This window comes from Monodon monoceros, unplaced genomic scaffold (assembly GCF_005190385.1).
Source record: "Monodon monoceros isolate NGI ecotype Baffin Bay Population unplaced genomic scaffold, NGI_Narwhal_1 Super_Scaffold_18, whole genome shotgun sequence".
Taxonomy (NCBI): Eukaryota; Metazoa; Chordata; class Mammalia; order Artiodactyla; family Monodontidae; genus Monodon; species Monodon monoceros.
In genome coordinates this window covers 125,136,938-125,281,116 of record NW_021703774.1, presented here as the reverse complement: position 1 = coordinate 125,281,116, position 144,179 = coordinate 125,136,938, and the positions used below count along the sequence as shown (strand labels likewise).

The window sequence follows — 144,179 nt, the reverse complement described above, 5'->3', positions numbered from 1 at the left end:
AACTGTACTTCTTGACGAGAAGAAACGTGCAGTAATGTTACAAAGTAGTGTGGATGGCAAGGAGTAGGGGTGGGAGGTGGGAGGTTGAATGACTGCAGCCATTTTTATAAACAATCTTCTAGAACATACAAGAATAAACATCCTTTAAATCATTCCTAATACCACCATCAAGAGATATCCATTGTTAATATGTTAGTGTATTTCTTCCATTGTTTTGTCTATGCACATATAGAGGTAGACTTTTTCTTTTTCTTAAAGAACGTGATTCACATTTTAGAACCAGGTTTGTGTTCTGTTCATTCCCCTTACCATTATATGGTAGGTATTTTCTCAGACATTAAATATTCCTTGACAATGTGGTTTGCTCTGTGATGCAAAGGAAACCAGCATAAATTGCTATGTTCCAAGCACTGTGCTAAGCACTTTCACACAGTTGTCTTGACTATAAAACAAGTTTCTCGTTAATTTGCAGGATTGACATTCTACCACCAAAGAATTCATTTACTGCTGCAAAGAAAAAAAAATAGAGTTTGTGTGAAAAGATCCAGAGAAAATTATAATGGTTAAGATATATCAGCAATGCCTGTTTTTGTCTTGAGAGCCTAACCCGTCAGCTCTAGCTGTTTAGGAAAAGGCCGTCTCCATGTTGTAAATGATGGGAGGGTTGGGCCATTGGCAGTAGATGAGGCTGTGTGCTCTCCATTTCCCTGTTGCTTAAAGAAACAATTTTACTGGACTAGCCCCAATGTTAAAGCTGCACTGAAGGCTGTTACAGACTGTTTCAGTGAACAATTTTATTTGCAATCATTTTGATTTTGATTCTGTGAATAAAGTAATAGCTTGCTAGAGAAGGAACTGATGGAGGGAACGTATGGATTTGTGACAGTAAGAATCTCACGAACCAATAGATATAGAGAAGGGTGGATTTTGGGGGATTGTTCCCACATGAGCTCCTCTGTCCCATTGGCAGGCTCTCTGTCCTGAGTGGGTCAATCACAAACTACAGCTCTTATACATAGAGACCACCTTTCCAAACCTTTCATTTTATAGGTGAAGCCACATCACTATTAATTTATTTGATTGATCGGACTGTTTCAAAACAGATTATGTTGAACATCAGTTCTTATTGTACAGTCAACATAATGTGATAAGGAGCATAAAATTTGGAGGCCAAAGTCCAAGGTTTGAGCCTGGTCGTGCACTGTCTAGCTGTTGACTATGAACAACTTACAGTTGACCCTTCAACAACATGGGTTTTAGCTAGGCAGATCCACGTATACATGGATTTTAACAAATAAATACATAGTGTCGTACTACAGGATTTGTGGTTGGTTGAATCAGCAGATACACAGGAACTGCGCGTGCAGGGGGCTTACGGTAAAGTTTTATGTGGATTCTCAACTGCCTGGGGGGTGTTCTTGGGTCAACTGTACTTGATTTCTTTGAGTTTCAATGACAAAAGCTTTAATCTTTTTAGAGTTGTGCAGATTGAGACATTTTACATCTGCACTGTCTAATACAGTCATCACTGCTGTAAGTAGCTTTTGAGCAGCTGAAATGTGGCTAGTCCAAATTGATATGTGCTGTAAGTGTAAAATACACACTGGGTTTTGAAGACTTAGTCTGAAAATATATAGCTCATTGATTACTTTTTTCTGTTGATCACATGTTGAAATGGCAGTATTTTGTACCCATTGAATTAAATAAAATATATTATTAAATTAATTCACTTGTTTCTTTCTAGTTTTTTTAAAGTGGGGCTACTAGAAATTTTAAAATTACATATATGACTCATATTTGTGTCTTGCATTATATTTTTGTTGGACAGTGCTACACTACATGAAAGTTCTCGGCAGAACATAGCATACAGAATAAATGTTATAGCCAGAAAATGTAGAAGGTTTAATTGAATGGATAAGAATTCTAAGTGATAGCAGGAAGCTTATTATTTTTACTAAGTTTCTAAGCAAGCTTTTGTTTAGGCATCTTAATTTTTCCTCTTTACGTGTATCTGGGGAGTAGAGGTGGGTGTAAGAATCCAATTATCTGAGCAGCTAATAATAATTTCAGTGCATTGAGCTAAGATGATGCAGGGATTGTGCTAAGTACTGCATTAGGCAGGAGTCCTTTGGTTACAAATGACAGAGAACCAATTTGAATTAACTGAATTTAAAAAGGGGGATCTTGTCACCGTGGAAAGGGTAGGAATGCATCTGAGCCTCCTGAATTCCTGGGATGTAGATGCTGTTTTCTCTCACTCTCTCTTCTCTCAAATTTACTTCTCACTCCTTGGCAACATTGTTCTCTTAAACCACCCATCTCCACATGTCAGAAAGTATGTCTCCTACAACTCCTGCCTGTCATCCTTGCTCTAGCGAAGGACTCAGACTTACTCTCTCTCTGGTTTTAAATTGAAAAGTCATGTGAAAAGGCCATGAGTGACCTAGCTTGGTTTCAGGTGCCCACCCCTGGGACACAGCAGCTCAAATGTCAACCACACAGAGGAGGATTTCCCAGGAAAAGAAAGTGCTGCTCTTGGCTGATGAGAGAATAAATATACACTACACCTACCCTAACTAATTTAATAAGTACAGCCATTCTGTGTAGGGGGGAGTGTAATACCCCAGTTTAGATGAGGAAACTAAAAAGAAGTTACATATTTTGTCCGAGTACAAATGTCCAGCCGGAAGCACAGATCTATCTATAAAGCCCATGTTCTTAAACACTACACTGAGAGAGTTAAGTTGTGTTGACTTAAGTTTTACTGAATTATACAATTTGCTATTTTTCCCTTGTACCAGATCGCTTCCCCTTAAAACTTATGATGAGAATGAATGTAAGGAAACCGACCCCATGGTAACACCCAGTATATCTTTCTTGAATTGAAAACCAATACTCCTGTGCTCTCTGATCTTGCAGCCAAAGCTTTAAAGGTCATAAAAAAGCTCTACCATAATTATCTTTTGTAGTAATAAGCTTAAAACATACTTATCACCACTTGGGCATTTTGTTTCTGTTATTTGTGATCATCTACCTTCTTTTAGAAACTTCTCCATCTCATTTTTCACCAACGCATGGTTCCCACATGGGCATAGTGATTTCAGAGACAAAGATGAAAGAGTCATCTTCTGTGACACGTAATATCTGTCCCGAAGGAAATATTCTTTTTTTTTGTCTTTTGTTTGAATTTTATTTATTTTTTATACAGCAGTTTCTTATTAGTTATTTTATATATATTAGTGCATACATGTCAATCCCAATCTCCCAATTCATCCCACCACCACCACCTCCTCCCCCACTGACCCACCTTGGTGTCCATATGTTTGTTCTCTACATCTGTGTCTCTATTTCTGCCTTGCAAACTGGTTCATCTGTACCATTTTTCTAGATTCCACATATATACATTAGTGTACAATATTTGTTTTTTCTCTTTCTGACTTACTTCACTCTGTATGACAGTCTCTAGGTCCATCCACGTCTCTACAGATGACTCAATTTCGTTCCTTTTTATGGCTGAGTAATACTCCATTGTATATATGTACCACATTTTATCCATTCATCTGTCAATGGGCATTTAGGTTGCTTGCATGACTTGGCTATTGTAAATAGTGCTGCAGTGTTGGGGTGCATGTGTCTTTGTGAATTATGGTTTTCTCAGGGTATATGCCCAGTAGTGGGATTGCTGGGTCATATGGTAATTCTGTTTTTAATTTTTTAAGGAACCTCCATACTGTTCTCCATAGTGGCTGTATCAATTTACATTCCCACCAACAGTGCAAGAGGGTTCCCTTTTCTCCACACCTTCTCCAGCATTTGTTGTTTGCAGATTTTCTGTTGATGGCCATTCTAACCAGTGTGAGGTGATACCTCATTGTAGATTTGATTTGCATTTCTCTAATAATTAGTGATGTTGAGCATCTTTTCATGTGCCTATTGGCCATCTGTATGTCTTCTTTGGAGAAATGTCTCTTTAGGTCTTCTGCCCATTTTTTGATTGGGTTGTTTGTTTTTTTAATATTGAGCTGCATGAGCTGTTTATATATTTTGGAGATTAATCCTTTGTCCGTTGATTCGTTTGCAAATATTTTCTCCCATTCTGAGGGTTGTCTTTTTGTCTGTTTATAGTTTCCTTTGTTCTGCAAAAGCTTTTAAGTTTCATGAGGTCCCATTTGTTTATTTTTGTTTTTATTTCTATTACTGTAGGAGGTGGGTCAAAAAAGATCTTGCTGTGATTTATGTCATAGAGTGTTCTGCCTATGTTTTCCTCTAAGAGTTTTACAGTGTCTGGCCTTACATTTAGGTCTTTAATCCATTTTGAGTTTATTTTTGTTTATGGTGTTAAGGAGCATTCTAATTTCATTCTTTTACATGTAGCTGTCCAGTTTTCCCAACACCACTTATTGAAGAGACTGTCTTTTCTTCATTATATATCCTTACCTCCTTTGTCATAGATTAGTTGGCCATATGTGCATGGGTTTATGTCTGGGCTTTCTATTCTGTCCCATTGATCTATATTTCTGTTTTTGTGCCAGTACCATACTGTCTTGATTACTGTAGCTTTGTAGTATTGTCTGAAGTCAGGGAGTCCTATTCCTCCAGCTCTGTTTTTTTTTCCCCCTCAAGATTTCTTTGGCTATTCGGGGTCTTTTGTGTCTCCATACAAATTTTAAGATTTTTTGTTCTAGTTCTGTAAAAAATGCCATTGGCAATTTGATAGGAATTGCATTGAATCTGTAGATTGCTTTGGGTAGTACAGTCATTTTCAGTGATTCTTCCAGTCCAAGAACATGGTATATCGCTACAACTGTTTGTGTCATCTTTGATTTGTTTCATCAGTGTCTTATAGTTTTCTGAGTACAGGTCTTTTGCCTCCTTAGGTAGATTTATTCCTAGGTATTTTATTCTTTTTGTTGCAGTGGTAAATGGGAGTGTTTCCTTAATTTCTCTTTCTGATCTTTTGTTGTTAGTATATAGGAATGCAAGAGATTTCTGTGCATTAATTTTGTATCCTGCAACTTTAGCAAATTCATTGATTAGCTCTAGTAGTTTTCTGGTGGCATCCTTAGGATTCTCTATGTATAGTATCATGTCATCTGCAAACAGTGACAGTTTTACTTCTTCTTTTCCAATTTGTATTCCTTTTATTTCTTTTTCTTCTCTGATTGCCTTGGCTAGGACTTCCAAACTATGTTGAATAATAGTGGTGAGAGTGGACATCCTTGTCTTGTTCCTGATCTTAGAGGAAATGTTTTCAGTTTTTCACCATTGAGAATGATGTTTGATGTGGGTTTGTCATATATGGCCTTTATTATGTTGAGGTAGGTTCCTGGTATTCCCACTTTCTGGAGAGTTTTTATCATAAATGGGTGTTGAATTTTATCAAAAGCTTTTTCTGCATCTATTGAGATGATCATATGGTGTTTAGTCTTCAATTTGTTGATATGGTTTATCACATTGATTGTTTTACATATATTGATGAATCCTTGCATCCCTGAGATAAATCCCACTTGATCATTGTGTATGATCCTTTTAATGTGTTGTTGGATTCTGTTTGCAGTATTTTATTGAGGATTTTTGCATCTATATTCATCAGGGATATTGGTCTGTAATTTTCTTTTTTTGTAGTAACTTTGTCTGGTTTTGGTATCAGGGTGTTGGTTGCCTCATAGAATGAGTTTGGGAGTGTTCCTTCCTCCACAATTTTTTGGAAGAGTTTGAGAAGGATGGGTGTTAGCTCTTCTCTAAATGTTTGATAGAATTCACCTGTGAAGCCATCTGGTCCTGGACTTCTGTTTGTTGGAAGATTTTTAATTACAGTTTCAATTTCATTACTTGTGATTGGTCTGTTCATATTTCCTATTTCTTCCTCCTATTACCATTTTTTTAATGTGAGAATACCTTTATGACCTTGGGTTATGTGAATATTTCTTGGCAAGGAAACAAAAAGCAATAGACATAAAGGAGATTAAATTTTAAAATGAATTTCACCAAAGTGATTTTTTTTAAAGTATCCATCAAAAGATACCATTATTGAAATAAAAATGCAAGTCACAGGCTAGAGAAAATATTCATAATACATATATCTGACAGAGGATTTGCATCCAGAATACATAAGTGATTTCTACAAATCATTAATAAAATGTTAACTAGCCAATATAAACAGGTTAGATAATTGAACAGCCACTTATCAAAAGATAAGGCAGGCCAAAAGCCCACTGAACCGTTCTCCACTTGGGTTAAATAAAAACCACTTCATGCTTATTTAAAGAACTAAATTAAAGACTGATAATACTAAATGTGATGATTTGGAGGAAGTAGAACTTTCATATGTTACTGGTGGGGGTACAAAGCAGTACACCCCTTTGGAAAACTGTTTGGCTGTTTCTTACAAAGTTAAAAATACTCCATCAACCCATTGCCCAGAAATTCCACTCTTTAAGTATTTACAAGAGAAATGAAGCATATGTTCACAAACAGCAGTGTGCCAAAATGTTTATAGCAATTCATAGTAGCCCCAAACTGCTAAAACCCAAATATCCTTAAGAGAAAAAAGGATAAATTCTTATATATTCATATGATGGAATTCTACTCAGCATTTATAATAGAATATGGCACTGTATAATGAATAACACTGAAGAATTAAGCAACAACAAAAACAGCAAAACATTTGGTTGAATAAAAGAATCCAGACACCATAGAGTAAATGCCATATGATACAATTTGTAAACACTTCAAATACAAGGTAAAAGTTGTATATATTGATTGAAATCAGAACAGTAGCTGCCTATGAGTCCTGAGAATGATTGTAGGGCAGCATGAAGGAAATTTTTGGTATGATGGAAATGTTCTCTGCATTGGGTTCAGGGTTGTATATATTAGTTAAAAATCATTGAATTATACACTTAAATGTGCACATTTCATTGTATATAAATGTTGCCTTAATTTAAAACAAATGTTACCAAAGTTGGTTAATAAATAAGAAGACCATTAACAGGAAGAGGAAGCACCTGTGTCAGTAGCATTGACTTTTTTGTGACTCCCTGAATACTATGCCCTTTCATAGTTTCTTACTGTCCTCCCTTCAGTTCTGACTGGCCCTTCACAAAATTTCCCTTATCTCTTTCGTATCCACCCCCTTTATAAAGCAATCTCTGCTCTTCTTTTTTGATAGCTCTCTTCAATTCTCCTCTTTCTCCATCTTAAGACCAATTCTGATACTCCTTATTCCTATTAAAGTGTGAGTGACAAATAGCATGTTAAACTGCTCTTTATGTTTTATAAATAACTATTTTTTATAAGTGAAATGCTAGAACTCAGTGTCAAAGAAGTAGCTCAAAATAATTTGCACTATCTCCATAAATTTAGAATTTTATCTTTTATATTTTTAATCAGTTGCTCAACTAATACTGAGTTGTCAGAGAGTGTGATGAACGTGGAGATAAATTGAAGAGCTGTCAATCTAGGGAGAAGTGGGCAGATCTTAACCAAATAAGGACTTAATGAATGTACATAAACAAAATGACAAATGTTTCTGAAGGGGAGACCATTTTCTTAATTGTTTTGGGTTTGTTTTTGTAGGTCCTTTTCTTCTCTTGTGTTTCCCGTTTAGAGAAGTTCCTTTAGCATTTGTTATGGAGCTGGTTTGGTGGTGCTGAATTCTGTTAGCTTTTGCTTGTCTGTAAAGCTTTTGATTTCATTGTCGAATCTGAATGAGATCCCTGCTGGGTAGAGTAATCTTGGGGTGTAGGTTCTTCCCTTTCATCACTTTAAATATATTATGCCACTCCCTTCTGGCTTGTAGAGTTTCTGCTGCGAAATCAGCTGTTAACCTTATGGGAATTCCCTTGTATGTTATTTGTCATTTTTCCCTTGTTGCTTTTAATAATTTTCTTTGTCTTTAATTTTTTTTTTTTTTTTTTGCGGTACGTGGGTATCTCACTGTTGTGACCTCTCCCGTTGCAGAGCACAGGCTCTGGACGTGCAGGCTTAGTGGCCATGGCTCACGGGCCTAGCCGCTCCGCAGCATGTGGGATCCTCCCATACCGGGGCACGAACCTGTGTTCCCCACATCGGCAGGCGGACTATCAACCACTGCACCACCAGGGAAGCCCTGTCTTTAATTTTTGTCAAGTTGATTGCTATGTGTCTCAGCGTGTTTCTCCTTGGGTTTATCCTGCCTGGGACTCTCTGCATTTTCTGGACTTGGGCAGCTATTTCCTTTCCCATGTTAGGGAAGTTTTCGACTATAATCTCTTAAAATAATTTCTTGGTTCCTTTCTCTCTCTCTCTTCTCCTTCTGGGACCCCTATAATGTGAATGTTGGTGCGTTTAATGTTGTCCCAGAGGTCTCTTAGGCTGTCTTCATTTCTTTTCATTCTTTTTTCTTTGTTCTGCGGCAGTGATTTCCACCGTTCTGTCTTCCAGGTCACTTATCCGTTCTTCTGCCTCAGTTATTCTGCTATTGATTCCTTCTCGTGTATTTTTCATTTAAGTTATTGTATTGTTCATCTGTGTTTGTTCTTTAATTCTTCTAGGTGTTTTTTCTTTAATTCTTCTGGGTCTTTGTTAAACATTTCTTGCATCCTCTCAACCTTTGCCTCTGTTCTTTTTCTGAGGTCCTGGATCATCTTCACTATCATTATTCTGAATTCTTTTTCTGGAAGTTTGCCTAACTCCACTTCATTAAGTTGTTTTTCTGGGGTTTTATCTTGTTCCTTCATCTGGTACATAGTCCTCTGCCTTTTCATTTTGTCTATCTTTCTGTGAATGTGGTTTTTGTTCCACAGGCTGCAGGATTATAGTTCTTTTTGCTTCTGCTGTCTCCCGAAGGAAATATTCTTTTAAAATGTTGATCTATAAGTCTTTTAGAAAAAAGTGATCTAGAGTTTGTGAATCTCTTATTCAGGTCAAAAAGTAAATACTTTCAAAGAAAAATGACTTCAAAACGCTACAAGTCTAAGTGTGCTTTTCTTAACTCAGTAGAAATGGTTTCTTTACATAGAAAAAGACCAATAAGTGACAACTTTATTGGCTGAATTCTTATTAATGCAGTGTGATGGAATGCTATGATCTTTTCCCTGGACTGGTCAGAAAACCAGTCCCTTGCATGTAGCCCTGTGGCCTTAAGCAGCAATAGATGCAATGGGAAACCTTTGTTGGGTGCTAAACAGTATATAGAGCACTTTTCTCTTAAGTCTTTCATGGACTCTTCCCAGTGTCATTAGTCGTTCATTTGTCTAACAAGTATTTATAAGGGGTCTGCATTGTGTCAGGCATGGAGTTAGGTACCAAACATGGTCCTACCATCATGGACCTTACAATCTGATGTGGGAAGTCGTACGTGTACACAGGAAATTTCAATGTAATGTGTTGTAAGTGCTATGTTAGAAGACATACAGTGTTCTATGGGACCACATGGAATTTTATCTGACTTGGTTTTGAGAACTTTGATGGTTTCCTGGGGGGAAGTGCTTTCTATGTAGGGGTCTGAAGGGCAATCAGGGTTGTTCAGTCAGGGAGTCTTAAAGAAGCTCTGTGTCTGGACTTAGAAAATGGAGAAAGCAGAAGTGGTGAGGGCTGTCTCCAGAGGCAAGTAGCTAGCCTTAGAATATGGAGGTCCATTGTTTTGAATACCTTAGACTGAGGGCTGTGCGAAACCCTTGGATGGTTTTAAGCATCTGTATCACATAATTGGATCTGCATTTTAGAAAGCTCAAATGTGAATCAATTTGCTCAGTTCTTTGTCTCATTTTTCTTGTCTCTAAATTGAAATGGATAGTTTACCCTTTACAGCTCCTTCCATCTATAATATTCCACAAATTTCTGCTATTATGGAAAAACTTAATTCCATGCTGACTTCAGATCTCTTGGGTAGCAAAGCGTGTGATTACAACTAGTGCTTAAAGAGGTGGTTTTGTGGGAAAAGGAGTGGGTAAGAGTGGGGACAGGAGGCTGAATGGGTAATATATCATTTCCACTGGGAAATAAAGAAACAGAAAGGTTATGCAAATTCCTCTGACAGTCTCCTGAAAGAGAACTGGTGGGCTTTAGCCTCTCAGCAGACAGACGGAACGGCACCTTGCCCCACTTCTAGTACGGATGAAATCTGATAGTTGTTTTCCAAAAATCAAAGTGCTACATACTGAGATATTTACTGCTGAAATGATATTTGCTGATGAAGTCTGGAATTTGCTTAAATTATGGGTTTATACATATAAAACATGATTGGCCATGACTTAGTAATTGTAGATATGAATGATGGGCCCAGAAAGTCCATTATATAATTTACTTTTGTATGTGTTTGAAAATTTTCATAATAGAAAATAAAAGGTAAAATAATACTATAAAAACGCTCCAATTTATTACTCAAGTTCTTTATTTACTTTTAGCACAAACGGAGAAAGTCAGACTCTCTCATTTGGCTGTATTGAAATAAATAGACTCAGAACTGCTGTGTCATAAACAGTGACACTGTGCTTTAAATTTTGTATCAACTTTGGTGGCTTAAAATATTCCAGACTGCATTGAGATTATATGGGCAGATCAAAGAAAGAATTACACTCCAAGGAAGGGGCAACTCTTCCAGGGATTTTGTTGATGACATGGGCAAGGGCTCTGCTGCTCTGGGCTTGATCCACCCTGGAAGACAGTCTCTGGATAGCAGGGTGAGGTGGAGAGGTCACTGGTTTTGAAGTCAGGCATGATAGACTCAGCTATGTTATCAGTTGAAGGGCAATGACAAGAAATAACAAAACAGATGACGTTCATTGAACTCTCACTGTATGCCAGGCACTATGTTAAACTCTGTGTGTACTTTATATCAAGCAATTCTAACAGCTGCCTTATTAGTTCAATGCCACTATTTTATAGATTAGGAAATCGAGGCATAGAGAGGCTATATATAATTTGTCCATGATCACATAGATTTTACATAATTCCCAGTAAATGTTATGATAAATAAATAACTGAAATCCAGTGGTTAGGTTGCAGTTTGTATCCCAGTAAGGATTAATTTTGGATGCACATAACAGAAAAAAAGCAAAATAACAGTGGCTTAAAACAAAGTAGTTTCTTTCTCACCTTTAAGAAGTCTAGAGATAATAGCTCCAGGGCTGCCATGGTTCTCTGGGGATCAGAGTCCTTCTATCCTGTTGTTTCACTGTGAAAGTCTTCCATCTTCAAGGTCACCTCATGGTCCAAGATACCTGCTGGAGCTCCATATTCAACCAGAAGAAAGGGAAAAGGAATGGAAGAAGGGCATACCACCCATCTTCCCTTTTAAGGATGCATACCAGAAATTACACACATCATTTCTACCTATATTATAATGGCCTTTACTTAGCCCCATGTATGTACCTAGTAGATTATAGAAAACTTGCATGTGGCAGGTCCAAGACGTGAAGACTGAGAAATATATTCTTTATATTGGGTTGGCCAAAAAGTGCCTTCAGTTTTTAAGTAAAAATAAAAGACACATTTTTCATTTTCACCAAGAACTTTATTGAGTAACATATTCACCCATTTGTTCCACTACCTTCTGCCATTTTCCAGGCAACTTCATAATTCCATCTTCCCAAAACTTTTGATCTTTTTGAGCAAAGAACTGTTCCAGGTGACTTTTACTGTCTTCCAGGAAATTGAAATGTTTTCCATTAAGAGAATTTTGTAAAGACCTAAGTAAATGGAAATCTGAAGGTTCAATGCCTGGTAAATACGGCGGATGAATCAGAACTTCCAAGCCAAGCTGTAACAGTTTTTGCCTGGTCATCAAAGAAACACATGGTCTTGCGTGATCCTGATGAAAGATTATGCATTTTCTGTTGACTAATTCTGGACGCTTTTTGTTGAGTTCTGCTTTCAGTTGGTCTAACTGGGAGCAGAACTTGTTGGAATTAATCGTTTGGTTTTCCGGAAGGAGCTCATAATAGAGGACTCCCTTCTAATCCCACCATATACACAACATCACCTTCTTTGGATGAAGACCGGCCTTTAGTGTGGCTGCTGGTGGTTCATTTTGCTTGCCGCACAATCTCTTCCATTCCGCATCATTGTACAGTATCCACTTTTCATCGCCCGGCACAACTTGTTTTAAACATGGAACGTTTTCATTACGTTTCAGTAGAGAATCGCATGTGGAAATAACGGTCATGAAGGTTTTTTTTGCTTAACTTATGTGGAACCTAGACATCAAAGTGATTAACATAATGAAGCTGGTACAAATGATTTTCAACGCCTGATTTGGGTGTTCTGAGTATGTCGGCTCTCTCCTGCCTGGTATAACGTTGATTGTTCTCAATTAATGTCTTGATTTGACCACTATCAACTTCAACTGGTCTCCCCGACCGTGGAGCATTGTCCAGCAAGAAATCTCCAGCACTAAACTTTGCAAACCACTTTTGACACGTTTGATCAGTCACAGCACCTTCTCCATACACTGCACAAATCTTTTTTTGCATTTCGGTTGCGTTTTTACCTTTCTTGAAATAATAAAGCATAATATGCTGAAAATGTTGCTTTTTTCCTTTCATCTTCAATATTAAAGTGGCTTCACAAAAATTCACCAATTTTGATGTCTTTTTTTTAAATGCACGCTGATATGACAGCTGTCACATACAATCTAACAAAATTGTTTCAAATGAAGTTAAAGACAGCTAAGTGCTACTAGAGCCATCTTATGGAAAAAACTGAATGAACCTTTTGACCAACCCAATAAAACTGTGCTACCCTGTGCCCAGCTAAAGATCAGGGGTTCTGTTAGCATAGAAGATGATAATGAATATTGGAGATCACTAGCTATCACTGCTTAGCTCACACTCAGCTGCATTTCAGAGCTCTGGTCTCCTTGGGTATGAAATGGATATGGTAATTCTTCTCAAAAAGACCTTTCATATTTAAATGCGTAAATATACGAAAAACCCAGGCACTTAATTTAGAGCTTAGGAAATGCTAGTTCTTTTTCTCCAGGTAGATGTGGTCAAGTGGGCAGCAGTGGTTGGGTGCCCGGGAGACTCTGCCTGGAGACTCAGCACCCCAAGAACTGGCTTTCCCCGCATCTGAGGAGGTCACTACTTTCCTCTTCACCACCATAGAGGATTTGCCACATGCTCGAGAGCCCAGAACTTTTAGGCACAATGGGGTTACAGAGAATAAGCATCTGTATTTTAATGATCTTGAACATAAAATCATATATAATGAGCTCAGAGCCAAACATGGGAATTTCTAGGATTTAGGGAAACTTTCACTTCAGTGTAGATTTTCACCTGACCTTGGGGACCTATTTACCACACAGAACTTTTCAGTCTGTTTTACCCAAGAATGAGAATAATTGAGCACAGGGCCAGCTCATGGTAGTCTGTCAGCATCTGTCCAGGAAGCTGAAGTTTCCTGGCTTGTAAGATGACAAATAAAAGGGACAGGTGCTTCCACGAGTTACTCTTGAAATGTATGTGTAACAGTGTCATACCATGAGCGTGTCCTTGAAAAGTCAAGGGTGAGTTGAATGTTAGCAGGTGGAACTGTGTTTTCGGTGAGCTCACTAAGGAACCCCGTGGTGAATTTTCCTATAAGCTAAAGATGGCCTCCCAGACAATTTTTTGCATTTTCATTCATTCAATTAGCAGATACTTATTGAGCACCTACTGCTTGGCAGGCACTGTGCTAGACCTGGCAATACATGGTGAATATTACCTTTACCTGCCAGAGTTGCTTAAAATACCTGAATTATAAATTGACAAATAAAATTATTGGGCTAACATATAGTCAAATAATAATATTTGTTTCATCAATTCTAAAACAGCTTAAAAATATATTAACATTTATGAAATCTTGAAGCATCTTAAATTGATAGTATGTCATGTGTCATATGTGACCAGTAATATATTTTTTTAATGCCGCAACTTAAACTGGATGATTCATAGATTTGATGAGTAGGGCTTTTGTGTTTATTATGTGCTTTCATGTACCTTATTTCATTTGATTCCTCCTGTGAGGGAGGATGAGGGAATATGGCTGTGAGTGGTAAGGCGACTGTAGAAAACTTGATGTGGCAGGTCTAGGACTCAAACATAGTTGTATTTTTTCCTCCAAAGCTAGTGGTTTTCCACCATACCTTGATGTCTCTTTAATCTCCTTACACACCTACAAGTGTGAACACAATGAAGGTCAAACTTCTTTTAAAGCAAGGAGCTTGCTTTTAATGAAAACAATGCTTTTTTTTTCCTTTACGTGGTTTAAAACTAGGCCAAACTATAGCCACATATCAATTTTCAGGAGCACAATATAAAAAGTCTTCTAACTCAGATGGTTACAAAACAAACTGCTTATTGGGAAGCCACATTAATTAAAACCATTCAGGTTTCACTGAGCAGAACCTGTTGTGGGGTTAGTAAACCAAGAGTAGCTCCCATAAGGCACCCAGACCATTCACGGACCACACTTAGTAAGGCAGGTCAGAGCCAAGGAATGACCCAGATGTCCTCCAGCTTTTCACTTTGACCACTGGAATTACCTCTTATGACTGGTGCAGGGGCCAAAGCACGATCTTTCTAGACGGCAGTTTGAATCCCAGCCTATAGCTAGCTGTGTGAGCTTTGGCAAGTTATTTACCCTCTGCAAGCTTGCCTCAAAATAAGGATAGCACCTTTGCAGGGTTGTTGGGAAGGTGAGAGTTAAGGTGGGTTAGGTAATTGGCAAATGGTAAGTAATCAGTGGCAGTTATTTTTATTACTACTAGACTAGTGCTTCAGGGAGGCACAGGCTTCAGGGTATTGAGTTATCTTTAAGAATATGCCCTGCCTGGAAAATTTGTCCTGTTTTCTGGGAGACCCAGTACTCCACCAAGCACCAAGAACAGACCACTTCATTCCTGAGGAATATTTTAGGAATAATTGAGACTTCTATTCATATTAGCTCACTTCGTTTTTTCCAGCATACTTCCTCTTCTTTTTTTGTGTATTGCTCTATGTGTAACTCTTGAGAGCTGCCACTATTTATGCATGCGTTCTATGGTAAACCTTGATTAAATGGGACTTAGCAACTGGAACACCTCAATGGCCATGGTTTTTCCCTCTGGGCTTCATTTGGAGGAGAAAGAAGGAAATGACAACTCAAGTGCTGAGAAAAATAGGAAAATTTAAGAACTAGAGAGAATCCTGTAATTCAGCGCTTTCAGTTTTACTGCTAAGAGGAAGAGAAGCAATCAAGGCCTCTCTTCTGATTCATAATAGAGTTAGGTAATAATAGAGTCAGAAGAGAATTCCCAGTCTGTTGCTCTTTCTTCTGGACTGTGGCTTGAAGATGTGGCTTTGGCATCTCTCTTGATGTTGTTATTCCTCCAGGTTTGCCACTACATTACAGGTCTCAAATACATATGCCCACAGGGTTGACAGAGTGGGGAAGGCTGGGAATCATACACTGGGAAGTGGTAGTGAAGTGTGGCACTCAAACTGGAGCCTGTGTACCTTTTGTAAAGGCATCTAAGCTGAAAAATTTTTTTAAAGTACAGTACAAACAAAACATGTCTGGGGCCAGATGTGGTCTCCTGGTCCCCAGTTTGAATGCCTTGCACCATCTATACCCATAGGCCATATTCAGTAAGGAGATAATTGAATCATGTAACTCAGGCATGTTGCCAAAGAAAGTTTTAGTACTATTCATTGATTTATATCAGTTGAAGTGAAAATTGAAGAAGTTAATGTTAAAAAACAGATCATAATACATTTTACAACAGAGGATAGAGGCTCTGCCCTCAGTTACAGTTTGGTTAGCCAGAATTCTTTGTTGTCTAATTATCCAGGTGAATTCAGATGTCACAGTGCGTAGGACATTCACACTGGGAATTCACCAGTCTAAGTACTGGAGGGTTTTTTTTTTTGCGATACACGGCCCTCTCACCGCTGCGGCCTCTCCTGTTGCGGAGCACAGGCTCCGGACGCGCAGGCTCAGTGGCCATGGCTCACGGGCCCAGCCGCTCCGGGGCACGCGGGACCCTCCCGGACCGGGGCACGAACCCGCGCCCCCTGCATCGGCAGGCGGACTCTCAACCACTGCGCCACCAGGGAAGCCCAGTACTGGAGATTTTGCCCTACAAGCCCAAAACAATATTTCAAGAAATAACATCTTACCATGTACTAAAAACTGATGTTTTCCAACCTACTTCATTTTTATGAAAATAATAGTCATGAATTGCTGTTTATTTTATAGTCCACTAGTAGACCACAACATGTGGTTTAAAAAAATCACTAGACTGGGTGATACTAATACATTTAAAAAATTTATTTATTCATTAATTTTAAAATTCGGCAGGTACTTTTATCAATATCTCATGAGTATGAGATTCTCTTTTTGGTGTCATGGGGGTACAGACATGAACAAAACATGGATTTTTGTATTTAAGGAGTCCAAAACCTAACAGGATAGACATGCATTAAAATATCTAAAAACTCAAGGCAGAATAATCTCTTCACATTATACATAATGCTTTTATATTATCATAAATCATAATGACAATAAATCTCTTAAGTACACAAGACAGATTTTAGCCTAATTTTAAGTAGGAAATTATGTTTTTGAAAAAGTGCCATAAAAATAGAACAGTGATAGTGATAATAGCTTTTGTTAAGCACTTACTATGTGTTAGGTACTAATTCTCACTACAACCTGATTATGATGACACTATTATTCTCATTTTATAGAGGAGAAAAGTGAGGCAGAGAGGGTGACTTGCCTAAGGTTATAGAGCTAATAGTCCATGGAACTAGGACGCAGTCCTGGGAAACAAGGTGCTAGAATCTCAGTCGTAAGCAATGTTTTATAGTTCCTAGAGACAAAAAAGCACAGATCATAATCCCAGGTAGGTTGTGGTACATATTCATCTTCTAGCACCACCACGAAAGTTGTGCGACATCTGCTGTGACAGGAGAGCACTTTGGGGGTGGAGGGGATGGGGAGAAATAGAGTCTCAAATAGAGCCTCTCTAACATTTCTCAGTGTGGATAATGTTCACCAAGTTAATAAAAGTGACTGAGTCAGCAATGGAAAAGGCAAAGGGAAGGAACACTCTCCCAAAGAGGGCATCTAGTCCTTTGGCTGTGCCCCATATGTGATGTGATATTCTTGAGATAAAATAAATTATGGAACAATCTTGATCTTGGAAAAACAGAGTTTGACTCTAAATGTTCACCTTGGATTTTACCAGTACCACCTCTCTTCTTTAAGCCTAAGCTCTCATTCAAAATCACATAGACAAGTTTCCATTAGTATAGTCCTGGAGAAAATAATACTTAGCCTTTATTGAGCTCCTCCCATGGGAGGAAGTCGGACTGTCAGCGCTGAGGATAGAGCTGTGCCCAAGCCAGACCACCAATAGTAATAATAGAGAGCACTTGCTAAGTACTTACTCTATACGTGTTACGTACTAGTTTAGTTCTTACTTCAACTATATAACGATGGTACTTTATTATACTTTATTTTATAGAAGACAAAAGTGAGATCTTTGTGGATCCGCGAACTCTTTGTGAATTTGATCTTTAGGATAGTAAAGAAAATTTTAGTGTTGAAATTGGTGTATTTAATTTAAGCCCTAAAGTAATTTTTAAACTGTTGTAAATTAATCTAGTTACTGTATTTTCCTGCCTTATTATGTTCTTTATATCCCTAATTTTGTAGGGTTATTAATAGTTATTCTGATTGGTTGTATTTATGTTAAATTAAGTGTAAATATAAAAAATAAAATGGTCCCTGTATCCCACTCATGTTTTTCTTTAAATTGGTAAACTGGGGAAATAGATATCTCAAAATACAAAGGCCTATGTTTAATCTATAATTTCTTCCAGCAATATGTCTGCAACTCTGAAAAGTTGAGCAAAAATAACTGAGTGCTTTTTTTGAAAACAATAATTTTCACTTTTCAAAAATGGTCTTTTCTAAATTCTCTTAATCCAGGGTATAAATCCAGTATTTGTCAAGGCACACGATAGATACTAGGTATTTCCTCTCCCTGTGGGTCAGTAATAAAGGAGAAGGAAAGGTGCAGAAAAAGATTATTTAAAATGTTATTGGAAAAGATTTATTTACTAGACCTTACAGAGTATTAGTCAAGTATCTAAAATAGCTCAAACTGACAGATTGGGAAAATTGAAAGTATAAAGTTTGTGTTTAAATTTTATTACAGTTTTAACTGCCACCACTGAAGTTGTTTGATCTTGTAAATGAGCATTAACTGTGATTTGTGATTTGGGTCAGACCACATGTTCATCAGATAATGCAGTTAGGAAAGCAACTGGTCAGATAATTTACCTTTTCAGAGGGACTGGAGGGATCTAGAAGACAGCAAGCACTCTTGGCTTTTACTGATTTATCCCCTTCCTATAAGAATTTGCATTTGAGTGATCCTTCAACAGGAAAATGACTCTCAATCCAATTAATTTATTTTATGTAGACCTGTGTAGAGCTAGAACTCCCAGGAAACTCATTGGGTCCCAAATGATTTAGACTGAGGTTTCTTAGATGCTATAGTTTGATTTGTGTTCTTAAAGATATCATAATAATAACAACAAGAGAAAGTCATGAAAGGTGAAATGTCAAATCTAGGTTTGTGTATGGGTTTAAGGAAATTTTACATGCATGTACTTTTTTCTTGTTTTGGTGATGAAACTCTGTCAGATGACTTGAAAAGCACCTCAGTCATTCCAAATCTTAATAGGGAAAATGACAATTTTAAGCCTATATTTTCACCTGAAATGATGAGAATGAAGGATACTTTTGCAATCTTATTATTTCAGGTGAAAATGGGCACTTGGTAATTGCATTTTGAAACTTAACAGAATTAAATCCACCTTTCATAAGGCTTGAAACATACAATGTTGAGGTCCTCTTTAAGAATACAAAATCACAGATATAAAATTAGGTGCACAGCCTTGAAAGGGACTTCTCCAGAAAAAGGGCACTGACTCTTAAGGTTCATTAACTTCTCAATAAATTCTCCTCTGATTAACTAGTGTCGGCTCTCTGTGCCCAGAATTATGAAAAAGGGGGGAGGGCCCTAGAAAGAAAATCCTTGTCTAGCTTTCTTCCCACGCATCCTCCCCAAGCTAGCTGAGTGGTATAGACCTTTCCCCAGGTCCCAAGGTAAATGATGTCAGAACTGAAATTGCACCTGATTCGCCCCCCCTGGCCCCCCGCCCCGCCCCCCGCCAATTTTGTCCTTCAACAAATAGTTACTAGTCACATCTACTCACTAGGTGGAATGGGCTCTAACTGCCTGCTAGCGTTAGGATAACCAGGTCTTTGATGTCTCACTTAGGGATTTTACCTATTCTGGGAGATGTGGGCAGTGCTGCTGTTTCTTTCTGTCCTGGCACACATATAGCCTGGGGTAACATGCGGTCTTGTTCTGTTCAGTTGAGTTACAAGTCAGTCCTCCAGGACGGCAACGGTAGGGGTGGCTTTGACTCGCCGAATCTTCCAGCATGTATAGGCTAAGTTATACAAAATGGGCGTGTCTGGAGCTTACCAAGAGACCCTCCCCCCTCGTCCCCAAAGCTTACCAGGCAGAGACACCCAGCCCCTTTCTTCTTTACCTCACGTGCGCAAACACCCTCTACCCTAGCGGTAGTAGTCCCCCCCCCCCCCCCCCCTCCCCCCCCGCCCCATTTTCCGCCTTCAGCCCCCCCTCCCCGAGAATCTCCCCTCCCTTACTCCCTCTTTCCTTCCCTCCCCGCGGGCCAGCCGCGCTTGGAGCTGCCCTGCCGCGCGGCGGGGCGACGCGGTGACACCTATAGGATTGCTTCCGGGCACTCCCCAGCCATAGGGGGGCTGGCCCGGGTCCGGAGCTCTGCTGGGCCGGCGGCTCCACGGCGGCTTTACTGGGGACGCGCGCACCCGCCCGCCTGCGTTCTCCCTCTCTCCCTCCCGCCCTCGCGCCCGGCGCCCAGAGCCGCGCTCTGCCCAGGGCGGTGGCTTCGCCGCGCCCCGCAAAGCTCCTCTCCGGGGGCCGCTCCCTCTTTCCCTCCTCTTTGCGTCATGTGGGGCACTTGATGGTTTTTGTTTTTGTTTTTCCTTAAAAAAAAATCCTCCTTTAGCCCTTTCCACCTTCCACCTCCCCCTTCGTCTCCCCAGGTTGATATTTTTTTCCTCTTCTGTGAGCTTGCCCATGAGCCTGCTCGGAAGCTACCGGAAAAAGACCAGCAACGATGGTTATGAATCCCTGCAGCTGGTGGACAGTAACGGGGACCTAAATGCAGGGAGCGGCGGGGGAGGCGGCAAGCTGAGAGTGAACGCCGGGGCGGCAGCGGCGCGGAGTCCCGCCCGGCAGCCTCAGGACCGCGCCAGCACCATGGACAGCTCAGGTAGCGCAGCGGGCGGGCAGCGCCCCGCTGAACTCTGCAGGGCCCTCCAGTTGTGGCCCAGTCCACTGAGTCCCAACCCAGTCCGGCTTCGCAGAGGACAGGATGAAGGCGAAGGCACCTAATACCACCAGGGTGTCGCGTCTCTAATTTCTGTAGTCCAGGGAGCTAGGAAACGTTAGATCGGTCCGGAGGCCCAGTGACCGTAGCGATCGCCTCTTAATCTCTCTAGGCTGCTAAATACACCAGCTGGGGGCGGGGAGAGGAGGGGAAAGGGGAGGGGAGGAGTGGACAGGATAGGGGAGGGGGTGGCTCGAGGAGCGGTTGGGAAGGGGGCGGAGAGAGGCAGCTGCTTTCGCTACCCAGCTGGATGAGGGGAAGAGGTGAAGGACGAAGCGTGCTGATTGTTTTTGCAGCCTGCTGATGGTATTTATTCCAATTATTATTCTCGTAATGCTGATGTTATTTGCAATTCTGTAAAGCTCTGCCTCTTCTCTACTCTGCTGTCTGCTAGGTTTAGTGCTGTTACCTTTCTTGAGCAAATTTTACCTGGGATCTAGAGCCCTTTTACACAGCTTTTATGATTTGCACAATGAAATTTTATTTCATCTGTTGTTGGCTTTGATCTTGTTTATCTTTATACTTTTGCACTGAGTGTATTAATATTTCATCAACCTCTATATGTAAGGAAAATGGAAATGCCTCTAAACTTTACATCTGGGCTTGCGGCCGTCTTTTAGAAAGCGTTTTAGCAAGTTGGATTTTCTCTTGGAAATGTTCTTCTGGCGATTTCCATAGCATAGCAGTTATTTAATATATCCATGTTGGACCAGGAATGTCATTATAGCTGTTTGCTTACCTTTTCAAGGAACCAAGATAGGAAGATTGTTTATGTAAAGATAACTTATAATTGAGGTGCTCAGTGGTTTGTTCTATATTGGTAACTTTAATACTGGACAACTGAGAACTCCAGAGGAAAGATTTGTGTTGAGTTGTTTGGGCAGTCATGAAACCAAACTGAATTTAATTCCTGCACTTTGCAAACAAATGCTTGTTTCTTTAAATCGTGTAATGGCTCTTCTTGGGCTACCATTTTCTATTTTCCTCATCCTATAAGTGGGATGAAATATTGTCCACAGATGTTCAAGTGTCCAGGCTGAAAACTAATTTTATCCATGTAAGCTCCTATTGAAGTTAAATAAGGTATTGGTGGTGTGTTTTCTCAGTGCTATTTTAAATTAAAGCTAAAATTATTCCCTAAGGGACTGGTGATTTCAAGGGCTTTGGTACTGGGGTTGTACATGGTTATTTGATTTACGTTTTTCCAAATCTGTGATATATCAAACCATCTTTTGACTGGATGTGATCTCCTTTAAATCTTACAAAAAAGATTCATATACTCTAAATGATGCTACTGTAATCCTTTGGGAACATAGTGTGCATATAAACAAATAACTGAAATGAAAATGAACATTTCCAGATGAGTATAGAGGAGCCTCACTTCAGGGAAATGAAATATGAAATCCTGAACATTTCAATTTTTCATAGAGATTTTCATTTTAAAAATTGGAATTTTTAAATAAGTATGTTAACATTGTAGAATAAATTCTACATATATTTCCTGAGCCTGGTTATATGCCAGGCACTGTGCTAAGCACTATAGGGAAGACAGTCATAAATGAGACAATTCTGACCTCTACGGGGCCATCGTACGATAAGGGTGGTAACTTGAACGCAGAGCAGCTTATGCTAAGTTCTGGAGTTTTGGGGTTTTTTCCCTATCTTCACGAAATCAGACTTTTCCAATAGGTTTAGAGAAAAAGAATGAATTGCCTTGATAAATTGTTGTAATGAAAAAGCATTTTTATTAATAATACTGTTATCTCTAAAGTGCTTTTGCTAGGAGTTGATTCTTCAGCTTGATCAAACTAGCACTATATGAAGAGGTTGCAGGGATCGCCATCCACCCCCTTTAGGCTAAGAGAATATTGTGGCTTTGTTTCAACACGCATTTCGGGAGAATGCTGTTTGGGTGAGGGATTGGTTCTTGAGAGTGGGCTTTCTTGTAGCGGGTAGCAAGTTTCATTTACTAGAGCAACTATATCTGTCCTGTCTAATTATAGTTCCTTCTTCTAAGATTTTCAAAGAGTGGCCTTGTGCAGTGTAAATATATCCATTTGTTTAAGATATTTAATTAAACTCATGGATCACTTCTAAACCAGCAGTAATCTGCCCGTTTATTCAACTGATTGTACTGTGACATGCTGGATAGGACAGGTGGTTCATGGGGCTTTTGCTCTAACGAAAATGTTTAAGAATGAAAAAAATATGTCAAGATCCCTTAGAGAATTTAAAGCTTAGTCTTAACAATACCTTACATCTGTATAGCTACTTATAATAGATAGGACACTTATCTTATTTCATTTCCCCAGAATTCTATTACATAGGGTAAGCAGCATGTGTCTGTGCCTAGAGACTTGGGATCAAACCTCTGCACTATTGTTACTAGCTGGAAAACCTAGAAATGTTTAAGCCAGTTCCCTTTTTATAAAACTAAGAACATCATAGTTGTTCTCACCATAGAGCTTACATTTGAGGCTTGAAACAACATGAGAATACCTTTGCAGTTTTTCTTCTTTTTGCTGTCTGTGCCCTTCCAATTTATGAGATGAGGAAAGTTACTCTTACAGATGGCAGGAGACTTGTTCAAGGTAAAATAGCAAGTTAATGACAGCCAGATTCGAGTCTTCTGACTCTAAGGTCTAAGTTTTTCCCCATTGAACTAAGCTATCTTTCTGTGTAGGCATAATATCATTGTTGAAATGGAAACAATATTATCTACTTTGATTTTTCCTGAGATGTTCAGAGAATTTAATGACTTTATAAGTCAACAGATTCCAGATAGATTCCAGAACAGCCCCTTTGCTGGATTTGTCTTGCAGAGCTGTCTGCCTGTCCTGGCTCACTTTCTCCTCATTTTTAAAATTAATTAATTAATTAATTAATTTTTGGCTGCGTTGGGTCTTCATTGCTGTGTGCGGGCTTTCTCTAGTTGCGGCGAGCAGGGGCTACTCTTTGTTGCGGTGCGCGGGCTTCTCATCGCGGAGCGCGGGCTCTAGGTGCGCAGGCTTCAGTGGTTGTGGCGCGCGAGCTCCGTAGTTGTGGCTCACGGACTCTAGAGCACAGGCTCAGTAGTTGTGGAGCACGGGCTTAGTTGCTCTGGGGCATGTGGGATCCTCCCGGACCAGGGCTCGAATCCATGTCCCCTGCATTGGCAGGTGGATTCTTAACCAGTGTGCTACCAGCGACGCCTCACTTTCTCTTCATTTAAATTATTCTCTAGAAGAGTGTCATTCAAAGGTCATCCTCTCATATCCCACATGGCATTGCAGCTATACCAGTTCACTAGCTCAGAAACTTCATACTTCTCCTGTGTGCATTTTGCCTTCCACGGAAAGTAGAATCCACAGAAGTAGAATGCCCAATCTTGAGTCACTAAAGTGTTCCAACATAAGGCTTTACTTACAAAGTTCATAATGACAAGTCATAAGACAGTAGACCAACTAAAATCCAGATTTTAATGGGATTTAAAAGTGTAAGGATGATGAAGAATGCTAAAATGTTTTCTTGCCTTGTATGAATCTGACTGAAAACAAAAATTATCTTTAACAAATACTATTCCAGGTAGTGTTTAAACACAGCACCCACATTTTGAATCTGGCTTTAACTTTATGAAACATTTACTTGGATAACTTCATAATTCATTGAAATATCATCAGCATATATGTACTAATATTACTTACTTAGGAATACCTGCCCATTTAAGGGTCTTGAAGGTTGAAGGCAAAGTTGATTCACCCAACTTATTTAGTTGTGGCTAAAGTTTGAATGACTCTGGATAACCATTTAAGGATGCACCTGTGTCAAATTTCAAATGCTTGGAGACTGCCATGTTTCATAGACTTAGGAGAATCCATGTAGCCTATGATATACACTTTCTGTGAGGAAGCTTTCACTGCCTTCTGAGGCAGTACCTTTGGACTGCTCTCACTGGTACAGAGTACTTTCTTTTATCTAGGCAAAAATCAGCCTTTCTGCCCTCTATGTTTCAAAATAAATCTAACCCCCTTCCAAAGGTTTTTCATCAATTTTTATTATAAAAGTTTTCCATGCTCTTGGCTAAAAAAGAATAAAAGATTTCATAAAGGAATAAAACGAAAAATGTAGAAATGTACCTTCTCCCTCCCTGATTTTTTAGGTCCTTGCCCCAGAGATAACCCCTATTGAAAGTTTGTGTAAACAAATATAGGGCTTCCCTGGTGGCGCAGTGGTTAAGGATCCGCCTGCCAATGCAGGGGACACGGGTTTGAGCCCTGGTCCGGGAAGATCCCACATGCTGCGGAGCGGCTAGGCCCGTGCGCCACAACTACTGAGCCTGTGCTCTAGAGCCCACGAGCCACAACTACTGAGCCCACGCACCACAACTGCTGAAGCCCACGCACTTAGCCCGTGCTCCCACAACAAGAGAAGCCACCACAATGAGAAGCCCGCACACTGCAACGAAAAGTAGTCCCCACTTGCCGCAACTAGAGAAAGCCCATGTGTAGCAATGAAGACCCAGTGCAGCCAAAAATAAATAAATACATTTATATAAGAAACCCCCACCAAAAATATATTGTGTATATATATGTGTGCTTATATAAGATTAAAACTGTAATAAAATACAGATTCAAAGTTGTAACCATGTACCTTTATATACAATTGTTCAATAATGTTTAATGATAAAAATAGCTACAATTTAACGACTACAATCCAGACATTGTACTAAGCATTGTACATATGGTATCTTATTTAACCCTCATAAGAATTCTTTAAGGTGGGTGATAGTTACTTTCCTCTTATAGTTGAATAAACTGAGGCACAGAGAGGTTCAGCAAGTTGCCTGAGGTTACACAGGCTCTACTCATTCTATATTGAGTAAAATTCCATAGAGAAATGCCTATAAGATTGCAAATGAAGAACTTAGTAGTAAATGTTTCTATCTGCTTCTTCCCCTGAGGTAAGAAGAAATAAGAGTGTCTGAGGGAGCTGAAATAAATGTAGTTGTTTTTCACGTTGAATCTCGTGAAACAAGTATCTCCTTTTGTATTAAATATAACATAAAGAATTTTAAAATGCTGGAAACTAAGGAAATAGAGCAAAAACAGTATTGGATAAGGCTTATTAAATCCTCATATAATGCTGAGAAAAGAGTATAATTGGTGCAGCTTCATAAATTTAAGGAACAATATCTTGCCAGTGAAAATGAGTCCCTGCTGCTCTGGGAATTAGGTCCAGAGTATTCTTAACTGGACGTCAGAAGTCCCCTGTAGTACCTCTGAAAGCCAGCCCAATAGAACTTCATGTCCTTTCTTTACTGGTAGGTCCCTTGCCTCCCACCTGCATCTCTATGCTTCTGCATACACTGTTCCCTCAGCTTAGGCCAGCTTATCCCATAGCCATCTAGATGTCCACTTTTCCAGGTTATCTCCTACTCATTCTCCAGGACGTGGTTTCCATAATCTTAAACCCTATAAGCTGCATGAGATGGAGCATTCTCCATGCTCCTTCAGTGGCTTGCACGTCCCTGTCATAGCTGTCATCACATTGAGTTGTGATATGTTGCCTAGCATGTCTCTCCATCTAGACAGTAAGTAAAGTTCAGAGCAAGCCTGTCTTATTTACCTTTGTATTCTTGTCACTGCTTGGCATTCATTAGGAGCCTGATAAATACTCTCCGAATGAATGAAAGCATGAACGGAGTTGAATTTTTAAAAAGGGCATTTATAATGAAATATGCCCATCCAAACCTAAAAATAAGCATACAGCTAGATTTTCACGGAAATGAGGCCAGACTTGAAAGAAATGAAACTGTTGGCAAAAAGCTAGACCAGTTCAATAATGAGCATTTTTCATATGCAGGGATACCAGAGGGGAGAGAAGGATGATTAATACATAGTCCCAGACTCCCAAGAATTTTCTAATATGTAAATAATTAGCTTAACGAAAGACTGCTTTGATCAAAAAAAATGCAGTCTATTGTATGATTCATCAAGGCGACTTTTTCAGCAGAAAAACAGAAACACTAAGTGTATACAACTAAAAAAATAGACTAACAATAGATGACTTTTCTCTGTAGATCTGTGTGTTTCATCCGTATCACAAGGTTTGAATCTTAGCCACTTTCAGGTTTAGTGTTAAACATGTTTTTGGTATCACCTTTGGCCACGTGTAGTTATATACAAGCTTTATGGTGACTTACTGCTTTTTATCACCTGTACTCATCTTGAACTCCTTTTGGAAAGAATCTATAATTTTGAGGTGGGTTGAAGAATCCTGCAGTTTAGATTGTACGTTTCCTTGTTGCCAAAACTTGTAACTCAGGAAAAAAAATAAATTACAGTTAGTGTATATTAAACAGTTTCTCTTGAAATCTACTTGGAAGCTTTCGACAGAGCAGCTCAGTGTATGAGAATTAGTGCTTCACGGTCAAAGGAATTAGGAAATTTCATGACGTGTTAAGAGATCTGGCAGTTTCTGTTACCTTTAATTGCTTTACCTGACATGTCACAGGCTATAGTCTAGATCCAAAATACCTTTTTTTTTTTTTTTTTTTTTTTGCGGTACGCGGGCCTCTCACTGCTGTGGCTCTGAACGCGCAGGCTCAGCGGCCATGGCTCACAGGCCCAGCCGCTCCGCGGCTTGTGGGATCTTCCCGGACTGGGGCATGAACCCGTGTCCCCTGCATCGGCAGGCGGACTCTCAACCACTGCGCCACCAGGGAAGCCCCAAAATACCTTCTTATTTCAATAATGCATCAAAGCATAATTTTAACTGGGGATAGAAATTAAAATTCAGCTGTGTGTGGTGTTACCAATGACATAGCCCCACCACAGAAGCAATCAGATGACCCAGTAGCTTCTGTGCAGTGTTGGGTTTGCATGTGCAAAAAATTCCTGTTGGCATGTTGCAACTAGTACTCTACCTGGTGGCTGGCAAATTTGTTTGGCATACGTTGTAAGCCATTTCCTGATTTTAGAAATATTATGCTGTGAAAGATGTGCACGCTGGAATTGGGCGTATAAGTGGTATAATAAGAGACAGAGAAAGTGTGAAGGGGGTGCAGAAGAAGAAGCCATAATTTGAACCAGGAGGACTAGGGAAGGCCACAGTGGAAAGTGATGTTTGAGCCAGATGTCAGTAGGTGGAGAAGGAAAGGAAAATTGTTTGGGGCTGAGGGCTAAGACACAGTGGCCTCATCATGCACAGTGTGTTGAGAGACCTGCATTTAGACCTGGAAGCTGAAGCCCTGGTGGGTGGGAAGTGCTCTAGTGGATGGCACTGGAAGATAGGTCCGGGTGAGCTTGCTGAGGAGCTTGGACTTTATTCTGTAGGCTGGGGGAGGTCGCCAAAGGTTTGGGAGTGGGGCTGAGGCAAGCCCGACTTATCCAACAGGCATAGTGCCTAGGGACCACAATAATTTTAAGGCCCACAAAAATGTTTTAATTTCAATTTCTTTTAAAAACTGGAATAAATAAGTAACAGTAAGGAATTCATCTTTATATCAATGCAGTAAAAAAATATGTAAACTTTTTTTTAAAATGGGGGAATGGGCACAGGAAGGCAGAAGTGCCCCAGGGCCCACAGAGTCTCTTGCAGCTCCAGAGAGAAGAATGTAGTGTGTGAATCCTGAGGATAATTTGCATCTGTGTAAGGGATGGAGTCCATCTGTCTTTCCTGCCTGTGTCCTGGCTGCATCATATTTTCTTGAAGTGCTGGTTGAAAACACTGATTCCTAGGCTCCGGGAATTTCTGATTTGCTAAGGAGGGAGGAGGTGTACTGAAAGAGAGAGCGTATACGCCTGGAGGACAGGGAGAACAGTTACGTGGCAGTTTAGTTGCTGCCCTGAGAAATAACTAAGGCCCAAGCCAGGGCAGTGCTAGTGAGACTGAAAGGAAGAGGCCGCTCCTGAAAGCATTATGCAGAAGAGTGGACAGGCTGACAGCTGACCGGATGTGGGGCGGGAGGCCTAGAGAAAGCTAGAGATGATTAGCCTGGATGGCAGCAGGAGAGGAGGTAGTATTTCCAGTCTTTGCTAGAAGTGGAAAATGTGACCAACTGGTTTTCTCTGCTGCAGATGCACCACGGGCATGCGTGTGGCAGGGCTGAATATGCTGTCAGCTTGGCACAAGATTTCACCAGGCTTTCAGCTCTTTGGTAACCTGCCCATCAGGCTGTGCAGATCTCCAGGGCAGTGCTGTGGAGGGGCAGGAGGCAGGAGCAGAGCCTGTGTTTGCCTGGAGGGAGGAGTAAGGTAATCGGTGGAAATGCTAGAACCGAAGCTCTGTGGCACTGGGCTGAGTCCAGGACCGAGGCTGGAGGCCAGGACCGTGTAGGGTAGCCAGCCTGCCCTTACTCCCATTCTCACTGGCTGAGCCCTCGGCTCTGGTTCCTTGCCTGGTGATGGAGGCACAGGAAGAAAGCTCAAACACCAAAGAAACTTGGAAGATGATTACTGCAGCAGGAATTCTCCGTCTCTATGGAAACAGACAAGTGCCTGAAAAAAACCCCTGACCCTAGGAATTCTCCAGGTCTGCTTGTACCAGCGTTGGGCCACTTGAGCATTGCAGCACAAGTCCTAGCAGGACAGAAGCCCTCATTTCTCCTTTCTCTCTCCTCCTCTGCAGCCCTTCTTCCCTCTCTTTGCTTCTTTCTTTCTCCTTCTCCTTCACTCCCGTCTCCAGCTTCCTCGTCTCCCTCTTTCCTCCTTTGCCTCTGCTACCCTTCTGCTCTGTTGTTCTCTCTCTTTTCCCCTTTCCTGTCTGGATCTCCTCCCTTCTCCCCAGTGAGTCAGCATGTTTTGGGAGACTTGGAGCCCCATACCATAAGAAGTGTGTGGATGACTGTAGTTTTGGGGTGTGTGTGTGTGTGTGTGTGTGTGTGTGTGTGTGTGTGTGAAACTTAGATCCCAGCCTGCTGCATGTGGTCCAATAGGTGTGAACAGTGGTGTCACTTTCCGGTTTGGGTAATTGCATCTGACCTACCTAAAATTTCACTTGCTGTTGCAAAGTATTCCAGGCTGTGACTTGGTGATGAGAGGTTTCATAAGCCTCCATCCCAGAGGTAACTGCATTTCATTCAGATGAAGGAAAGAATTTTTCTTCCTAATTTGCAACTAGGGAGTGCAAGATCATAGCTCTCCATTTCCCCCCTCCCTGTCTCTCCTACCTCACCCCTGCAGGAACGCAGATCTTTCTCTTCCCCTCTGCTACTGCTGAAGCCTAGATAAATTGCTGTGTTTTCAGTCTTTACAGTTCAGTTTGCTGGTGCTCTTGCGTAGTGGGGGTATTAGGGAATCATGAGTCAGAAATCCCAGATATAAGCTCTGGCTCTGTCATTTGCAGGCTGTAACCTTGGGCAGGTAATTCAAGTGAGAACAATCATACTGACCCTGCCTGTTTCACAGGCAAGGTGAAATGAAGCTGATAGCACCATGCAGTGAATAACCCTTCATTTATTCACTTCACAGTGTCTGTGGTCTGCCTACTATGTGCTGGTATTGTTCTAGGCACAGAGGTACAATGCAGGATGAGACACAATCCAGTAAGCAAAGATAAAGGATTATATGGAGTGTTAAATGCCATGGAGGGGGCCAGAGTGAGAAAGGATAACTCAGGGTGGTGGAGGCCAAGCCAGCAGCAGGGCCCGGGCCTTCTGACATATCGGAGTGTGACAGAGATTGCAAAGGAGGAGGCCTGAGATCTTGGGCACCCAGTGACCAAGATGTATCAGCTACTTTAGGAGAAGACAAGCTGGAGGGATAGAACAGGAAAAATTAGGTTTTAGCTGTTAGGGAAATTGGCTTATTAGGTGCCTCAAAAAAGTATAGCAGGATTTCGCTTTAATTATTTGTTTTAACACCCAGCCATTAAACCCCCTCCCAGGGTAGGAGGCTGGCTTTGTTTCTCGATGTGCCAGGAGAGAAGTGTCTCCGTTATGCCTCTCACTGGTACACACAGCCTGGCAGGCTTTCACGCTGTCTTGTTTTGTGAGCATTTGCAGTCCTAACAGAATACAGTTCTATTTCATATGTTGCTTTGTTTTCAAGCCTTTGCGTGAGAGCTGGGCTTCTTGTCTCAAAAACCAAAACCAAACCAAAACAAAAGCCCCTGTTTTTGTTTATAGCAGTGGTACCTGTTTATGAAAAGAAAATTTAAAACGATTCGGAGAGTGGTATAAAAATGAAAATAAAAGTCCACATTTTTTCTCTCAGCTTTTAGTTTTACTCTCCAGATATAATTAATATTAATGATTTCTTGTATATACTTAGAGAATATGCAAGCATATGGAAGCTTATATACAACCGCATAGACACATGCAGATTCCTGCACACCCATATACACATACACGCATTCATATGTAATGTATACTTGTATATTCTGGAATCTTATACATGCTGTTATATAACTTGATCTTTACTTAACACTATATCTTGGATAACTTTCTACATTAGTACCTAGAGATGTAACTCATTTTCTCTAATGACTGCTTTGAATTCCACTGTCCAAGTTCCTCTATTGATAGGCAGTAAATATCTTTGAACATAAATTTTTGTATATTGCATATGTGGTATACCTCTGGGATAAATTCTTAGAAATGGCATTGCTAGGAAAAAGAGCCTATTCATTTCACATTATGATAGATCTTGCTGCATTGCTTTCTAAGAACCTTGTACCAACTTAGATTTCTACTAACAGTGTATGGGATTACCTTTTTCCCCACATCCTTGTCAAGGCTGAGTATTATCAAACTTCTTAATTTTTGCCAGTCTCATGAATGAGAAATAGTGATAATGCTTTGTTTAAAACTGGCATTACATGTTGATACTTCCATGAGTTATTTTTGTTTTTGGAAATGGGGTTTGATTACTTTTTATTACATAGGTAATATATATCCAGGGAAAAACAATTTAGAAAATGCAGAAAAGCGCACACACACACACACACGCACGCACACACAATAACTGATAAACTTGTTTTTCATGGATGACCATTATTAACATTTTGGAATTGATCCTTTTGTCTCTTTATCTATGTGTAAAAATATGAATGAAAAGATTTTCTGTTACCTTATTGGCTCTCCATTAATTGTGGCTACTAGTCTTCTTGTAGAATGCTGCAGTACATCAGTGGAGAGAGCACTGGAGTTGGAGCTAGTGATTGTTCTAGATTCAAGTTTTGAAATCACTGATTAGCTTTGTGACCTTCAGTGCCTTTCTCATCAGATTGTTAGGAAAATCAAATGGGATAAGGTATAGAAAAGTGCCTAGTGCATTCCCTGCCCTAGTGTAGATGCTTGATAAGTGTTGGCTGTATCAAGTGGTTGAAGCTAAGTGAGCCCATGTTGGGAATATTTTATTATCCTGAGTTTTCTTCAAAGTGGATTATTTTACTTTTTCATTTTACAAGGTTCTGAACATTTTCTTTGTTATATTCATTCTTGGATTGTTCATAAGCTTTAAGACAATGTGTGGTTACCATGTAGTCCTCATAAATGTGTAGGGTTGTTATCAGCAGAGCTCTTGGACGAGGCGGTCAACAGGCTTGATACATTATAAGGTCCTCAGGACAGCCCAGTTGAAGGAGAATTTTCCGGGTGGAGGATGAAACCCAGGAACTTTCCAAGGATGAAAGGAATCTACTGTTTATGTTCTAAGCATGATTAGTCATTGCTTATATTTATTTTTTTTTTCCCAGTATTGCTACAGAAGCTAGTTCATGTAAAGCAGTGGTTCTCAAAAATGTCTGGAGACATTTTTGGTTGTCACAATGTGGGGGAAGAGTTGTTCCTGGCATCTAGTGGATAGAGGCCAGGGTACTGCTAAACATCCTACAGTGCACCAGACAGCTCCACTCTGTAAAGAATTATCAGACCCAAAATGTCAGTAGTTTTAAGGTTAAGAAACTCTGATGTTAATGGAATGAATATATTGATTATGAGTTAAAGATACTGAACGTGGTGAAGTATGCATTCATGGACCCATCAAACTAATGGTACTGGTCAGTGCTAGGCAACAAATTAAACCATACCTAAAAGGAATTTCTTCCTGGCTGCAAGAAGGTCCTTTGCTTTTCAGAAAGATGGTGTGGGAAAGGCCTAAGTTATAAAATGGTTCTGTTTGGCTAGGATTATTACCTGGAGGCAGCCGAAGTCCTAGAAAGTTCAAGTTTGTATCTCAGTCTCTTTGGAATCCAAGATGACTTCCTTTGTTCATTCAAGCATTTATTCATTCAGCAAACACTATTAAATGACTACCAGCCAAATAACTGTGCTGTGAAATCAAAAAGAGAAAGAAACAAAAATCACAGTATCTGCCCTAGAAGAGCATAGAAGACAGTATTGTGGTTAAGGACTCAGATCTGGATCTGGATTATATCCTGGGCTCAAATTCTGCCTCTGCCACTTGTAATTTATGTGATTCAGGTTGTGATTTTAGGATGAGGTTAAGAACATCTACCTCACATGATTGTTGTAATGATCAAAATGTTGACAAACATAGGATGTTTACAACAGTGTCTATCTCAATACAATGTTCTTGTTATTTTTAGTTCACTACTGTTACTGGAATCTTGGAGCCCTACGGATTATCTAGTTTAGGGTTTTCATTTTGATTAGCACTAGATTCCTTTTTCAATAAAGCCTTACCCAGACTCTTACTGTATGCAATACATGAAAACAGAGCAACTCTGGTTAAAATAAGGATGGGAGGCTGGGATACTGCGTTCTTGGGACCACTTGCCTCTTCTGCCCCAGCAGTGGTTTCTTGTGTGTAATTGCAGAACCTGGGGCTGAGTAGCATCCAGCTTGACAACGACTGAACTCACCTAGTCTACTCATTTTGAGAGTGAGGGAACTGAGGCCTGGAGAGGGGAAGTGACTTAAAGGGGGGATAAGGCAAGTACACGAATCAGTCTGCTGTGCATGTGCCAAGCACAGCAACATGCACTGGGAGGGAGTTGAGAGAAGACAGAGACAGACTTCTCCGTGCTTAGGTTTATTTAGGGCTGGTCTTGAAGGATGAGTAGAATTTGAACATTTCAGATAAAGTAGGAAAGAATATTTTCAGAGGAAGAAAAAGGTGATAAAGGGATGGAGGAAAAATCATTTAGAGTCTTTAGTGAAGGCTCCATGTCTTAGTGAATTATCTTTGGTTGCAAGTAATAAAAGCCATTTCAAAACATGTTAATGGAAAACCAAGGGAAGGGAGTTGTTGTGAAGTCACAGGCTACCTTCTGAGTCCCAGGGTCAGAGAGTGGAGCCCTGCCTCATTTGTGCCTGGAGCTCCAGAGCTGAGAGCCTCCTGGCAGCCCTTCTCTCTAGTGCTTCACGGTTCTTGTTTTGCTTCTTCCTATGCATTTGCTTTATCCTTCATCCTCTCTCTGTAGACCAGCTTTCTGGTCTTCTCTTTGTAGGTAGCTTCCCCAAAGCTCCCAGTTTACATGTCACTAATTCAAGCATTCAGTCTTCACTGATCATCCGTCTCTGAATCCCAAACTCTAAATTTCAGGAGAGAATCCAATTGGCTTAATAGGTGTTACATGTGTACCTCTCATCCAGTAGCTGCAGCCAGGGTGGCAGATGTGAGGAGCCTGTCTTGTCGTGTTAACATTGCTGGCAAAGCCCTACTCAAACTTGAAAATGAAACAGCGTGACCTGCAAGTTGCTCCTTTACCATCAGTGGAGACAGGCGTCTGTGTATCTATAACAAAGTATGAGGTAAAGAATCTGGGCAAGAAGTAAGTTAGTGGGTTGATGAAGCCTTCTCTGAGGATGGACAGTAGTGCTGGCTCTGAAGTGTCGACAAGAAGGAGCTGAGAGAGACGTTACACGTAGGAGCTGACTGGAAAGGTGGAAGAACATGGAATGTTTGGGTTATAGTGAGCGTTGAGTACCTATGAGTACCTATATGTGTCAGAAAGTTCAGTCATTCACTCAGACAACAAATATTTATTGAAGACTTCCTAGAAGGAGGTATGTTAATGGATGAAGAAACAAAATTAAAATAGTTAAATTGCTTCTCCAGTGTCATAGAGAATGAGAATATGAACCATATCTAGAACATTTTAGTCTTAAAATTTTTTTCTCTATAGTTTCTTCATTTATTCTTTTTCTTTTTTTTAACATCTTTATTGGAGTATAATTGCTTTACAATGTTGTGTTAGTTTCTGCTGTGTAGCAGAGTGAGTCAGCTATATGTATACATATATCCCCATATCCCCTCCCTCTTGCATCTGCCTCCCACCCTCCCTAAACCACCCCTCTAGGTGGTCACTAAGCACCGAGCTGATCTCCCTGTGCTATACAGCTGCTTCCCACTAGCTATCTATTTTACATGTGGTAGTGTATATATTGTCACTGCTACTCTCTTACTTTGTCCCAACTTCTGCCTCCCACCCCCACCGCCCATGTCCTCAAGTCCATTCTCTACGTCTGCGTCTTTATTCCTGTCCTGCCCCTAGGTTCATCAGGACCATTTTTTTAGATTCCATATATGTGTGTTAGCATACGGTACTTGTTTTTCTCTTTCTGACTTACTTCACTCTGTATGACAGACTCTAGGTCCATCCACCTCACTACAAATAACTCAGTTTCATTTCTTCTTATGGCTGAGTAATATTCCATTGTATATATGTGCCACATCTTCTTTATCCGTTCATCTGTCAGTGGACACCACAATGAGTTATCACCTCACACCAGTCAGAATGGCCATCATCAAAAAATCTACAAACAATAAATGCTGGAGAGGGTGTGGAGAAAAGGGAACCCTCTTGCACTGTTGGTGGGAGTGTAAATTGATACAGCCACTATGGAGAAGAGTATGGAGCTTCCTTAAAAAACTAAAAATAGAACTACCATATGACCCAGCAATCCCACTACTAGGCATATACACTGAGAAGACCATAATTAAGAAAGAGACACATACCACAATGTTCATTGCAGCACTATTTACAATAGCCAGGACATGGAAGCAACCTAAGTGTCCATCGACATTTCTGCTTTTTCTACTTGATTCTACAAGGTCAAAAATGACGTAGAGCAAGGGTGGTGGCTCATGCTTTTTATTTTTTTTAAATAGCCGTTGAAATTGTGCATTTTCCTAACTTCCGAAAGCAGGAATACACACATAATTTCCATAACTATGAAATGATTTTTGTGTGAATGTATGTTTGTTTTAGGGGGATTGTTTGGGCAGGTGATTTCTAAGATCTCTTCTAACATTTCAGTATTCAGGGACTTGGCTCTCTTTTATCCCAGTAATGTTGGCAACCGGTTAGGTTTAATTTATTGTAGAATTGCTTATAATAGAAAAAAATGTAAAGCTACCTAAAATGTTCCAAAATAGGAGATTGGTTCAGATAATTATGATATGCCTATATGGTATTACTAAACAGACATTAAAAAGTAATTGTTCAGATGGATCAACAACAGGTCCTACGGTATAGCACAGGGAACTATATTCAATATCCTGTGATAAACCATAATGGAAAAGAAGGGGTGTGTGTGTGTGTGTGTGTGTGTGTGTGTGTGTGTGTGTGTGTGTACACATATATATATCTGAATCACTTTGCTGTACAGCAGAAATTAATACATTGTGAATTAACTATACTTCAATAAAATTTTAAAAATTGTTCAAGGAATTTTTAATATGATGGGAAGAGCCTTAAAATATAAAATTCAAGAAATAAGATAAACTACATGCTAAATTAACCTATGTAAAGACACACACATATATCTGTATATACACCCAAGAAAATCATTTTAAGGATGTGTAATAGTCTAAAAATGAAGGAACTAGATCAAAATATTATAAACGGGTATTTGGATAGTAGGGTACCAGTAATTTTAACATGCTATTTTTATGTGTTTTGCTACAGTTTCAACAATGAATTTACATTTCATAACTATAATTTTATATAACTGTATTCTTTTTCTGTATGTACTTTTGTAGCTAAACTTTTTGTTTAAATAGTTAAAGATTCACATGCAATTGTAAGAAACAATAGAGAGAGATCCTTGTAAAATTTGCCTACTTTTCTCAGTGGTAATATTTTGCAAAACTATAGTGTAATATCACAGCTAAGATATTGACATATTTCCCTGGTTTTATTTGTATTAGTGTGTGTGTGTGTGTGTGTGTGTAAGTTCCATACTATTTGTCACTTGTGTGGGCTCTGAATCAACCACCACCGTCAAGATACAGAACAGTCACAGCATACCACCAGGAGCCCTCATATTGCCCTTTTATAACCATATCCACACCGACCACTATTCTTTTAAAAATGCAGTCAACTCTAATGTGTAGTGCATTTAATTAACTTTGCTTTTTCATCCAAAGCGTAATTGTAGAACCTTGGAGTTGGAACAGACTTAGCCGTCTGATTGGTCACTCAGAATATGGGAATTTTAGAAGGGTAGTGAAGAAGTTTATGATTCTCTGGTCTCCTTCAAACACATTATCAACTTGAGCTCTCTCCCTACCCTTCATTTTAAACTCCTTTGCCTCAGTAATGCAGGTCTTAAGTTAACTCTCATTTTCTCTGGAAACCCTCATCTGACCTTCTAACTCTGGGTCAGATGCTTCTCCTCTGTGCCCTGATTGTACTCTGTATTTTCCTCATTGTGGTATTTTCTCATCTTATTGCTCATAGATAATCAATAAGTGTTGGATGGGTGGATAATGTCTGGATAAGAGTTCTTCCTCAGTTTCTGATGAGACTCCAACTTCCAGCTGTTCTTCTTCCCCTACTCTTTGAGAGGCTTTTGGTGCTGCCTGCACTTCACAGCATTTATATGGCAAGTCCTAAGTTTATTTTGGCTGAGCAACTACTTGCCCAGTCCACAAATTTCAGTCTTCTACCTGCCGATGCTGCCACCCGGATGAACAACTCATCTTCTGAGCTCCTCACATTTTTCTCTTTTCCTTCTCCGTTTCTAAAGTTAATATTGATGACCTCTATAAGCAGCTGTGAGCCTAGCACTGTGCTACCTGCTTGATATGTATTATCCCCTTTTAACACAATGGACTTCAAATTATGTTTTACTTCCCCCATTTTTTTTTTTTTTTTTTTGCGGTACGCGGGCCTCTCACTGTTGTGGTCTCTCCCGTTGCGGAGCACAGGCTCCGGATGCACAGGCTCAGCGGCCATGGCTCACGGGCCCAGCCGCTCCGCGGCACGTGGGATCTTCCCAGACCGGGGCACGAACCCATGTCCCCTGCATCGGCAGGTGGACTCTCAACCACTGCGCCAACCAGGGAAGCCCTACTTCCCCCATTTTTAAAATGAGGAAACTGAGATTGAAAAAAAGGTGAATTACTTGTTCAGGATCATGTAGCCAAGTAAGTGGCAGAACTGGATTGAAATCCAGGACTGTCTACTATAAAGCCCACTTTTCTGAACAGTCTATAGGAAGAAGCTGTTTTAATTCCATCATCCTCCAAATCTCAGCACTTCCTCTAGGAGCCTGTCTAGCCCCTGACTGAACTCTTCCCATCAGATAACTCCACACTGTGGAAGGCAGCTATTCTACTGCTGGACAGGAATCATCACCTGGAATTTGTCTTTCTCAGTGGAAGTCTGTCCATCACTGTATCAGTGCTATATCTAGGCAGGTTGTGGTTCTGTCCTTTTGTGCAACATAAATTCCTCTGAATCTGTAGATTCCTCATGGTATAGCTAGAAGGATTTTAATAATTTTCTGGTCTTATCTATTACAGATGAGGTCACTAGAGTACAAAGAGGAGCCCTGTTCAACTTACTACCCTTGAGTTACTTGAAGCCTAATCCTGATGCTTTGGTTTACCTCTCTCCTTCTAGCTCTTATAGTCTTTCCTCACGAGATGGGGTTTTTCAAGCTTCCATTGCCCTAGTCATTCTGCTATGAAAACTCCAGCTGGCCACTCTCCCTCTTGTTTTTGGTGCTGACCTCAATATTCCAAATTTGGTTTGATTGCCTGGAGTTCTAGAGAGGATGTTTAATTCTGCAAGTAAATATGAGAACCTACTATGTGCCAGGGACATGTTATAACCCTCCATCACATTCTGCCTTTCTTCTGCTTTTCTCCACATCCTCTACAATATATGTGTGATTATAGCCTTGGCTGCAGGTAACAAAGGCCATGATATCTATGGCTTAAACACATGGAAGCTTACTTCTTGCTCATACAAAAAGCCTGATCTGCAATGGCACCTTTACTCTATGGAATAACTAGGGTCCCAGGCTCCTTCTGTCTGGTTGCTTTATGCTCCTTAGGGTGTTACCCTCTTCCTCGTTGTCAGAGATGGCCAAGTAACACTTTTGTTTTCCAGCATACCTCGTCTCTCTCGGAAACACTCTGGAAGTTGCACTCTGCCACTCACATCTCACTGGTCAGAACTTAATCACATGGTCACATATCACTGAAGGGAAGCCTGGGAAATGTAGTCTTTTATTCTGGGAGGCCATGTTACCAGATAAAAAATATTCCCAGAGAAAAAGAAGGGGATAACGGATATTAGTGTGACAAATAGCAGTCTCTGCCACATCCCTCCTTGTGTTTCAGCTCCGTGAAGATAGGCCCGAGGTTGGTACTCTATAGCCACTGGCCTTCCAGGCTTATGAAATTCCATTTGTAGGAAAGATGGCAAAGCAGGACCCCCTAGAGTAGTCAAGAGAAATTCCAGAATTTCATGAAGGACTGAAATTCAGAATCTTTGATGAGGAAGTCACACTGGTAAAAAAAATAGCTGTCATTTGTTTAGGGCTTTTACTGTTTATCTGCCGTGCATGTGTTAAATATTTAACATTAATCATCTTATTTAATTCTGAGAAGATTCCTAGGAGGCAAGTACTATTATTAATCCCCAAATTACAGATCAAATTTTCCAGAGAGATGAAGCAACTTCCCCAAGGTCACATAGCAAACACATGCCGCCTGTTTATCTTAGTGCGCTGGCGGCCTGTGGTCATCGTCCTCTTCACGCTGATGCCAGACGCATTAAGGATGCTCATTAACACTCCATAAAGCAGTCTCATGATCCTCATAATAGTCAGACACTCCTAATTATAACCTGAGCAGGAAGTGTTGTCTTAAGTAGGTTATGAGCCCCGAGTTAAAAGGACGGGTTTTACATCTTGTTGGCCGAGTGTGAGCTCAGGTCAGAAAGAAATATTTGGTCACCACATGGGCAAAAGCCATTGTCCTTGTGTTCCATCTTGCCATCAGCAGTGTTCCTTGGGGTTTTTTTGTTTGCCTGAGGAAACAGGTGCACAGAGATATCGTAGGGCTTGTGACATGTGGTAGAGTTGGGATGTGGCTCCGTGTGGATCTGATGCCAAGCTGGGAATCTTAACTCGCCCGCTGCCTCATGCTCATTACTTTGATGGGCCCGAACCCTGCTTCCTCATGTTCTGGAGTCTCTCAGTGTACCCTAGCACCTGTGCCAAGCCTTAGGTTGCTAGCTTTGCTGTGCTTGGTTAGAGATTATAGGCCCTGATTTACCACAGACATTTCTAGGCCCTCATTTGTGGATAGCCTTGCTTTTTATCATTTGCTTGGTTTTTCTTCTCTTATGGGTATGGCAAATGAGTTATACATACAAATATTAACAATGGGGCACTCTATGAGGAAACCATGTCTCTATGGTCAAGTCTCTTTTCCTACCCCAAATCAGCATATATAGACGACAAGAGGGTCACTTGAAACCTGGATATTTCGGAATAACAAATATTTGGTGAATTACGGGGTAGTGATGGGGGCTACTTTAGAGCTGGTGAGAGAGGACACCTTTCTGAATGGGTGAATATAAGAAAGGAGTGATGTTTTTGATATTAGCAATGATTTATAAAAATATTTAGATCACCCTTTTCTCTTAAAATCCACTCAAGCACTTAAACAGTTAGAAATCAGATGATTGCCTTAGAATCTCAAACCTGGAATTTATAGAAAATTGGAGGGTACTCAGAGGGTGTTCTGTTGGCAGAGGGGCTGAGCTGCTCTGAAAACAGTGGCAGACTCTTTTTTTTACAGTGACTAGAGCCTCACAGATGTGCATCCACTAGCAGCAGCCCATCCATCACTAGCAGATTTGCACATGGTTCCAGTTTGGGCACTTGGGTTCTTCATCTAATGCTAATTCAGGTATTCATATTAAGCTTTGTAACATACTAAGAGGTTATTTAAAAAAGAAAAAAGAACACAAGCCTAGTAAGTAATTGTGGGAACTTAATAGTACATTCTGGACTTGTTTGGTATCTGCCCGGGATCAGCAGAGATCCTTCTGATATACTTCCAATAACAATAAAAATAACAGCTTGGAGAAATAAGCAGACTCAGGTGGGGAACTGAGGTTCTGGGAAGAGCTTTATCTTTCATCACATTGCTCTTTGGCATTGCCCATAAGTACACAACATCAGTGCCTTGTTTTTCGTTTACAAAGCACTTCCACAGACATCATTTTACTCCAATTTACAACTGCCTTTGAGCTGAGTATAATTATCTTCATTTTATGGCTGAGGAGCCTGAGGCTCAAAAGGGGTAAGTGACTTGCCCAAGGTCACAACGTAGTTGGCAGGTGACAGAATCAGGACAGCAACGCAGATGTTGCACTTATAGTCATAATTTCTGAAAAACATTGTGGCTTTAAAATCTTGAAAAGCATCAGTGCCATCATTAGGATAATGACTTAGGGATTTTTTTCCTCCGTGAATATTATTTTAAACATTTTAAGGAAATAACTGCAAATTCTGTTCTATATTAACCCTAATAATGTGTTCTGTAACATCCCTGAGTCCAGAATTCCTCAGGACTATTTGATTTTTTCCCCAGCTTCAGTCTTTAATATCACCTTGTGTTTAATTATATCATGTTGAAAGCAGAGCCTGGAGAATCATTATTAAGGATTTGTAGGTTGTTTAAATGACCATTTTTTTAAAAAAAAGCATAGATATGAATAGAAATAAAATTATTTTGCAAAGTAACCAACGCTTTAGTCATGTTCATATCTGACTCTCTCATTATAAGAAATTCTTTTGAAGATATATTTTGAGTCCCTTGGACTAGATAGAAGAGAGAGAGAAAGGTAGCAATTTTGTTAGGTTAATTTAACTATCCCTGCTTTGGGAGAGGGCAATAGCAAAACTTAATAGCAAAAGAAAAAGAGGACTCCCAGATGAGATTATACTTGCAAAATTTTCTAGGCTGACAGGAAAGCTGCAAGTATAAGATGTAATCATGTTTGACACAAGAATTAGGAGGACATAGATTACAAAACCCTTAAGCCTGACAGCCTCGGGCAAGGTGGTAAATAATATGAGGTTTTTTAGAGTAGCTTTTCTCGGGATAGAGCACAAAATGTAATACATATAACACATGCAGGATTGTTCCTGGAGAGGAGACAGCAAAAATACTCTCGAGACAGCAAAGGATACCTAGGAAAGCATGTACAAAGTTCCAGAAAGTGAGAGCATGGGCTGTTGGAAGAGCTGCAGGTGGTTCCCTGGGACTGGAACAAGGAGCTGGAGGATCCGGGAGGAATTCGGGAGGTGAGACTATAGAGGCATGCAGCTCCCCATCATTCCAGGCTTGTAAACCCTGTTACTTGGAGCACCTAAATGTTTTGTAGAAGAGAGTGATAAGGTCAAATTTGCATTTTAACAACATGCCTTTGGAGAGGATCGAAGAGGTCCAAGGCTGGTGGTAGGAAGATCGGCTAGCTGGACACTCAGGAGAGATTGTCCTGATTGAGGTGAAAGTGGCCTGAACTAAGGTACTAGCTAGTAGTGGGTTCCTAGAAAGGAGGGATAGATTTGGTGCTTGCCTATGGGAACCGGAATGGGGGGAGAGGAGGAGACAAGTTGATTCTCAGATTTCTTTGTATCCACCCATTCTTACCCCATAACTTTCTATGCCATAAAATCATTGTGGGCATCAGTGCTTTTGCAGCCAATAAATAAGAGAGATTTGTTGATTCTTGAACTAATAACCACTCTCACCCCAAGTTGCTAATGTCCTTGGGGCTTTTTTATTCAAAGAATCTTACAGGCAAATGATTACCTTTTTTTGTATATGCCCGTATCTCTTTACTCAGGGACCTTTAATTCGAATTCAGGAGGTAACAGTTGTTTTAAGTGGCTAACCAGAAGTATGGTGATTCAGCTTCTTTAGTTAGAAGCTGATAAACCTTGTAGTGTATATACCATATAAACACCAAAACACATGTGTTTCCTTTAATATAATAATGATGGTGGCAAGAATGAATGTAACTAAAATTTGAAGGCCTGTTGTATATAGTTTGGGACTCCCCATCACCTACAAGATAAAATTCAGTGTCTTTAAGGGGCACACAGCCTTCCATACTGCAGTTCCTACCTACTCCACCACCCCTTGCTCAGCACTCCCTGTGCAGTATTGCTGGCTAGTTTATAGCTCAGAATTTAAGGTCAAAATCAACAGTATGTATTGAGCCAGACACTTTGGGAAATAACAGTGCCCAACACAAAAAATATGTATTCTTTTATAGGGCTTCTTTTCTAGTAGGAAGAAAATCAAGATAAAAAGTACCATGAAGAAAAATAAACTAAAATAAGAAGATTGGGGTTGCTACTTTATATAGGGTGATCTGGAAAACTCTGAAAAAGAAGCATTTAAGCAGAGACCTGTAGGAAGTGAAGAAGCAAGCCATGTGGATATCGGGGGAACAGTGGGATAGTAAATGCCAAGGCGGTGAGGCAGGTGTATGTTAAATAGAGGAATAGTTTGGCTACAGCAAAGAGACAGGGAAAGAGAGGTACGAAATAAGGCTGGAGAGGTATGCAGAGGTCAACTCCTATAGAGCCTTTAGGCCATAGTGAGGACTTTGCTTTTTACTGTAAGTGGGATGGGAATCCATTGGAAGATTTTAAGCAGAAGGGTAACATGACTTGCCTTATTTCTTGAAAGAACTCTTTTGTTGCTCTTTATTTACCAGAGTGCAGGGAGGCAAGGGTGGAAGCAAAGACACCAGTTAAGAGGCTGTAAGCAATAATTCAGGTGAGAAATGATGATGACTTAGATCTGTGGTTGGTAGCACTATAGGTAATGAGAAAAGGTGGATTATATCTATATATGTGTATATAAAAATATATACATTATGTATTATGGCATATAATGTGTATAATATATAAATATATGTACAATTTTCTAATTTCTTTTAAAAATTATTTATTTTTATTATTTATTTTAGTTTTGGCTGTGTTGGGTCTTCATTGCTGTGTGCGGGCTTTCTCTAGTTAGCCGAGCGGGGGCTACTCTTCGTTGCGGTGCGCGGGCTTATTGCAGAGCACGGGCTCTAGGCACACAGGCTTCAGTAGTTGTGGCACGCAGGCTTCAGTAGTTGTGGCACGCAGGCTCAGTAGTTGTGGCTCGTGGTCTCTAGAGCGCAGGCTCAGTAGTTGTGGCACATGGGCTTAGTTGCTCCACTGCATGTGGGATCTTCCCGGTCCAGGGCTCAAACCCGTGTCCCCTGCATTGGCAGGCAGATTCTTAACCACTGTGCCACCAGGGAAGCCCCTTCTAATTTCAAATATATATAAAAGTAGGAACGGGAAACAACATAAGTAGTAAGTGGAAACCCATATCCCTGTTACCTAGCTTCAACAATTATCTACCCCTGACCAATCTCATTTCTTCTATATCTGTACCTGCCCCTCTGGATTATTGTGACGTAAATCTCAGCCATAATAATCAATTCATCCAATGTGCCTCTAAATAGAAGAGCTTCTTTTAAAAACATTATCACAACACCTCATTTTATCTAGAATATTAATAGTAATTCCTTAATATCATCAAATATCCAGTCTGTTCAAAATTTCCCAGTTTTTAAAGTGAGAGTCTTATTTTTTCCTTTCTACAATTTGTTTGAACAAGGATCCAAGTAATGTTCATGCATTGAGGTCGGTTGACATGTCTCATAATTCTCTTTATTTTCCAAAATTTTCTTTCCTTTTTTTTTTGTCCCCCTGCATATCTTTGTTGACATAAATCAGGTAATTTGCTTTGTAGGTTTTCCCCAAAGTCTGGATTTTTCTGACCGCATCCCTGTAGTGGCACTTAATCTATTCCTCTGTCCCCTGTGTTCCCTGGTAGTTAGCTCTAGAGGCTTGATAAGGTTTAGATTCAGATTAGATTTTTCCAAAACTGTCTCATTGATTGTGTTTTGTATTTCCATTGGGAGTACATAATGCATGGTTGTTTCTGTTTTTGTGATCACTGCCTAGTTCCATTATTTTATCAGGAGTTGCAAATGCTGAATTTTATCATTCTCTCTTTGTTAGCTGGAAATTCTTCCATGAAGAAAAAAGCTCCCTTATCAAATATTTAGTTACCCTGAAGTACAGTTCATATAACAAAGGCAGGAAAAGGCTTGATTCTTTCCTTTCATCTATTAGTTTTCAAAAATAAAAGATTGGTTCCTCAGCCTTCTCTCCAAAGGTGTCTAATGAAGTTTCTCTCTCTCTTTTCCTCATTATCTTATTATTATGAACTCATGTTTGTAAATATATATTTATGTTTCAATCCATTGCAGTTATTATTCTTACTGATGTTCAAATGGACCCATCTTTGGCTAGTGGGAGCCTTTTAATTTGGCATCTGAGTCCCTTTCACACACTGCAATAGTCATTTCCTTTTTCCTTGGTTTCTGGTATCACAAGCCAGGCTCATCTTGTACATTTTCTGCCCCAATCTTAGAATCGGCCATTTTTCAAAGGGCCCTAGTTGTTTTTAGAGGGCATTGTTGTTTCAAGACCATAATCTTGGTGTGACGGGTGCTTTCTGCTACTGGGTTGGTCTCTGTGTCCAGCCCTTTTCAGTGGGCAGAGCTAGAAACAATTTTTTAAAAATAAAATATATCATGGATTCATAATGATAATTTCAACTCAGATTCAGGAGCATGGGGTTTTCACTTAATTTCATTGATTTTTTTATATCAGTGCCTCTTACATCTGTATCTCCTTTTCTCCCATGCCCAAAACCCTGGTTCTCAACTACACCAATATAATTTCTTATTTGCTTTATGCCATAATAAGTAAGCACAGAATAATAATACCAACACTACCACCAAAACAGTATAAGGTTGTAAAATTGTTGGGTTTTTAAAACTTTGGGGAGTGGGGAAGGGTTTGGATAGATTTCACTTTAAGACAATTAATTTGTGTTTTAAGGTCACTTGAGATAATTTCTCACTATATGTTTATATCATCAGTTTGGTGCTTAGTTGGGTTAATTTGCTTCATTTTGCTTTCACTTTTTATGGGTTACTTTTATGTTTCTAATTATGTAGAATATTTACGTAGTTCCAAATTCAAATCTGTAAAACAAGTTGTATTCAAAGAATTTCAGCTTCTATCCCTGTCCCCTATACCCTGTTTCCTGCCTCATAGGTAGTTTTGGGTTTATCTTTTCACTTTGTAAATATAAGTGTGTGAGTGGTGTGTATATAAAAATATATCCCCACCCCCCATGTCTCCTCCATTTTCTCTTAAAAAAAAGAGAAGTGGAAGCTCTACACACATTTTGGATTCTGGACAAAATTTGAAGGCAGCACAGACAGTGCTTTTCTGAGAGATTGAATGTGAGATATGAGAACAGGGTCATGGTCAGTACCCTGGGGTATGGCCTCACCAGCTGGGAATGGAATCATCTGTCCAAGTGGGCCTGGCTAGCCTCACTCATCCTCGCAGACTCTGTTCAGCTATCCTTGCCCTCAGGTGCTCTCCGCTGGGTTCAGGTGATACCCAGTGCAGAACATTGTCCTTTCCTCATGGTATATAGTTTTTTGTGTATGTTTGCCTGAGCAGCTTGAGGGCAGGGACAAGGTTTCTTCTGTTTTCCCACCACCTGCCACAGAGCCTTTTACACAGTAGGAGCTTAGTAAATACATGAATAAAAGACTAGGCCGGGACCACACTAGGTTCTTTTACAGGCATTTATCTCTGATCTTCAGAATAACCCCATAAGGTAGATACTGTTATCCCATTTTACAGATGAAGAAACTGAGCTTCAGAAAGGTTTAGTTGGCTTTATCTAAAGAAACAGCTAGTAAATTGCTGAGCTAGAGTTTGGACCCAGGTCTCTCCAATGCCAAAGGAACACAGTCCCAACTGTTGTCTAGGTAATTTCATTCAACAAATAGTTGTGGGAGACTGTCCACATTTTGCCTTTATTAACTGTGTGAACCCAGCAAGTAAGATAGCCTCTCTATATCTGTTCCCACACCTACAAAATATAAGATAGCAGTAATACGTACCTCATAGAGTTGTAAAGCATTTAGAACAAAGCCTGGTACAGAGTAGGCTCTCAAGTATGAGCCTATTTTAGTTACTGTTTGTCATTTTTAGTAGCGGAATACTAGAGTACTCTTCCTACCACTGTGCCCACAGCTCTGTGCTCTGCACTGTGTATGCAGTCTTGTCTAACCCACCCAGCTTGCCTTCTAGGAGCTTACAGTTATGAAGGCAAGACGCAGATGTTTAAAGGTTACAGAAAAGGGCAGCCAGGGAGAGATCAGTCCCTTTGAGATTAATGCCAAGTACAGAGAAAGAGGACAGAAGGAGCTTGCAGCTGGCCAGCCTATTACATAACAGCCCTCAAGCTCACCAGGTCTTCCTGGACAGAAATAGAAAACAGAAGCCATGATGGAGATCGGGATGCTTTTTATTTGACCAATGCCACCCTTTAGTGGCAGTTAAAACTTCAGCTCCGTGTCCAATTTGGTGGGGCTCCTACCAGTGCCTTGCCCTGTAGCACAAATCACAATTTAATAATCATGTTTTAGAGAGTCTGTGAATCATGGAGGCTCCAGTGTTATGGGACCTTAGGGAGCAGCTAATTCTATCTCCTCATTTTACAGAGGAAGAGGCTTTGCCCAGAGGGGGAAAGCCGTCTGCTTCAGGGTACACTGGTATTTGGAACTGAACTCCTTTGGTTACTCTCATGAGTCGGATAATACAGATTCCCAAATGCCTGGACTCATGCCTGGGAGGGAGTGGACTCAAGTGTGTAGGTGTGTGGGGAGAAGAGACGTTGGCTCTACTCATGTGCTGCCCTCCACCATCCTGGGCGAGTCCAGGCTTCTACACTTGTGAGAAGCACAGTGACAGTGGCTGCTGAGGGAAGAATTGGGTGTCTTGGACGTAGGCATTTCTTATGTCTCATTTATATTGGGCAGGGTCATCTTGGGGCTCTTTCAGAGGTACAGCCACCCATGCACTTTGGCAACTGCACTGAGACCTCTGCTCTTCTCTCTAATGGGGAAATGAAGAATAGGATGGTGGGAGGGCATGGGATTTAGGGCCAGGCAAACCTGCTTTGTGTCTCACCCTGCTGTTCGTTAGATACGGGACCTCTGCTGCCGCCGCTAGGATGCTTGTACACGTGACCGGTGAACAGGAGGATCAAAATCTGAGCAGCTGCTGACCCTAAAGAGTGCCTGTGCCTGTCGGGTGGGTGGGACTGGGCAGCAAGAAGAGACAAGTTTAGGAAAGAGCATCTTTTATTTTTTTTTTACTGAAATATATTTGACATATAACATTATATAAATGTAAGGTGTACAACATGTTGATTAGATACGTTTATATGTTGTAATATGATTACCGTTATAGCATTACTTAGCACCTCTATCACGTCACATAATTATCATTTCTTTTTTGTGGTTGAAATAACGAAGATCAAGTCTCTTAGCGGGTTTGATGGTTATAATACAATAATGTTGTCTGTGTTCACTATACTGTGCATTAGATTACTAGGACTTATTTACCGCTCATTGCAAGTTCGTACCTTTAAACCTCAGTCCTCTCCCCCCACCCTCCAGACCCTGGTAGTCACCATTTCACTCTCTGTTTTTACAAGTTTGGCTTTTTCAGATTCCACATATAAAGAGCCTCTGAAGGCGCTGCCCCCATCCCGGTGCATGACCACATAGTCTGCACAAGGGACCATGAGTGGAGCTGGGCCTCGGCTTTCCTCTCCTGTCTGCTAAAGACTCAGCATGTAGTTTTCATTCATTTGTGCCTTCCCAGCAAGTGATGTTTAGAGGTTTCCCCTTCTTAGGACCTGGTCTTAAAAATATCCTTACATCATATACAGAGCAGACATCACAGGACCTGGCTTCTCTACTCCGGCAGTGCTTGCTGGTTTGATTGTTTCCCTTTATGTTTTAAGCTTTTAACTAATATGTAAAATGTCATGAGAAGATCACAGGCTTTGGAGGGAGACAGGTCTGGGGAAGAGCCCTGGCTGTGTGACTGTATCTGTGTCTTGGGTCCCCAGTTTGCTCATCTGTAAATGGGGGATGATAGAGCTTACTTGGCAACATGATTGTGAGGATCGAATGAGACAGTGGATTTAAAGCCTGGAGGCCCAGTTCCTAGCAATCAGAAGGTGAGTAATGAATGATAACCACTGCCATTATTACCAGGCAGCACTTCAAAGCAATTGCAGTTGGTTTAAGAGTGAAGTGGTGCTCTTGGTTTCTTGACAGATTTAATTCCATTTGATTCAGCGTCCTATTTTGGACTGTTTATACCTTGGTAGGCAACCTGCTGGGTGCTTGGTACAGACGTAAATTAAGCACTGTCTCTGTTCTCACTAAGCTTTTCTTGCACATTAATTTGTCTATTTGAAGCTTCCAACAAAAGCATTCCCACACCCCTCCCAATAATTCTAAATAACTCTGTTCTATTGAAGGTTAGTTTGGCCCTCAAGCCTTTTGGGATTTGAGGACGACTCACCTTCCTAATTTTGTCTCCCACCCTCTCTAACACACTGTCTACATCCTCCCAATTCCTTGAGGAAACAGCATGATATCCTGGTTCCAGTGTGTTCTATAATCAATGCCTTAGACACGTTGCACACCGTCCTTCCTTCTCTATAGTGAAGAGTGTGATACCCATCTCAGCATTGGGTGAGGATTCATGCCTGTAAATCTTGGTTCTGAGAGCGGGTAGCCTCACACGGACTAGACTGAAGGAAAGAAGAGACATACTGGAATCTGCATCTGTCAAATGGCAAGGAGAGGCAGAAGCTGCCTTGAACGCAGGGAGGCCCTGGGTGTACAGTGATTTGTCTGTGCCGTTTGTGGTGCCATTTCTGCAGCTTGCAGAAGAAAAGCCACACAGCTCTTTCCTGTTCCCCTCCTCCCCCCAAGCTTCTTATAATAGTAGATGATGGCAAGTATGGGATGATGATAATGGCTACTTCTTATTGAGCACTTGTGTATGTGTGTGTGTAAATACATATATATATTTTAAGTTAACAGTAATCTCAAAACTGAGCCTCTAAGAGGTTACATGGCACCCTTGAGCGTGTAGAGGACAGGAAGGTGGCTGAAATGGTGGTGGTGGCCCCTCCAAAGCATGACTGATGGTTGGGGAGCTAGTATGCCAGGGAAACAATCACTTATCTGTCTCCTCAGCAACACCCAATGTTTGGCTTTGTTGTCATTGGTGCGTTCCAGTTATCTTCCTGTGGGTGAAGAAACAGGTCTCAGAAAATTTAATCCAGCTGGCTGTTCTATGCCCAGAATTCGGTTAAGTCCATGATTTCCAATTAATGGGCCTTCATGCCAAGATTGAGGTCATATCATGAATCTTGCTTTTATTTTAGGATTTCCACTGTCATGATTTACAGTGCAGCCCAGCCAGTCTTGTCAGGATTATTGGAGCATAATTAAGCCAGAAAGACAGCCAGACTGGCAAGTTAACATGGAGCCAGGGAGGGACCCCCTTCCTTTGCTTGGTAAGCCTGCCTCAGGCAGCATGGGGCTGCATGTGAGGATTTTCATCTGAGGACCATTTCCTGCATGTCTGATCTCTGTGCAGTTCAAATCCCCATACGATAAAAAAAACTCCAGACAGGGAAAGGATTTCAGAGTCCCAGTTGGTGATCCATTGTGAACAATGCTCTGGTTAATTCAGTGCCACCACATACACCTCCACCTCAAGTTACCATTTACTAAGTGGTAAATGTAACAGTGTGCATTTTACAGACGGTGGATTTAATCTTTGTGATGGTTCTGTGAGGAAGGTATCATAGGCTTTCTCTTTGCATGAGGTTATACAGATAGTAAGTGACCTTTCCACTGAATGGATGGAAGAATTTGGCAGTTCCTAGATGCAGACCATTCCCAAGTGCCTGTTTCCTTCCCTTTCTTGTGGTTGTTCTGCTCAGGATGATCTCCTCCACTTTCACATAGGAGAATAAGAATATAGGCATGTATAGGAAAACACGCTTTATGATTGCCTTCCAGGTGACAGATGTTTATCTGTCATTATCTTGTTTAAACCCTACCACATACATGGAAGGAAGATACTATCTGCCCCCATTTTACAGTTGAGGAAACTGAGGCTTAGATTAATTAGCCTGCCCATTGATATGCAGGTAGTAAGGAAGGAAGGTCAGTGTCATTAATCCAGATCTGCTTATTTGCAAAGCATAGGTCCTTTCAATTACATCATGCTGGTACCAAATGCTTCTTCTCTTTTCTCTGGTTTTCCAGCAGTGCTTATTGTTGAGTTGAGACTCTTTGAGACAAGTAACACGTGGAGGGGCATTTTTTGAGCGGAGGGGGTCTGAAGAGAGGCTAGAAACCAATCTACTACCCAGCAAGTGAAGGTGTGCCCTTGAGCTTTAGCTCACATCTGCTGTGTGCCTAGGCCAGACCCAGGTGTCTCCATCATTGCCTTTGATTAAATTTGCTCAGTGTTTGGTTTTTCCATGTGAGAGGGTACTGGTGAGGCCTTTATGAGAATGTCTCCCAGACAAGTCCATGCCGGAAGCTTCGTCCTGAGACCAGTGAAATGAGGAGTTGAAGGTTCTTTTTGCACTTTGGTAGCAGGTTTTCCTCCGATTGCTTGCTGTGGGGTTTTGTTGTTGTTTTTTGTCTCAGGATTCACTTTCAGAGTATTTCCATATTCCCTGTTAGCATTTAGATGTATCCTCACTCTGAGTTCACTGATCCTCACTGAGCAATTTTTTTTTTTTTTTTTTTTTTTTTGGTTTGGGGGCCTCTCACTGTTTTTGCCTCTCCCGTTGCGGAGCACAGGCTCCGGACGCGCAGGCTCAGTGGCCATGGCTCACGGGCCCAGCCGCTCCGCGGCATGTGGGATCTTCCCGGACCAGGACACGAACCCGTGTCCCCTGCATCGGCAGGCGGACTCTCAACCACTGCGCCACCAGGGAAGCCCCTCACTGAGCATTTTTATGCTCGGCAAGACTTACTCCAGAGACGGCGCATCAGAGATTCCTACTAATACATTTATCTGATGATTAGATGCTGAAGGTACTGCCTTGAAATTTCCTTCAGGTGTCCTCGGATGGAATTCTGGCTTTTGAAATGTGCCCTGAAGTGTGTGTGTGCCATCCCTGGGGAATTCCACTTGTCTGAGGCAGCATTAATCTGCTCTGTGAAGGGCTTCTTAGAAATCTCATGATCACCGTTTTTTGTCATTTGTTATGTCAGTGTGAGGACCAAATCCCACAAGCAGTTATACAGAGAGCAGGCAAGAGTTCTTACTCTTTTGCTTGACCTTCAGACCTTCTGGGATCCGAGGACTACTCAACTTCCCAGGCTCACTTCCCCCCTTTCTCTAACACACCCTCTACATCCTCCCAGTTCCCTGAAGAAACAGCATGATATCCTGGTTGCAGTGTGCACTACAGTTGGTCTCTTAGACAGATTATTTACCATCTCCTCTCCTCCCTCTACATTTAGAGGGAGGAGACTGTAAAACCCATCTCTCAGTTTTCTTAGCTTGGTCCCCAGAACAGTTATAACTGGTGCTCAGCTATGGTTCTTTTCCTTCTTATGTATGTCCTTGACTTGTTGGTCTCTTGGTCTGTGCTTTCTCTCCTCCCTCAGCCTGATACGTCCTTCAGCCTATTTCTACCCAAACTGTAATTCAAATACCACCTCTTGCATAAAGCCTTCCTCTTTCCTACTTCCAGCAACCGGCATCCCTCTCCTCAAGCTGGAAATACGCTCCTCTGCACTCCTGTTCACTTTATATGCACGTATATATATAATAATGCTTGGCAAGTCTGAGCAAGAGAAAAGCAGTTAACAGTTATGGTGCAGCTCTATGAGAGATTTGGAGAAAAAATATTCATGACTTGGAAGACTGCTTTTCACTGTTCAGTGGGAAAAATGGCAGGTCCAAGCTATATATAGTGTGATCTTACTTTTGTGTACCTGTGCATGGAACACATAATCTATATGCGTGCATGTCCACAAAAACACAGAACTAAAAATGCGAGGATGTACATTTCTCCAGAATGTTAACAGTGGTCACCCTTGTTTGTTTCTTGTTTTACTTTCTTCTCTGTTTTAATTCCATTTTCTTTGGTTTTAGTGGGCCTCAGGTGCAGAAGTGACTTAATCATACTGCTGTGCAGTCTTTACGTTGCACAGGCCCCTCTCTGGTCTTATCCTAGATTTTCTTTTTTCCCCCTTTCATCCCCCATCCTTTCCTCTTTTCTATTTGCTTTCTTCCTAATGTTCGTGATGGGTGTCCTTAGATGTGCCCAGATTTTCCATATTAAATATGAATGACCTCTGCAGTATATATATTATTCTATAATAAAATACATATTATATAATGTTACATAATAAAATATGATATAAAAAATATATAACATATACATTATATATATACTGTATTTTAATCTGAACGAAAAACCTTTTTTTTTTTTTTTTTTTTTGCGGTACGCGGGCCTCTCACTGTTGGGGCCTCTCCCGCTGCGGAGCACAGGCTCTGGACGCACAGGCGTAGCGGCCATGGCTCACGGGCCCAGCCGCTCCACGGCACGTGGGATCCCCCCGGACTGGGGTACGAACCCGTGTCCCCCGCATCAGCAGGAGGACTCTCAACCAACTGCGCCACCAGGGAAGCCCCGAAAACCTTTTTTACAGTAGAAACTGGAATGCATATTTGTTTAGTACTTCCTTTCCCCCTTTCCTTCCCTCTCTCAACTTCACAGTCACACACACACAGACACACACACACAGACACACACACACACACACACAGACAAATGAAGATATCTTGATCAGTTGTACCCTCAGATCTAAAATTCTAGAATTCTTTATTATATCTGTTGGTTGATGCCTGTCTTGAGCTCTGTGATACATGGCTATATATAGCGTTTTCTCTGAATTGTCTCAAGTAATTGAGCCAGGTTCCTAGTTCTTAGCACAACACAGAACTGTAGGAGAGAATGGCTGTGGCAATGGGGACAGCCTTATGGGAGCATGGATGGTAATTCGTGGTGAATCTTGCATTTGTCTTATCTTCTGCCGCTCTGGACTCTGTTGGCAGAGTATGGCAAGAGGGACTCAGGCTTTGGAGTTAATGCTTTGTGTGTGTGTGTGTGTGTATGTGTACACCCATACATATATATGTGAATACTTATTGAAGGTTTACATTTTAAGTATGTGTAGTTTATTATATGTCAATTTTATATATGTCAATAGAGCTGTTTTGTAGAAAAGTTAATCATATTAATGCTTTGTGGAGAATAATTTGGTCTTCGTAGTGTATCCGTGTGAGGCATGGGAATATGTATATCCCGTTGAGTTTTGAAGTGTTATGAGTCTGGGCTGCTTCCTCTCAAGGTTCAAGCAGAACTTCCACCTCTGTGGTTGAAGGTACCCGACTGTGACTGACAAAATGAAAAAAGCACGGGTCTTGGCATCTTATAGGCATTTGTATATCCTAGCTAAGAAGCCTTGTGTGAATGAATCAGCCTCTTTGAGGCCCACTTGCCTTATCTGAAAAATGAGAGCAAAAATATCTGTCAGTTTTGCTGTGTGGGGTATTGTATGTTCCTAGCATGATGCTTAGCATGTAGTAAGGCTCCTCTGGCGTACGTGCAGCATATGTGTGTGTGTATATAGTATACATACATCTACTCTGAGCTTGTAAACAACAAACAGTATCCGTCCATGACAGTTGCTGCTTCTTTGGAGAGCAACGGTGGGATCTTTCTCTCAGAAGTCTGCTTACAGTGGCAGCTCTAGAATTTCCATCTAGGCGTTGCTAAGAGAGGACAATCTTGTTGGAAGGAGGGAGGGTGAGAGACTCCTCTTAGAACTTCATCTGCATAACAAACAGTGCTTTCCTAAGATTCTCATGTATCTGGGAGTTGTTTGGGAGGACCATTAGAGTTCTCAGTCACCCTTTGAAGCCTCTGTTGCCTCCCCTCTCCCCATTAAATAGAACCAAAATGGTGAAAAGAAGATTTTTGCTTGATTTTTTCTTGGTAGTATTCTCTCAGCAGGCCTTCAGTTCTTTGCTATCTCTGTCCTCTGATGGACAGGGTCAGATAACACTGAGGGCGTTTTCTCTGTTCCAGGCAACAAGACTAGTCATTAGAGGGAAATGTCATGGTCCATTTATGCAATTTAAGCCCTGACCTTTTGGTTAAAGAAAAGAGGAAAAAAATGTGATGGTCCCTTACTTCCTGGAGTTGAGAGGCCATGTGGTAGGCAGAAACTTTTCTGTTTCTTCAGAATTCCACTGAGTTCTGATCTCGTTAGATTTGATCATTATTATTTCATAAGGGGGAACCTCTTTATTTGGCCCAACTGTTGGAGAGTAAAGATCTCCTAGACAGATCTGTTTCCCTGGCACATCATGAGTACTTAAGATATTTGTTGAATCAAAGTAAGCAATATCCATGTATTGTTTTATATGAGAATTTACTGTGTAGAATTTGGATGGACAACTGTAGCCTGACTTCAGTGATCCATGAAGGAACAAAATGTGTTCCATCCATGTAGCTGGAGTTGCCCTAGCACTACCGGCCTGTTCGCGACCACTGCGCCTTGCCTTCATTCTACCAAAGTCCATTTTGGTCTCAGTTTGCTCTTCACTTTGACTCTATTTCTCATTCTTTCTACTCTTATCATTCTTTTTAAATACCTTGGATCCTTTCGGAAAAGAGGAGCTAGAGATGGTTACTTAATTAGCTCCTCTTATCTGTCTGAGTATAAAAACTGTAGGCAGCAAATATAACCAGCTCTTGTTGAGTTTCATGAAATCTCCATCTCTTAGGCAAGCATGCTCAGTGGGTGCTGAATGATACAGTGCTACAATCAGAAATTCAGAGAAATATGAGGAGACAGTGAAAGCATCTGGTTATATTTGCTGCCTACAGTTAGGCCCAGACCAAGTCTCTCCCAAGGTTGATCTGTTTGGTCTTCCTTGCTGCCTCTGCCATCTTCTCTCTGATTCTTATATTCTGCAGCAGCCCAGTTTCATGTACATTTATTGAGCATTTACTGTGTGCCAGGTATTGTGCTAAGGTATGGCACAATACCTTTTAGGAAGGTATGAGGTAGCATGAAACATTGTTCCTGTTATTGAAGATTCAAGAGTTGCTGGGATTAAGGTGGGCGGGTCAGACCCATTCACAGATAATTCTGTGTCAGTCAGACAGCTCCACCACATCCTAGGATGGAAGTGCAAAGTGAGGTGAGAGAATGAGGACAGGAGAGACAAAGTTCTTGTGAAAGACTTCAGGATGGGGAGGTAAGAGCAGAGGCATTGGATCTAGCCAAACGTAGATTCACTCTCATTCTGCCATGACTGTCACTAGACTTTACCAAAGCCTCCGTTTTCTCAGTGGGACACCCAAGGGCCACTGTGCCTATTAGTGTGAGGGTCTAATTTAGTAGCGTGTGGAGACTACTTAGCAGAGTGCCTAGTCTAGAGCATGTGCTTAACAGATGACCTTTTTACAATGATGATACAGTCTCAAAGAATTTTAGAACTGGAAGGGACTTAGGGAATCATCTAAGTTCATTCCCCTGTTTCTATCTTCTTTGAGACCCTGAGTCTGTGATTCTGTTATGGCCACATTGCCCAGGAAGGAGCTGGGGTTGCTCCTCCCATCAAAGTCCTAAAAGTGGGTAAAGAAATACTGTACATCCTGATTTGATGGTATCAAGAGTGATAATAAAATATTTAAAAACTGTCCTGATAATACAATTTAATGTATAAATATATATAAAATATAAAGTGTAGTCCCTTTTATTCTCTAAACAAGCAAATACACACATGCACATATAATTGTTTACTATGTGGTAATATTTATAGCACACGTCATCATGCTAATGTCCCTCTTTTTTTGTTGAGTTGGGACATTCTCTAGAGTATCCTTGTCGCTAGCTAAATGATCCCCATTTCCAAGTGATGGTTTGATGTAGGGAATGGCATCAGATCCTTCCAGCAACATCCCTGTTAAGTTGACTCTCTCAGAGGCCCCGGCACCTTATTCCAGCTCAAGAAGGACTGAGTGTGTTACTGACCTGTCAGGGCTGTGATACACTTTGAGGGTCCTTCGTGGTTTGGACCCTCAAAGCCAGAACCATTGGCACCACCTGCTTTGTGGCCTGTACCTGCCAGTGGTGCTCAGTTCCTTTGGAGCTGCTGCTGGACGCAGCACACACCCAGGCCTCTGCCCCCAGGGTCTGTTGAGCGGCTGCCAGACTGGTCCATGTCTTGGGCCGCTGCTATGCAATGTCATCAGGTGACTTGTAGTTTTTGTAGCTCATATTATGTGCCAAATAGTACAGAACTATTTCAGAAACCAGTATCTGTGAATCTGTGTGAACCTGAATATTAGTTGTGCAAAGAGCACGTAATCGTTCCCCATATTAGGTACCAGATCACTTCAAGATGGGAAGAGGAAACCCCAAAGCTATAAAGAGGTTCACCTCTGTTAAACACTCGTGATTCTGAACTATCAGAAGTGAAGAATTTACATGTGCTGTAACGGAATCTCCAGAAAGAGACTCTGTTCTTGTCGCACACGTCCCTGTTGTCTGTCTTCATCAACTCTGAAACTGAACAGCATGGCCTTTTTTTTTTTTTGCTGAGGCTGCCTAACTCTGCTGGAGACAGCATTTTCATGGCTTTATTCTTTTCATTCCCCAGAGCCACCTTGTAGCTATCATTTATTAAGTGTGCACAACACACCAGGCACTGTGCTAAGAGTGTAGAATTTTGACTGATATAATCCTCACTGCAATCCTGTGTGAGATTCTGTTGAAGCTTCCAATTTACAGAAGGATATCAAGACCTTGATCAGTTACTTAACGTTGCTACGCTATATATCCAGCTGGTAGCAGAAGTTGAATCTGTACCTCATATTTTGACTTAAACCCCGTAATTTGACTGTGGAGGCTTTGTCCCACGCCTAACCTCGTTTGGCATAGGGAGTGTCAATTTTTTCACTTAAATTTTTTTTCTGTGAAATTGTTATCTTTGATATAATACAACAACTCATTTACATGAGAGCTGAATTTCTAAGAATTAAAATAAAAATTCCTGACTGTTTTAGAAAATCTTACTACTTAAAAGTCACGTTGACATACATGATCTCGTTTGATCCTTTTAACACCTTTTGACATGTAGAAAAGTTTGTTTTTCTTGTTCCAATTTATAAAGGGAGACGCAGCCTTGTAGGAGTTAAATATCGTGCTTAGGTTCACACAGATTTTAAGTGAAAAAACTAAATCTCCAGTCTAAGACCTGTCTCCCCAAAGTCCATCCTGTTTTCTCTAAGCTGCCCTGAACTGGGATGAATTGGGAATGAGGTGTAAGCAGTCTTTGATTTTAGAAGCCAAGGTAGTGGGCTTTTCCATGATATATCTAGTTGTTATCCCCATGTTATGCATTTCTTGAATTGTGGGAAGCCAAGAGCTGGAAAATCTGCTAGAAACAAGGATGATGAAGCCTTCAGTGGCGATGACACTGGTTCTTTGTCCCCTGCCAAGTGTTGTGGAGAAGAAATAGTATTTTCCTAGTATAGGGGCTAATGGTACATCTCTGCAAGGTCCCTTTAGTTTTGGGAATTTCTATCCTGCAGTTGCCAACTTGGTAGAATCCAGGAATGGACGTTTGTAGTTTTATGACACTTAAAACAACTGCAGAGGAAAATGCCTTGCTGGCGAAAAAGAATAAGAATATGAAGAGATCATGATGCCAAAATTCAGATTATCAGTTATCTCTGATACAGGCTGATCCTGAACACTATGGAATAATAACTCATAATTACTAGAACTGAATGACAGAGACTTCCCAGGAATGGGAAAGCTGATGCTCTGTGGACATGTTTTTGTGGAGACCCAGAGGACCCACTGAGGTGGGCTGATGTCCCAAGAACTTTAATTGTTGCCAAGAGTCCTTTGCCCCCTTTTCCCTGTTCTTAATGTACTGGATTATTTTACCAGAGCTGAGGCAGTTACTACCATGATGAAGCAGGGTCTCAGGTCTTAAAAAAAGTCAAGTACTGAAAAGATGTTCCTGGCAAGTTCCCAGCCTGCTTGGAGTTGAAGATCCACATAGAGCTACTCAAGGTCTTATGGGCAACATTTGCCTACATCTCATAGGCTGGGCTGAGAAACCGTTGTGACTGTGAACTAGGATGACTTATGTACAGAGAAGGGAGGTCTCTACATCTATTGAGGAAGGACAACTTGAATTTTAATGGCGTATCACTTGGCTGTTGTCTTTATTTTACATAACATATTTTAAATTATAAACCTCATGAATGTAAATTACAGAAAGTTTAGAAATTACAATCCAACAACAAAAAATCACTTATCATTCTCCCACTTAGATATTATTGCTGTAATTATTTTGAAAATGTACCAGCTAACAGCCTGGACTCTGGAGCAGCCAGCCTGCCTGGGTACAGATCCTGGCTTAGTAACTGTGGGACCTGGGGCAAGTCACTGATGTGTCTTTGCTTCAGTTTCCGCATGTGGGAAATGGAGAGAGCAATGGTATCTCCTTCACAGGGTGGCTGTGAAGATTAAATACTACCTATAAAGAATTTAGATTGGTACCTGATACATGGTAGGCATTCAGTAAGTTTGAATTGCTGTTATTTTTATTTTATGTTTATTAAATCATCTGAATTCTTTCTCTAAACTCAAATATTTTTCTTTTGCAAAAATTAGATTGTACTGTGCATGTTATTAGTATGCTCTTTATCTTTCATTTAGCCTTTTGTTGTGAGCCTCTGTATTCTTCTACAGTGATTTTAATAGCTAATTTAATAGCTAATAGCTAATTACATTGTTAGAGGTAGTCAATTATACATCCTTTATTGTCTCTTGCCATTGTAAGCAGTACCTCAATGAACATCGTTTTGGATAAATATTTACATACCTTCTTTTTCTTTTGATGACAGTACTTTATGGGGGAGCATCCTTTCTTAGAGGCTACCAAGTGAAATTATATGCAGCCTAGGGTGCCATGAGCATATATATTGTATAAGCAGTGGGAACATATGTGGGGAATGACCACGGTGCATTATGGACTTTCCAAGGCAAGGCTTTTGTCAGCATCTTCCTTCTTCTTTCACAATGCTTCTCACGGTGTTTTGTCCACAGCTAACAAATCAATAAGATGTTTATGAAAAGTAGCCACGTGAACTTTTCTTATATTTCTAGTTACATTAAGGCAGTTAAGACCATCCTTAACATTTTACTGGTCTTCTTTAAAATATATTTTTTTTATTCCAAACAACAGTCGAATCATTTCAGATATTTTTTGGACTGAAACTTAATGTAAGTAAATGAGCAAACAGCTAACTAGCAGTCCAGTGGGAAACAGATTCTCTCCCAGGAGATACAAATTTTATGTGACTCTGTGAGTGAGGTCAGGTCCTATCCATGGTGAGCTCCCATGACTTGGGAGAGATAGGATGCTGTTTCTAGTTTCCTAAACATTAGGAATTCCAAGAAAAACTTGTTTATTACATCCTTAGAAATGACACAGGGGGCAGAGTGCAGTTCTCTGGTGCTTATCTTTGGTGGGCTTAGATTTTAAAATGACAAGACATCACAGAACAAGCTTCTACCTGGAGCCTTAGCGTCACAGACCTGGATGCTTTCTCCTTGGGTGGCATTCTCAGGCTGTCTCAACTCTGACCTCCCCACTCCCACCTTCTTAGACCTTCAAATCCCCAAAGACCCTTTATAAGTACAGGGTATGTTCTTAGCACTAGGTGCCATTTTAGCCAAAGCATTTAGAAAAATGTCAGAGGTGGCAAGATTTGGATTCCTAAGAATGCGAAATCTTGCAACCATCTAGTGCAAGGATTAGAAAACTTCTGTAAAGGACCAGATAGTAAGTACTTTAGACTTTGTGGACCACAACTCTGTCTCTGTCACAACTATTCAACTCGGCCATTGTAACGTGAAAGAAGCCATAGACCATATGTAAATGAATGAGTGTAGCTGTATTCTAGTAAAACTTTACTTATAGACGTTGAAATTTGACCTTCATATAGTTTTCACTTTGTTAAACATTATTCTTCTTTTGACTTTTTTCAATCATTTAAAAACGTGAAAGCCATTCTTATTTCACAGACTATATAAAAATAGGCAGCAGGCTGGATTTGGCCCATGGGCTGTAGTTTGTCGACCCCTGATCTACTAGTCATTATTTTTCTTCTGCATATCACCCTCTGACTGCACCGTTTCCCTCTTTGTTGTGTCATTTTTTGAAGTCTTTCTGCCCTTTCTCTCAGCAAGCTGAGGCTCCAGTATCCTTTTGAGAATCTGTGCTTCTGACATTCATGTAGCTCATTAAGGAGAGTCAGAACACCCACCTAAAAGAACCGTTAGGGCAAAATCAGATAGCGTCCCTCTTCTCTTTTTTGTGTCCTGGCTAGTTTGACGTATAAGTTGGGTATATGGAGGTTGCAGACTTTGTAACCCTGGCAAATGGCTCTGGTTTCTGCAGGGTTCTAAGGCTCTAATGAATAGAGCATGCAGCCTGAGTGATGGTGAGAGTCTGATTTTTAGATAATCGAGGATATTTATATCTTTAAATAGGTTGGTGCCTTGGAGTGCTGTTCCAGCATGAAATTGAGAGTCAGAGAGAGGTCTGGATAATCAGTTTGGTGTCATCTCTTAGAACAGTAATGTATCAGAAGGGCGTTCAGGCTCGGGATGGAAATGAGGAGTTATAAGCATATGTTGCTCTATCCTTGCTGTATTTAAAATGAAAACACGATACAGATTTTTATATGTGGATGTGTTTAAAGGGAAATCACATGCCCTATGTCATAGGGAAACAGAACACAAGAGAACCTTCTCAGATCTGTGGCTGTAGCCCTGGTGTGTGGAGCTGCTCTTCAGACGAGCTCCCGGCAATTATTTAGGGCTGCGAAGCAGTGTGGGCGACAGAGGCTTGGCTGCCTGCGTAATGAGATCGGTTTGGTTGGTCTGACAGATGCAGTGATTTATGGGAGTGCTTGTTGGGAGGACACCTGCTGCTGAGAGCAGCCAGATGAACGGCATACATGTGGGAGGTGGAGGAGAGCAAGGGATAGGAGAGGGGTGGTTGTGTGTAAGGCAGGCAAGGATTGTCCTGATTACAGCTGTGAGAATTGTGGGCTAATATGGAGCTGTGGAATAGCGTGAAATGGAGACGCAGTGTAGGCTTGGGAATTGTACAGACCTGAGTTTGAATCCCTGGCTCTACCGCTTGTTAGCTGAGATCTTAGGTGAGTTGCTTCCCTTCTTTGAGCCTCCATTTCTTCACCTGTAAAATGGGGATAATAAACACCCTCCTTATTTCCCAGAACGTGAAATTGTACTGACATAGAAGTCCAAGTGGGGTTCCTGGTGCATGGGAGAGCTCAGTAAGTGGTAGACATTATCAGTGTTTGTCCGTGTGTCTATTCATTTGTTTATTCACCTGCCTTGATTGTTCTTTGTAATTTCTAATAGAGCCTTGTTTTCAAATAGATGCCTAATGGTGACTTAGGCATCAAAAGCTCTTGTGATCAGGGTGTAAGTACATAACAGTCAACATGTGTTTATAGGTATATGTATGAACATCTAAACGGCTCATAGAAGTTTAGTAGATACGTGAAGTATGATTTAAAGAACAGCTGCCTGGCCAGTAAGCACAATAAAACATACTTCACCTTACTAATAATTGGGGGAAACTACAAATAAGACCAAGAGGAGATATTGTCTCATTCACCAGATTGGTAAAAATGTTAAAGTCTGACAATACCAAGTGTTAAGGAGAATGTAGAGTGACAGAGCTCATATGTACTGCTAGTGGGAGTTGAAGCTGATACAGCTACTTTGGAAAATGATGTGTTAATATCCAGAAATTTGAAGATGTGTGTATCCCATCTCCAAGCAGATTTCCATTCCTAGGCGTAACCTAGAGAGATCTCTCACATGTACTCAAGCCAATGTGTTAATCACCATATTGTTTGTTATAGGAAATAATCTTAGCGTCCATCTATGGGGTAATGGATGCATACTTTAAGTGAGCTAAAGGTATATGTGGTATCAGCATAGAAGAATTTTAAATAATGATGCGTGAAAAAAATAAAGTTGCGGACAGAAAGCCATTTATATATAGTTTGAAAGTGTGAAAAACAATATTAATGTATTGCCTATGGATACCTACATATGAAATAAAAGTTTAAAGAAATTATTTGGAACGATAAATATTAAATTCAAGATAGTATTAGGAGAAGAAAGAGATATGGTTGTAAAGGTTGCGTAGGGCCCAGATCCCAACTCTGCCCTTGACTTACCAGCTGTATACCCTTAGACAAATTGCTTAACCTCTGTGCCTCAGTTTTTTGATGTATAAAATGGAAAAATAATATTATCTACTTCATAGGTATGCTGTGAGGGTGAAATGAGTGAGCATAGGTAAAATGTTTAGAATAATACCTAGCAAAAAGTAAGTGCTATATAAGCGTTAGCAATTCAGGTTCTAATTACATGAGTATTTTTTTATTATTCTCTGTTTATTTTTTTAAATGTTAAACATTGCAGTTTTTTAAAATGTATAATAAATATTTCAGTATTCTAAAAGATAGACTATATGTAACATAACTACAGTATAATTAGTACACCTAAAATTAACAATAAATCCTTAACATCAAATGCCCAGTTAATTGTTCAAATTCCAATTGCCCATAAATGTCATTAACATTTTATAGTTTCTTTGGCTTAAGTTCCATGCATTATACTTAATTGATTTATCTTTTAAGACATTTTAATCTACAAATTCCTCCTCCAGCTTTCCTTTTTCTGCAATTAATTTTTTAGCTTTATTGAGGTATAACTGGTATATAAAAATCACACACATTTAATGTATACATCTTGATGAGTTGAGACATACGCATATACTCATCATACTATCACCACAACGTCCAAAGAGTTTCTTGTGTTCCTTTGTGTGGCTTGTTTTTTTGTTTTTTTTCCTGGTTTTGTTTTGTAAGAACACTTAATGTGAGATCCATCTTCATTAGTTTGTTTGTTTTTAAATTTTCTCTCCAGACTTTCCACAAGCACATTTAACCATTGTCCACGTGCATGCATCTACCTGTCACTTAAAATAACTGATCTGGTTGAAACACAGATATGCACCCCCCTTGTCCTGAGGAAAGCACGGAAGGAAGCTTATTCAGCAACAGAGTCAAAGTCACAGAGGTTTGCTCTTGTAAGCTAAATAAGTTCCTGTGTTCTACTGTACCTGAGATCCAGGGATCTATCCTCCTAACGTATTTTGAAGTATAGAACAAATACTGCAATTTTCTAAAAAGAAGAGATGTCATTCTTGCCCTTTGTCATCAAAGAGTTGATAAGTGAACAAAGATTAAAAAATATCATCAACATAGGAATTTCAGGTGTGGCATAATAATAGTACAGCTGCAGTCTGTTAACCCCTAAATGTAGTAGGTACTGTGCTTAAGATACACTCATTTTATGTTTCCCTATGAAGTAGGCACTATTTTTAATCCCTGTTTTACAGTCAGGAATCTTTCTTCCTGCCAGAACCCAGGTAAGAGTGACTCACGCTCTTGACTGCTAGTCTGTACAGCCTACCTGGCTGTTGTTTACATTAGCTTCCTCTACACAGATTCCTACTTCCTTCCTGTATCAATCTTTATAAACTAAGTTATGTTATGGTAATGAACAGTCCTAAAATGGGAATGGGGTAGCTTCTAATAATAAAGGGTTATTCCTCATTCATGGTACATATTCATCAAGGGTCAGCTGAGAGCTCTGCCACAAGCTCTTTACTCTGGGAGCCAGGAGTCCTGGACAGAGTAGCCACAGTCTCAGACCTTGTGGGTTGCTATGGAGAGAGAGAGAGAATATATGGGATGAGAACTGTGGATAATCTCACCCTAACAGTTAAATGCTCCAGACTGAGAGAGACACACAACATTTCCACTCACATTATAAACGAGAGTGCTGGTTTTCAGACAGGGCTAATTTTGCCAACGTCTAGGGACGTTTTGGCTGTCATAGCTGGAGAAGGGGGGAGGGATGCTACCTAGTCACCAGAGGTCAGGGATGCTGCTACACGCCCTACAATGCACAGCACAATCCACCTCCTCCCCCCGCCAGCCACCACAACACACATATAGCAAAGCAGTATTCGGCCCCAAGGTCAATAGTGCCAAGGTTGAGAGGCTCTGGACTAGAGCCAGTCACAGAGAGCCAGAAAGTACAATTTTATGAAACTGTCAGGGAGGAGAACCTGTCATACTTGACAAATAACACCAGTGACCACTATGCGTACTCAAGCTTAAAAGCTGTTATAAGGGCCCTTCAGAAAATACTTTCCCAGGATGGAAGTGAGCTATTACTTTGCGAGATAGCCATAGAAGGAGTCTTCTAACACAGTTAACTCCATCGAAGGCCAGAGGAGGCCCCTGGACTCACTTCTCAGCTGACCGCTGCTCTTCCTCAGCACTGCCTGAAAGGAGTATAATGCAGGCCACATATACAATTTAAAATTTTCTAGTCTCCACGTTAAAAAAGAACAGGTGAAATTAATTTAATAGTATAATCTATTTAATTCCATATATCCAAAATATTATCATTTTAAATGTAATCATTGTAAAAAAAAAGTGTATGAGATATTTTACATTTTTTGCACTTTGACACTTCGATACTCACAGCACCGTCTCAATTCAGACTAACCACATTTCCAGCGCTCAGTTGGCACATGTGGTTACAGTATTGGATATGCAGCTCTGGAGGTTTCTGTTCTGGAACTTAGTGAGGGGCTTTCCTTTGTCTCCTCTGAGGACCAGCAGACTGCTGTCAGTAACCCAGAGTCAGTAAGTTCTGGAAGCATGACATAACTTGCAGGAATATCTGTCCCAGACTCCCGAAGACGGTCTGCGTATGTTTCAGGAACAAAGAGGGATTGGTTTCCTGTGTAGTCTGTGCTATTACTTCTTTTTCTGATTTTCACTGGCAGGTGCCTCGTCTCCAGACATGGAGCCCAGCTATGGGGGAGGTCTCTTTGACATGGTGAAAGGAGGTGCAGGGAGGCTCTTTAGTAACCTAAAGGACAACTTGAAAGACACCCTCAAAGACACGTCTTCCAGAGTTATACAATCTGTTACCAGGTATGTGCGTCCTTCCCCATTAACTTAATGGACTCCGTGCCCCCAAAGGATCTGCTTACCTGCCAACTGCTTGTCTGGCTCAAAGACTATCAATTTTGTGATGCAACTGCATGGGATCTGATTGACTAGGAATGCCATTGAAGCCACAAAATTAAATCCTTCAGAAGCTACAGGCATAGGCTGGGAGGACTCGGCCCCTTGGTACGTTAGAGGATAGTGGTTGCCATCCCTGGCTTTCGAATCCAGCATCCTGAACTCTAATGCAGTATCTCCCCTTATTAACGTAAGGCAAATTAATTAACCTCTCTGAGCTTTGCTTTGATACCCTGGTAAGATTTGTGTCTTTAGGTGGTTTGAGAATTAAATGAGACAGTAATGCACATGCAATCCAAATAAGCAATACTTATGGATTGTAATCAAAACAGAAATTTGTTTTCGTATCTTAATAGCCCTTTACAACTTATTTACTGGGAGAAGTTTCTACCCTTCTACTGTGTGAAACTTTTACAAGCAGGCCATATGAATTCTTTTTTTATTCTTAGGAATTAGAAAGTTCTAGGGTCACTTTAAGTTAAAATATGTGGTTTTAAATCAGAAATTCAAATGTGAAGTCCAACATATTAATCAACATTTTAATTTTTTTCAACAGTAATTGTATCCTTTACCTTCAATCCCCAACTAGCGCCTGGTAGGCAAAAAAAGAGGGTCCTTTGTTCTTTCTCCATCACTTCCTCCCCTACCCCCTAGCTGCATGCCCTGTTTGGAGTGGTAGGTGTGTGCTCCTGAGGGTGTGGGCTGTCTTCTATCAACAGTGCTTACTTGTTAGGGGGAAGGCCTGAAGGGAAGTCAGAATATAGCTACTGGATGGAAATGTCCCAGGTCATGATGTGCAGGTGATTGAGAGAGAGAAATCGTGGGACATTTGGATCATTTTAATGAGTGCCCTTTCCTGTCTTGCTTTTAGCTACACGAAGGGAGATTTAGACTTCACTTATGTTACCTCCAGAATTATTGGTAAGTTTCTCATGTTTATTAACTGCCCAATAGCTCAGCTTTCAATGGCTGCCCATCACGACAGCAGACCTGTTTAACCAATTTTTTTTCTGTGTGACCCTTCCTCCAGTGATGTCCTTTCCTCTGGACAGTGTTGACATAGGATTCAGAAATCAGGTTGATGACATTCGAAGCTTTTTGGATTCCAGACATCTTGACCACTACACGGTGTACAATCTGTCGCCCAAGTCTTATCGAACTGCCAAGTTTCATAGCAGGGTAAGGAATTTTAGCCCTGATCACAAGGTTGAAGACATAAGAGGGTATTTTCCCCCTTAAGAGCTATCCTCAAACCCTTTGCCTTTAGGCACATGGAGCTGAAAAACTATATACTCTGGACACTTCTCTATCCACAAAATTTTTATTAGGCTGTTATGAGATATTCTGAGGCTTTTCCTCGGGTGAGGATATTTGTAGGAAAGTTTCTCTGTCAATAAGATACCATCTAATTGAGGGCCTCAAATCAGCTGTGGCTGGTTGTTGCTCAGTTGTTAGGGCACATTGCTGTGTGGCTCAGTGGAGATTGACTGCTACATAGGGCAGTTGGAGACCCTTATGCTGGAGCACTAATGATGCCTTTCACCCTTCCTTATTGCTGCTTTGGCATCACGATGAGACAGTGTGGCTAAACCAGTAGAGACACACCAGTATTAATGGAAATAGCTTTCTGACATTTGGTAAAGGTATGTGTTTCATAAGTGAGGTGTAGCACATAAACAGCCCACACTGTAGGTTTGGTGATACTATTGCTAATATTTAGAGCAGTGAGAGCAGCAGCAACATTTTTAGAGCATTTACAGTATTCCAGGAACTTTACATGCAATATCTCATTCATTCTCTCAACGGTCCTCTGAAGTAGATGGAGAAACTGAGGCACAGAGAGGTAAGGTAACTTGCCCAAGACTACAGGCATGTGTCTTAGCCATTACTCAGGGCTGACAGTATTACCTGGAAACCTGGATTATCCTCTCAAGGAGCTTTTAGAACTAGGCAGAGAAATAGTTCTAGTTTCAGTCTAGTTAAGGAGCTGTGAGAGCTGGCTTTGGTTTGAATCTGATGTTAAGCCTGATATGTCTGGCCACTGAATTCTTGATTTACTCACTCAAATCAGGCTTTTTCTCTCTCAGGAACATTTTCAAAAATCTTGACTTAGCCTTTAGATATGATTGGTTCTTCAGCTACATCTGGATTTATTAATAAATAGAAAGGAGTTTTACACATTGGACCCTTTAAAGTGAAACTTGATTTCAGCTATGCCAAATGATAGCTGGTTGTGTGCACTGTGTATTGAGGATCTCAGCTTTGATGCCAGAACACATTTTGCTCCAAATTTTAGTTGCCATTAATAATCTCTGGGCATCAGTTTCCTGATCAGTAAAAACTAGAAGAGAGTCTGTATGCTGTCTTAGGCCACTTCCTGCCCTAATGTTCAGTAAGATAAGGGAGAATTTTGTGAAGGATTCTCTTTTCCCAGAGTGTTTTCAAAATAGGCAAGAGGTAACCCAGTGGTTCTCAAGCTTTAGTGTACATCAGAATGTCCTAGAGGGCTTGTTAAACACCTGGGCCTGGCACTTCTGGTTCAGCAGAGGGGTGTGGTGAGAATCTGCATTGCTAACAACTTCCTGGGTGCTACTTCTGTTGCCCTGTGAGCCACTCTCTGAGAAGCACTGATAAAACCATTCTAAAGTGGTTTCGTCCAAATTCCCATTCCATAACGGAGATTTCAAATGCAGCTCTCTAATATTCCCTGTAGTTAACTGCCCTTCCACCTCTTATTCCATCTATTACCTAATTCAGAGCAAGGGAATTAGCATCCAACAAAAATGTGGGTAGCTATTTTATTTATAATTCAGATGCAAATATTTTGAATTGATTTTTCTTGTTTGGAGACTCAGTGCCATCATTTTCTTTCTTTCTTTCTTTTTTCCGATTTGTTTTTTATTGAAGCTTAGTTGATTTACAGTGCTGTGCCAATCTCTGCTCTACAGCAAAGCGACTCAGTGATACACATAGTGCCATCATTTTCGTAACTGAAGGACCATGGAACATCCTGTATAATATTTTATAGAAATTTTATTTAATCTTGAAATATTTGTGATAATCTGAAAAATTTTCCCTCTGGAAGTAAATAAAGATGTAATATTATAGAAGCATTCATGCATATAAAGGTATCTCTTATATGTATATATGATTTATAAAAGCAAGCTCTTTTATAAAGATATTTAAAGAAAGGCATCAATTAGTGTAACTACGTATTTTGTGACCAGACTTAACAGTCTTACCAAAGAAACCAGGAATTGCATATGGAACATCTGCCCCAGACTGCTCTCACTTGCCCTAGAAGAGCAGGGAACACGTTAATTTTATTTGCTACCTGGAACGGTGCCCGGCATGGCTAAGAAATGTCTCTCAAAAGATTGAATGTGCCTGCCAAGAATTGTTGAACACATAGATATCAAATAAAAATTTGATTCTTGGGACTTCTTTGGTGGCGCAGTGCTTAAGAATCCACCTGCCAGTGCAGGGGACACGGGTTTGATCCCTGGTCTGGGAAGATCCCACATGCCCTGGAACAACTAAGCCCGTGCATCGCAACCACTGAGGCTGCACTCTATAGCCCTCAAGCCACAACTACTGAGCCCGTGCACCACAGCTACGGAAGCCCGCGCCCCCTAGAGCCCACGTGCCGCAACTACTGAGCCCACACGCCGCCACTGCTGAAGCCCGTGTGCTGCATCTACTGAAGCCCGCATGCCTAGAGCCTATGCTCTGCAACAAGAGAAGCCACCACAATGAGAAACCTGCGCACCGCAACAAAGAGTAGCCCCTGCTCGCCACAACTAGAGAAAGCCCATGCACAGCAACAAAGACCCAATGCAGCCAAAAATAAAATAATTAATTAACTAAAAAAAGTTTGATTCTTATTCTCAAGGCACTTAAGCCTAGTTGGAGAGAGAAGTCAGGACGTTCTAAAGACAATAATATTTACAGTACCTACTGAGGGAGTTTAGTAAAGGGAGACAGCAGTGAGAGCTGGACCTTGACGCATGAGTCTTGTCTAGGTGAAAGCGGTGGGGTTATTTCTTCTCCATGTGAACTGTAGTCTGTGTCTTACCAGGCTCCGCATGATCTGGCCTCTGTGCCTCTGTAGCTCATCTTTCACTGTTCTCCACTGCCTGAGAACCATGCTCCTACCGGGGAGACGCACCGTCTCTTCGCATGAGCTGCTCCCACTCCCTGAAAGGCCACACATGCCACACCCCCACCCCTTCTTTGTTTGCCAAATTTCGCTAAGGGGAGGATTTCCACATACCACAAGGCTTTGCCAATTCTTTCCCCTAAAATGCAGGATTGCACTGCACTTTTAGCCCTTTATAGATAGTCTCAGAACTCTGGGGACTGGAAGAGGACCCTCTGACCTAGCTCCCTCAACCCTCAGTTGCATCTTAGGACAGCCCCACAGCCTTAGTATTTTCATCTTAGCTCTGTTTTTTTTGTTTCTTTGGTGTGCGGTACACGGGCCTCTCACTGTTGTGGTCTCTCCCGTTGCGGAGCACAGGCTCCGGATGCGCAGGCTCAGTGGCCATGGCTCACGGGCCCAGCCGCTCCGCGGCATGTGGGATCTTCCCGGACCAGGGCACGAACCCGTGTCCCCTGCATCGGCAGGTGGACTCTCAACCACTGCGCCACCAGGGAAGCCCCTTAGCTCTGTTTTTGATGTGGCTACATCTCTTTTCAAGTTCCTAGTCCTTTCTCTTCCCAGCACTAACACCGCAAATTGATTTGCATCCCACTGTTGCATGACTTACAAAAGTGTTCTTGGTTCACATCTTCCAGTCCTTGAGGCCTGAAATTATTTTCTCCTCCTTCCAGACCAGTGGAGTGCTAGGTCTGCAGCTAAATCTTATTTTAATAAATGTAGATGGCCAAGGCTTCTATAAATACCACTGTTGGAAAAGACCAAACACAAGACTGGTTTTATTTATAGACTCACAGGAGTCCAGCTGTGTCTATATCTCTATGCCTTGAACCCTGAACTCAGTCATTTTACCTTTTTATTATGTGACGTGTGTTTGGAGATAAAGACGGTGGTGACAGAGACAGACTGTTTCTAGGAAGATTTTACTTTGCTGAGGGGCATCATTCTGTATTTTGATTCACTTTTAGGCTTAGAAACCACATGGGTTGACAGGAATCATATGAAATAATTAAATAGCAATTCCTTAGTATTTGCATATTGTAACAGAATGTTAAAATAGGACTCTGTGTTTAGTTTCAATTTTAGCAGAGGATTTGACTCAAAGCAAAACATGGCAGATAGCCCTTCGTTCGGAGTGCTAGAATACCTATTCAGGATTGCAGAGGAGATATTGAATGTCAGTGTTTTGACTCTTCTTAGCCAGTATCTACCTTGATGAAATAAACATCCTGATGTTGACAGTGAAGTCCTGTAGGCCAATGAGATGCATCATCTAAGCCAGATGTTCTGAATCTGAGTTTAAAAGACATGGTTCCACTGTATATTTCGATCCATGCATGGGCTTCAGAGAGTTTAACCATCTGTTTTCACTCCTATTTTTTCTTTATTGTGGTAAAATACACATAACATAAACCTACCATTTTAAGCATTTGTAAGTGTACAATTCAGCAGCATTAAATTCACTCACAATATTCTGTAACCATCACTAGTATCTATACCCAAACCTTGTTCATCATCCCCCAAGTAAACACTATAGCCATTTACTCTGTGTATGTGTGTGTGCACTGGTTCCATTTCTGCACAGAAGGTTTTATAGCTCTGCCCTAGAATGTCAGGAACTACTGCTTTACACATTTCTTGGTGTTGCTGTTGGCAATAAATGGAAAAGCAGATGAATGGCCACCAAGTCTAGCCTGCCCTAAAGTTCTTACATTCTGATAATGCTATTCCAGTGCCACTTTGAGCCTCCTTCCTCTGTCTAACCAGGAAGGGGTATGCTGAAGGAGCCCAGTTAGTAGCATTGAAAAGATAAACCCAGCTGGTTCTTTTAGAATCTTCTTTTATTTCGACTATTTCTAAAGTGCATAATCTTGTAGAATTTCTTCCTCTTTGCAAAGAACTTAATTTTAGGAAAATATATGATCAACTTGGGTTTCTTAAAGGATTGTTTGAAGGTCACATTTTTTTTTTTTCCTTTTTCCTTCCAGAATTCATCAAAGAGGTCACCATAGCTCCCAGTTGTTTCTGCTCTGGTTTGCTGGTTGGTGAAGGGAGTTGGCCATAGCGGAGAGACTTTATAGATTATATTCATCTGTCCTCTGCCACTGTGCATCAGTGTAAGGACAGGAAATAATGGGGCAGAAAAATATCCCTGGCCTGGGAGCCAGAGGACCAGGAAGTCCCACATTCTAGTTCTGCAGCCTTCAGTGAATTGAATGTCTTATTAACTTTGGTAAAAAAATAGCCATCCCTTGATCCCATAACTATCTCACAAATGTAAGATGGAATTCTAGTTAATAATCATCAGACAGTATACAAACTTTTATTATTTTTTTTATTGAGGTGAAATTCATATAATATGCACAAATTTTGAATTTTAAAAATTATCCTAGATTCGCATCTCAGCTGTTCCTCTTCCTGGGTAAGTTACTTCACCTCATCTAAAGCTCAGTTTTCTCCCGTATAAAATGGAGATAACAAGGATTCCTATCTCACAAATAGAAAATTTTTCTTTAGGTTTGCTGTAAGGAAGACATTTGATAGCAATGTCTGGCTTAGAGTAAACATTCAGTAAGTGGAAGCTATAATTACCATTAATAATAATAAAATGCCAAATAAATTATTGCCTGAAGTACTCCTGTCCTCCAAAAATGGTGTCAGATTCTTAAGGCACTGGATATGGCTCTTCAGTCTGATTCTCCATAGCCCCTTTTGCTCCTATGCTCAGCATATGGGATGCTTCTGTCTTCTCCTCTTGTGCCTGGGGAGACAGAAAGATGAAAATCAAATGGCATCCAGCCCTGGTGCTGTTCTGGCCTCCTTTCCCACTGGGTGGTGTCATGGCAGCCTGTAATCCATATGGCGTTTTCTGATGCTCTACAGCTCCAGGAGGGGTTCAGAGAGACTGGAGGCAGCATCGTGAAGTGTCACCTGCCCAAGGATTGTGCTTATTGCCTGAAGCTGTGAACCTCACAGAGCTACAAAAATCACTTGCAGGGATTGAATTCATTTAAAAAATTTTTTTGATTTTGTTTATACCTTAAATGTTTTTCCCCTTTAGACAGAGCACATGCTTTTAAAAAATTCTAATTGTATGTTTGCTTAATGGAGTATAATTATATATCAAGTAAATATGTAATTATGCAGTACTTTAAATTAATATTATTTACTTGATTGGTTTAATGATTCTGAACAATTAGCCTATTGTGCTGAGAACAGTTTAGCCAGCTTTTAGCTGAGACTCATAGATATTGACGTTTAGTGTTTGTAGGAGTGACATACAGTTTCTAAAAGGTTTAAAAATACTGCCTGAGAAAACAAATTTCCTACACTTTTACATGGTCGCAATGTAAAAAAACAACAAAATCGGTTCCTTCCTCAAGATACTTTACATGTAGACAAAGACAAATCTTATAAGAAGAGATTGCCGGGCTTCCCTGGTGGCACAGTGGTTGGGGGTCCGCCTGTGGATGCGGGGCACGTGGGTTCGTGCCCCGGTCCGGGAGGATCCCACGTGCCGCGGAGCGCCTGGGCCCGTGAGCAATGGCCGCTGAGCCTGCGCGTCCGGAGCCTGTGCTCCGCAACGGGAGAGGCCACAACAGTGAGAGGCCCGCGTACCACAAAAAAAAAAATAGAGATTGCCAAATAGGGTTCATTCTTCGTTCTTTCACTCATTCATTCACTCAGCAAATACCTCCTGAGTGCCTGCCATTGGACTAGCACGTGGACTCTGGACTTGGGTTACAAAAATGAAAAATGGTCTCTCTTCTCATGGAGCTTAGTGTCCAGAGGGGGAGACAGACATAAACAGTTAATTTGAATACAATAAGCTGGCACTTACTGTGTTTACATTGTGCTCCTTAATTCTTACCCCCATTTTTATTTTACACACAAGAGAATTGAGGCTTGGAGAGGTTAGCAACTTGTCTAAGGTGAATCAGGTAGTAAGTGGTAAAGCTAAGGTGAAAACCCAACTGTGGCTTCACCATTTTGCTCTACTGGTGAAAGCTATAACAGGTGAAAATGGACAAAGATGACTGAGATGACTAAGCACCTCTGCCTGTGGGTGTTAGAGAAACTGGGAGACAAGCGAACACTTGAACTTCGGCTTTGGAGTATGAATAGAAATTTACCAAGGGAAAGAAAAACATCACAGGCAGGAAGCAGCTTGTATAAAAGTATATTTTGCAATTCCTCTGATGGCAAAATTTTTCTTCCCAATTATTCTGGTTTTAATCAATACATTATTTCCATTCCTTGAGAACTTGTCAATGGGGAATCCATCTGAGGATAAAGAATGGGCCAGAAATAGACCCAAATCATGTTGGGTGAAAGGGGCAAGCTGTTATGGAGTTTAAATCGACAGAGGCCCAATACTGGGTCACCCTGGATTGTTTGGTAGCTTTGTTAGGCATTTCCTCTACTTTGTTTAATAAACTATACCTGTCATTCTCAAAGGTCTAGGAAAATTAATAACCTGGAAGGTCCCCTGACACTACCCACAATCATTTTGTAGGAAAAAAGTTACAAATTAACCAAAAAGAATGGGTTTTTTGGCAGCCACAGAGAGAGAGAGAAACTCCGTGTGTTTGCTTTCAGGTGTCAGCTCTAGAGACCACAGATAATTTCCCACTTATATTTTGACTACTTATTATCTAGTTACTAGAAAAGCATGAACCAAACAGATTATTCCTGCCTCTCTCTCCCCACTCTTAAATGTAAAGAATTTGGGACGTTTGGGTTTTCTTAGACCAGTGGTGTTAGTGTTGCAGACACTTTCTGGTGACACCATCTGTATAAAACCTGTTGTTTTCTCCAGAATTCCCTGTATCAGCCAGTGGCACCTGCCATCCTTTTATCCAGCCATTCAGGCTGGAAACCTAGCAGTCATCCTCGATTCCTCCCCCTCCACATACCCCTCCACACTCATGCACTGCCACCCTGTGATCAGTCCCTGAGTCTTGTACAGGCATTCCACTTCCTCTCTATTTTTTGAATCCCTCAAGTCTTTGTGTGTCCCACTGCCACTCATCCAGCCTAAGCCACCATCATTTCTTACTTAGATTCCTAATATAGCCACCTGACTGTACTCTCTGACTTTTGTCTTGTGTCATCTATATCTGTTCTCCATACTGGGCCTTGAGAGGTCTTTGGAAAATGCGAGTCACTCTCCTTCTTAAATACTTCTCTCAGTTCTTAACAAGGCCTGGTATGATCTGACCCTTCAGTCTATGATTTTGCCATATAGGGTTTCATTCATTTTTTCCAAACATAGCTAGCTCTATCTGACCTTAGGGCTTTGCACTGACAGTTACCTGATAAAATAATAATAATGATAGCCAGTATTAATTGATCACTTTGTGTATGTCAGATACTGAGCTAAGCCCTTGAAATACATTCTCATGTAGTAGCCACAACCCTATGAGGCAGGTAGGTAGGTATCATTCATGACATTTTATGGAGAAAGGCTTAGAGAGGTCATGAAGTTTGCCTGAGTTTTTCCTTGCTGTTAAATTAATAAATACCTAATCGATTGAGGCTCATGCCTAGAATTTTGAGGCAAATGATAATCTCAACCAGTATACTGTTGTAGCAAAGTGACTTATACTCAGAAGACCTGGGTTGCAATGCTGGTACTGACCAGCAGTGTGACGTTAGACAAGACAACCTCTGAGAGTCAGTTTTCTTATCTGAAAAATAGAGATCATATTAGTACCTGTCTTATATGACTGTTGTACAGATCAGAGCCAAGCGGAATTCTAGGAACATAGCTGATATCCTATAATGTGTTAAAATGAACATGTGTGTTAGATGAATGAAAATGCTAGAGGTTGCCCCCATGGAGTTGTAGGTTCCCTCATTAAAAGAGGAAGAAATAAGACCCTTGAAAAAGCCTATCTTTAGCTTATTCAGCAGCACTTTTTCATGTTTTCACTTTTATCATCTTGGATAAAATTAGGGATAGTGCAGGATTTACAATGTAATCCTATAATTAAGCATCTAGTAGGCAGGTCAAAACATTTTATACTAAATAGAAATTAAATGCAGCGGAACATTGAACCTTTGAAATCCAAATATTGAAACCTTTAAAAATCCAAATATGTATGTTAAATCATCTAGTTTAATTTAAAATGTTTTGGATTGGCCAAAAAGTTCGTTCGGGTTTTTCTGTAAGCGCTTACAAAAACTCGAAGGAACTTTCTGGCCAACCCAATATTTCAAAATATGTTTACCGAAACAGAATTTTTATATTAAAAAAATTGCAGGATTAAACTCTTCTTTCTGTGTTTGGACCCTGTTCCCAACTCTTTCTGCTGTATTAAAAGAGAATGTAGTGTCACTTCCAGAAGTTGTTTGGTGTGCTACCTGCCCATGGAGAGGAAGTCGCTTGGCGAACTCATTTCCTTCCGCTGTGTTCCTTTAGGTCTCAGAATGCAGTTGGCCCATCAGGCAGGCCCCCAGTCTGCACAACCTCTTTGCTGTGTGTCGGAATATGTATAACTGGCTACTTCAGAATCCCAAAAACGTCTGTGTTGTCCATTGCTTGGTGAGTAACCTTTTCTTGTTGCTGTTCTGGCTATCATTCGTGCTGGTTTGGTTTGGTCAAATACAAATGGCCTTACACAGACTGGTGAACCAGGTAATGCTTAAGTTGAATAAGCATTTCTTAGGAACCCACTTAGGAATTAGGTGATGTGAGGGATATAAAATGAGGGGAAAACTTATTATTCTTGCCCTAAAGCTCGAATACCAGTGGGAGAGGCAGATATGTATACAACCCACATAATACAGGGCCTCTGGAATGTGCTAACTATTATAAAAGAGATAGAAACAAGAGCTGTGTGTGCATAGGCAAAAATGCCATTGAGTTTTGGGTGAATAGAATTGGCATAAGCACACTGGAATATTCTTTTCTTACCTTTATGTTTGAATAAAAATGAAATAAAAAGACATCTATGCCCTTATAAGTAGTCACATAGATTGACTGTATTTTATAGCAATTCCCAGTGGGACTGATGATTTTTCTGACCACTGACTTCCTAGAGTCCCTTTCCCCAACGCTTCCTCTGGAGGGCTCTTGCCTATTGTTTAAAACTCAACTTTAGGTAAAATCTTTTTTGACAATATGGACATTCGAACTATATATCTAAATGTCTTTGGATTTAAGCATTTAATATACTGCATCATCATAGTCTGGTGGCCTGCCTGTTTCCCCACTAGACTGTTAGCATCCTGTGGGCAAGAACTGTGCCTTTTTTACTTTGGAATCCCAGGTATGAAAGATTTTTTTTTTAACACTGTATTTTATTTTTACAAGAGATAAATAAACTGACACCAAGCATTGTAAATGGATGACCACAACAAAAGCAACAATGATTGCAATTACCAAACACAAAACACACTCACACTATGTCATAATATTGACATTCAGTCCAGGAATCCTCCACTCTAACAGCTCCTTTACTTTGCAGTGAAAATTGATTTGTATATTTTTTGCCTGAGTCCTTGTGGGATTTTTGTTTTTTCTATTCAAACAGAAAGTCACAAGGTATGAAAGATTTGAATAAGCGATTGGATATATAAAGAAATGAACACACAAATGAAATCTGAACATAAATACTAGAACTATTCATTGCTTCTATAAACTTCAAGGTGTATTTTTTGCTATAATCTTAGTTGATGATTTTCTCCCTCTTTCTTGAGAGCTAGTTGGCTAAAAGAGGGATGAAAGCTGAGATTTTTTCTTCTTTCCATCTCACATCCCCAAATTCTTGGTAATAAAAGAAGAACACTTGGTGTTTCATAGGCGTTTAATGTGAAAGGCCAAAGGGTTTTCCTTTCAGAGACAGAACAGATTGTATAAAGGACAGATTATTTTTAGAGACTAAGCAGCCTTTAGGTACTTTGGTGATTTTTTTCTTCACTCGAGAACTTTCTAAAAGTTCAGCGAGCCTAGGTCTGGCAGCTTTGTAAGAGAAGATGGCTCGAGAGAGACCAGAGGCTCCCAGTTCTAATGATACAATCATAACAAATAATAACCCAATGAAGAAGAAAAAAGAAGAGACATACAAAGCGTGAAGACCCTATAGCCTGCTCTCTAGGCTTACTGAAAAAGGACATGCATGAGTTGGAAGTCTGCACCAAGTCTTTGGAAGTGGAATTGCAGCTGGAGGTGGGAGCATTTATGTTTATCCTATATATACTGCTGTTTTATTAAAAATAAGCATATATTCATCTTTTAATTAAAAAAACTAAGAAAACTTTTTAAAAGACCTGCATGGCTGATAAAAGTAGAGAACACATATCTAAGAGCCATGAACCTGTTAAAAGAGTGTCAGGAAGACTAAATTCTAAAAAGAATTAAGATTGAGAAAAATGTCTTTCTAAAAAAAACTATCCTTGGAATAAGGACAGCAACAAATGCTGGAGGCACACGGTATAACCTTAAATCCTTTATTCCGTTCCTTCATCGGGGGAACAGATGTCGAGCTAGAAAGGGAGTAACACTGATAATTAAGACAAAGTTGAGAGGTAGGGAGATAGTAAAAGAGCGTCACAGTACTTAAAAATAATCCACTCTCTAGACTTAAATTATGCGACAGAATGCTAAAAGCACTTGGAAAAGCAATTATGGGTTCCTTATGCAGTATGAGGAAACAGGAAGAAGAGTGCCAGTGAAGAAAGGAGAGGAGATTTTTTTTCCAAAAGTTGGAGGAGGTTGATCCTGGAAAGTTACAGGCTGGTGAGCCTGATGGCAATTCAAGGAGAAATTCGAACACAATTTGTGCACAGATGATTTGAAACTCTTAGAAAAAAGGAGTCCACATCGATTCATTATGAACACACATATCAAACCAACTGGACTTTCGGAACAAGATGAATAGGTTAGTAGGGATAGTTTATTGGAGTCCTGCGAGATATTTCCCCATTTCTTATATTCAAGATGGAGAAATTGGGGCTGAATTTTTAGACATTTAGACAACTATTGGCTGAATATTGCTTCCAAAGATAGGTGACTAATGGATCAGCATCCTCCCAGGAAAAGGTTGCATTTGGTTGCCCTTTTATTACAGCTTTGAAAATGTGGAGGCAACCTTCTCAGTTTTCTCAGATGGGTCATTTCCTAGAAACTACCAGTGTGAAATTAAACACAGGGTAAATGTAAAGTCCTGAATTCTGGTTCTAAAAGATTAAGTGTGTTTGTCCGTTAACACATCATTTGAAAAAGAACTAACAGTTTTAGTGAATAGAAAGATCAATAAGAGCTCATGGTGTGATTTAGCATTTAAACTAGTTTAGCCTGGGGTTATGTTAATAAAAGCAGAGGGTTCTTACCACACTAAGGAAGATGATATTTCCTCTCTAGTTTGGTCAGAGCACATCTTATATCTTGCATTTCACATCTGGGCAGCACATTTAAGGCTGTTGTTTTAAAACTGGAGTCTGTTAAGAGGAAGTCCACTGAATGATGATGTCTCTTAAAATGGAACATCAAATGAGGAAGAATTGAAGGGATTGTGTAGTAGTCAGGGTTCTCCAGAGAAACAGAACTGACAGGATATGTGTAGAGATACATATGTAAGAGGAGATTTATTATAGGAATTGGCTCAAGTGATTCTGGAGGCCTAGAAGTCCCACAATCTGCCTCCTGCAAGGTGGAGAACCAGGAAAGCCAGTGGTAACATTTAGTCCATGTTTGAAGCCCTGAGAGCCAAGGGGGCCGCTGGTGTAGGTCTGAAAGCCAAGAGCTCCGATGTCCAAGAACAGGGAGAAGATGGGGGTCCCAGCTCAAGAAGACAAAGAGAATTCTCCCTTCCTTTGCCTTTTTGTTCTATTTGGACCCTCAACAGGTTGGATGATGCCAGCCCACTTTGGTGAGGGTGAATCTCCACTCAGTCTACTGATTCAAATGCTGATCTCTTCCAGAAACGCCCTCACAGACACACCCAGAAATAATGTTTTACCAGCTCTTTGGGCATCTTTTAGTCCAATCAAGTTGTGACATAAAATTATCACAGATTGGGTATGTTTTCAACCTGGAAAATAGAAAAGTTGATGGAGAGGGAGAGTATTTCAGATATGTGAAGGGTTGTCCCAGGGAGAAAGGAGCAGGTTTACACTTTGTCCAGAGAGAAGGAAGAATGAGGATCGTTGAGTGGAATAGACTGCAACTCAGCATGTTCAAGTATAAGGAAGAACTTTGTGAAGTCCGTCCAGAAGCAGGATGCTCCTTGTCATTTAAAGTATTCTAGAAGAAGCTGCTCACCATCTGTCAGGAATGTCATCGCTTGCATTCCTTTACTGAGTGCGGTTGAATCAGGTGAAGCTTCTTTATTTTATATCCATCTAGGAACATAACTTTGGGTAAAATACACGCATCACATATTCCAAAAAGCAGTATTTGCCTAACCTGAGAACTCTTTACCTTCACCCTAAACTGAGAGACCTCAACTATTCTGATCCTACAAGTCCAAAGTTACTTTGAAAACTAGATTATTTTTCAGTAAATATGTACAAATCTAATTTATATTGCTGGGTTTCTTAGGTTAGCAGAGAGTCAGTTGTATCCTAAGAATCCGTCTTCCCTTGCTGCTTTGTGATTTAAATAGCTGGGATAGATTTGGGTTTTCAGGGGAACAGTTTTGAACTGACAGGCACCTGTAGTTAAGATTTCTGTCCTCCACACCCCATGCCCAGACTCCCCACCCTTCACCTCTTTCTTTTAATTGCAAGTTCAGCCACTCTCAGTGTTGAGTGCCTGACCGCTCCATGTTTATGACAAGTTTATACGTTTTCTTTGATAGGATGGACGGGCAGCATCATCAATTCTGGTTGGTGCTATGTTCATTTTCTGTAATCTCTACTCTACTCCTGGCCCAGCTGTTCGATTACTCTACGCAAAGCGACCAGGAATCGGACTTTCGCCATCCCACAGGAGGTAAGGTCAGCTAGATGCAGGGTTGGTGCAGACATGGTCTAATTTGTATCATGTCCCCAAAAAAGGGGAAGAACCTTTTTAGATAATCGATGTATTGTCTTCTCTCTTCGGGCACAGTTTCTTCCTTCTCTTATTTAAACTGCATCTCCTTACTTCCTCTTGGGTTAAAACGCGTCTGATGATAAATTCTGATATTTTCTCTAAAGCTAGCCCTTAACTGATAAATTTAATCTGCTAGATCAAATATTGAGCTAGTGTAAAATGCCCGTAAGCTTTTTCATTTAATAAACACCCCTTTGTCAGCTCTTCGGGGGGAAGTACAGCAGTGTCACTAGATAAAAGCTTTCCTAAATTATGGCAGCATTCTCTTTTGCCAGTTAATGTTTAAAGAATTAACACAGTAAATTTTTATTGTAGGTTAATAATTTATGAGAACAAACTTTCTAGCAAACTGACTGCTTATTGCTTCTGCTGTGGTCGCACCAACAGAATGTCTGTCTTGTGTTTTAGGTACCTGGGCTACATGTGTGACCTCCTAGCAGACAAACCCTACCGCCCTCACTTCAAGCCTCTCACTATTAAGTCGATCACTGTCAGTCCAGTTCCTTTTTTCAACAAACAGAGAAATGGATGTCGCCCTTACTGTGATGTACTGATTGGAGAAACCAAAATATATACAACTTGTGCAGATTTTGAACGAATGAAGTAAGTCATGATACTTTTCTTCATTTCTTCTTGTGAACTGTTCCATTCCTGTGTAAGTTGGATCCTATTCTTCCTTTGAGACTACATTATGAAATGCCTGATATTTTAAAAAATGTTCAATATATAGAAAAGCACAATTAAATCAAGGGATGCCATAGCCCCCCTTCAAATGGTGATACAAACTAAGGGACTAACATGAGCTATAATGAGGGTTCAGACAGTGGTGTAGGGCAGAAGACCTGGACGTTTAAGAAGGAGATGACCTTGATAAGAATTGGTGACGATAATGGAAGAATCAGGAATGAATGAGGTTTCTAGGTGAGCAACTAGGTAGATGGTCATATAATTAAAAAATTATAGAATCTGTAATAAAGAGCAAGTGCCAGTGGGGGGTGGTGGGAGATATGGAAGAAGGGACTAGATGATAACAGAAAATGAAATTAATTTGAAACAGATTGAATTTCAAAATTGGTATAGGAGATACTCACAGAGCATCTCACTGCTGTTTCTATATTGATCTCAGTTAGACTTCTTTGTTCTCTCTCTGTTTTTATCATAAATTTACAGTTAGGGCAAGGTAAATACATCAGGGCTACATGTATTTGGAGAAAACGTTTTCTGCTAATGGGCAATTGATTTATCTAGAAATCAGGATGGGTTGGAGAGAGAGGACCTGGCATAAGACCAGTGGCAGAACCAGTTTGCAGAACCAGTTTGCATCCAGTTGGCACTGGCTGTGCTCCTGACTTTGCTTAAGATAAGAAATGGTTCCTGGGTGCAGGCCTGGGCCAGCAGGTGCCTTGGCCAGAGCCACAGAAGACTGTGCCTGTATACCTGTGTTATTGTGCCAGATTAGACTCTCTTTCAGTGTATGCTTTTGTCTCTGTTTAAAGAGAGTACCGTGTCCAAGATGGAAAAATCTTCATTCCCTTGAGCATCACTGTGCAAGGAGATGTGGTTGTTTCCATGTATCACTTGAGGTCAACCATTGGAAGCCGGCTACAGGCTAAGGTATGGTTTCAGAAAGAATTATGATATAAGCTCAGCTGATCCTTTAATAGGAGTGTACATCACTTTGGGCTTGAGTGACTTCTGGTTTTAGAATCAGAAAAAAACATTTAAAGATTACCTTTGGAAACAACCTAAATGTCCATCGACAGATGAATGGATAAAGAAAATGTGGTAGAGGGACTTCCCTGGTGGCACAGTGGTTAAGACTCCCCCTGTCAATGCAGGGGACACGGGCTCGATCCCTGGTGTGGGAAGATCCCACATGCTGCGGAGCAACTAAGCCTGTGCACCACAACTACTGAGCCTGCACTTTAGGGCCCACGTGCCGCAACTACTGAGCCCGCGTGCCATAGCTACTGAAGCCTGCGCACCTAGAGCCCGTGCTCCGCAACAAGAGAAGCCACCGCAAATGAGAAGCCCACGCACCACAACAAAGAGTAGCCCCCACTCTTGCCACAACTAGAGAAAGCCCATGCACAGCAACGAAGACCCAATTCAGAGAGAAAAAAGAAAAAAATAAAATGTGGTGTATATATGTATATATAAATATATATATAAAAATTCGATTATATATATATATAATGGAATACTACTCAGCCATAAAAAAGAATGAAATAATGCCATTTGCAGCAACATGGATGAACTTAGAGATGATCATACTAAATGAAGTAAGCCAGGAAGAGAAAGACAAATACCATATGATATTACTTATATATGGAATCTAAAGTATGACACAAATGAACTTATCTAAGAGACAGAAATAGACTCACAGACATAGCAAACAGACTTGTGGTTGCCAAGGGGGAGGGAGGTGGGGGAGGGATGGATTGGGAGTTTGGGATTAGCAGAAGCAAACTATTCTATATAGAATGGATAAACAACAAAGTCCTACTGTATAGCATAGGGAACTATGTTCAGTATCCTGTGATAAACCATAATGAAAAAGAATATAAAAAAGAATGTATAAATATGTATAACTGAATCACTTTGCTGTGCAGCAGAAACTGACACAACATTGTAAAGCAACTAGACTTCAATAAAAAAAAGAAAACTGCAGGGCTTCCCTGGTGGCGCAGTGGTTGAGAGTCCGCCTGCCGATGCAGGGGACACGGGTTCGTGCCTGGGTCTGGGAAGATCCCACATGCCGTGGAGCGGCTGGGCCCGTGAGCCATGGCCGCTGAGCCTACGCGTCCGGAGCCTGTGCTCTGCAGCGGGAGAGGCCACAGCAGTGAGAGGCCCGCGTACCGAAAAAAAAAAAAAAAAAAAGAAAACTGCAAAAAAAAGGAAAAGATTACTTACGCCCGTTGCCTTCATTTTACAGGGGAAGAAACTAAGCCTCAGAGGTTTTGACTTGCCCAGATGGTTTTGCCAGAAGATGGAAGCCCAAGAACTAAAGAGCAAACCTTGCTCTTTAGAAACTTGTGCCTTTTCTATAGTGCCCTATTTGGATCGGGGTGAGAGGAGATATTTCTATTGAGGATGAGGGATTAAGTAATCACACTTTTTCAATTTTTAAATTGAGATAGAATTTCCATGACATAAAATTCACCCTGTTGAAGTGTGCGGTACAGTTATTTTTAGTATTTTCAAAGGGTTGTGCAGCACCGCTAATTCCCAAACATTTTCAACACCCGCAAAAGAAACTCTACACCTCTTAGCAGCCACTGTCCATTCCTTTCCTCTTCCTCCATTCCCTAGGCAACCAGGAATCTACTTTCTGTTTCTATGGATTTGCCTATTTTGGACATTTCATATAAATGGAATCATACAATGTACGGTCTTTTGTGACTGGCTTCTTTCACTTAGCCTAATGTTTTCAAGGTTCATCCATGTTGTAGCATATATCAGTACTTCTTTATATACCCAGATAATATTCCATTGTACGGTTATATAGCTTTTATTAATCTCTTCATCATTTGATGAACATTTACATTATTGCCACTGTTTGGATATCACAAATAACGCTACAGGTAATTGTATTTAAAAAAAATTTTATTTATTGAAGTACAGTTGACTTAAAATGTTACTTTTTATAGATTACACACCATACAGAGTTATTATAAAATATTGACTATATTCCCTGTACTATACATTACATCCATGTGACTTATTTATTTATTTTTTATTGGAGTATAATTGCTTTACAGTGTTGTGTTAGTTTCTGCTGTACAATGAAGTGAATCAGCTATATGTATACATATATCCCCTCCCTCTTGGACCTCCCTCCCACCCCCCACCACCCCACCCATCTAGGTCGTCACAGAGCACCGAGCTGATCTCCCTGTGCTATACAGCAGGTTCCCACTAGCTGTCTATTTTACACATGTAGTGTATTTGTTAAACCCAGTCTTCCAATTCATCTCACCCTCCTCTTCCCTCCCCCATGTCAACATGTCCGTTCTCTACATCTACGTCTCTATTCCTGCCCTATAAATAGGTTCAAAAAAAGAAATATAGATCAGTGGTACAGGATAGAAAGCCCAGGGATAAACCCACGGACATATAGTCACCTAATTTATGACAAAGGAGGCCAGAATAGACAATGGAGAAAAGACAGCCTCTTCAATAAGTGGTGCTGGGAAAACTGGACAGCTATATGTAAAAGAATGAAATTAGAACACTCCCTAGCACCATACACAAAAATAAACTCAAAATGGAGTAAAGACCTAAATGTAAGACTGGACACTATAAAACTCTTAGAGGAAAATGTAGGAAAAACGCTCTTTGTCGTAAACCACAGCAAGATCTTTTTTGACCCACATCCTAGGGTAATGAAAATAAAACCAAAAATAAACAAATGGGACCTAATGAAATTTAAAAGCTTTTGCACAGCAAAGGAAACCATAAACAAGATGAGAAGACAACCCTCAGAGTGGGGGAAAATATTTGCAAATGAAGCAGTGGACAAAGGATAAAAATCCAAAATATACAAACAGCGCATGGAGCTTAATATCAAAAACACAGACAACCCAATTAAAAATTGGGCGGATGACTTATTTTATAGCTGGCAATTTGTGCCTCTTAATCCCCTTCACCTGTTTCACCCTTCTCCCCGTGACAACCACTAGTTCGTGCCATGTGTCTGTGAGTCTGTTTCTGTTTTGTTATGTTCATTTGTTTTCAGAGTCCACATATAAGTAAAGCATACAGTATTTACCTCTGTCTGACTTAACTTCACTAGGTATAACACCCTCCAGGTCTATGCATTGTGTTGCAAGTGGCAAGATTTCGTTCTTTTTTATGGCTGAGTAATAACCATATATTACATCTTCTTTATCCATTCATCTGTCAGTGGGCCCTTAGGTTGCTTCCATATCTTGGCTGTTGTGAATAATGCTGCTATGAACTCAATGTTTAAAAAAAAAAAACCACACAATTTAAAAATGGGCAGAAGACCTAAATAGGCCTTTTTTCCCAAAGAAGACATACAGATGGCCAACAGACACATGCAAAGATGCTCAACATCACTAATCATCAGGGAAATGCAAATCAAAACCACAGTGAGTTATCACCTCACACCCATCAGAATGGCTATTGTCAAAAAGACAAGAAATAACAAGTGTTATTATGGCAAAGGTGTGGAGAAAAGGGCACCCTAGTACACTGTTGGGGGGGGGATGTAAATTGCTAAACCAATATGGAAAACAGTATGGAGTCCCCCCGCCCCCTCGCCCAAATTAAAAGTAGAACTACCACATGATCCTGCAATATCACTCCTGGTTATCTATCTGAAGAAAATGAAAACACTAATTCGAAAAGGTATATGCACCCTAATGTTCATAGCAAGTAATTGTATTTTAATTCATTAAATATTTGCTAAGTACATACTCTGTGCCGGTCATTGCCTAGGGGTTTAGGATTGACAAGAGTAAAACTGTATCTCTGCCTTTAAGGAGCTCAGGGGAAACTCACACATGTACACATATCCACTACCATTGTAGAGGTAGGATGAGATGTCATAATGGGAGCAGTTTGTTTTATCCAGTGGTGGTTCAGAAAGGCTACAGAGGATGTGACCTTTCAAGGTGGTCCTTGAAGGATGAGTTCATCAGGTTGGAGCAGGGGCATCCTGGACAGAAGGAATGGGATGAGTCAAAGTATTGCAAGGTGTAAGAACATAGGGCATTAGCAGATAAAGGAATGGCTTGCCAAGGCAGAGTTCGTGGAGAGGAGAGGCTAGAAATGAACCTGGGTCAGCTCCAAATGAGGAAGTTATTTAATATTCATAGAAAACAAAGACGCAGATATAGAAACAGTTGATGGTTTATGACTCCCCCAGACATAATCTTTTGATCTGATTCCCTTTTCAGTGGTTGATTGTAATGTGCTTCTCTTGTACTTTTAGGTGACCAACACTCAGATATTCCAGCTTCAGTTTCATACTGGATTCATTCCACTGGACACAACAGTCTTAAAGTTCACCAAGTGAGTGCTACTTGGGCCAAAATCCCTTATCAATCCAAGCAGCTGTGAAATGCTAGGAGTCAAGTGCTAAAGGCTCATTAGTGCCATGCTGCAGCTTCCCCCCAAATCCTGTGCTTCAGAGCTGTAGCGTGTGGCTTAGCAACATACAGAGGCTGGTTGCATTTTATAACTTTCAGTTGGGTGTGATTTGTCCTAAACACAAGTGGATCAGACTTCAAATTGAAAGGTCTGAAATACCATTTGAGGGAACGAGAGTGAACAAAGAGGGAACAAAGTTTCAGTACTGTGATCCTTTGCATCTGTGTATCCCTTTGTGTTTTGCAACATGGAAGGCAGTGGAATCAGCAGTATGATATGAGCAATGACCAGTCAGAATGGATGCCAGGCCACAGCACTGAAGCAGGGTCCTGGGGGACCCCCTGCACCAAAGATTATAGCACCCTTAGTTGCTATTATTAAAGTGTGGCCTAGAGAACTCAAGGGAGTGGCTGAAGGTGGGGTGATAGGTGGGAGTTGCTGGGGTCAGCTTAGGAGTAGACATTCAAGAGCTCAAGGTGGTAGCTCTGGGCTTATTTCACTATTTTAACAACTGATTTGGTCCTGCCAGTGCTTACTGTCTGGATATATCTGCCCTGCTATCTAGAATGCTTTCACATGCAGTAGTATTTAAATTCTATGGGCAGGCATTATTTTCCTCTTTTCTCTAGATAAGGAAACTGAGACTCAGAAAAGTAAAGTCTCTTATCTGGTTAATTGTTGATTTTTCCCTAGAAATGCGTCTCAGAGTGAAACTAAGAATCAATCTACAATGGTTTCTGTGCCGAACATCATACTGGTTCCATTGTTTTTCACTAATCTTATTCTTTTAAATCTCTATTTAGGCCCGAGTTGGATGCATGTGATGTACCAGAAAAATATCCTCAGCTATTTCAGGTGACTCTGGATGTAGAACTACAGCCCCATGACAAAGTGATAGACTTAACCCCCCCATGGGAACATTACTGCACAAAAGATGTCAACCCCAACATCCTCTTCTCTTCTCACCAGGAGCATCAAGATACTCTGGTCTTAGGAGGTATGAGTCACCTGGTGGTTTTGTTTTCAGGACGAAGCCTCTGTGTGATTTCTCACATTGACTTATTTCCTGTGTTTCCTTGATGTCTTTTGTCTTATAGGACAGGCTCCAATAGACATCCCTCCAGACAACCCCAGACATTTTGGGCAAGGTGGCTTCTTTTCCACTCTCTGTTGGCAAGGTACTTCTAAGCATTTCTTCCAAGTTACATGGTTAGGTGGTTAAGTTATGTGGTTCTTGTATATATAAAGAGGATTCGTCCTCGAAGCAGCCTGAAGTAAAGCAGCATTATTTAGAAGTCATCCATCTAGGGTCTTCTTTGTTTCACATTCTTCCTGCTCATTCCTTTTCCAAATCAGGAGCTTCCCTACTTTGAACTCCATGGATGCTCTTAGATTGATGCAAAAGGCCATTTTAAGTTGAACTTTATCTTTTCTATCTATGCAGTGCTTTGGATCACATCTTTCCTGGATTTATGGATAATCATGATATTTTCTAGGTTCTCCCTTTACACTGCTGACACACAAAGAAATTAACAAAGGACTCTATCTCCTGCCCTTAAAAATATAAAATCTGGCATACTACTCCACCCACCCCGCCCAGGGCTCTAACCACTAGCAGGGCAGAGGTGAGCTTCCCCTGGGACAGGGAAGGCAAACACTTTGCCTACATATCTCTGCTACTTGCTTTAACAACCTTGGCAGAAATTGGGCTCGATCACAATATCCTTTTTTGCCAAACCTGGAGATGTGTTTAGAATCCTTCCCGATGTGACACTTCAGACTGCTACCGTTAGTAGACTAGCATTGGCATTCTGATCGATACCCATTCGCCATCCTTTTTAGAGTTTGCTGAGGTTAACTGCAAAGTTCAATGTAGAATTCCATGGTAAGGACTTTCTTAAGAAAAGGGTAGGAAACTGGCTTTGGTGATAGTGTACTTAAAATCCTCTTGATTGACCTTCCTTTGCCACGTAAACATAAGACAGTATTCCCATTGCCTACACAGAGTTTTCCATGTTTGATAAAAAAATTGTTCATAGCATTCCTTTGAATCGAAGTCTTGCTTTCAGAATTTTCTACTGAGAAATGGGACCAATAACATTTAAAAAATTGGAAAACCCAGTGAAATCTAGATAGCAGGTAGATTTCCCAACCCCCTCTTAGTTTCACCTATATCTTTCTTCCTCACATAAGGGCTTTTAAGAAAACTTTACTTTTACTCTCCACTGCTATTTTAGTAAGTAATTTAGAAATCATTCTTATCAGGCTATAAAATAGGTTAAGCACATGTGCACAATCTTTTATCTGAACCCAGCAGAGCCAGATGGGTTTAGGAATGCAGAATTCTTTGCAAGTTAGAAAGATGATACGGTACATAAACTGCATATTACTTAGAACCCCCAGTGGCATCTCAGACAATGTGTTATCAAACATGTTAAAATGTCTGTAGTGAAACATAACTCATAACCCTGAGTGAAATCAATGAAGACTATAAATAACTTTCATGTCAGTCCCAGTCAGATTTTTCCACCAGTTTAGGGAAACCTTTCCTTTTTCATAGCTTTTTGCATTTCAGAACTGGGGATGAGGGATGTGGATCTGTACTTGATTTGGAACGTGGATCCATCTGACAGTAGATAACAAAGTTCGAAAGAGGGATCTGTTTCAAGGAGGGCCTGGAAAGTCACTTACCAGCCTCTGCATTCCTTCCCCAGAAGAGGCCCCATTTTATGCAGAAAGTATCTCCTCCTGGGTTGGTGTAAGGACCAACCTAAGGACCATCCTAAGCAGAGCCGTTCCCTCTATTCACTTATTAGGTGTGGGCTTCACTTCTGCTCCAGACTGTGGGAAAAGACCTTGCTTTTGGCTGCAGGCCACATGGAGAAGAAGAAGTGAGAGGAGGCAGCAGGGGACTAGGATATAATGTTTTTTTTGAAGCACCGAGCACAGTGCTGGGAAAAAGAAGAAGATGATGATCATAGTAGTAATTATAATAAAAACCACTTAAGTACTACTTCCTATTGATCTGAGCACGTTCCATATATCATCTCATGTAATTTTCACAATAGTCAATGTGAGCTAGGTTCTATTTATTACTCCCATTTTGCTGAGGAGAAAACCAAGGCACAGAGAAGTAAAGTCACTTTCTCAGTGTCAGAGAGCCAGTAAGTAGCAGAGATGAGATTCAAACTCAGGCTGATTCTAGAGTTCTTGCTCTTCACTCCTATGCTATACTGCCTCTCAGATGCTCAACAAGTAGTCATTGAATGTAATGTGAAATACATCCAGGTTTTCCATTGGTAAGGGTCATTGAATGTAATGTGAAATACATCCAGGTTTTCCATTGGTAAGGGTCTGAAAGCATTGTGTGTTTTTCAGGCTTCTCTTTCTGAAGTTATGTACATAGACGCTAACAGAAAACAATAATGCTGTGGCTGGTAGCTAACTGTTTCCTGGCATAATGGCCTTCCTTAGATCAGAAATCGGAGAAATCATTCTGTGAGGAGGACCACGCTGCCCTAGTGAATCAGGAAAGTGAGCAGTCGGATGATGAACTTCTGACCCTTTCCAGCCCACATGGCAATGCCAATGGCGACAAACCTCATGGAGCCAGGAAGCCCAGCAAAAAGCAGCAGGAGCCGGCTGCCCCTCCACCCACTGAGGACGTGGACCTTCTGGGTCTAGAAGGGTCTGCAGTGAGTAAGAACTTCTCTTCACCGGCGGCTCCTCCCACCAATTCCGAACTTCTGAGTGACCTGTTTGGGGGTGGAGGTGCAGCCGGCCCTGCCCGCGCCGGACAGTCAGGGGTGGACGACGTGTTTCATCCGAGTGGACCTACATCTACCCAGTCAACACCGCACCGGTCCACCGCCTCCACCTCTGCGTCTCCAACACTGAGAGTAGGAGAAGGTAATTTTTTTTCATGTTGCGCTGTACATCTCAGTGTTGAATTATAACTTTGGGGCCAAGCAGGTGGAATCGAACTTTCCTAATAATCTAGACTTCTCTGATCTCCCTAGTAGTCCCCAAAAGGTCTGTATCTTCATCTCAGTGGGGACCACAAGAGGAAATAGAAATATTGTCCATTTTGGTAGGACAGTCTAAGAATGAATATTTGAACTTGTCACCCTTACTTTAACTTTTTTTTCAGGGCTTTAGTCCCTGAGCTGCTTTAGTTATTTCTGCTCGGAGATGTAGATTGATGAATTGTTAAAGTAACAGGTACTATTTGTGGGCTACTTACTATTTGCCAAACATGGAGTTGGACCCTAACCATAAATTCAGTCTTTATAAAAACACAGTAAATAGGTGCTATTATCTCCATGTTATAGTTGAGGAAATAGAGGCTTAGGGTCAAATTAGTAGCATACTTTTATACAGCTAGTCCTAGGGTCCAAAACCAGGCCATTTGACTCCAGAGCTTTCCCTCAGTTTTCCTGTAATGCCTTCCTGGAATTGTAGTTTTCTGAATACACTTTGGCTGTGCAGAGAAGTACTTGCTTACTTGAAGATACACTTAAGGGACTGCTGCCAGCGGCACAGCTGGCAGAGCAGAGCAGTTGGTGCCAGATACAGAGTCTGAGCCCCATGAGGCTCAGTCAGCTTCACTCTGCTCATTGCCACAGACTCAACCCTTTCTGTGACTGGTCACCCACAATTCTTTAACATTGGCGAGACAGTGGAGTTGGGTAAGCAGAGGTCCATTATACCTTCTAAAGAACTAGCTGCCCTTGTTATCATCCCCCATTAACCAAGATGACATCACATTAGGAAGAGTAAAGAGGAGTGTCTCCACTCTCCAGGCATGTGGTAACCTTTAGGAACTTGCTTTCCCAGGATCATCCTTCACTTCTCAGAAGGCTTTGGGCTGGTCTTGATTTATGGTGGTTCAACTGGAGCCATTCTTTACATGAGTGAGTTTCAGAATCATGGACTGTAGATGCTGAGGCTCACGTTCCTACATTAGTTATTGATGGAGCCACAGTGTGAAGCCAGGTGCCCTGAATCCCAGGCTATTTCCTCTACCCTTCAGCAGTTCTTACTCACCACAGTGAACAAAAGCTCTGTCAGGAAAAGAAGTCCCCAGGATCCAAGGTAGCATAGTACTCAATGGTCATGTTTTTAAGACCACGTACCTTATGTGACTTCCACTGATTTAATTCATCATAGTCCCAGGCAGGTAGTTATGTTCCAGAGTCAGATCTAGAGGGGACCTTTCAGACATTAGTTAAATCTGTGCCTCAGGTTATAGACAATGAAATTGAGGCCAGCTGTATTAATTGACTTGTCAAAGGATACACAGCTGGTTAGTGCCAATCCAGATCTGGAATTCAGGTATTCTGTCCTCCAAGAGGAAGTAGAAAGAACACTGAGTCCAGAGTTAAAGGCTTGGATTTGAATGTCAGGACTGACACTTACCTATTTGTGTAGGCTTATTAAAAAACCTTAATCTTCTTAGCTGTAAAATGGGGAAATACTTACCTATCAGCATTGTGGTAAAGACTAAATTTTAGCTCTTGTCTTGTGTTGGGAAGTTCACTTTTAGTTATTAGAGAATGTTGCTAATTTAACATAAGTTGATATTAAAAGTATACCAACTAATAGTGAAAAGATTTTAGCTTCCTCTACTAGTTGACTTCAAACTTAGGTGTAGAAGAATTAACCCAATGTCCTCTTCCAGTTACGCTATAAATCTCAGTATTCTCATTTTATAGAAGGGATAAAGTTTTGTAAGTATTAAATGAGGTAAGGGATATACATCGTGTAACAGAGTGCCTGACATATCATTGATTCATTGCTGCTACACAAGGCTCGTCTGCTACCCAGCAGATCTTAGGAGAGCATTATGCCAATGACGTCATGGCTGAACACATATTAACTCATATATCCTACCTGGGTTTTGAGAGTGGAATTTATTCATTAACTTGTTTGATTCTAGTTGTGTATTCCTAGAATAGGTCACTCTCACTCCAGGAAGAGCCCATTAGCTTGATACTTACAAATTAGGAAGTGACATCTTACTACAGGGAGCTAAAGGGAATTTTGTCCCTTGACCAATAATGAGAAATTAAAGCCCAATTATATACATGCCACTCTGCGTGGTTTTCATCACATTCACTTCACACCTGTGAGGAATGTGAGATGCCTTTGGGAAATTCCTGGAATTTGGAATCAGAAAACTTGAACATGAGTCCAGCCTTATCATTTGCTTGACATTGGGCAAGAAACTTGGCTCTCTGAACCTCAGTTTTGTTGTCTGTGGAATGAAGATAATATCGCTTCTATCTGACAGGGAGATATTAAGGATCAGCTGAGGTATTCTTTATGAAAGACAATGGTAAACCCTGAAGAAATGATACAGTATCAATATTATTGCATTTTTGCTAGAAACCTCAGCTGCCACTTTGTTCTAGTATCCTTGGTTCATTCACAGACTTTTTCTCATTTCACTACATCTGCATCTAGTTTCTGGCAAGTTGTTGACAGGCAATGCTTCAGAAATATTTTAGCTTCACAGGACAAGGTATGATAAGAGTTCAGTTTTTGTCATGCTCAGTTTCTTCCCTTTTTAACTTTCAGTGAGCCAGAGACCACTAAGAACACAAACAAAACTAAACAAAACCTGGTCAACGAGGTTTTCTATTGTTCACCTTAATATCAGGGCCCCTCGCCTGGTTTTGGTCCACGAATTCACTGAATATGAGCACAGTGCATTCATTGGGCGTCTCCTATGGTCCGGGCATTGTTTCACCACTCATCTATTAGTCTGTAAGCTTGGCTGACCTATTTATGTTATTAAGACGCCCGAAGGCCCAAGGGGGCCCTTGCTTATAGTGTTTATGGTTCATCCAACAGGTAAATCCAGAGTTCTCCTTTGTCCACAAAGAAGGGATTATTCATGTGTGGTCAGAAATCCTTGGGATCCATTGTTAACCCTGGAGGAAGTTATAAGGATAGGATGGGTCTGTAGAACAGCCTGTGAGGCAGGCATCATCCTGATTTTTCAAGTATTTGGCCTACAGCCTTGTAAGAGTGACAGCTCTTCAGTAGTTGTTGAATGGGTGAACTCATAGGACAAAGAAATACCTTTCTCCTCTTGTTTTCTAGGTGCCACCTTTGACCCATTTGGAGCACCTGCTAAACCATCAGGTCAGGATTTGCTGGGTTCTTTTCTGAATACAGCCAGTGCTTCCAGTGACCCCTTTCTTCAGCCTACAAGAAGCCCTTCACCTACAGTGCATGGTAAGGAAGTATTTTATATTGTGTTCAGTGGAGCATGGTTTTCCACAGATAGCAGGAGGTGCTCAGATATAAAAGCACCCTGTAGGTGGTTTTTTTCTGGTTTTTGTTTTTTTGGAAAGCTACATAATGCATCTCTCTTTTGAAAATTAACAGTTCACATTAACATATTAAAAGCTCTGAGATATTTTACAGTAAAGAAGTCTACTTAACTTTGTTTTACTCAGCTTTCCTAAAATTTAATTTGGAATTTTTTTTTTTTTACATTAGAGCTACATGCACAGAATTATAGGACATCATTAATTGTAGCACATATCTTTGTTTTATGTACTATTAAGAAAGAAAAAAAACACTACCACTTTTAGTTGATTGGAAGGTGCATACTAGTTGAAGTCTTTGAAATGTGAAAAAATGAGTCCTAGGTTAATAAAAGGTGATATGATGAGCATTTCACAAAATTAGTATTCCACAAAACAGTTTAGAATACAATATCCTGGTATATTAGACTAGCTCTAATATGAAACCACTAACCACACTTGGCTTTTGAGCACTGGAGATGTGGCCAGTCTGATTTAAGTGTAAAGTGCATACCAGATTTCAAAACTCAGTACAAAAAAAAGTAGAATATCTTATTAATATTTTTATATTTGTCACTTGATATAATTTTTTGAATATATTGGGTTAAATAAAATATTTTGTTAAAATTAATTTTACTAGTGTCTTTTTACCTTTCTTAATGTCACTACTAGAAAAGTTTTAAATTATACATGGCCCACATTATATTTCTGTGTTAGAGGCTTAGGTTGTGTAGAAAGAATCGTAATCACATCCATTTGTAAGAGCGAAAAGGTATCACTTAGGTAACACTGATTAAAACCAAAGCTCTTCAGTGAAGGACAGATGACTTTGAGCTGGAAAACTGAAGCTCATTCCTGATGTTGAAGGATATTGAACATCATTGGCCTCAACCTAGAGGACGATGTATTTGTTGTTGAAGGCACCCTGAGTCCCCTTGGAGAATGCGGTCCAGTCATCAGCTTGACTTCATGGAAGCCATGCAAATGCAAAAGGAAGATGAGTTGTGCAACACTGGTCAAACTGTAACGACCGAAAAGGAGAAAGCAGTCCAAGAACAACCTTTATGGGTGATTTCCTGTTGATCTTAAATCTCAAACTATTTGAAGTGGGTCCACAGGACAACATACAAGAAATTCACCTCTGACCTTTGAGTAGTGCCCACTTAAAAGAATCTCCTGATTGGAAGTTGGCTACCCTGAGAGGCAAGATGCAGGCAGATAGATTAAAGCTGTTGTTTTTGTTCACTTATTTGAAGTGTAGGTTACGTCATTGCTCAAAATTTCCGTGCCTCAATCAGCATGGAAGCCAAAGTCCTTGAAATGGCCTATGTAGGCCCTTTGTGCTCTAGCACCCAGGGCTGTGACCTCCTTTCCCATTCTCTCCCTCTTGCTCACTCCATTCCAGCCACACTGGCCTCTCTGTTGTTGCACTGGGTGTCCCCTCTTCCCAAGACATTGGCATAGCTAATTCCTTCACCTCTTTGGTCTTTACTCAGCTGTCAGCTTCTCGAAGGGGTTTACTCTGACTGCCCCATTTCACATTAAAACCCATCCTCCTGCTTCTCTGCATTTTCCTTTCCATTGTACTTGCCAACTTTAATATACTCAATAATTTACTTATGTGTTGTTTATTTTTGTTGTCTTTCTCTCCCCACTAGAACATGAGCTCACAAAGGCAGGGATTTTTGTTCGTTTTGTTTATGAATGTTTCTGTAGTGCCTAGAAGAGTTGGCACACGGTAGGTTTTATCTATCTGTCTTTCCATATAATATATAAATATAAAATGAATTGTAACTTTTTCCTATCTAAGTCTCTTCGATGCATAATGATAATGTTAGTAAGGTTATATATTTTCCTGACTTTAATACTTTGAATTTACTGTTTTCATATGAGTACTACCTTTTATGTCCCATGGGTATGGGTGTTCATACTTTGGCATGGCAGTAGTGGACTCAATTCTGTCTTGTGAGCATGTTAGAAGATGTTTATAACTCAGTTTCAGACAGTTAGCACTCCTTCGTTTTGTGGCTACACTGCTTATTTTGATCTGTGCCATGCTAGTGAGTGAAAGAATTTTCCACTATCCTTGATGAGAAGGGAATTACTCCACTGTTAGTGGGTCAGTTGCATCCTCTTCATATACAGGTGAGACTCAGGTGTCATTTTGGGAGGTCAGATTGCCCACCTTGGATTTCTACAAGGCACCGTCAATCTCTTCTGAGAATCAAGAAATATTGCCTTTGAGTTTTACAAATATTTATTGAATATCTACTCTGAAGAGATTAATCATTTGGGGCACAATTTGAGAAGAAAAACTAAACAAGTAACCATACTAAAAGGCAAAAGAGAAGTTTAAAATATTGGGTAATTACTGGTTCATTTGTTTATTCCTTTCTCTCCAGCAGATTTTAAGTTTCTTAAGGAGAGGTACTGTGTCCTTAAGCTCTCTGTTCTCTAGTGTGGTGCCTTATGTGTGGTAGGTGGTAAGGATTTGAGGGTTTGATTAGTAATAAGGTTGAAGTACTAATTCCTAGTTCTGCATCCTAGTTAAGATGTAAGACTAAGGTTAGAGTTTACAGGAAATCAAAGAGCAAATGTTAGTAAAATTGTCTAATTTCTACCTCAGTTTTCATGGATTACTATGGAAAAAGGGAAGGGGAGAACTAAAAGGGAAGAACTGTTATTTTTGATAATGGCATGTTCTATTTAACTCAATGATGGGAAGGTACACAATGTCTTGGTTCGTACTAAGCAAACAAAATAGGTAAATGTAAGGCTTGGTAACGCTAATCTTGGTCCTTTGATGATCCTTTTGGTGGCGGTGGGGGAGTGTGTGTTGTATCTTAAATCCTACTTGCAAAGTTATTTTAGTATTTGTGTTGTACTCACTGATTTAATGAACAGAACCTAGAAGAGTCTTAGAAAGAAATTCTGTCTTATGGCATCCTATTTCTTATTTGAATTTTATAGATGTAGAAAAAAACTTACTCTACCAGTGTGTACTCCTCTAATATATCCCATTCTCTTTAGCTGAACATTTCTTTTAAATTCTACATTTGGAACTTCGAGAAGGGTCAGAATGATCTATTTTGAAGCTGCAGTGAGTTTTTTTTTGAGTGACAGTATATACATACCTGACACCAGCATGGTGGGTGGTATCTAGTCAGTCCCCAGTACATGTTCTGATTGACTCATCATTCTCCATTCATGTCACAGCGGAGGAGAAAACAAAATTTCAGTTCTAAGTTGCCCGTGCCTCTCGTACACTTGTTAATGCCAATTCAAGGCAAATTGAGCTTAAGTTTCATTTCACTATTTTTAATTGCCAGCCGACTTTGTGTTAAGTGTAGAGATGGGACACACAAAGATGAATAAGATAATTTTCACAGTTCACAGAAACTCACAGTTTATTGGAGACAGACATATGCACCGTTATAATTCAAAGTGTAATTATGAGGTAAAATAAAAGTGAGCCAAAGAAGGAACAGAGACAGTTTATGGCTTCTACCGGTGCTCATGTAAGTAACCATAGATGAAGGCACAAAATAACAGTGTTGCAGAATGTGGGGAGAGCTCAGAGGGGGAGTTGAATCACCTGGGACCTGGACAGGTCATGAGGCCTCATGAGAGGGAGAGCATTTTCCTGTGTGAATTCAGAAAAGTAGATTCTTTTTTTTTTTTTTACATTTTTATTGGAGTATAATTGCTTTACAATGGTGTGTTAGTTTCTGCTCTATAACAAAGCGAATCAGCCATACATATACACATGTCCCCATATCTCTTCCCTCTTGCATCTCCCTCCCTCCCACCCTGCCTATCCCACCCCTCTAGGTGGTCACAAAGCACCGAGCTGATCTCCCTGTGCTATGCGGCTGCTTCCCACTAGCTATCTACCTTACGTTTGGTAGTGTATAACAGAAAAGTGGATTCTGAGCTATGTTGTCCTGATTCTTTTTCTTCTCCTCATTTGCAGCTTCTAGTACACCTGCTGTGAACATTCAGCCAGATGTTTCAGGAGGTTGGGACTGGCATACTAAACCAGGTAATGGTCAGCAGTTTAATTTTGTGCACATTTAACCGGTTGCCGAAGCATAATCCTTTACCCAAGATGAAGTGAGTACGTACAGAGTGTTAAGCCCACCTAAGAAAGTTCCTAAAGGCTCACAGTCTGGCGGAGCTTTTCACATTGCCCTTGATGGCATGGTTGTGCTGCATGTTATATGGTATTTAACTTGTCTAAGTCTCATTTGCTAAATGCCTTGACAATAAATTGAGTTAGACAAATCTGGGTTTATATCTAACTCAACCATTTAGAAGCTCTTGGATTTTTTACAAGTCTTAACTTCAGTTTTCTTATCTGTAAAATGGGGTTCCTAATTCTTGTTCCACACAGTTAAGTGAAATAACTTATGTGAGATTTTCTGGCATAGAGTAGGTGTTGCATAATCTGAATGGTTTTCTTTCTTCACAGAGGACTTGTTTTCAGGCTGGATTTGTCTATAATAAATACATTCTCTTTCTGATGGCTAGTATTGTATTTCTTGAGAGCCATCTTGTGTGATTGTGTTCCTGATGCTGTGCAAGTTACACACACACACACACACGCTATATGTTTATCACAGAACTGTCTAAAGCAGTTGCTGTTTCTTTATCTAACCAATGAGAAAATATTGAAGTTAAGCAACATGCCAAAGGTCACTCAGCTAGGAAGTGGCAGAACCGGAATTCAGGCCTGACTCCAAATCCCATAGGAAAGAATGAAGTCAGGTGACATGTGAGATAAATGCTAGACGTAGTAGTTTGCAGGGATGGCCAGGAAACGATGTATGCTTTCTCTGTTCCCTGTTTCTGCTCCAGGCCGCTACTCACTTACTAGTCAGGGAAATAAGTCTAGCAACTCCTAACACATTTGCAAACCCTGTCCTAATTTGCCTTTAGAGACAAGGTGAGCAGTAGCTCTGGATTTCTGAATTTCAGAATTCAGCCTTGGACAACTAACTCATTTTCAATGACCTTATTATTTTTTTCAGGAGGTTTTGGAATGGGAAGCAAGTCAGCTGCCACCAGCCCAACAGGCTCGTTGCATGGTACTCCCACCCATCAAAACAAACCCCGGACTCTGGATCCTTTTGCCGACCTTGGGACATTAGGTATAAATGTAGCAGGTTAAGATACAAATAACATTTACTTATGGCTACCAAGCCTCAAATCTAAATCTTTGGTGTTAAAATAAGCTGGTATTGTTACCTAGGATCTAAAATCATGCGTATTTTTAAGCTATACTCTAAAACCCGAGATTGACTTTTAAAAAAAGGAAACAGGCTTCAAATACTGGGTTGGAACTAACCCCTATTAATCCGTTTCTCTAATGACTCATTTTGAAGTAGTAGCATAAATAAAGTTAGAACTTCCAGGAGCACCTGACAATAGAGTTTGGCTGCAGCAAAAGTAATGAATGTGTAGAAAAACACTGAGACATGAGGCTGGTCAGATAGATTTGTGCCAAGTAGGGCCAGCTGTGCATAGGCCTTACTGTGAAGTTGCTAGTGAGATCCCCGTACTGTACCCCTCTTCTCTCCATTGGCGACAGTGCTCTCGGGTCAGTTTCTAAATTCCATACAGAAAATAGACTCTCTTTATAGTATATCCAAACTGTTTTTCATCATATGTTAATTATTGTTATAAAATAAGTGTTTCATGAGGAAGTAATTTTGGAAACACTGGGTTCGGTGGATTTGGGTTACTGCAAAAACTTCTGAGAATCAGTGCTCATGGTGATGCTTCCCAATAGGGGAATACAGTATGCAGGGTTCTCAAACTATTTCACCAAGGAACCTTTCTTCAAGGAGTAGTTCATTGGACTAGTGTGTTCTGAAACCTTTTCTTCCTCCTTCCTTCTCCGGGCAGTACAGAGTTGTTAAATAAAGGTGGGGCAGCCCTCACACGAAGGATTAAATGAGGCACGTTGATAGTTTAGTTTCTCTGAAAGCCCTCCTGAGGCATTTAGAACCAAATTGTCTGCAGAGAATGAGAACGTGACTACCTTTTTATTTTTTGCCAGTAGTTATGTCAGAATCTTGACCTTTTCTTTTATACCCTTTAGACCTTTTTTCCTTTTAAGAACTCTCAAAATTATTTCTCTTTTTTATATCTTAAAATAAACTTCACATTTTAGAATAATAACATCATATATAACAGGCAAAGTTCTACTTCAAATAAAATCTTATCCACTGTTTATTTTTTACCCATTTATTCATCCCACAACTATTTACTAAGTGCCTTCTACGTGCTAACACTCCTTTAGTAAAAACCAACCAACCAAACTAACACAACCAAAACAAAATTCCTGCCTTCGTAAGGCTTGTATTCTAGAAGGGGAAACAAATACTAAATGAATAAATATATAATGTCAAGTAATAAAAACAATTAATGTTTATTTGGAGGTTTTACTAAGTGCCAGGCTCTATTTTAAGTGCTTTACACGTATCATTTCATTTAATCTTGCCAGTAATCTTTTGAAGTAGGAACTGTTATAGTCCTCATTTTTAAATGAAGAAACATGGACACAAAAGTTTAAGTAACTTGCCCAAATCACAAGGTTTCAACACCATGAAGGCTAGGTCTGGAGTTTGCACTATAAGCCCCGTGCAGAGTGCTGTGAAAAAAATAAGGCAGAAAGTGATGGCAAGTAGGGCATGGGCTGGGGTGTTATTTTAGATGTCAAGTGGTTAGGGAAGGCCTCTCTGAAGAGGTGACCTTTATAGGGAGTCCTTTTAAAAACTCCAGCATCGTGTCTTGCATCTGGTTGTCATGTCCTTTTAGACACCTTTAACCTGGAATCATTCCTCAGCCTTTCGTGACATCGATACTTGAAGGGTACAGGCCAGTTGAAAACGTCTCGATTTGTTAACTTTGATCACTTGGTTAAGGTGATGTCTGCCAGGTTTCTTCACCATAAAGTTACCATTTTTCCCTATAGTAATTAATGAGTAATCTGGGGAGATAACTTGAGACTGTTCTATTTGAGAATATCCTGTTCTCCATCTGACTTTTACCCAGGAGGTTTTGGAATGGGAAGCATTCATTTTAGCATTTTAGCATTCATTAGTGATTCTTGCCTAAAGCAGGCATTACCATGATATCTGCAGAATTGTGATTGTCTGATTCTGTCCTTCTTTCTATGTATATTAATTAGCATTTCACTCTAAGGCAGAATCTCCTCTCTCTCCATCCCCTCCCCCCTTCCTTTCTGACTCCCTCCCTCTCTCACATCATAACAGACTAGTGGATTCTTTTTGGACTCAGTTGGTTATCATCTATTATTGTCATTATTTAATGTTTACATTGTCCCGCATTTAGTTTGTGAAAGCTCCTTTGTTCTGGCTTCTATATCTTTTTCACTTGATTCCATCATTTTTGAGAACTTTCTTTCTTTATGGCACAAGATGTTCTAGGCTTATCTTGAACTTTATACACCCCAGTCCTGGAATCAGGCATTTCCAAGAATCCTCATTCCTTTTTGTAGGGAGTGGTATTTAGAAACCAGAATCTGTTCTAAGTATGTTCTTTGGTATGGGGGTGGGTGTCATTGCTCTGCCTTTCAGGAGATGGAGATAGGTGATGAGTGGATATAAATACATATATCAATATATAATTCCATCCACTACCACAGGGTTCTTCCTTACTTTCCCCTATTCCATATATGTATCTTCCGTTTCCTTGGATCTCAACATTAATAGACAACAAAAATAGTTTCAGAATAGCTGCGGCCATATCACTGCAACAGCATACCTACCAGGAGGAGTTCAAGAGTTCTTTGTTGTTTTTAAAATGCAGTAATTCTTAAAAACTGCTGGGGAAACTAGTTTCCTAAATTTCCCCATTTTTCAACTCACATAGTTTAGGAAAGGTAAGTGACTTTCCTGAAGCTATACAGTGAACAGGTATGTGAACAAGCACTACACATTAGAATTTTTGACTCCTAGGTAATTGCTTTAGAGTAAAAATTAAACTTCCAAATTATATAGCTGCAATTTTTTAAAAAAAGGTAGTATCCTTCTCCTTTAGGTATTTTCACATTGAACAGTTCTGATACAAACACTATAGTTCTTCCCATAGATATTCTGATTTAATTGGTTTGGCTGTGGCTTGGTTATAAACAGTTTTTAAAGCTCCCCAAGTGAGTCTAATGCACAGCCAAGTTTGACGACCACTGCTTTTGCTTTTAATGAGGATTGCAGTGGCCTCTGGGTTTAGCTACTGCTTTGTATTTCTGTCAGCTCTCCGCTTCAGTGGCGTTGAAAATTAGAATTGCTAACCATGGGTAGAAAATATTCTGGAAGGGTAGACATCAGAAAGTCCTACAATGTTGATGAACAGCTTGAGATCAGAGTCAGGATCTGCCTGTTCACCACTGTGTCTGCAGCCTGGCGTGGAGAAGATGCTCGATAGTGTTTTATAAATGAACAAATAAATGACAGTGTGGTGGGAATATGGAAATATTTTTTAAGTTCTTCAGGTCTTTCTGTGTTATTGAATTTTTAAATAATAAACGTATATATATTCAGAAAGAAGATAGTAAGCATCCTTAAAATATAAAATGAACTCCCAGTGCAGAATGCAAACCCAGCCTAAGGTATATGTTGATGCACTGTTGGCAGAAAGGCCCAGGGGCTCACAAAGAGGGGCTTCATGTTCTGAGTTAGACACTGACAGCAATGCCTACCTGCAGAATATAACCCTGTCATTACTTTTTCCTATTACCAAATATTTAGTGAGCCCTTATGGTATCCTCGTGCATGCTGGGCATATGAAATTGCATTATTTTAAAATAACGTCTCTTATTCGCTTAACTCAGGGATTGTGAAGAACTTTCACGTAGCCATTGTGCCTTCATGATATACCTGTGACTTAGGCATAGTTCTGATTTCACAGGTGACAAAATTGAGGTCAAGGAGATGAGTTTTTCACTGAACTGCAGAAGAGCAAGGATTCTCTGTAGATGTTTTTCAGCTATATTCCCAGTGCACAGTATCTGGTACTTAGTAATGCTCAACAGATACTGATGAATGACTCTATGAATGAATGAATGAATAAGTGCATGCAAGAATGAATGCATGAGTGAGCAACAGAGCAGAGACTCAAACTCAGAGTGACTCTCGGTCCGATGGTCATAACACAACATTCCTAGTAGGAAAGGAAAGAGGAGCCCAGATCAGAGCAGAGGAACAGTATCTATATAAAGAAGACACTGTAAGTAAGGGATGAGTTGTAGTGAAAGACTCAGAGATTAGGGAGGGATTAGGGATTATGGCTGCAGGAAATGAGCATAACATGTGGAGATAGGAAGCCCATAGTCAAGTCCCAGCTCCATTAACTAGCTGTGTGATCATGAGCATATCAGTGTACCTCCCTGAGCCTTGCTTTCCTCATCTTTAAAGTGGGGCCAGACTGTGGAAAACAGTATGGACATTTCTCAAAAAACTGAAAATGGAACTACTATATGACCCAGCAATTCCACTCCTGGGTATATATCTGAAAAAAACAAAAACACTAATTTGAAAAGATACATGCACCCCAATGTTCATAGCAGCATTATTTACAATTGCCAAGATATGGAAGCAACCAAGGGTCCATCAATAGATGAATGGATAGAGAAGATTTGACATATATATATATCATGGAATACTACTCACCCATAAAAAAGAACAAAATTTTGCCATTTGTAGCAACATGGATGGACTCGGAGGGCATTATGCTAAGCGAAATAAGTCAGACAGAAAGACAAATACTGTATGATATCACTTATACGTGGAACCTAAAAAATACAACGAACTAGTGAATATGACAGAAAAGAAACAGATTCACAGATATAGAGAATAAACTAGGCATTGCCAGTGTTGGGGAGTAGGGGAAGGGCAATATAGGGGTGGGGAAGTGGGAGGTACAAACTACTGGGTGTAAGACAGGCTCAAGGATGTATTGTACAACACAGGGAATAGAGCCAATATTTTGTAATAACTAAATGGAAAGTAACCTTTAAAAATTGTATAAAAATTTTAAAAATTGGGCTTCCCTGGTGGCACAGTGGTTGAGAGTCCACCTGCTGATGCAGGGGACGCGGGTTCGTGTCCCGGTCCGGGAAGATCCCACATGCCGCAGAGCGGCTGGGCCCGTGAACCATGGCCGCTGAGCCTGTGCATCCGGAGCCTGTGCTCCGCAACGGGAGAGGCCACAACAGTGAGAGGCCCGCGTACCACAAAAAAAAAAAATAAATAAATAAATAAATAATTTTTAAATGGTAATTTTGACAAAGAAAGAAAAATAAATAAATAAAGTGGGGCTAGTAATACTACCTACTTCTGAAGGGTGTTGTGTAGATTGAAGGCAGTAATATTTAGAAACATGTTTTATAATTTCTGAAGAGCTATACAAATGTTACTTTATTATCACTGTTGTTTTGGAATTGGTGCCTGAAAGGGTCCCTGTAGATCACCATATTTCAGCTTCTCATTTTACCTCTTTAAACATGAGCTACAACTGGTCTTCATATTTTAGAAAAAGCCCAGCATATATGCAGTGAGTACTTAAAAGTTAGGAGTTACAGAATCAGGATGCTACTTAAATTCCCAGCACAAAGTAATATTTCTTAAAGCTCGAATAAGATTCTTTGCCCTATTCAAGGCTGTAAGAGTGTTAGCTGTGTTTACTCTCCTGCACTGAAATGCAAGTAGTGTGAAATTGAAACGTATTTATGAAATTTCAAAATCTCTTGGTTTACTCATGGGCACTAACCATGCTTGTATTTATAACAGACAATGAATAATCCTGCTTATTGAAGTTTAAGTAGCACCTTCATGAGTGAATGTATTTTGTTTTATTCCCTGTTCTTGTCGTTTGATAGTTTTTACTCCAGTGAAGTAGAGTCTGCTGAGAGGGTGGGAAGGAGGGCTGGGATGGCGTAGTGGAAGAGCCAGGGCTCTTCTGGCTTGGAGTTAAAGACTTGGACTGAAGTCCCAGTTCTGCCACCTTCTGGCTGTGTGACTTTGAGAAAGTCACTTAACTACTCTGAGCTATAGTTTGTTCATCCAAAGAAAAAATGGGGCTATTAATACATACCTAAAAATGTCATTGTGGGGATTAAAGGAAATATATGACTGCAATTTATTTAACTATTAGGAAGGCTAATTGTGCCACCAGTCAAGGGAAGTTCCACTGAAGTCACTGTAAACAGTAACTTGAGACACAGGAGTTAGAGGCTACTCAAAATAGCATTACCTTCTTTCTCACTCTCTCTCCTTTTTTTGTTGTTTTTTTAATTTGTTCTGTAGGTGGTTCTTCATTTGCCAGCAAACCCTCCACACCAACTGGATTGGGTGGAGGATTTCCACCTCTCAGCTCACCACAGAAAGCATCTCCCCAGCCTATGGGTGGAGGGTGGCAGCAGGGAAGTGGCTACAGCTGGCAGCAGACACAGTCTAAGCCACAGTCCAACATGCCCCACTCCTCTCCGCAGAACCGACCCAACTACAACGTGAGCTTCTCATCTGTGCCTGGGGGCCAGAACGAACGTGGGAAAGGAGCAGCTAACTTGGGTAAGGATGACGGTATGGAGACTGGCTATAGGGTACCTAAATGTATATATGTCTGAAGAAGGAGATAGAAAGCAATTCAGGTAGTTTCTGAGGCAGTCTTTGAATTGTAGAGACAGAGCACGATCCCTGCACCAGGGTGGTGCCTGGAGCTCCAGGTTTTACAGGCTCCTGACAGTATGGAGCTGGCAAGTGGGTTTCAATTCCAACACCAGCTTTGGTTGAAGGGCGTGGACTGCGTGTACTCCTGTGTTTTGGTTCTGTTTTGTTTTAACAGCAAACATTTAAATAGCCAGGCACTGTTCTAAGCACACATAATGATATGATATTATGTTTCAGAGTAAAAATCATAATAATTTTTAAAATATTATGTTGCAGAAGGGAAACAAAAAGCAGCTGACTTTGAAGACCTACTCTCTGGTCAAGGTTTTAATGCTCACAAAGACAAAAAGGGCCCTCGAACAATAGCTGAGATGAGAAAGGAGGAAATGGCTAAGGAGATGGATCCTGAGAAATTAAAGGTAAATGAGCCTCTGACCCAGGGTGATTATTATGTGTGTGGAGATGTCAGTGTGGGACTAACCTATAGAAGGTGCCGTGTTAGGTTTTTAGCATCCACTTTATTTCATTTGGTTCCTATAGCTGTGATTTGAGTACAGCTGTGTCCTTTAATAGCAAAGTACTTTCGGGGAGTACTGTGTATGCTGTTTCGTTTCTTTAATAAAATGTACTTTATTCCATGGTATGGTAGTATAGATTTTCTTTGTTTACATTTTCAAATAAGCAATAGCACTCTTTAGGAGGTGATCTTATTGTTCAGATGGCATTCCGATCTGTAGGTAAGTCATTATGATTTGGAGGTAAGAAGAATGCATTATTTATGTTCTCTATTTCTGCTCTGAGAGCTTTATATTAGACCAGATCAACTGAAGCCCTCAGGATCTCTTCTTTGCTGACAGAGAGGGAAATACTGATGTACCTGGAATTACTCACTCCTGTAACGTTACATCTGGAGGTTTGGGAAGGTGGCAGGGAGGAAGGCTGAGGGAGGTGAGGTCCTTGGCTTCCCCACTGCTTCCCTCTACTTTTAACCAGAGCATTTCTGCTTTTATCTGTTTTTGATTCTTGGAAGTCTAGGTAAGATTCTATTTGGGGAAGGAGAATGTTTCCCTATTATTTTCTTTTCTTTTAAAGTTTGCAAACCAGTGACGCCCTTATTTCATAGATGAGAAAACAGAGACATTACTTTATAGCTGAGGATGTTATCGTGGATGATGGTTAATTTGGGAACAAAAGGGTGGTTATATTGATGAATGGTGTGAGATAGTGAAAGAGTTTGTGAAGATCAAGACAAGTGGACTGCTCTTCACAAACAGAGAGGCTGAATTTCCACATGACGAAATATACTGACCCTATAGCAGCCTGGAAGATGAGGGTCTAATCTGTTACTCCAAAATCAGGAGTGGTACAGCTAGTCAATGTCACACATTTTGAAAAAATATACTACTGTTCTTTGCCATAATTTCCCTACAGATATGAACGTTTGTTGAAGATGTACAGATACTATTTGGAGTACAATATAGGATCCTTTGTTTGTATTTGCTTTGCACTTCATACAGCGTCCAAAAGGTTTTATATTCCTTCCAAAAACCTTGTGCTCCATCTCAAGAACCTTTGTTCATTAGGTAAACTCTGACAGTTTTCTATAAAAGGAAGTCATTTATGTCTTTTAAACCATGCTTGGTTATTTAGTTGGTATGGGGTATTAAATCGTTTGGGAGAGTAGCCATCATTTACCTTGACTGAGCTTCTGTTATGTGCTAAATGCTGATGCATTGTTACAAACCCTTCAATTTAATCATCTCATTTGTTCGAACTATGAAGATTCAAACTATGAATGCTCATAGTTGGAATGAATGACTAAATGTATTCATTTAACAAACCTTTTTGAGCTCTATTCCATGCCAGGCATACTATTTGATTTCTGAGTTACAGTGATATGTAAAAAACACTACCTTTCCTCAAACAGGTCTGCCGAGTGGCAGGGAAAGACAAACACATGATTACAATAAAGTGTCACACATATTATGATAGAAGCATGTTTAAAAGTTAGCCCGGAGAAATTTGTTCTTTTTTCCAAGGGATTTTTTTTTTTAGTGTCTCTGTGTCACTCTACTAGATGGAGCAGATAGCAGGGACCCAGACAGACATGGTGTGGGCACTCATGGAGTTTATACTTTAGGAGTGAGTAATTAACTCACGGGGGGCCAGAGAAGAAGGAAGGTATTCAAACTCTCAAAGGCAGAGCAGTATGAAATTCCTGAGCAGGCTCTTGAAGGATGATGAAGAGTTAACCAGAAAGACGAGGTCGGGGGTGGAGGAAGAAAAGCAGGTAGAGGGCAGGTTGGAGTATGCAGGTACTCGACGTTGCTGGAGCAGGAGGGGTTTCCAGAGTCACAGTGGAGACCCTCTGGACTCGAGAGCATTTGGATCTCTTAATTGCCCCTGTGTTTACAGATTCTGGAATGGATTGAAGGCAAAGAGAGAAATATCAGAGCCCTTCTGTCCACGATGCATACCATGCTGTGGGCTGGGGAGACTAAGTGGAAACCAGTTGGCATGGCAGACCTGGTCACACCAGAGCAGGTGAAGAAGGTGTACAGGAAGGCTGTGCTGGTGGTACATCCAGATAAAGTGAGTACAACTTGCTCACCCCCACCGCGTGTCTGGGCCTCCTGTCGTTCGTTTACAAGTATGCGTCAAAGCAGCATACTTTCAGCTTGTTGCTTAGACCATTTATATAAAATAAATCCCATGGGCTCAAAAAAGGTATTTAAACAAATAGTTATGCTTTATGAGACAGAAGAAAAGGAATCAAATAATATATTACAAATAATGGAATGGGGGCCTTCCTTAGGTGTAAGGTTCACCACTGACTAATTTTCAGGGAACAGGTACAAACTGTGTCTTGACTTAGGGGTGGGCTAAGACCTGGACAGGAAAATGTTCTCCTTTAGAGATACAGAAGGATATTTAGCCAGGATTATAAAGTGAAAAAGCTTTCGAACGTAGTTGGCAAACTTGGTGAGAATTAACAAAATACTCAAAATGGAACTAAACGTTTCACTATATTGATTATGCCAGTTTATGTTTTCATTGAAGTACGTACACATGTACGTGCTGCACATTGTCAGAAACTTCAGCTCCTGGATGGCACAGTTGAGATCACCATAATACACAGAAACCTCCCTGACAGAATTGGGTCCCTTGCTGTCTTGTGGACTGAGGATACCAGTCCTATGATGTGAGGCTGTGACTGAAGTCCTGCTTGGGAACACGTACTTGAATTTGATATATTTGATTTTCAGCTCTCCACACTTTTTGTGACTAATCTGGATAGTATTAAAGAAATAATGTGTTTCAGTGAATCAAAGAGAAAGGGAAACAGCCCAGAAAAATTCACAAACTATATGCCTATGTTATGGGTCTCCAAGAACTTTTTTTAGAAATGGGAAAATGGGGACTTCCCTCGTGGCACAGTGGTTAAGAATCCGCCTGCCAATGCAGGGGACACGGGTTTGATCCCTGGTCCGGGAAGATCCCACATGCTGTGGAGCAACTAAGCCCCTGAGCCACAGCTACTGAGCCTGTGCTCTAGAGCCCGTGAGCCATAACTACTGAGCCCCTGTGTCACAACTACTGAAGCCCGTGCACCTAGAACCCATGCTCCACAACCATAACAAGAGAAGCTACCACAATGAGAAGCCTGAGCACTGCAAGGAAGAGTAGCCTCTGTTCACCGCAACTAGAGAAAGCCCACGCACAGCAACAAAGACCCAACACAGCTAAAAATAAATAAATAAATAAATAAATTTATTTTAAAAAAAAAGAAATGGGGAAATGTGTTTTTCAAAATATAGCTAATCATTTGGAGATAGGCAGTCATGAACCTTTGTCATTTGATAGATAATTCTGGAAATGGAGATACATTTTGTGCTGCCCAGTAACTTCTCTGTTACCTACTCAGTGACTGATCACTACTACCAAATGTGAATCCCTAGCGGGAGGGCTTTCTGGGGAGGTCATAGTAATTAAGGGCATGTAGATGGGGCTGTAAAAAGAGAAATGGCCTAATAGAAAAACATTTCAATTCCTTAGAGCCCACATATTAGCAGTGAAAAATTTAATAGAAATAAAACTTCGGTCTGTGGTATCTAATGTGTGTTTTTTTTTTTCTATAGGCTACTGGGCAACCTTATGAACAATATGCAAAGATGATTTTCATGGAGCTCAATGATGCCTGGTCTGAATTTGAAAATCAAGGCCAAAAGCCCTTGTATTAATGTATGAGCTTTTCCCTGCAGACCTGTGCTAATGCTAATGCTTAGTGTGTGTCACAGTTCTGAGGTTTTCACAGGTGAACCAAAAAACTCCAGCAACGTGTATCCAGTACTTAACTGTTAAGTTACTCGTAAATTAATTCCTCATTGATAAGGAATGTGGATGTTTGTTTTCTCAGATCCCCCCCATAAAAGGTCCAAAGCAGGAGAGGAACTTTTAGTCCCATGAGCTTGCAGAGTTTTACAGCATTCCAGCCTGCCCTTTGGGGAGCCTACTCAGCGTTTTGTGGGGGAATGGAAAATAGAGGCCACCAAAGGCATAGCATCCATCTCAATGTCTGAGGATAGGACGATGAGCAAAAGTTCTAATAATAAGATTACATGGTGGACTTAAATGGTTTTCATATTTTCTTGGAAAGATATAGTTTGAGCAATGGCTTTACATAGACTCCAGGAACACAAGCACCAAGTATCTTTTTCAGTGGAAATTTACTATGGTCTCTAGCATAATACTGTATACTTCTTTTGGTCAAGAGGACTGACAGATGTAAAAGAACCTGAATTATGTGAGAAGTGATTATATTATAATCCAGTGATTACTACCAGCGCTTCCTGGATAAGCTAAAATTTCGTGAAAATGCTGGCTAAAGAAAAATAGGGACTCTGAGAGTGTAGAAATCTGTATTCCTGGTCAGAAAGTTGGTCTGCTACCTTCTTTTCCCTTTAGAAAACTGGATGCTTGAACAAAAAGTCTTAATACCATAACAACAACCTGATTGGAAAGAAACTTCTAATTTTGCCATTAGGCTTAATGCTTTTCCTTTTGCTTAGCAGAGAAAATGCTCTTTGCTGGGAGCAGGTTGTGAAGCAGTTTGGCGCATTCACAGTCGATCAGGAAGGATGAGTAGTATGGACCCCCTTGTCCTCCGGGTTTGTGAGTAGCTGTGGGAAGAGAATAGACGACAACACTAACCACTAGTAACCAGACAGGGGCAGTTGCAGAGAGAGAGCCAAACTCCCTTCAGACTGAGTCCGATGGCTTGTCAGGACTGGCTTTTTGAGGAACCAGGTTCCTTTTCCCACCTGATGAAATTGGACCCCTTGGATTATTACAGTGGGGTTTATTGTTTGAAAAGTTGCTGGCGGTCCACAGGAACAACAGTCACACAGGGACATCTGTGAAAGTAAAGCAAGGCTGAAACCTTTGCAGACTTCAGACTGGTTGGATTTCAGTTCAGTGTTTTGGCTGTTTCTCATTTTAAGGGGCAAGCGGTTGTTGTTATCCTGTGACTTTAGTAGATCTCTTTGGGTGTGCACACACACAGTGTGCAGAGGATATATATGCAAAGCAGATGGCAAAAAAGATCTCCATTCTAGTCTTAAAAGGTTCGTGCTCAGTATGGTAGAAAGCTTTCAAAACTTGTTTTTAAAAGACAATCATTTTTTGGTTTCTATTTTCATTTTCTTGTGGCAGACTGTACCAGAAAAGCAGCATGTCAAAAATACTTTATGTTCTATATACAACTCTCTCGTTCTTTCTCTTCTCTCTTTCTCCTTTTCTTCCTTCCTTCCTCCCTCCTTCCCTTCCTTCCTTTCCTTTCTTTTTTTTTTTTTTGTTATAAAGATTCATTATTTATTTTACCTTTTGCTGACAATGTGAAACTCGCCTAAAATGTTCTCTTTTTAAATATACAGCTGTAAACTGTTCAAAGTAACCATAAAAAAACTAGGTGTTATTTATTAACATAAAATAATGTTTGATGCAGTATGTGCTTGTCTTATTTAAAACTGGAATGTGAGACATGTTGCTGTGACTCTTTTTTCTCATTCACATTTGTAGATATTGTGTGAACTACAGTATATAATGATAATAATTAAAAGGATATTATGTGAATGTCACATACATTTTGAAATGATAGAACTATATTAGCTTTGTATTATGTTTGGATAATTCATCAATGTTCACAGTTTAAAACATCATTAAACATTATGTAATTAGCAATGAGAAAGAATCTTACCTAACTTAAATTTGGGATGTTCCCTATCTCTTTTCTGGATACATTATAATTCTGGACCCCTATTAATCTCAAAACTCTTAACATATGCAGACCAACAGGTTTTCGCATTCCTTTTAAATACCTGGTTGTGACAGAGCTCGTTGTTGATCAGATTCACTGTTTCGTTCATATTTATTGTAATATATTTTTTGTTTTGTAAATATGTTACACCAACAAAATGTGATTGGTCTAAAATATTTGTAATGTATATTAAAAGGCTCAAAAATATTTGTAGAAATGTAAGTTATATTTGCACTCATGGGAATATGATGACAAGCTTGAATCATACCTTCTGATTCACTTTTAAGAAAAGTTATGGAGAAAGAATATGAAAAGCATATAATACATTTGCACCAAAACATGATCTGGCAGGGCTTCTTGGTTTATACTTTAACCACCCCCCATTGCCACCCTTGCCCCCATTACACAGACACACTTTTTTTTTTTTTTTTTTTACAGACACACTTGATCATGCTGCATGAATGCTGTGTTTCAAAAAGAATCAGCATAGAAATCCTGGTGTTCTAGCTAGGATATTAATTCATTTGTGTGCTGAGGCAAAGGGATTGATCCTGGGAGTCTGAGACTTTGTCATAGAAAACAGATCGTTTAGGTGTTTAAGAAGAGAAGCAGCATGTTCATTTGGAAGCAGATGTTGCAAGTCAAAAGCATTTGAACTATCAGCGTTGTGTCTCTGTCTGGAAGAACGTTCAAGTTAGACCCTAATGATGCTGATGAAACACTTATTGTATAAGAAATGAACATGCAAGTTGAATTCCAGAACCAGCCATCGCAGCAACAGGACAGTTTCCCTGCTGGAAACATCTATTGGGGAATTTAGGTCAAGTAGACAGGTTTTGGTTGTTCTATACATAAACCATGGTGTTTCAGCATAATGGTACAATGTTGGTTTGAGACCAAAAGACTGGGTTTGAATCCTGGTTTTTCCACTTAAGGACTGCTATATTGGGCAAATCGCTTAAACTCGCTAAATCTTAATTTTATTGCTTGTAAAACAGAGACAATTCTAGCAACCCTGCAATGGAGGAATTAGGGATTGTGTATATAAACTGTCCCTAATCAAGTGGGTAGGTACTCACTAAATAGTAGCTACTGTTATTGTTACTGAGAGTCGATAAAACAAAGTATCACTGCAGGTCGGTACTGGGGCTGGAATTACACTGAAACCTCAGGTGGTAGGGAGTGGATAACATGCGTGGGAAAAGGCAGCCAGAAGTAAAATGTCCCTTAGCCCTTTTTTCTATCTCCCTGGGCTGACAGAGATCTGTCTGCATACAATGGCGGACTTACATTGTAGGTTCTGTAAAGGGAGTGGCTATGTGTAAAAAAGTGGTGGTGAAGATTGAGGAAGGAAAATTAACACTGATTACAATAGGGCTGCATCGAACTTGCGTTTAACTTAAGCACTGACTTGAGAGCCACCCCAGTGCAGATAGGATGCCACTGCCTCTATCTTGAATGCACTACCCTAGGTGCTGTTATATATATTCATTTTCTCATTTAATTTGCAAAAAGTTCTGAGAGGCATGTTTTGTAAATCCTAGCTCAGGAAATGGAAGCAGAGAGAGGTTTACCCAGAGCTGAGGTTGAGGTTAGCTCTTTTCTGTAGGATAGGGAAAGATGATACTATATACGGTGAACTTTATTAATATTTGTGAATTCAACCAATATTTTGTGTATACTGTATGGGAAGATCAAACTAATAAATGAATTTGATTGCCCTGTTAAACATTAAGGGATGTTATTTCTAATTACTATGGCGGTTCCTGCCTTCTTAGTGCATAAGATCTACTATGGAGAACAGTTCAAGTGCTGACTGTCTGACTTCATATTTAAACTGTTTAGGGCTTGATCTGAGCTTTAGTTTTTCCCATCTGTAAAGCGGAGATAATAAAACCTAGTTCATAGTGTGAGAGAATTGAATGCAAGGAGAGAATATAAAAATTTATCCAAGAAGTCCTGTGTAGTCCTGGACAGTGTGACAGAGGACATGGATATACTTCTAAGTAACACAACTGATGGCAAGTTGGGGATAGGGTTCAGCTTCTAAAGTCTTACTCTCTGGGTTTTTTTTTGTGTGTGTGTGTGTATGTGAAAGTTGCTTCCTTTATTTTATTTATTTATTTTTTGAATTTTATTTATTTTTATACAGCAGGTTCTTTTTAGTTTTCTATTTTATACATATTAATGTATATATGTCAATCCCAATCTCCCAATTCATCCCACCCCCCACCCCACTTTCTCCCTTTGTGTCCATACATTTGTTCTCTATATCTGTGTCTCCATTTCTGCCTTGCAAACCAGTTCATCTGTACCATTTTTCTAGATTCCACATATATGTGTTAATATATGATACTTGTTTTCCTCTTTCTGACTTCACTCTGTATGACAGTCTCTGGGTCCATCCACTTCTCTACAAATGACCCAATTTTGTTCCTTTTTATGGCTAAGTAATATTCCATTGTATATATGTACCATATCTTCTTTATCCATCAATCTGTCAATGGGCATTTAGGTTGCTTCCATGACCTGGCTATTGTAAATAGTGCTGTAATGAACACTGGGGTGCATGTGTCTTTTTGAATTATGGTTTTTTTAGGGTATATGTCCAGTAGTGGGATTGCTGGGTCATATTAGTTTTTTAAGGAACTTCCATACTGTTCTCCATAGTGGCTGTATCAATTTACATTCCCACCAACAGTGCAAGAGGGTTCCCTTTTCTCCACACCTTCTCCAGCATTTGTTGTTTGTAGATTTTCTGATGAAGCCCATTCTAACTGGTGTGAGGTGATACCTCATTGTAGTTTTGATTTGCATTTCTCTAATAATTAGTGATGTTGAGCAGCTTTTCATGTGCTTCATCGCCATATGTATTTCTTCTTTGGAGAAATGTCTATTTAGGTCTTCTGCCCATTTTTGGATTGGGTTGTTTGTTTTTTTAATATTGAGCTGCATGATCTGTTTATATATTTTGGAGATTAATCCTTTGTCTGTTGATTCATTTGCAAATATTTTCTCCCATCCTGAGGGTTGTCTTTTCATCTTGTTTATGGTTTCCTTTGCTGTGCAAAAGCTTTTAAGTTTCATTAGGTCCCATTTGCTTTATTTATGTTTTTATTTCCATTACTCTAGGAGGTGGCTCAAAAAAGATCTTGCTGTGATTATGTCAAAGAGTGTTCTTCTTATGTTTTCCTCTAAGAGTTTTATAGTGTCCGGTCTTACATTTAGGTCTTTAATCCATTTTGATTTTATTTTTGTGTATGGTGTTAGGGAGTGTTCTAATTTCATTCTTTTACATGTAGCTGTCCAGTTTTCCCAGCACCACTTATTGAAGAGACTGTCTTTTCTCCATTGTATATCCTAGCCTCCTTTGTCATAGATTAGTTGACCATATGTGTGTGGGTTTATGTCTGGGCTCTCTGTCCTGTTCCATTGATCTGTATTTCTGTTTTTGTGCCAGTACCGTATTGTCTTGATTACTTTAGCTTTGTAGTATAGTCTGAAGTCAGGGAGCCTGATTCCCCCAGCTCCGTTTTTTTCCCTCAAGATTGCTTTGGCTATTCAGCATCTTATGTGTCTCCATACAGATTTTAAGATTTTTTGTTCTAGTTCTGTAAAAAATGCCATAGGTAATTTGATAGGGGTTGCATTGAATCTGTAGACTGCTTTGGGTAGTTTAGTCATTTTCACAGTATTGATTCTTCCAATCCAAGAACGCTGTATATCTTTCCATCTGTTTGTGTCATCTTTGATTTCTTTCATCAGTGTCTTAGTTTGCTGAGTAGAGGTCGTTTACCTCCTTAGGTAGGTTTATTCCTAGGTATTTTATTCTTTTAGTTGCAATGGTGAATGGATTGTTTCCTTAATTTCTCTTGTTGATCTTTTGTTGTTAGTGTATAGGAATGCAAGAGATTTTGTATCCTGCACCTTTAGCAAATTCACTGATTAGCTCTAGTAATTTTCTGGTGGCATCTTTAGGATTCTCTATGTATAGTATCATGTCATCTGCAAACAGAGTTTTACTTCTTTTCCAATTTGTATTCCTTTTATTTCTTTTTCTTCTCTGATTGCCATGGCTAGGACTTCCCAAACTATATTGAATAACAGTGGCGAAAGTGGACATCCTTGTCTTGTTCCTGATCTTAGAGGAAATGCTTTCAGTTCTTCCCCATTGAGAATGATGTTTGCTGTGGATTTTTCATATGTGGCCTTTATTATGTTGAGGTAGGTTCCCTCTATGCCCACATTCTGGAGAGTTTTTATCACAAATGCGTGTTGAATTTTGTCAAAAGCTTTGTCTGCATCAATTGAGATGATCATATGGTTTTTATTCTTCAATTTGTTATTGTGGTGTATCATGTTGGTTGATTTGCATATATTGAAGAATCCTTGCATCCCTGGGATAAATCCCACTATATCATGGTGTATGATCCTTTTAATGTGTTGTTGGATTCTGTTTGCTAGTATTTTGTTGAGGATTTTTGCATCTATATTCATCAGTGATATTGGTCTGTAATTTTCTTTTTTTGTAGTATCTTTGTCTGGTTTTGGTACCAGGGTGATGGTGGCCTTGTAGACTGAGTTTGGGAGTGTTCCTTCCTCTGCAGTTTTTTGGAAGAGTTTGAGAAGGATCAGTGTTAGCTCTTCTCTAAATGTTTGATAGAATTCACCTGTAGAGTCATCTAGTCCTGCATATTTGTTTGTTGGAAAATTTTTAATCACAGTTTCAATTTCATTACTTGGGATTGGTCTGTTCATATTTTCTGTTTCTTCCTGGTTCAGTCTTGGAAGGTTATACCTTTCTAAGAATTTGTCCATTTCTTCCAGGTTGTCCATTTTATTGGCATAGAGTTGCTTGTACTAGTCTCTTAGGATGCTTTGTATTTCTGTGGTGTCTGTTGTAACTTCTCCTTTTTCATTTCTAATTTTATTGATTTGAGTGTTCTCCCTCTTTCTTCGTGAGTCTGGCTAATGGTTTATCAATTTTGTTTTATCTTCTCAAAGAACCAGCTTTAGTTTTATTGATCTTTGCTATTTTCTTTGTTTCTATTTTATTTATTTCTGCTCTGATCTTTATGATTTCTTTCCTTCTTCTAACTTTGGGTTTTGTTTGTTCTTCTTTCTCTAGTTCCTTTAGGTGTAAGGTTAGATTGTTTATTTGAAATTTTTCTTGTTTCTTGAGTTAGGAATTTATTGCTATAAACTTCCCTCTTAGAGCTGCTTTTGCTGCATCCCATAGGTTTTGGATTGTTGTCTTTTGTCTCTAGGTATTTTTTGATTTCCTCTTTGACTTCTTCACTGATCTCTTGGTTATTTAATAACATATTGTTTAGCCTCCATGTGTTTGTGTTTTTTATGTTTTTTTCCCTGTAATTGATTTCTAATCTGTATAATGTTGTGGTTGGAAAACATGCTTGATATGATTTCAATTTTCTTATATTTACCAAGGCTTGATTAGTGACCCAGGATGTGATCTGTCCTGGAGAATGTTCTGTGTGCACTTGAGAAGAAAGTGTAATCTGCTGTTTTCGGATGGAATGTCCTATAAATATCAATTAAATCTGGTCTGTGGTGTCATTTAAAGCTTGTGTTTCCTTATTAATCTTCTTTCTGGATGATCTTGCCATTGGTGTAAGTGAGGTGTTAAAGTCCCCCACTATTACTGTGTTACTGTCGATTTTCTCTTTTATAGCTGCTAGCAGTAGCCTTATGTATTGAGGTGCTCCTGTGTTGGGTGTATATATATTTATAATTGTTATATCTTCTTCTTGGATTGATCCCTTGATTATTATGTAGTGTCCTTTCTTGTCTCTTGTAACATTCCTTATTTTAAAGTCTATTTTATCTGAGTATTGCTACTCCAGCTTTCTTTTGATGTCCATATGTATGGAATATCTTTTTCCATCCCCTCACTTTCAGTCTGTGTGTGTCCCTAGGCCTTAAGTGGGTCTCTTGTAGACAGCATATATATGGGTCTTGTTTTTGTAACCATTCAGCGAGCCTGTCTTTTGCTTGGAGCATTTAATCCATTCACATTAAGATAATTATCAATATGTATGTTCTTATTACCGTTTTCTTAATTGTTTTGGGTTTGTTTTTGTAGGTCCTTTTCTTCTCTTGTGTTCCCACTGAGAAGTTCCTTTAGCATTTGTTGTAGAGCTGGTTTGGTGGTGCTGAATTCTCTTAGCTTTTGCTTGTCTGTAAAACTTTGGATTTCTCTGTCGAATCTGAATGAGATCCTTGCCGGGTAATCTTTGTTGTAGGTTCTTCCCTTTCATCACTTTAAATGTATCATGCCACTCCCTTCTGGCTTGTAGATTTGCTGCTGAGAAATCAGCTGTTAAGCTTATGGGAGTTCCCTTTTATATTATTTGTCATTTTTCCCTTGTTGCTTTTTTTTTAATTAATTAATTTATTTTTGGCTGCATTGGGTCTTTGTTGCGCATGCGGGATTTCTCTAGTTGCGGCGAGCGGGGGCCACTCCTCGCTGCGGTGTGTGGGTTTCTCACTGTGGTGGCTTCTCTTGTTGCAGAGCACTGGCTCTGGATGCGTGGGCTTCAGTATTGTGGCACATGGGCTCAGTAGTTGTGGCTCGCGGGCTGTAGAGTGCAGGCTCAGTAGTTGTGGTGCACTGGCTTAGTTGCTCCGCGGCATGTGGGATCTTCCCGTACCAGGGATCGAACCCATGCCCCCTGCATTGGCAGGCAGATCTTAACCACTGCGCCACCAAGGAAGCCCTCCCTTGTTGCTTTTAATAATTTTTCTTTGTCTTTAATTTTTGTCAGTTTGATTACTATGTGTCTTGGCGTGTTTCTACTTGGGTTTATCCTGCCTGGCACTCTTTGCGCTTCCTGGACTTGGGTAGCTATTTCCTTTCCCGTGTTAGGGAAGTTTTTGACTATAATCTTTTCAAATATTTTCTTGGGTCCTTTCTCTTCTCCTTTTGGGACCACTATAATGTGAATGTTGGTGCATTTAATATTGTCCCAGAGGTCTTTCAGGCTGTCTTCATTTCTTTTCTTTATTCTGTTCTGCAGCAGTGATTTCCACCATTCTGTCTTCCAGGTCACTTATCCGTTCTTCTGCCTCAGTTATTCTGCTATTGATTCCTTCTAGTGTATTTTTCATTTCAGTTATTGTATTGTTCATCTGTTTGTTCTTTAATTCGTCTAGGTCGTTGTTAAACGTTTCTTGCGTCTTCTCAATCTTTGCCTCCATTCTTTTTCTGACATCCTGGATAATCTTCACTATCGTTATTCTGAATTCTTTTTCCTGGAACGTTGCCTAACTCCACTTCATTTAGCTGTTTTTCTGGGGTTTTATCTTGTTCCGTCATCTGGTACATAGTCCTCTACCTTTTCATTTTGTCTGTCTTTCTGTGAATGTGGTTTTTGTTCCATAGGCTGCAGGATTGTAGTTGTTGCTTCTGCTGTCTGAGGCTATATAAGAGGCTAGTGCAAGCTTCCTGATGGGAAGGACTGGTGGTGGGTAGAGCTGGGTGTTGGTCTGGTGGGCAGAGCTCAGTAAAACTTTAATCCGCTTGTCTGCTGATGGGTGGGGCTGAGTTCTCTCCCTTTGTTTGGCTTGAAGCAAGCCAGCACTGGAGACTACGGCTCTTTGATGGGGTTTATGGCAGACTCCGGGAGGGCTCACACCAAGGAGTATGTCCCAGAACTTCTGCTGCCAGTGTCTTTGTCCCCGCAGTGAGCTGCAGCTGCCCCCCACCTCTTCAGGAGACCCTCCAACACTAGCAGGTGGGTCTGGTTCAGTCTCCTATGGGATCACTGCTCCTTCCCTGAGTCCTGATGCGCACACTACTTTGTGTGTGCCCTCCAAGAGTGGAGTCTCTTTTTCTCTCAGTTCTGTTGAAGTCCTGCAATCAAAACCCGCTGCCTTCAAAGTCTGATTCTCTTGGAATTTCTCCTCCCGTTGCCAGACCCCCAGGTTAAGAAACCTGACGTGGGGCTCAGAACCTTCACTCCAGAGGGTGGACTTGTGTGGTATAATTGTTCTCCAGTTTGTGGGTCACCCACCCAGCGGTTATGGGACTTGACTTTATTGTGATTGTGCCCCTCCTACCGTCTCATTGTGGCTTCTCTTTGTATTTGGATGTGGGGTATCTTTTTTGGTGAGTTCCAGTGTCTTCCTGTCAATAATTGTTCAGCAGTTAGTTGTGATTCTGGTGCTCTCGCAAGAGGGAGAGAGCACACATCCTTCTACTCCGCCATCTTGAACCAATCCCCCTCAATAAAGGCCCTTCTTTTATTGTTGAGGAAACGTAGAATGGGTAAGTAGAAGAACAGTTTTTCAGTGAACACTTGGCAAGAGGAAAGCAGATTTTCTCAGGATGGTTAAAGCCTCTGGCAAGATGGCTTTCTCTTTTAAGTGCTTTGTAAACTGGAAAGGACAGCTGGTATGGGCAGAAAAGTTGTTGGAGACAATGTCTCTGCATTTTTCTGATTCCAGACATTACCCTGGGACAAACTCCTTATCTTTTTGCTTCTCACTATCTTCCAGTTTCTAACTACTAAGCCCAAGGCAGTACTCAAACCAAGCTGTGCCTCTGAAGTAATGTCACTTTTCTCCAAAATCATTTCCCTTCCACGGGACTGACCTCAGGCTGACATGGAAGGCTTCGGCAAACCCTTACATATGGCTTTCTAGACACCTGCTGGGTGATTGGGAATGGAAGGGGAAATGGGAGATTTGACCCCTTGGAAAATCATCAATTAAGGAGAGTCTTTCTCATGAGTGCAGTTTTGTACTTCAGTACGGGAGCAAAAACCCAGGCTTCCAGGGTTTGGGTGGTAGGCACTTTCCCCTGAGTGCTTTAACTCAACATAGGGAAAGAGAAGTTCTCAATGACCCTGAATAGATTGCCAGCTACAAAGTAAAGAATGCAGTGTAATTCTGGATCTGCAAGCTCTGCAGTGAGCCAGGGATTAGCAACACAGTTTTGTTTGTTTTCTGGTATAGTCATTTAATGGAGTGTTACACAGCACTTAAAATTAATTAACTAGAGTTTTCTATATCACTATCAATATACCTCAAAAACAGTGTTGAGGGAAAAAACAAATTATAGAAGCATGTATGATGCCATCTATACAAAATGTGCAAGACAATTTTCTATACATTTATATTATAAAAGGATAGAAGTATGTATGGGAATTATAAATAAATTAAGAATAGTTACCTCTTTAGAGGATAGGAGTGGAATAGAATTGAGAGGGGATGACAGGAGTCTTCAACTGTATATATAATATTGTATTTCTAAGTCTTGGTGGTACATACATGGGTGTGTGATAAAGTTTTTTAATTTGTAAAATTGAAGTATGATTGACTTACAATATTGTATTAATTTCAGGTGTACAACATAGTAATGATCACCATAAGTCTAGCTACCATCTGTCACTATACAAAGTACAGTGTTATTGACTATATTCCCTATGCTGTATACTACATCCCCATGACTTAACTTATCTTCTAACCTGAAATTTGTACCTCTTAATCCCCTTCACCTGTTTTCCCCACTTCACACGCCCCTCTCCTCTGGCAACCCTCAGAGCAACACAGTTTTTAATAAGTGTACTTTCCATCTATGAGGAGAAATGGGAGGAGCTAGAAAAATAAATTCACAAGTAATTAAACGCTGTGTTGAGACAATAATATGCTCAGTGTACAGTTTTGAAAAAGGGAAGGGAACCGAGCAGGGAGCCTGAAAGGTGCTGGTGGTGAGAATTTGTACTTATACAGTCAGGGGAACCTGGATTCCCATGAACCCCTTTATCTTTCAGTCCTGTTGAAAATTAAGAAAAAGCAATAGAAGAGGCGCAGCACCATAAGGTGGAGGGTTTCTCAGCTAGAATAAGAGATAAGTGGCCCATAATCCAACCTTCTCCAAAGAGCTGTGTGAAGCAGGCAAGTCCTGTCCCTTCTGAGCCTCTTTCCGTAAAGGTAAAATGAAGCGCTTGGACCAGATAGTATTTAACGTCTCTTGCAGATTGTATCCACCAAGAGAACTCTGTTCCTGTAAGAAAAATACGAAATGGCCCTTTGAAGTCTAAATTGGCCTTGGTTACCTACAGACCTTGAGGCCCCAAGGATAAAAATAATAGCTATTTATTTAAAGGTTCATGAAAGCCTCAGACTCAAAACAGCTTATTGGTTTTTGTCTCTATAGATACACCAGGGTGTAACGAAGAAAACGCTAGTGCTCGAAAAGTGCTCAAGTTGGTATTAAGCAAGGCAAGGCCAGACAAACAGGATCTTTGGGGCCTCTTCTCTGGTGTCCCCATCCCAACCTCCGCCATAGCCACAGCTACGTAAACGCAGACAGGCACACAAACGCACGCTAGGGTTGGAGAATGTAATGCCAGAGTAAGAGGGTATTCCTTCCTCCTCTACCGACTGTAATTTTCCGAGTCCTCTCTCCATCTTCTCCACCCTCACGCAGAGATTCCTTCCGCGCCGTGCTGGACGCGTCCCGAGTGGGCTGTGGGGGAGCGTCTGGGCCCGCGTACCTAGCGGTTCGGCGGAGCCAGGGTCCCAGCCACAGATGGAAGAGAGGAGCGTGGGGCCAGTTCCGGGATTATGCAGATGCTTATGACCTAGCAGGAGAGCTAGTGGAGCAAAGTCGCGGCTACGAAGAGAAAGCGGGTTTGCGTGGCAAGCCTATCAGCGTGATCGGGGTAGGGGCGGGGTTCTGCGGGGCGGGGTGGGGCTCTGAGTGGCGGGGGCGGGCTCGGACCGGCAGGGGCGGGGCTCTGGGTGGCTGGGCCTGGGGGACAGTCGATCGAGACCGGCAGGGGCGGGTTCAGAGTGGCGGGGGTGGAGACCAGCGGGGGCGGGGCTCTGGGCGGCTGAGCCGTGGGGACGATCTATAGGAACCGGCAGGGGAGGGGTTCTGAGCGGCGGGGACGGGGGAGATCTGGCTCGGCAGGGGCGGAGCTCTGCGGGGCGGGGCGGGCTCGGCACCCTAAGTACGGCCATGGACCGGGCCTGGGCGGGGGCAGGGGCCGTGGCAAGAAGCCGGAAGCAGCCGCGGCCCCAGCTTAGGAGACATGGCGGGCGTTAAAGGTACATCCGAGGTCCCCGGCTCGCTGGTCCTGCTGTGGGATCGCCGCCTCGGCTCTGGGATGAGGCTGGAGCTGCACCTTCAGCGCGTGGGTGGGGAACGGCCTCCCTCAGACCTGCCACCCTTCCCTCCTTTCCCGGTGGGAAGCAGCTCGCCTGCTTCCTTCGCCCCTTGGGGTACGGGTGGAGACGTGTTTTGGGGAACCTCAACCCTTTTTCTGCAAGGATACTGGCCTTCACGTTTCGCCCGGAGTGTCCGGGTCGCTGCAGGCGGAGCCCTCGCCGGGAGCAGTCCCTCCCTGGAAGACCCCGGCTAACCCCGGGAGCATCACCTCCCTGGTTCCTTCCCAGTTCCTGGGAGCGTCCCCTCACCCCCTCCTCTGCCGAGTTTTAAACTGGGCTTTCACTTCCTGACATGTCCACCCTAATCTAATGCCTCTCCTCCCTTTTCCTGCCGCTTCGCCGAGTTTCCCGTTTCTTCCAGAGGAGCCGTTGTCTCGGCATCGGGGCACTTAAATCTGTTGTTCCCGATGATTTTTCCAACTAGGCAGAGTTGGCTGCAGGCGAGTGTCAGCGGAAAGCGCCCTGAAATGGGGTATTTGTCTTAATTGTGGAGAGTAGATTAGGTGGAATTTTATCGCTGCTTTCATCAGCCTTTATTCATTTATGGACAGACAAGAAGGTAGTGTTTGTGCAGGACTTTTTTTAAAATTCAGGTGTAGTTAATTTACAATATCGTGTTAGTTTCAGGTCTACAGCACAGCTATTCATATATATATATATATATATGTATATATATGTATATTATGTATTCTTCAGTTTCTCTTCCCTTATAGGTTATTACAAAATATTAAATATAGTTCCCTGTGCTATACAGTAGGTCTTTGTGCAGTACGTGTTTTTGAATGGGGCAGTTGATTTAAAAAGGGGTACCAAGAACACCAGTTCCCTCATCTATTTGCCTTCAGAGGAATGGGGAATGGCAATTGTAGGAGAGGCTATTGGAAGGCTTCCTGTTGGTTTGGTAGGACACCCTTAGATTTCTCATCTTTTGAATAGAGTAGCATAACTCTTTCCACGTGGGAGTTCCTATCCTTGATATTTGTACGCAAAGATCTTCCCTCTCCAGTTAATCAACATGTGCTGTAAACATGCGTATGGGTGTCTTTGTACACATGTGTGTGTTCACTATGAAATTTAGCTGAGTGTGAAACTGTTAGCAGACACATTTTAAAATTATTTCTGGCTGACTTTTATATTCGGCATTAATTTAGTAAACATGATTTACTTGGATAGTGTCCATTGTGAAATATATCCATTTGAAGCCAATGCAGAAAGCAGATGACAAGTATCAGCACTACACTGTGTTTAGTCATGCCCGGAAACTATCACATAATAATATTTATGTGTGAATGTGTTAGAAATTGTGACACAGTAACAAGCAAGATAGGCTATGAAATGGAAAAGGACTAAGGAAGCTTTTTGCAGATTATTCAACTTTTAAAGAGGGACTACTGTATGCCTGAGGCTTGGAATAAAAAGGTAAATGAGAAGTTGTTGTTTGACAGAGCTGGAAATAATTGTTACTGTTTAAATGTCTGAGGTGTGCTCAGATACAATGGGAGCACAAAGATGGCGTTGTAGGTTGAATGTGTCCCCCAAATAAATATTTTCAAGCTCTAACTCCCCAGTATCTGTGAATTTGACCTTATTTGGAAATAGGGTCTTTGCAGATGTAATCAAGTTAGGATGATATTGGATTAGTTGGACTCTAACCCAAGGACTAGTGTCCTTATAAGAAAAGGGAAATTTGGACATGGAGACATATAGGAAGAATACCATATGAAGACAGAGGCACAAATTGGAACGATGCAACTGCAAGCCAGGGAGGACCAGAGATTGCAGGAGTTAGGAAGAGGCAAGGAAGAGGCAAGGAAGGAGTCTTCCTTTAGAGCCTTCAGAGGGAGCAGGTGTCAAGCCCCTAGAACTGTGAGAGAATACATTTCTGTTCTTCTAAGCCACCCGGTTTGTGGTACATTATTAATAGCAGCCCTAGGAAATTAATACAGATGCGATTATTGAACCCTGCTCCAGGGAGGAAGGGGACCACTTTCGCAAAAGAGGCAATTCTTGACCTGAATCTAAAAAGATCAGTAAGGCTTCACCTGGCAAAGGATGGGGTGAGGGCAGAGTTTATTCCAAGTGGAGAGAGCATGTGTCGCGGGGCAGAGGTGCGCCTCCAGTGCTAGAACAATGGCAGAGGTGCGCCTCCAGTGCTAGAACAATGGCAGAGGTGTGCCTCCAGTGCTAGAACAACTCATAGGCTGTGAAAGCAACTGTGAAGGGGTGACACCAGCTTTATGTATTTGAGACATCATTGTCTGCTGTGTGGAGGATGGATTGGCAGAGTCATAAGATGAAGGCAGGCATGAGATGATAAGGGTCTTCACGGGGACAGTAGCTGGGGGCACAAGAGAAGAGGTGGTTGTCTTGGTCCTTTAGGACTGCTAGGACAAAAATACCATAACCTGGGTGGCTTAAACAACATTTATTTCTTAGTTCTAGAGGCTGGAATCTCCAAAATCAGGGTGCCAGCAGATTTGTTGTCTGGTGAAGACTTGCTTCCTGGTTCCTAGACAGCCATCTTTTTGCTGTGTCCTCACATGGCAGAGGGGGCAAGGAAGCTCTATGGAGTCCCTTTTATAAGGGTACTAATCCCATTCACAAGGGCTCCACCTTCATGACCTTATCACCGCCTAACACCATCTCATTGGACTTTAGGATTTAATATATGAATTTGGGGGGAGGGACACAATCATTTAGTCTTTTTTTTTTTTTTTTTTTTTTTTTGGCTGAGTTGGGTCTTTGTTGCTGTGCGTGGGCTTTCTCTAGTTGCGGTGAGCGGGGGCTACTCTTTGTTACGGTGCGTGGGCTTCTCTTGTTAGAGAGCACCGGCTCTAGGCCCGCGGGCTTCAGTAGTTGTGGCTCGTGGGCTCTAGAGTGCAGGCTAAGTAGTTGTGGGGAACGGGCTTAGTTGTTCCGTGGCATGTGGGATCTTCCTGGCCCAGGGCTCGAACTCATGTCCCCTGCATTGGCAGGTGGATTCTTAACCACTGCAGCACCAGGGAAGCCCAATCACTCAGTCTTTAGCAGTGTGTTTGAGTGAGGTCTGGGAGACTGAGTCACCTTGACTTACTGATTTTCTAGAAAACGGAGTGTAGGGTTGGTGTCGGTCTTTGAAGATAGAACCTTCAAAGGGAAGAAGTGTGTGTTCGGGAGGAGAAGGTGGGGATGTTTCAGTTTTACACATGTTGAAGTTGAGGTCCTTGTTGGCTACCCACAGAAGTCCAGATTGGAGTTGGAGGTGCAGGCCAAGCTCTTAGAACCTGCTCTGGGCTGCAGCCTCAGATGTAGCTGGGTCCTTGTGGTACCAGGGAGCTTTGGGTTGAATGCAGTGTCCCAGCAAGAGTGTAAAGTGACAAGAGAGATGAAATTCTATTCCTGATTAGCTCCAAGTTTAAGAGATGGCCGAGGATGCAATTCCTGAAAAAGAAAAAGGGGGGTAAAGAGCATCCACTGGCGATATAGTTGTGACCTTTGACTGACTGGTGTCCCAGAACAGAAGGAAGAGATCTATGATTCCTAGCTTTGAATGGTCTCCCGGGGGACAGAGTAGTGCAGGTGATCAGGCACAGGCAGGGGACAAAGCCAATGAGGAGGTCATCTGTAATGAAACAATATGGGACAAGTTACTTTTGTACATTTTTTTTTTTCCAAAAGTGACATGTGCTAAATGGAAAAATACATAAAACTGACAGTGCTTCCTTGTCCCCTACCATCTGTATACTCCCAGATGTTTTAAAATCACCTTGGTATCTTCCTATAAAAGTCTCCCCAAATTGCCTTTAAAGTAAAAGGAAGCAATCAAAATGTTAATTAGTTTAGTCAGTGACTAATTTTGAGTATTATGGGTTTTTTTCAGAGGAATATTTGGATAATTCAGTGTCCTGTGCTTTGGATTGCTACCTTTATCAAAGCACATCCAAGCACTTTACATAGATTATCTCATTTGATTCCCATAAACTCCCTAATAAGGTGGCACCATTATTCACATTTTACAGGTGAAAAATCGGAGTTAAAGAGGTTCACCTTCTACCCAAGGTCACACAACCAGTCAGTGACAGAGTTAAGATTTGAACCCATGTTGGTGACTCAGAGCTCAAGATTTTTTAACAACTCACATTCCGTCTCCCACTCAGCAGTGGACAAAACAAGAATGTTCCTGCCTCCTCAAAGATCAGTGTAACAGATGCAGGGAATAAATATTCAGGGGACACTAATTGGGAAGCACCAATCTTCAAATACTTGAAGCACTGTGGTTTGGAGGGCACAATGATCAAAGCGTATATATTGCTAGGAGGCAGTTTGGGGTTCAATTTAAGGAAAAAGGGTTTTCAGCATTTAAAGACTATCAGAATGAAATGACCTGCCTCAGTGGTAGTGAGTTTCCCTTCAGTGGAGTTGTATCGACTGGCTGGCTGGCTCTTGGGACAAATCTAGAGGGAATTCATACGTTAGATAGGGGTTGAGTACTGGAAAGGCTTGAGCTCTTTCGCCACCTGATGATTTAAAAATGATGCACATAGGTGGTCATTTGCTAGTCAAATGTAACATTAACCAATGAAATAAGTAAATCACTGCATTCTTTTTTTTATTAAAACATTTAAAATCGAGATATAATTCACGTGACATAAAATTAACCTTTTTAAAGTGTAAAATTCTGTGGGTTTTAGTATATTCACGAGGTTGTGCAACCATTACTACTTTCTAATTCCAGGACATTTTATCAACCCCAAAAGAGTCCCTCCCCATTCCTCTCCCCCCGCCCCCAGTCCCTGACAACCACGGGGACCTATAACTCTTGGTTTTATTTTTCACAGCTCTTGTGGCATTATCCTTCAGTGGGGCTATTGGGCTGACTTTTCTTATGCTGGGATGTGCCTTAGAGGATTATGGGTAAGTTATCATTTCCAAAAGAACTATTTTTTTTGTGTCTTTGTCACTGTTAGTATGGGTATTAGGGAGTTTGGTCAGTTTAGCACCAAGCTCTAACCGATGAGTTAATGAAGTCCAAATTATGAACCCAGTCCCTTCCTGGGTCACTTGTATTTGTGCAGACCAAAGCTCTGTTTAAAATGGATGTATTCATTTAATGAGCATTTATTGAAAACTTCCTCTGGACCAGCTGGTGACACAAGAATGAAGAGACACAGTCCTGTCCTCAAGGAGTTTACAGTTCTAGTTATGAGTGAGAGACAGGTAAACAGTCCAGTCAAGCTGACAGCTCTAGTAGAGAGTGTACAAAGTACAGTGAGAGCTTTGAGAAGGTAAATCTGAGTTTCCCTGGGAGAGTCAGGGAGGGCTGCATAGAAGAGGTTGTCTTTAAGCTGAGACTTGGTGGATAAATAAGCTTATCAGGCTTGATGAGTCAGGGGAGGGCATTCAGGCAGAGGGAGTGTTTAAGGAACAGAAAGGCTGGTGTGGCTACAGATTGAGCGAATGAAGGGAAGATGGCACAGAATGAATGGAAGAAATTGGCCAAATCATGTGAGGCTTTTTAGGCCAGGGCAAGGAATCTGGGTTTTATTCCAAGCAAGTGAAAGTTTCCACCTGCGTGCATTCAAAAGCTCTCTATTGAATTAGCATGTGCAAGGCCCTGTGCTATGTTCTATAGGGGAAGCAAAGATGGCTAAGTTAAGATTCTGTCCCTAAAGAAATGACAGCTCAATAATACAGAAAGCAATAAAGATTCTAGATTTTACATTGTGTAGTTGTTTCTTAACACAATATAAGTTATCTACAGATTAATGGACTAGTAATTTTTAATGATCGCTACTTCTTAACTGTTCCTGGTAGAAATCATCTCATGTATTAATAGTGACAAATGAAAATAATCGTTGACCTAGACATTTAAAGTAATATTAACTTTGAAACAGTAATATATCTTTAATTATGATGTAACTGTAACTTTTCCTTTTGGGTTTCTTCTGGGTGCAACCAACAGTGTTTACTGGCCATTGTTTGTCCTGATATTCCATGCCATCTCTCCCATCCCCTATTTCATTGCCAAACGAGCAACATATGACTCCGATGCAACAAGTAGTGCCTGTCGGGAACTGGCTTATTTTTTCACTACCGGAATTGTTGTTTCTGCCTTTGGATTTCCTGTTATTCTTGCTCGTGTGGCCGTGGTAAGTTTTGTTGTCTATTGTTTTGCCCAGTTATTGCTGAGTTTACTCCACAGGCCTGTGTCTGGAACCACAAATTTCATTTCCCCTGCTTTGACTTAAGCCTCAAGGCCAGGCATATTTTTAGTTTCTCTATTCCCCCACCTTAGAGCCACCTGTCAGTATCTTGCCCATGTTTGCAGAATGCTTTCTTTGTTTCTCTTACAACTTTTAGCCAGACCAAGTGATTTCTTGCTTTTTCTACTGTAAGCTATTTTCTAGAATTGTTCTGAAATCCTTACCTTTTATTGTAGGGCCATCCAGAGACTACTATAGCAATACTCTTCTAGTTCCAAAGTCAATATCAAAAGGGGTCCTGATCACCTAATTCCAATGTGTGTGTGTGTGAGTGTGTGTGTGTGTGTGTGGTTCGGGGGGTTGTTCCCCACACCACTGAGGAGCAATTCTTCCACACCAGCTGGGTGTCCTACAGTTGTGCTCAATTCTGACTTTGTCTACCTAGAGATAACAGCAGATTCCACTGGTTCAGGGCTCAGTCCCGCAAGACTGCCTCCCTCTTCCGATGCCAGTCACAGGTTCAGCTTGTTACGTGTGCTTCTGACTGACTGGCTATAAATCAGGGGTTCCCATGGCCCCCTCCTTGGGTTCGATTAATTTGTTAGAACTCAGGGAATCCATTTACTCACTGGATTCCCAGTTTGTTGTAAAAGAATATAACTGAGAAGCAGCCAGATGGTAGAGATGCATAGGGCAAGGTGTGGGGAAAGACCATGGAGCTCCCATGACCTCTCTGAGGGTACCACTTTCCCCAAAGCAGCAAATCATCAACCTGGAAGTTCTCCGAATCCTATCCTTTTGAGTTTTTATGAAGGCTTCGTTACACAGGCATGATGGATCAAACCATTGGCTATTGGAGATCGAGTCAACCTCCAGTCCCCTAGCCCCCTCTCCCTGGAGGTTGGGGGTGGGACTGAAAGTTCTAACTGTCTAGTCACATGGTTGTCTCCTCCTGCAACCGGCTTCCATCCTTAGGTGCTTTCCAAAGTTACCTCATTCACATAAAAAAAGTCACCTTTACCACTCTCATCACTTAGGAAATTCCAAGGGTTTTAGAAGCTCTGTGCAAGAAATGGGGACAAAGACCGAATTCTTATTATAAATCACAACATATCAAATTCTTCTCCTGCAAATAGGATCATAGACACAATCCTCAACACAATAGGCATATATTGAGGGACAACTGTACAGCTACTAGACGATACAGTGAATAAGATGACATCTTCATATTGTTGAAGAAAAAACTAATCAATCATCGACCTAAAAAAGAAATGGAAAATTTTATTTGAGCCGACCTGAGGATTATAACCCAGGAGATGACTGTTCCACATGTTAGAGATCAAAGCACAGTTACATAAGTTTTAGAGACAAATGGTTATATATCAAATGACATACTATTGACAGTTTATGCAATCCAGATTGGCATGTATAAAGTAAGTAGTGGGTTATGGGTAATCGTGGCCCCTTACAGGATTAAGAAGGAAGGTTATCGCCTAAGCAGTTGTGACCCTTTATGAGATTAAAAAGGAAAGTTATCTCCGAAGGAAGTCTGGTTAATGCAGATACACAGTACACACTGAAGGGGAGGGAGGAGGCCCAAACAGGCAGAGAAAAATTTTATGTTTAATTTTTTCTTGTCTTGACATAAAATATGCACTTTATTTCATCGATATCAAATATGAAATTTTTCTTTTTGTCTCTGAAATACACATTATGGGTATAATTTATTCAGTTCTTTGACATTCACTGTCTTTCATACTATTTGCTTTTATTTCCCCCAATTACATACTGTTTCAACTTCATGAAACTCTTACTTGGGGCATTGAATATCAGATCTGCACAAGTGTTATTTATTCATGCATTAAACATCTTTGGAGCATATGCTATTTATAGGACACTAAGAATAAGAACCAGATACTGTCTCTGTTCTCAAAGAGCACAGAAACTTGCCTGATGGGCAAGTGTACTATAAATATACCAAGCGTGCTCATTAAAACATGATCAGAAAGCCATAGGAGCACCGAGAAGAGAGAAATTACAACTGGCATTTGATGTGGCCTCTAAGGATAAATAATGTTCTGTGTAAAGTAGGGAAGGCTATTGTATGGAATGGCACCCAAGTGCAAAAATGCAGTATGTGGAATAAAGAGCAGTCCAATATGATGGAGCAAAAAGGGAGGGATTGAGATTGAGGATAGAAAGGCTGGGGAAGCCTGACTGGGAAGGGTCTGGAATGCCAGGCCAGTTTGAACTCTGTCTAGATAACAGAAGCGTGGAAGTCTTTTGTTTTTTGTTTTTTTTTAATTTATTTTTGGCTGTGTTGGGTCTTCGTTGCTGCACGTAGGCTTTTCTCTAGTTGCGGCCAGCAGGGGCCACTCTTCATTGCAGTGCATGGGCTTCTCATTGCAGTGGCTTCTCTTGTTGCGGAGCACGGGCTCTAGGAGCGTGGGTTTCAGTAGTTGCAGCACGTGGGCTCAGTAGTTGCGGCGCATGGGCTTCAGTAGTTGTGGTGCACAGGCTCAGTTGCTCCGCGGCATGTGGTATCTTCCTGGACCAGGGATCGAACCCGTCCCTGCGTTGGCAGGCAAGATTCTTAACCACTGCGGCATCAGGGAAGTCTGCATGGAAGGTTTTAGATGTCATATTTTCATTATCTTATTCTTCTTGTGCCTTAGACTAGTACTTCTTAAATTTTGCCCTAAAGATTTCTATTTTTACCTTTCAAATACTGCATCACATTTTATGAGGAAACTTTCATTGATGTTTTCTATTTGTTAAGTTAAAACAAAAAATGCCCACTAGAGGGTACTCTCATCCCCAACTGTGCCTCTGGAAAACTATCTGCCCTGCTGGAAAGCTCTTTTTATTTGCATGCAGAGTGTTATTTAAAACCTTTTCTTGCCTAGAAATGAAACAAATCAGTCCGTAACTCTCCAATTCCTATTTTCATGAAAGAAGGCAATACATACAGAACTTTGAGTACCCAATATTGTAATTGGACCCTTTGTAATCTTGCTTCATGTATTTTACTTAAGGCAGTCATTGTCTACTGAAAACAAGTATAGAATTATGTCTAATGGGGAAAACGTTAAGGATGATACCAGACTTAATTAATAAGCATCACGAAGTAATTAGACTAATTACTGAACAGTTCACTCTCTCCTGTCTATTAGATTATTAAGCCTTTTAGCAGTTTTCTGTAATATTTCATTGGATGTTTCTAAAGCAGGAAATAACAGATTTGCAAAGAGTACAGTATAAAGAAAGTAAAGATTTAATCCTCTTTTTTTGTGTTTCAGATCAAGTGGGGAGCCTGTGGCCTGGTGCTGGCAGGCAATGCAGTGATTTTCCTTACAATTCAAGGTTTTTTCCTTGTATTTGGAAGAGGAGATGATTTTAGCTGGGAGCAGTGGTAGCACATGCTTTATTCTGATTAAATGCATTTAATTTCTTAGAATTCATACTGTATGTATATGTGTGCACATGTGGCCTTTTACTATGAAATTTAATATACTGTTTCTTTATACCTTTGTAATCATGTTCACTTTAAGGAGGACTACATGGGGAAAAGGTTAGTTTTATTCCCAGCCAGTAGACCTCTCCATTTACTAAAGTTGAATTATGTTATTTGTTTAGCTTTTCATAGAGTCATGGTGCTCTCAGAAAATATGTTAACTCAGTCTTGTAGACAGTTGCTCACTCAGTGTGCTGCATCTCCACCTTTGGCCCGGGGATGTGCTTGAGTGGGCACGTAGCACTGGGGCTGTTTTAGCTCTGCCCAGGACTTCCAAGATATACCTGTGGCCCAGAGAGACAGAGGCGGCTCCCTCTTTATGTTGCAGACTCTTGCTTCTCCAAGTGTGGTCCATAGACCAAGAGCATCAGCATCTCGAAGCATGGTCCATAGGAGCTTATTACAAATGCAGCGTCTGGGGCCCCATCCTCAACCTAATACATTTTGATGAGACCCCAAGTGAATCGCAGGCACATTAAAGTCTGAGAAGCGCTGTCATGAAGGAAGAAGCATTGCCTTCCCCTTGGCTGAACCCCTTAGCCTCTCTGGACGTTAGCTGCTTGTAAAAACTGTTTCCCCTGCCCCTCGTGTTGAGGCCTACTTCAGACTGTCCTTGGAATTTATGAAATGTCCAAACCTATACTTTATAGGCTGTTCCTCACATTTGTGAAGTGTTCTCAGTAGGGAACAGCTATGGCTTCACATTGTCTGAAAGGCAGTGGCTGCCTTCACAGTGCTGGGGGGACAGATCCCTCACTGGGAGGCAGGGGAGGGAGGCTGGGCTGGAACCGGCCCCTGCTTTAGCAAGATGGGGAAGAATGGATAAGTAACGCTGTTTAATTTCCCTTCATAATCTGACATTTCTCCCCAGTTCCTTCCCTGTGCTGCTGCCCACCCACCTTCACCAGCCCCGCCAAACACACACACTCCCAGCATTTCTGATTTGCCCTATCTTCTTCATGGCTCGGCTTCTCCTTCCTATAGAGACGTGGAGCCAAGTAAGCAAGCAGAGGGTGAGCTGCTTAATTTTATTTACATGTGATGTACTTGTCTTTCATGTCCTGTAGGACTTTTAAAAAATATATATATATGTATATATATATATATATATATAACACTTTATGCCACTTTTAAATGAATCATTGAGAATTCATGTCATGCTGGGTCCTGTAATCACAGGTTTTCTAGCTCAACTTTTTGTCCAAGGCCTATCGAGAAAGGGAAATATGGGAACTAGAACCACGTGATTAGAATGTAAGCAGTGATTTTAAAGCATTGTTAATGTGTGATAACAGACATACATTCAAAACACTGAAACCTTGAAGTTTGTAACCCCTTCATATTCTGGAATGATCCTGGGAGCAGGAGAAGACAAGAGTGATACCTAAAAGGATAATATGCAAAGTGATATTTCAGCCTTATGCATGATTTTATGTTTTCAGTGTACTATGTACGTATAGAACTGTTAAAGTTATTTCCAATATTTATATTAGAAAAATTATATAGACACTTTATAATTTTAACCAGCATTTTTAATAACACACTTACTGTATTGTAATAAATTTTACTTTTAACAGAAAAGAAAAGCTTAATTTTAAAAGTTTTTATTCTGATGTCACCTTGCTTAAAAGGTAACAAAAATATGAAAATTTCTTTGTGTTCTGAAATGTGCAGTTGTGAGCAATAATCTGTCCTGCATTAGAATAATAGCAGGAAGTTGTAAGATACCATTTTCGATGTGTAGTTGGCTTGTAATAGCTTCTCTTTTCCTAAGATGGAGATACTGTTTAATTTATACTATCTTTTGCAAAAGTGCCCTTGTTGCTTATACACATTTTAAATAACCAAGGTAGCCTTAATGTGTAGCCCTAAAGCATTGCCTCTTGATTGTATTTCCAGAATGATATAAAGCACTTGCATATAGAATATTTGTAGTTATTCCCTACTAATGGAATGGTTTATCGAAGTGATAGATTATTGGATTTGCCATTTGTATGAAACAGAGACATTTATTCTGCAGCACCTAGTATCATTTAAGTAATAAATGTCAGTAGGGAGTATGGCTGTGTATGAATGTACGGTACAAAAGTTTCATCTCTGTAACACAAACGTTGGGCTTTTTTTGTGTGTGTGTGGTACGCGGGCATCTCTCTGTTGTGGCCTCTCCCGTTGCGGAGCACAGGCTCCGGACGCGCAGGCTCAGCGGCCATGGCTCACGGGCCCAGCCGCTCCGCGGCACGTGGGATCTTCCCGGGCCGGGGCATGAACCCATGTCCCCTGCATCGGCAGGTGGACTCTCAACCACTGCGCCACCAGGGAAGCCCAATGTTGGGCATTTTTTAATTCCTTATAAAAGGTTCATTTGTTTTCTATACACCATAGAATATATTTTGGAGATTCAAAGCACGCTGATTACATTCTAAAACTGAGAATGCACATGAAGAATTGCCCAGAAGTGAGTAATCTTATGAAGAGATTCTCTGTCATGTTCCAAACAACTGGCTTATACTTTGAAACACTTTTCCCACAGAAACAATATCATGCTACCATGGGTTACGAGGCTAACATAGCTGTCCTTTAATACTCAAGGGACCTGCCTGAGTTTTGGATCTTGGCAACAGGGTAGTGTCAACAGTTTGAACGAAGGAAAATGTAAATTTCCACCTCCTTTCCTAAGAACAAGGTCTTTCTTGCTTCAATTTTTGCAGCCCTCTCTATCCCCTAATGCCCTTGGGGTCCATTAAACCTGTGATGTTTGCTGGCCTCCTCTCCTGACTCGGAGGCTTCCTCTTAGTCTGCCCCACCTCCCGGGGTTCTTCATATTCCCAAATCACCCGCCTTTCTACTGCTACCAATCAGTTTTCTTAGTAGAGCTGATATCTTGTGATGTTTAAAGAGAAAGCAGTCGGTTCATACTCTTTCCCAGAAAGAATGACTGTGATCATCTTCCCCACATCTGGAACGCATCCATACCTGCCTCGTGCAGTTACCACGCAGGGCTGCAGCTGCATTTTTTTTTTTTTTTTTTTGCGGTGCGCGGGCCTCTCACTGTTGTGACCTCTCCCGTTGCGGAGCACAGGCTCCGGACGCGCAGGCTCAGCGGCCATGGCTCACGGGCCCAGCCGCTCCGCGGCATGTGGGATCTTCCCGGACCGGGGCACGAACCCGCGTCCCCTGCATCGGCAGGTGGACTCTCAACCACTGCGCCACCAGGGAAGTCCTGCAGCTGCATTTTTACAAGGGCATGCCTTGGAACCCATTTGCAGAAATGGCAATGTTCCACAGTAAAGTGAAAAAAGCATTCCAGCAGTTTATAGAAGGACAGTAATATTTTCGGCCAGGAGCAAGTCTATCACACTTCATCCGTTCCTCACGGTGAGTTCTCAGCTCGTCCTACATTTCATAGTTGTTTCTTTTCCTCCACTTATGAACCCACAGATTTTTCTTACAGTCCTCAGGAAGTCTTTACCTCTGAGGTATCTTCTTGGTGAAGACTCTTCTAGGGAGTGAAATGTTTCATGAAGTTAATAGCATTCCTTAGGCTCTCAGAGAAATGCTTAGGAGATGTCACAAAAATGTGCCTTTTCGAAGTTTGCAAAATTCAGGTTTTGCACCATAATTTAACCAAAATATTTATGAGGATGCTAGCATTTTCCAAGTATAGTAATTAGTTCACAACTGGAAAATATTATTCCTGTAGATGAATATAAGTTCTGCATTTAAATGTCCTTTTTGCCATTCTGCCTCATGAAGTACCTTATATGCAAAAATCTCAGTGTATAATAACTCATGAGTTACAATCTGCTTTCATGTGGCCATGTTCCTGGAGTAGAGCAGTGACATGTGACCCCAAACACTGTGCAAGGTCCCCAAGATTGCTTTAGAATGCAATTATGTACATATGATGGGGATGATTTTCTTTCTTTCTTTTTTTTTTTCTTCCTCCAGCTAGGCCACCAGAGGGTGATTTCCTTTAAAATCAAGCTTGTCATTTATACTTGAACAAAGACTTTTATGTACATTATTAAACTAAAACTTTTATATTTTACTTTGGGATGCATTATATTTGGAAAGGAGACCAGCAGATTTCTTTCCCCGGTGTTTTTGTTTGGATAATCTTAATTAAACTTGGAGAATTTGTCTAGTTTTGAGCCCATATTTATTGTGGTTGATAGAAGTAGTCCAAGAATGTGTGTAACCGGGAGGAATCGAGTCCCTAGTTACAGCTTTGCTAACATCCCAGGGTTGAAGGTGGTTGTGTGGGACATGGTTAATCAAGAATTTGCTGTTTTGGAAAAGAGAAAAAGTCCACACTTTTAAAAAGTGCTGTACATATTCTGAAGAGTCATTTTGTACACTACAGTGAAGAATGCACACATGTAAAGTACTGCTTAAGGAGTAACGTGTCCCCCTTATACACAGAGCATTTGGGGAAGATCAGATGTTTCACAGGTGGATTGAGGCAGTTAGTTAGATTATAAAGAAACTGAGCTAGATATTTCGTTGTATTGCCCAACTAAGTGTAAAGTTAAATTCTTAGTAGAAATTTGGTTATACCAACATCACTGTAAAATGCCCATAAGAAAAAATAGTTCCCAAGGAAGCTTCTGTGGTCCAAGGGCTTGTATATAAGAATTTTCATTTAGAAAAAGCACACTGGACGCACTGAGAGACCTTGTCGGGGGCTGAGAATGGATGTGTCTGGAGAAATCATGTACCTGTTATTTAAACATAGCATCTTCTGTCTTGAGATTTTTTAAAAAAATACTTGCCTATCTTTTTGGGCAGCTAAATGTAAATAAAAAGTATTATCTGTTATCCAGTAATCATAACTGGCAAGTTCTTTTCTTCTTTTCTTCCTACAATGGCTCTTAAAAATTTCCATTTAGGTTATCAGTCAAGTTTCATCCTCATTTGTTTTTGCTGAAGTAGGAAACAAATGTCTGTTTTTTAAAAAGAAATAAAGGTGCAAAGAATTAAAATGTCCAGACTTTCCCCACATTTTTTAAAAGTATAACTTTGTAGAAAATGAATTTCAGTTCATTCCCCTGTAGTCACCAGGCATAGTGCAAAATTAATAGATGACCATTTTGAAACAAGGATTCATCTTCAATACTGGGCATATAGGCAAAGTGGTCTTAATCTTGAGATTACTCACTTGGGAAAGAACACAACTGAAGACATGGCACATAGTAGCTCTTCACTGTTGACTTATCTCTTTATCAAAACTGGATAATTTTTTAAAATATTTATTTATTTTATTTTGGCTGCGCCGGGCCTTAGTTGAGACACGCAGGATCTTTTTAGTTGTGGCATGTGAACTTCTTAGTTGCGGCATGCGGACTCTTACTTGCAGCATGCATGTGGGATCTATTTCCCCGAGCTGGATTTGAACCTGAGCCCCCCTGCCTTGGGAGCGTGGAGTCTTATCCACTGGACCACCAGGGAAGTCCCGAAATTGGATATTTACAGCTGTTTCTCACACTTCCAAATTATTAGATATTACTAAATCAAAAGTTGCTCATTCATTTTTTTTGTCCTCAGAATAAACAATAAAACCATCAATTCAACCTTAGCTAGATAATTATTTCATTTAATAATTTAAAGCATAAATGCACATCCATGCTTCTGCCTCAATACTTTCATGTCCTGTGCAGTTGAGAAACAAATTTTATCACCATATTCTGTAAAGTTTCATGATTCTTAGAGCCCTGCTTCCCAAAACTGTATGCTTGTTCCTCTGACAAATCCAGAATTCTCCAACGCTTCTAACCATCACTCCTGCAGCCTCACCATTTGTGGTTCCTTGGCGATGCTCTTGCTGAAACCCACTTGCTGCTGATGGAATTGAGTCAAATGAAATTTAAATGCAGGTTTTAATTGAATGCTTGATTTACTCAAGGTACCACACTTAGTATTTGCCATGGGGTCTTACAGTGGTACCTAAGCTGATGCTCTATAGCCCACGACCCCACAGTGTGCTATGGAGCACCTCTGTAATCTACCCACTTTGCCTGCGCATGTCTCTCATGTCATGGAGGTTTCCTGTCACTCTGAGAGCACCTAGCTAAAGGCTCTGAAACAGAGGGTCCCCACCAAACACTGGCATCAACATTCATCTCCTCTTTTTCTGCAGCTTGTCAATAAGGGGAAGTTGAAGGTTGTGGGGCAGATACACAGGCTGTTTGAAGATGGGACTTTTGGGACCCATCTTTGAGGGATGAATGCGAGGTGTCACATAAAACATATTTATGAGCGCTAATTAGTGGCATAAGTCGCTACAGGATTAATACCCTTCCCACAAACCTAAGTTGAAGTTTAGTTAATAGAAAATTATAACACACATATATGTAAAACATACATCAAAGAGCCAACTTTTCATTTATTCAACAAAAACCTTTCCTGTTCTGTATCTACACTCACTGACTTGCTTATCTCATGCTGCCTCATGGCTTTACCTTTTCTAGGCAACTGACTCACACATGTTAATCTCCAGCCCGGACTTCTCTAAATCCCAGAATTGTATATCTGACTGCCAACATCATCTCTCCACTTGGATGCCTAATAGGTATCTCAAACTTAGCATGTCCAAAATCAAAACTCGTGACACTTCCTATTATCCCCGGTTCTCCAGAACAAAAGACCTGGAGTGTTTTAGAACATCTCATTACTGCACATCCCCCAGGCACTCCATCAGGAAATCATGTTGCTTCTAGCTTCAAATGTATCTGGAATCAAAGCACTTCTCATACCTTTGCTGCTGCTAGTGGTTCAAGACAGTATGGTCTTACTTGGGTTATTGCACTAACCTCCTAACTGGTTCCCTGCTTTTGCCCTTTTCCCGCTTAAGGCTAGTTTCAACAGAGCAGCATGAGTGAGCCTGTAAAATGTAAATCAGATCATGTCACCCCTCTGCTCCACTGACGTCTCATCCCACTTCAATAGTAAAATGACAACCCAGTTGAAAAATAGACACAGATTCCAAATAGGCATTTCGCCAAAGATGTGCAAATGGCCAATAAGCACATGAAAAGATGCTCAACATCATTAGACATCAGGGAAATGGAAATCCAAACCAGTATGGGCTTCACATCCACTAGGATAGCTAGAATCAAAAAGACAGACAATACCAAGTCTTAGCAAGGATAGGATAAAGTCAGAGCCCTTGTAAATTGCTGGTGGGGATATAAAATGGTGTAGCCACTATAGAAAATTTTGGAAGTTCTTCAAGATGTTAAACATTGAGTTACCATACAACCCGGCAAATCCATTCCTAGGCACATACCCAAGAGAGCTGACAACATATATCACACAAAAACTTGAATACAAATGTTCATAGCAGCATTATTCATAATAGCCCAAATTGGAAAGTAGAAACAATCCAAATGTCTTATCAACTGATGAATGGATAATGTGGTCTATCCATACAATGGAATATTTTTCAGCCATAAAAAGAGATGAAGTGTCGATAAATGCTACAACACGTATGAACCTTGAAAACATCATGTTAAGTGGGAAAAAAAACAGTCACAAAACCCCATATATTATATAATTCTATTTATATGAAATGTCCAGAATAAACAGAAATAGAGTGTAGACATGTAGTTGCCAGGGACTGAGGGAAGGGGTAATGAAGAATGACTGCTCATGGGTATGGGTTTCTTCTTGTGGTGATGAAAATGATTTGGAATTAGCGTGATGATTGCACAGCTTTTGAATATACTACAAGTCATTGGGCTGTACACTTTAAAAAGGTGAATTGTGTAGTAGGTAAATTTCAACTTAATAAAAAAAAACAAAAAGTCAAACAAACAAACAAAAAGAGGAAACAACTTGAATGTCTATCAACTGAAAAATGTGGTTCAAACTTACCTTAGGTGATAAAAATGTTCTAGATTGATTGTGATAATGTTTGCACAACTCTTTGACTATGCTAAAAACTACTGAACTGCACACTTTAAACTGGTGAGTATTATGGTATGTAAATTGCATTTCAATAAATCTGCAAAACATAATGAATGAGTGAATGAACTCTTTGAACTACAAAAAAAGTAAAAGTGTATCGATTATTCCCAGGCTTACCTTTAGGAATACCTTTAGAAATCCAGCCAATACCAAAATAATTCAAATTTTGAGCTTTAATTTACCAGCACTGTCATTTTTCTAGATTTAATAATATTTATTTTATCAGGTTTTTAAAATGTGAAATTTTGGGGGGGAAAACACTTCTTTTTTAAGGAGAACCCCCAAATTGTGTGTCAGGATCCATAAAATGTAGGACTGTCCCTGGCCAGAGCAGTGATCAAAACAGACAAAAATACTTGCCATATAGAACAAGTATTTCAGTGGGAAAAGAAAAATAAAAACTAGATAAGAAAATAAAACACATGATATGACAGGTGCCATGGGGGAAAATATATAAGGGAAGGGGAATAAGTAGTATGTGGGTCCTTGCAATTTTAGATTGGGTGGCATAGGCTTCATTGTGAAAAAAAGCATTTGAGTTCAGACCCAAAAGAGATGAGAAGACAGAGCTGCGTGGATGTGAGGCACAAGTCAATCTTTGTGCACATCCTTAATTAGCTCTTTTAAGATGCTTTTCTAGAAGAGCAAAGTTGGATAGAAGAGTGAACACATTTTTCATGGTGCCAAATCATCTTCCTGCTCAGCAGTTCTTGAGAATACTCTTTCCTCGCCGAAAAAACATGTTTTCATATTTTAAAAGAATTGCTAATTTGTTCAGGAAAAAACCCACTCTAACCTCATTGTTATTTTTAATTGAATGCATGTTTGAAAGCTGGTGATATTGAATTCTTTTTCATACCTTTTCCTAAAACCATTCGCTCTCTTTTATGAATTGCCTACATACCTTTTAGGATATTTATCTTTTTTATTGATTTGTAAGAGTTCTTTACATATTAAGATTATAAACACTTCCTTTTATTTTACAAATATATGTATTTTAATCAGATAATATCAGATAACAGACTAGCAAAAGGTAATAATATGATTTTCCTACCTGCAGAATTTTCTGAGTTTTGTGTAGCAAATATATTAATTTTTCCTAAAAATCTGAATTTGTATGTATCCTTAGAAATGTCTTCTCTACTCTAAGAGAAGAAAAATATTTTCTCCTAGATCTATTATAGATTCGTTGACAGAACATTTATCTTTCATTCACTTAGAATTTACTTGTGTAAATGATATCAGACAAGAGTATTTCCCCTGGTGTTTTTAGCCAGGTAGCTCAGCTGGCTAGTAAGTTGGTTAAATAATTTAATTTCAAATATCAACTTTAACAGTAAAAGTTTATATCCACCTAGTTTATTTCTAGTTTTTATCTTCTTTTTGACTTATCTATTCCTGAACTGGCACTACGTTAAAAAAAATGTGTAGCTTTATAATAAGAACACTTTTAAATTTGGTAGAATAAGTTCACACTAATTTTTCTTCCATTTTTTGTAAAAACATCTTTATTGGAGTATAATTGCTTTACAATGGTGTGTTAGTTTCTGCTTTATAACAAAGTGAATCAGCTATACATATACATATATGCCCATATCTCCTCCCTCTTGCGTCTCCCTCCCACCCTCCCTATCCCACCCCTCTAGTTGGTCACAAATCACCGAGCTGATCTCCCTGTGCTATGCAGTTGCTTACCACTAGCTATCTATTTTACATTTGGTAGTGTATATATGTCCATGCCACTCTCTCACTTCACCCCAGCTTACCCTTGCCCCTCCCCATGTCCTCAAGTCCATTCTCTACGTCTGTGTCTTTATTCCTGTCCTGCCCCTAGGTTCTTCAGAACATTTTTTTTTTTTTTTGGATTCCATATATATGTGTCAGCATATGGTATTTGTTTTTCTCTTTCTGACTTACTTACTTCACTCTGTATGACAGACTCTAGGTCCATCCACCTCACTACAAATAACTCAATTTCTTTTCTTTTTATGGCTGAGTAATATTCCATTGTATGTATGTGCCACATCTTCTTTATCCATTCATCTGTCGATGGACACTTAGGTTGCTTCCATGTCCTGGCTATTGTAAATAGTGCTGCAGTGAACATTATGGTACATGACTCTTTTTGAATTAAGGTTTTCTCAGGGTATATGCCCAGTAGTGGGATTGCTGGGTCATATGGTAGTTCTATTTTTAGTTTTTTTTTTTTTTTTTAAACATCTTTATTGGGGTATAATTGCTTTACAATGGTGTGTTAGTTTCTGCTTTATAACAAAGTGAATCAGTTATACATATACATATGTTCCCATATGTCTTCCCTCTTGCGTCTCCCTCCCTCCCACTCTCCCTATCCCACCCCTCCAGGCTGTCACAAAGCACCGAGCTAAAATATCCCTGTGCCTTGCGGCTGCTTCCCCCTAGCTATCTACCTTACTACGTTTGTTAGTGTGTATATGTCCATGACTCTCTCTCACCCTGTCAAAGCTCACCCTTCCCCCTCCCCATATCCTCAAGTCCGTTCTCCAGTAGGTCTGCATCTTTATTCCTGTCTTGCCCCTAGGTTCTTCATGACATTTTTTTTCCCTTAAATTCCATATATATGTGTTAGCATACGGTATTTGTCTTTTTCTTTCTGACTTACTTCACTCTGTATGACAGACTCTAGGTCTATCCATCTCATTACAAATAGCTCAATTTCATTTCTTT

At 40.6% G+C, this 144,179-nt stretch overlaps 2 protein-coding genes across 2 annotated transcripts; both read left to right on the top strand.

Annotated features, from left to right (window-relative positions):
• Positions 1-65,732: 65,732 nt before the first annotated feature.
• Positions 65,733-111,241, top strand: DNAJC6 (DnaJ heat shock protein family (Hsp40) member C6). Its single transcript, XM_029226891.1, has 18 exons — positions 65,733-65,881; positions 66,846-66,895; positions 67,005-67,153; positions 76,558-76,680; positions 80,939-81,072; positions 81,583-81,777; positions 82,671-82,788; positions 87,134-87,213; positions 88,095-88,288; positions 88,389-88,469; positions 90,766-91,200; positions 94,399-94,533; positions 98,581-98,649; positions 99,638-99,757; positions 105,938-106,201; positions 106,577-106,719; positions 108,716-108,892; positions 110,440-111,241. Exons 1-18 carry the CDS (start codon positions 65,748-65,750, stop codon positions 110,539-110,541), a joined length of 2,703 nt encoding a protein of 900 aa, XP_029082724.1. The 5' UTR covers positions 65,733-65,747; the 3' UTR covers positions 110,542-111,241.
• A 12,359-nt stretch (positions 111,242-123,600) lies between these two features.
• On the top strand, positions 123,601-135,617 carry LEPROT. Its single transcript, XM_029228450.1, has 4 exons — positions 123,601-123,692; positions 128,630-128,705; positions 129,754-129,940; positions 133,294-135,617. The coding sequence occupies exons 1-4, from the start codon at positions 123,677-123,679 to the stop codon at positions 133,408-133,410; spliced, it is 396 nt and encodes a 131-aa protein (XP_029084283.1). The 5' UTR covers positions 123,601-123,676; the 3' UTR covers positions 133,411-135,617.
• Positions 135,618-144,179: the final 8,562 nt, after the last annotated feature.

What these genes read in the sequence shown, in the direction of transcription:
- DNAJC6 (XM_029226891.1), top strand. Translation starts at nt 65,748, where the DNA reads ATGGAGCCCAGCTATGGGGGAGGTCTCTTTGACATGGTGAAAGGAGGT. An exon ending in GCAGATTTTGAACGAATGAA is followed by an intron (nt 81,778 to 82,670) that starts GTAAGTCATGAT and finishes CTCTGTTTAAAG; the next exon opens with AGAGTACCGTGTCCAAGATG. An exon ending in TTCCACTCTCTGTTGGCAAG is followed by an intron (nt 88,470 to 90,765) that starts GTACTTCTAAGC and finishes GGCCTTCCTTAG; the next exon opens with ATCAGAAATCGGAGAAATCA.
- LEPROT (XM_029228450.1), top strand. An exon ending in TGTGCCTTAGAGGATTATGG is followed by an intron (nt 128,706 to 129,753) that starts GTAAGTTATCAT and finishes TGCAACCAACAG; the next exon opens with TGTTTACTGGCCATTGTTTG. An exon ending in TTCTTGCTCGTGTGGCCGTG is followed by an intron (nt 129,941 to 133,293) that starts GTAAGTTTTGTT and finishes TTTGTGTTTCAG; the next exon opens with ATCAAGTGGGGAGCCTGTGG.